This window comes from Phoca vitulina, unplaced genomic scaffold (genome assembly GCF_004348235.1).
Source record: "Phoca vitulina isolate PV1807 unplaced genomic scaffold, GSC_HSeal_1.0 scaffold9, whole genome shotgun sequence".
NCBI classification, from domain to species: Eukaryota; Metazoa; Chordata; class Mammalia; order Carnivora; family Phocidae; genus Phoca; species Phoca vitulina.
This window is the reverse complement of record NW_022589712.1, coordinates 35897390-36009815: the sequence shown is the minus strand read 5'-3', so window position 1 is coordinate 36009815 and position 112426 is coordinate 35897390. Positions and strand designations below refer to the sequence as shown.

At 37.0% G+C, this 112426-nt stretch overlaps 2 protein-coding genes and 2 pseudogenes across 10 annotated transcripts; 2 read left to right on the top strand and 2 right to left on the bottom strand.

Moving 5' to 3' along the window:
- Window positions 1-21583: 21583 nt before the first annotated feature.
- RNF146 (ring finger protein 146) lies at window positions 21584-41545 on the top strand. Of its 5 annotated transcripts, XM_032407918.1 has the most exons (4): window positions 22756-23922; window positions 26773-26800; window positions 31005-31112; window positions 38822-41544. In XM_032407918.1, coding segments are annotated over exons 3-4 (1083 nt in total). In that variant the 5' UTR covers window positions 22756-23922; window positions 26773-26800; window positions 31005-31110; the 3' UTR covers window positions 39903-41544. The 5 variants fall into 5 exon arrangements, with proteins under 5 accessions (XP_032263807.1, XP_032263806.1, XP_032263809.1 ...); XM_032407916.1 differs by lacking the exons at window positions 22756-23922; window positions 26773-26800 and adding an exon at window positions 21584-21683 and having other exon boundaries at window positions 31010-31112; XM_032407915.1 differs by lacking the exons at window positions 22756-23922; window positions 26773-26800 and adding an exon at window positions 21584-21683.
- A 131-nt stretch (window positions 41546-41676) lies between these two features.
- ECHDC1 (ethylmalonyl-CoA decarboxylase 1) lies at window positions 41677-97344 on the bottom strand. 4 transcript variants are annotated; one of them, XM_032407911.1, is made up of 7 exons: window positions 96898-97234; window positions 96178-96442; window positions 84632-84853; window positions 80611-80753; window positions 74570-74622; window positions 72983-73063; window positions 41677-42568 (listed from the first exon to the last, which is right to left on the bottom strand). In XM_032407911.1, the coding sequence occupies exons 2-7, from the start codon at window positions 96191-96193 to the stop codon at window positions 42160-42162; spliced, it is 924 nt and encodes a 307-aa protein (XP_032263802.1). In that variant the 5' UTR covers window positions 96194-96442; window positions 96898-97234; the 3' UTR covers window positions 41677-42159. The 4 variants fall into 4 exon arrangements, with proteins under 4 accessions (XP_032263802.1, XP_032263801.1, XP_032263805.1 ...); XM_032407910.1 differs by having other exon boundaries at window positions 96933-97234; XM_032407914.1 differs by lacking the exons at window positions 96178-96442; window positions 96898-97234 and adding an exon at window positions 97270-97344.
- LOC116634512 lies at window positions 83114-83643 on the bottom strand (annotated as a pseudogene). Its single transcript, XR_004299985.1, has one exon. The product of XR_004299985.1 is annotated as a 40S ribosomal protein S19-like (transcript).
- LOC116634513 lies at window positions 91789-92291 on the top strand (annotated as a pseudogene).
- Window positions 97345-112426: the final 15082 nt, after the last annotated feature.

Below are 112426 nucleotides of genomic sequence, written 5' to 3'. Positions count from 1 at the left end.
TCAAGGAATTTGACAATTTCCTCCCTCCTCTTGACCTGGAAACTCTCTCAAAGCACTGTAGTAAGGATATCTTAGTACTCACCTCATTTGTTTCCCATCTGTCAGAAATCACTCTCCTTGTAACTGTATGTGCAGTGTTTTGAAATTATTGTTTCGTATTACTTATACACTTCCTTATATGTAGGTAAACTCCATCCCTGTTTCTTCACCATGGCCAGAAGTGAAAGTCCTCCACCGTTCTTTTGATTAGCCTTTGCATGGTATTTATTTTTCCATGCATGGTCTATCTTTTGCCATGCTTTTACTTTTAACTTATTTGCTCTTTTCTTTTCTTTTCTTTTTTTAAGATTTTATTTATTTATTTGAGAGAGAGATGGAGAGAGCATAAGCAGGTGGAGAGGCAGAAGGAGGAGAAGCAGAGTCCCCGCTGAGCTGGGAGCTGGATGTGGGGGTTCGATTCTAGGACCTGGAGATCATGACCTGAGCTGAAGGCAGACGCTTAACCATCTGAGCCACCCAGGCGCCCCCTATCTGCTCTTTTTTATTTAAATTCCATGTCTTGTAGACAGCATATAGTTGGGTCTTTCTTTTAAAAAACAATCCAGTCTATCTCTGCATTTTAACTGGTGTATTAGGCCATTCACATTAAATACAATTATTGATACTAATGGATTTAAATCTATTACCTTGCTATTTGTTTTCTTAGTTTCCCATCTGCAGTTTGATCCGTTTTTCCTGCCTTGTTTTGGATTGTGTATTATTTTTTATTCTATTTTATTCCTACTACTAACTTATTACCTCCTCCTTTTTATTTAATTGTTTAGTGATGACTTTAGGCTTTACAATATACATCAACATTATAGTCCACCTTCAGATAACTTTTTTTTAACTCGTGTATACGAACCATAAAATTGTCTACTTCCATTTCCCCCTTACCCTTTGTGCTATTTTGTCATACATTTTATTCTATGAATGCTTTAAACTGCTTAGCACATTGTTACTATTTTTGCTTTAAACAGTCATTACATATTAAGAAGATTAAGAAATGAGTTAAGAATAAAATATTCATCTTCGATTTATTTATTATTTCAGGTGCTTTTCATCCTTTAACTTAAATCCAAATTGAATTCTGATATTATTTTCCATCTGCCCAAAGAGTTTTGTTTTGTTTTGTTTAACATTTCTTGTGGTACATATCTGGTGGCATGAATTCTTTCAACTTTTATTAGTCTGAAATAAAGTTTTATTTTGCTTTTGTTTTTTTTTTAAGATTTTTATTTATTTATTTTGGGGGGCACAATTGGTGGGGGAGGGGCAGAGGAAGAGGGGAAGCAGACTCCATGCTGAGCAGGGAGCTCGATGTGAGCCTCCATCCCAGGACCCCAAGGTCATGACCTGAACTGAAGGCAGACACATAACCAACTGAGCCACTCAGGTGCCTCTATTTTGCTTTTGAATTTTAAACATATTTTCACTAGCGAAAGAATTCTAGTTTGACCATGTTGTCTTTTAGTGCTTTGAAGATGGTACTCCCTCCACTGTTTTCTGGCTTCCATTGTTTCTGCTGTTATTCTTAGATATGTTCCATTGTAATGTGACTTCTTCTCTGGCTGCTGTTAGATTTTCTCGTTTTTTCTGATTTTCTATAATTTGATTATGATGTGATTTGACATAGTTTTCTGAGTAATTTTTATAGATCAGTGGGTTTATAGTTTTCATCAAATTTGGAAAATGTTTACCCATTATGTCTTCAAATGTTTTTCTGACACCCTCACCCACCCCATCCCTTTCCTCTGGGATTTCAATTACACATATATTAGAATGCTAGATATTGTCCTACTGGACATTGATTCTTTGTTTTTTCAATCTATTTTTCCCCCTGTACTTCATTATGGATAGTTTCTATTGCCATGTCTTCAAGTTCACTGATCTTTTCTTCTAGTGTATCTAGACTGTTCTTAATTCCACACAGTGCACTATTCTTTTCTGATATTGTATTTTTCCTCTCTAGAAGTTCCATGTCAGCCATTTTTATAGCTTCTATTTAAAAGAAGATTCTCTCCTCATCATTTCATGTTTTGCTCTACCTTCTTGAACATGTAGGTCATATTTATAGGAGATATTTATATGTCATTGCTAACTTCAACATCTCTGTTATTTCTGGATCAATTTCTATTGATTGATTTTTCTAATAGCTATGGGTCACAGTTTTTTACTCATTTGCAGAAAACTTTTAATTCTGATTTTGATTGTGGATTTTATAGTATCAGTTGCTCTATTTTGTTATATGCCTTTAGACTGTGTTAAGTTTTGTTCTGGCATGTTGTAACATGTAACCTATAGGTAAGTTACACCACAGGAGAGTTACTTATAATCAGTTAGATCATTCTGAGGTTTTTTTTTTAACTTTCTTATAGTGTGGCTGTAGTGTAAAAACTAAAATTTCAAATACTGCCTCGTTGCCTTTGAGCCTCATAGGTCCCCACAGGCCTAGCTATGTGTTCCCCTGCTCTCATCAGATATACACTTTACCCATTGGGAAAGGCTGTCCATCTGGCTAGTTCCCCTATCAGCTGGACCAGCTGCACTGTACTTGGTCCTTGAATTAACATGTCTCGTCTCATTGCCAGGCCATAAAATTATTCAAACAAGCCAATCACAACATCCCATAAGAACCGCGGGACACCTCTTATAACTACAAAGCCTGCCTCCCATAGCCGCATTGGGGTTATTTGCTCCCAAGGGTAACCCCATGTAGCCCTGCATAGAATTTGGTGTCCACTCTTAAGCTGTGAGTATATGTGGCCCATAAACTGCTGCCAGTCTCTTCTGTCCATTGTCAGGTGCCGTGTGTCTGACTGACAATCTTATACTATTCACCCCTCCTTCACCAACAGGGTGAATAGGAGCTCATCAGAACAGTGTCCAGAGCAGCCCTCAGTCTAGGGCTAATGTAGTCCCATGAAGGTAATACTCTTTTGAGAATTCTATCAGATGAGCTTTTTATTATGTGATCTTCACACATTTTCAGGTAGGAGCATGAACCATTCCCAAACCTGCGTGATTTCTAGGAATTATTCTTCTACTCCTTCACGGTGGTGCTTTATGTGATCCTCAGGTAGTTTTCAAAACCTTTTACTTATTATATGTAGATAACTTTTCAGCTAAAGACACATGAGATCCCTCTAAAAATCTCAGGAACTTTTTCTGTGCAGTTGTTTCCTCTCCAGTGATCTCACCAGCAAATTTTAGCCAACTCAGCCTCCCTAATCTTTGATTTTTTTACTCTCCAACTTAGCAACTCTTGGGTCCTGTTTAGGTTCCTATAACTTGACTGCAGCATGAAAACTCTCTCTAAGCTACTAGTAAATCATAGGGCTCATACTATTTACTTCTCTTCTCCCAGGGGTCACAATTCTGTGCTGTTTGCTATCCAGTATCCGAAAACTTTCATTTCTTATGTGTCTCTTTTTAAAGTTGTTTAAGGCAATGGATGTGAGTAAAATCTGACCTCTATTAGTTCATCTTGACCAGAAGAGAAAGTTCTCATCTAAAATTTTAAAGTGTATTTTTTAACAAATAATGATGTGCTCAAAAATGGAAAAAATATTTATTTTTCAAATAGAAGTAGAAACTAATTTCCCCTTTAAAAATTCTGAGAATTTATAGATGTGTGAAGGACTTTGTTTTTAAAGACTTACTTTGAAACCCTGGAAACTGTTGATTTTCACCAAGATGTATGTTATTCTCTGGAAAGTTTCCTAATTTTTTTCAATTCTATCTCTCAGGTCTCTTGCCATCATATATCTTTAGATTAAAATAAACTCCTATCTGATCTTTCTGGCTCCACTCTCGACCCCATGTCAGATCTCTTGCCCATCAGTGCAGAATAGATTGTTCTTTACAGCTATCTTCACCATAATATTATCCTGCTCAAAATTGAAAGATATATTTTTAATGCTTACATAATTAAATCAAAACTTTCAAAATTTAGATTACTTTAAAAACTGAACCACAAAACAAATGTTATTTATTAATAGAATTATACTCCGCCTAAATTTAAAAAGCCCTAACTTATTTCCACTAACAATGTGAGTCACAGACTCAATGGTATTAAACTGGGATATGTTTAGCTTCCTGTTTTTTGTTTTTAAGTTTATTTGTTAGTATTTGAATGCTACTTGAGGGATAATTCTCTTCATTTTTTTGATCTAACATGTATTGAATGTTCACTATTTTCCAAGTGCTATATTACATATATAGATACATAGATGATAGATATTATAGGGTTATATATAATATCATAGTTATGCACTTTACATATAATAATCATATAATGATATAATATTTAATTTTAATACAATCTTATAAAGTAAACTCCACACCCATTTTCATTTTACCATTGAGGAAATATTCAATTAGAGAGATAAACAGTGATTGTATCACAGATAAGAGATGTATATACGATCTTTCTGTTTCCAGAACTGATCATCTTAACCATTATATATAAATGGGCAACATAGAATATAAATGTTGCAATTATTTATTTGCTCATGGAATCCTGAAGTAACAAATTATAATTCAAGCAAAATATTACAGGAAATGAGTGATATATAGTAATAAAGTATAAAAGCCACAGTGATTATTTAACAGTCATGTAACTTTAGGGGCACCTGGGTGGCTCAGTCAGTTAAGTGTCTGCCTTCACCTCAGGTCATGATCTTGGGCTCCTGGGATTGAACCCCATGTGGGGCTCCCTGCCTCCCTCAGCAGGGAGCCTGCTTCTCCTTCTCCTTCTGCCACTTCCCCTGCTTGTGCTCTCTCTCTGTGTCAAATAAATAAATAAAATCTTTTTAAAAAAATTCATATAACTTTATATACCATTGCATCTCTTATATATCACACCACTTTTTAACCAATTTATTTAACTACCATTTGAATAAATACCGTTTGAATAAATACCATTAAGAATATAGCACAAAATATTTGAAGAAAAAATTTTCAGAAGCACAAAAGGAGTAAATAAATGTACCATGTCATTCTCAGTTCATTATGGTCAATTAGAAGAAAAACTGTAAATAGAGTATTATAACCAAATATTCTCATTAATAAGATTTATATAATAATTACATGTTGACTAAATTCTACAACAGTTACATGGTCTTTTCAAGCACACTTTTATATAGGAAAATTTTTTGAGTGCCTAATTTTGCACAAGTAAAACCTCAGTAAATTTTTTAAAAGATACAGAAGAAAAAAATAACAATGTTACAAATTAAACTAAGAAAATTATATTTAAGACACATACCTCTCCTAAAAAAAATTCTTCACAGAGAAATCAAGTCTTAAGCACTTTTATAAAATTAAGTACAAAATAATGACAAGAAAATGAGGAGTGAATCCAAGAGATTAGAACAAAAAATAAGAAAGATGTAGAAGAAAAGAATCAATAAAGCTAGAAGTTGGAATTTTCATCTCAGTAAAAAGAAATTACTGTTAGAAGGGAAAAGTAGAAGAGCATGAACAAATAGCAAGCTGAGATGGCTTCCCTCTGACCATAATGAAAATTCTGGATGAAATATTTTCTAAATGGTGTAATGCAACTCCTAGCTTGAAAGAAAAACAAGAGGAGCCATAAACATAGAAATAAAGCAATTAATAGAGAGGGAAGGTGAAGCTGATGTCCCGGCCTATAGAGTATTCAGTCAGATATATATATGCAGGTGCTCGGGCTCTAAGGCAAGCCGGAAGATTGAAGTGTGACAAAGTATTTACATAATGGAAAATTTTAACACACTTCTCTCAGAAACTGGTAGTTAAGCCATAGTGACTGATAGTTAATATTAAAAAAAAATTTTTTTTAAAGATATGAACAACAAAATTAATAATTTAGAGAACAATTAGGGAATGCACATTCTTTTCAAGCTCAAATGAGATATTTTCAAAGGCTGATCAGGTTCTGGACCACAAAGTATTCTCAGTAAATGCAAATCAATTAACATATACCACTTTCCATAACTACTCTGCTACCAGAATGAAATCAGAAACCAATAATTTACAGCCTAAAAAAGTAAATAAATCAAAGTTATTGTAACAAATATCTGGTAAGTCACAAGTCAAATAAGAAACACAATAGACAGTGCTTATTATTTTTTTTTAATTTTATTTCGTTATGTTATGTTAATCACCATACATTACATCATTAGTTTCTGATGTAGTGTTCCATGATTCATTGTTTGCGTATAACACCCAGTGCTTCATTCAATACGTGCCCTCTTTAATACCCATCACCAGGCTAACCCATCCCCCCACCCCCTCCCCTCTAGAACCTTCAGTTTGTTTCTCAGAGTCCATAGTCTCTCATGGTTCGTCTCCCCCTCCAATTTACCCCCCTTCATTTTTCCCTTCCTACTATCTTCTTATTTTTTTTTAACATCTAATGTATTATTTGTTTCAGAGGTACAGGTCTGTGATTCAACAGTCTGACACAATTCACAGCACTCACCATAGCACATACCCTCCCCAATGTCTATCACCCAGCCACTCCACCCCTCCCACCCCCCACCACTCCAGCAACCCTCAGTTTGTTTTCTGATATTAAGAATTCCTCATATCAGTGAGATCATATGACACATGTCTTTCTCTGATTGACTGATTTCGTTTAGCATAATACCCTCTAATTCCATCCACATCGTTGCAAATGGCAAGATTTCATTTATTTGATGGCTGCATAATATTCCTGTGTGTGTGTGTGTGTGTGTGTGTGTGTGTGTACCACATCTTCTTTATCCATTCATCTGTTGATGGACATCTTGGCTCTTTCCATAGTTTGGCTATTGTGGACATTGCTGCTATAAACATTGGGGTGCACATACACCTTCAGATCACTACATTTGTATCTTTGGGGTAAATACCCAGTAGTACAATTGCTGGGTCGTACGGTAGCTCTATTTTCAACTTTTTGAGGAACCTCCATACTGTTTTCCAGAGTTTATTAAACATTAAGTTGCGAATTATAACTAAAGCCCAATATAGTAAAGCTGTGCAATGTATAGTCTTAAAATGCATTTATTACAAAACAAGAAAAACTAAGAATTAATGAGCTATTCAACCAAGAACTTAGAAAAATAAGAACAGGAAGCCACCTGGGTGGCTCAGTGGGTTAAGAATCTGCCTTCAGCTCAGGTCATGATCTCAGGGCCCTGCGGTGGGTTGGCGTTGGGTTCCCTGCTCAGCAGGGAGTCTGCTTCTCCTTCTACCCCTCCCTGCTGCTGGTAAATCAAAAAGACCATTTTGAAAAATATGTAACAAGACAGATGGGAGAGACAGGAAGATAGAGAAAGAGGCAGAGGAGGATGTGGAGAGAAAGAGTGTTGTGTTAAATCAGCTCTCTCTGGTGTGGGGGTATGCCTCAATTTGTGAGATTTCTGACTTCCATAGTGTAAATATTGCCACTATTGCTGATTTTAATATACCAACATGATGTCACCGTACGCAGATTGGGAAGAGATGCACAGATTTGGCTCTGGGCAGCCAGTCTAAGCCAGCTCTAGCACACCACTGGAGAGAAGTCACAAACAAATAATATCAGGACTGAAAAAGAGTACATAATGCAGTAAAAATTTAAAACATTGTAAGAGAATATCTTGAATAATTCTGTGAACATAAGGGAAAACTTGGGAAAAGCAGATAATTTCTTAGAGAACTATACCTTACTAAATAGACCCAAAAGCGAGCTATACTAGAACTAGTCTTCATACTTATTAAATTAGAATTTCTGGGTGTGAGGTCACGAACTCTGTATGGTGATGCACGCTGCAGTTTAAGAATGATTGCTTCAAGGAAAAGATCAATCTAAAGTCACACAAACTATTTTAGAGGCTAGAAAAAGAAGAAATTCCCCTATGAGGCTGATAAAGCCTTTCATCCAGAATCAGACATAAAGGGGTGCTTGGGTGGCTCAGTCGGTTAAGTGTCTGCCTTCGGCTCAGGTCATGATCCCAGGGTCCTGGGATTGAGTCCCGCATCGGGCTCCCTGCTCAGCGGGAAGCCTGCTTCTTCCTCTCCCTCTGCCTCTTCCCTCTGCTCATTCTCTCTCTCTCTCTCTCTCTCTCTCTCTCTCTCTCTCTCGCAAAAATAAATAAATAAATAATTTTTAAAAAAGAACCAGACATAAATACTATAAGAAAAATTATAGGCTGATATCACATGGGATATAAACCTTCTAGCTAAAGTGTTAACTAACAATGGAATCCACCAATGCTTGTGTGTGTTTCTCTCTGTTGGCGTGGGCCATGACTAAGTTGGGAATATCCCAGGAACCAAAAGATGTTTTTATATCTGGAAATCAGTTACTATATTTGTCACAATAATAAATTAAAGGGGAAAAGCCATATGATGATCTCTATACGTAGAGAAAATATTTTTGGTAAATGTAAATATCCACTCATGATAATATTTTATTATTATTAACTCTTAGCCAACTAGAAATAGAAACCTTTTAACCTGATCAAAACTATCTTTAAAACCTTTAAAAACATAATATTTTGATAAGATTATAGATATATTCCTTTTAAATTAGGAACAAGACAGATACCTGCTATTACCACCCCTATTCAGCATTGTATTGGGGGGGGGTCCCATTCTGTACAGGAAAAAATAAAAGAAATAAAAGGATATCAACCAGAAAGACAGAAATTTCATTCTTTCTCAGTGATATTATTGTGAATACAAAAATTCAAGACACTTTGTAGACAAATTAATAAAGTTCAAGAAGATTATTCAATATGAGATCACTGTACAAACATCAACAGGACTCCTGCAATAACATTACATCTCATTCACAATAACTTTAAAATTTTTAAGTCACTTAGGAATAAATCTAACAAAATAAGCAAAATATACAACCTTAATTATTTAGTGATCTAAACACTAAATAGATGGAGAGTTTAGAGTGTTTGTGAAAAGGATGACTCAATATTTTAAAGATGTTATTTCTTCCCAAATTAGGGTTGCCAGATTTAGCAAACACAAAATAGAGAATACTCAGTTAAACTTCAATTTCAAATAAATAATGAATAACTCTTTTATATAACTATCTCCCAAATATTGTATGGGACATACTTACATTAAAAAATTATTGCATGGATACATCTATCTATCTATCATCTATCTATCTAGATATATACACACATAGATATAGGTATTTATTTATTTATATTTATATAATTTGTTATTTATCTGAACTTCAAATTTAACTGGGCATCTTGTATTTTACTGGGCTATACTAAATTAATCTAGTGACCCAGTATTATCCAATATAATCCCAACAGGATTTTTCATGGAATTTAGAAATAATCCTAAAATTCATATAGAAGAGTAAAGCATGTAATACATAAATATGAAAATGGCTTTTCCAAGAATAGTGGGTAGTATAAAGAAAATCTACACTACTCCTGGGTCTCTCCTTTACTCTCACATGACTACGACATTAACAACTCTCTAACACCAGCTATGGGGGGGGGGCACACCAAGGAATTCTGTGACAGCAGCTGGATGACCTACAATTTAACTTAATTCTGACACTATCTCCTTGGAGAAAGCCTCAGATCCCTCAGGTTAGGGCTGTCTCACAAGAGGGCCCCCCAGCCTCAGCTGTCAATAGCAAGCCCAGGTTGTTGCCTGTACTTCTGGCCAATCAGCTATGACTTAGAGGTTCCCATTTGTTAGAAGGTGGAAGAGAGACAGTAAAGTATCACCCACACTGAAAAGGCACTTTGAGACCAGAAATGAAGCTGGCCACTCCATACAGTTTACACAGAGTTTTATTCAGGAGAACTTACTGACAGGGAGCATTGGGCAGAGAATGATGCATGGCAGCTGCATAGTTACTCCTTGCAAAACCCAGACCTTAGTCCACAGATTTTATAGAGTGGGGGAATATGCAGAAGGGCATTGTGGTGAGATCAAAGGGTCCGCACGCACCTCAGAGGGTTGCAGGCACCTAACTGACAGCTACTCTTCAGTTACATCTTGCGCACCACCTGTGCGTCAGGAAGGGGAAAGACTATGTTATCTCTAACAGATTCACGGGAGGCCAAAACAACGCTCCCCCCATCCTGGCCTTGGTGGGCATTTCTAAGGTATGTATATTAATCTCCCAGGGGCCTGGAATGTGTAGCCCCAAGAGACATCATGGAGCAAACATGAACAAAATGGAGGGCCAAAGACGGAGTCAGTATTGTCAGCACTCCTATACCATTACACCCTCCTCAGGTTCAATTAATTTGCTAGGGCAGCTCACAAAACTCGGGAAAAGAGTTTACTTTCTGTTTACCAGTTTATTATAAAAGGATATGATAAAGAATGCAAATGAGCTTCCAGATGGAAGAGATGCATAGGGAAAGTTATGTGGGAGGGGGCACAGAGATTCCATGCCCTCTCCAGGAACACAACTTTCCTGACACTTCCACTTCTTCAACGGCCTGGAAGCTCCCTCTACCTGATACTTTTGGGATTCTTATGAAGGCTTCAGCATGTAGGCATGATCATAATTTACTCAATTCCAGCCCCCTCACCCCTTCCTGAAGGATAGGGGATGGGGCTGAAAGTTCCAAGCTTCTAATCATGTCTTGGTCTTTCTGGTGACCAGTCCCCATCCCAAAGCCCATGGAGAGTCATCTCATTAGAATAAAAGACACCGCTATCACCCAGGAAATTCCAAGGGATTTAGGAACTCTGTGTCAGAAACGGGGGTTAAACATCAAATATCAGAACAAAAGATGTTCCTAGTGTTCTTGTCACCTAGGAAATTATAAGGATTTTAGGAGCTTTGTACAGGAACCAGGGCCAGAGACCTATATATATATATTTTTCTATTAATTCATGGGTAGGTTTTTGCCTTAGACCTGGATGATTAAAGAGACATTTTTAAGAAGTCTAATACAAAGCAAAGGAATGTCTTCCTCAAAGATAAATTCAATCTTTTTACTCCAGACTCAGAAACCTCAGCCCTGATTACACCTGCATTGGCCTATTCACTGCTGCCAGGTGGCAACAAGAGGGGGAAGGAGCACCTCCACATCACAGTCATTGCTTTCATCTGTTTTCTTCTCTTCCCACCAGAGACTCAAAGAGTGTGTTTGATTTGTGGCAATAAAAAGCAAAAATGAAAGTATTAGAATTTGAAAATGAATCATGACAGTCATTTGACCTCAATAACCATATTCCAGGCATGATCTGATCTTAGCCCCATCCTCCCCATCCTGCGAATAGATCCAGCATCTAGGAGAAAAGTAGACCAGATGGGAGGATGGTGTCAGTAAAATCAATTTGGAATTCTCCTCATAGATAGATGTAACCGAGTAACAGGAAATTTGGAGAAAAGTCATTCTTATATAAAAATGCAATCATGAGTAGAACTTTTATCAGTTGGGATTCTTTAAGCACAAGAAACAAAAATCATCTCATCTTAACAAGCACAGAGGAATATGTTGGAGGATTGAAGAATATGGGACATCTTTACACAATCTCAGAGTCATTCTTGGAAAAGTAAGGAGCCAAAGGTATCCATGGGGAAAATGGAAAGGAACAGGCAGTCACAGCCCAATGGGATTGATCAGCTCCAACTGCTTTTTCCACCTTTCTCCACATTCCATGTGAGCTTTAAATTCCAAGGAGAGGAAAGCATCTGATTGGTATAGCTTGGGTCACATGTCCATCCCTTGGCCAAGGGAAATGGGGACATCTTGATTGATAGTTCCTTGTTGTATCCAATAGCGAAGAAGTAGTTTTCCCAACGATAGTTCAGGGCACCATTTCAAAAGAAGAGGAAATGGATTTTTGGCAGCCATAAACAACAGATGTCCACTGCATGACCAAATAACACAGGTTTTGGGAAATGTACCAGTGTAAAATATTGACATTGTGATTATCAATTGCACCTTGATGCAAGACTGTGATTTATATACATATAGAAAGATTTTCTCAAGATTAATCATTCTAGGAAGTGGTTAATACTAGAGTAGAAAATGAGTAGGGCTGGAGGCATTCTGCTCTCATCTGGATGTTATTCTAGAACTACTCCTGCTTGCAGCGGCTGCTGGGCAGCTCAGCTGTGTGAGGTGCAACAGCGACAAGGAAGAAAGATAAGCTACTTTCTCAAGCTTCCATCTCCGTGATGGTAGTTGAGAATCCTCCCAGGTCAAGGAAGGTACCTCTTGGGTGAGTGGCAGATAACTGGTGCATGGCAAAAACAAAACAAAACCAAAAATGCCCTCCCCATAACAAAACAAAACACTCCAGTTATTTGGACTGCATGAGAGTTTTCTTTGCCTACGGTTAGGATGGGGTTTCCCCAGTGGGGATCAGTAGAAGGTCTGTGGCCAGCAGAGAAACACTGGAGAGAATCGGCAGCAGCCTCATAACACAGAAGCAAGATGAGCATGCCAGAGAGAAAGACTCCGCTTACTGCAGAGCAAGCACGTATACCTGCACATCTAGGAAAATCCATGTGACCGTTCTCCCATAACAAGGGAACGTATAAAAAGACAAAGAAGAAAACAGAAACACAGGTACATATATAATATATAAATGTGTACACATATGTATATGTGTATATATAATAAACATAATGTATATTTCACTTAGGAAATAATTGCTACTAATATTCCCAACAGTTTTTCATTCCCCATTTAATTTAAGGTCTTTTTGTTGTACAGAAGCTTGCCATTTTGAGGGCATCAAATATTGTTTTTTTTCTTTGTAATTTCTTCTATTTCTTTCATGCTTGGAAAGTACTCTCCTGCAAAAGACAATATTATGTCCATAATTCACTATAAAGGTGTTGGCATGCACAGTGTGCTATCAGGTAGGTGCTACTTGGCTTAGGCTACACATTATGTGCAGTCATTTGCTGTAATCAGGATTTCCCATCTAAAGGGTGATTAGCTAGCTTTCAGTCAGAAAGGCCACACTCCAAAGACTACATATAAGTGCTTCAGCTAGTTTCTCTCTGATCACCACCAGATATTTTGCTAATGAATATAGTAATGGTAGAAAAGGGTTTCTGTTGGTGAGATGGATTCTTATTGATGGAATTAATGACATCAGATAAAAATTTCAGAGACACTTTCTGTTCTTGTTTGAGCAGTATACAAAAATCGAGGGAATCCTATATCCTGTTTGCTCAGGGCTGGCACCAAGACTTGATCCTTAATGAGGTGTTTTGCCTACTACTACTAATTTGATAAATGGTTGCATGTGTGGAAGAATTTGGTCTGAGAATTACTTTCTTTATAACGTGAAAGAGGTTGTGGGGAAGTAGTTAATTCTCAACCACCTCTAACCCTTGGAGACTACTATTAATTAACAAAAATAACTGAAGAGCTGTACAAAATCAAATTGGCTTAGGCCAATTCATAAGAACCAGTTCAATACCCACCTGTGTTTTCTTCTAATTTATTTCATGATTTTATCTTTTAAATCTAACTCTTGGTCCATCTGGAGTTTTTAATTTCAAATGCCTACAGGAGTGGAGCCATTCATATAAATGCATGAGACAAGCTGACATTGAACAGGAGGTAGGAAGAACTGTGCCAATTTGCAGAACCCAGGGGGCCACCACTCCTCTGTTCATGCCAATTCTGGCCATCTGGGGATGACAGTCCAGTATTGCTATATTTTCTGATTTACTTTTTCTTCACAGTTTTTCTTAAACATTTATATTTTGTTGAAAATTTTTCTGATTTTTAGGATACCATGCAACAAACAGTTTATATTTGTGGCCCAGTTATGGTACAACGGTGACCAGTTTATAATATTTGCTTTATCATGTAAGAGGTGAATGTAATATATTTTTTCCCTCCAAGTAGGCAATTTTCCCCAAAACTATTGAAAACATAGCCTTTCTTTTTAAATTCATATTCTTCCTTTACCAAACACTGTATACTTGTATACTAGCAGCTGTTATTTCCCCTATGTTTGGGTAAATTTGAGAATAACTTGTCCATCTCCAACAACATTCAGATTTTGACTTGGAATTTTAATTGCAAATTAAGTCCTTATTGCTTCAAATAATTTTTAAAACAAATTTTAAAACAACATTAATATTTAATACAATAAATATTTTAATATTTTAATAAAAATATTTAATTTTTTTGTATTTGTTTTGCTTCTAAATATTTGACTTAAGTTTTTTCTAGTTCTAAGAATTTCAAAATTTATTCTTTTAGGTGTTCTAAATATATAATTGAATAATTGGTCATCACTTTCTGGGCTAGCAAACATTTTATGTAACATGGAGAGTTTTTATTTGTTGAAAGCTTGCGAGGGCTCAACAGTAAAACTGTCATGCCTTGGAACTATTTATTTTTTAAGATTTTATTTATTTTTTTGAGAGAGGGAGAGAGCATGGAGGGGGGTAAGGGCAGAGGGAGAGAGAGAAGCAGACTCCCCAGTGAGCAGGGAGACCAACTCGGGGCTCAATCCCAGGACCCTGGGATCATGACCTGAACTGAAGGCAGATGCTAAACCACTGAGCCACCCAGACATCCCTGAAAGTGTTTTTTTAAGTAATTCCATAATTGTTGGATATATGTCTTATGATGCTAGTCATTTTTATTTTCCTAAAACATTTTTTATTCACTTATCAGAAGTTTTCAATGGAGCTATTTTTGCTCTTTTAGTAATTCACTTTTGATTTTTATTCAGATAACTCATAATACTAAGTTTTCTGTAGAGAATAAATAACATTTATTGATACCAACTATGTGCCTCTGTTCTATGAGCTTTGGGCAGTAAAGACATTCAAGGCCCCTCTTTTCAAGCAACTTACATTCTCAGAAGCAAAGACAGATAATAAACCATGAAATAATTCTTTACAATATCAAGTAATGAAAAATGCTCTGGTGAGATTAAGAGTGTGATATGAGGGGCGCCCGGGTGGCTCAGTCAGTTAAGTGGCCACTCTTGGTTTCGGCTCAGGTCAGGATCTCAGCATCATGAGATCGAGCCCCGTCTTGGGCTCTGTGCTCCATGCACGGGGAGTAGGCTTGGGGTTCTCTCTCTCCTTCTACTTCTGCCTCTTCCTACACACACTCTCTCTCTCTCCCTCTCTCTCAAATAAATAAATAAATAAATCTTTTCTTTTCTTTTTTCTTTTTAAAGATTTTATTTATTTGACACAGAGAGGGAGAGAGCCAGAGAGCACAAGGTGGGGCAGGGGGAATGGCGGAGAAGGAGAAACAGGCTCCCCGTTGAGCTGGGAGCCCAACGGGGGGCTGGATCCCAGGACCCTGATCATGACCTGAGCTGAAGGCAGACACTTAACCAACTGAGTCACCCAGGCGCCCCTAAATAATTTTTTTTTTTTTAAAGTATGATGTGATAGGAAGTGACAGGCTGAGGGATGTGGAGGAATTACGGGTAGTCAGAAAACAAAAACAAAAACAAAAACAAAAATAAACCACCTCTCTGAGGAGTTGATATTTAAGCTGAGACATCATTGACAAGAAGGAACCACCACAGATCCAGAGAGATTTATCTTAGTCCACTGGGGCTACTATAACAAAATACCACAGACTAGTAGCTTATTAACAACAGAAATTTAATACTCACAGTTCTGAGGGCTCTAAAGTGAAATGAGGGTGCCAGCATGGTTGGGTGAGCTCTCTTCGAAGTTGCAGACCTTTCCTTGCATCCTCACAAGCAGAAGGGCTGGGGAGTTCTGCGGGGCATCTTTTACCAGAGCACTAATCCCATTAAGGAGGGCTTTACCCTCATGACTCCATCTTCTCCCAAAGTCCCCATCTACTAATACCTTCACCTTTGGGAATTTAGGATTTCAACTTAAATCTTGCAGGGACACAAACATTCAGACCATAACAGGATTCCACGTAGAAGGCACAGTTAGTCCAAAGTGTACGAAAAATTTCTCTGTGTACAAAGAAGGTTAATATGTTCCAGGTTACTCATGTGACTTGGAATTTTCAAATTTATTAGTATAGTGTTATTTAGTAATGCTATCTTCCTCCATATCTATGGCTGTTTTTCTTTCTCATTCTTAATAATATGTATTCGCAGTTTATATCTTTTTACTTTTATTTTTAAATCAAACAAAACTTTTGGATTATCAACTCTACTTTGATTTTTATATTTAGGATTTTATTCCTCTGTTCTTGTGTCTTTTTAAAAAAATTCTTGTTTTTAATCTTTATTTTTAGTAATAGAAAATTGTAAGACTATGAAATTTTTTCTGGTAAGTTTTGCCCATGTTCAAAAAAATGCTGACACATTGTGTTCTTGTTTTTCTTATTTTAAGATTGTCTCAAATTATATTGATTTTATTGCTGGCCCAAGATTTAGAGACTTTAAACTTTGAAATGATAGGCAATTTTTCCCCATTTAAGTTTTATTAATATCCAGTTTAACTACATTGTTATCAGAAAATATGACCTGAGAAGTTTATTGAAATATTCTTTGTAGTCTAAGTACATGAGTTTCTTTTCTTCCTTTTTGTTTCATAATTATTACACAGGTATTGAATATAAGGTATATTCTTCTCTTGTGGATATAAAGTTTATTGTATATCTATTGATCAACCTTAAAATATCATGCAATTTCTCCTTGTCATTATCTTTTCAAAAAAGCTATGTACTCTATCAAAAGTTGAAAGTTGTGGGGCGCCTGGGTGGCTCAGTCGTTAAGCGTCTGCCTTCGGCTCAGGTCATGATCCCAGGGTCCTGGGATCGAGCCCCACATCGGGCTCCCTGCTCAGCGGAGAGCCTGCTTCTCCCTCTCCCACTCCCCCTGCTTGTGTTCCCTCTCTCTCTGTGTCTCTGTCAAAAAAATAAATAAAATTTTAAAAAAAAAAAAAAAAGGTGAGTTTTTATTTGGTGTTTAAAAAAAAATGGGTTTTTTTTTTTTTTTTTTCAGTTTGCCTATTTCTAATGGCTTAGTAGGAATGAGAGAGCGTGGGAGCCAGAGATACAAGTTTGTAGCTAGAGTATGGGACTCTTTATTGCCAGGTCTAGGAACTGTATCATGTATCAGGATGTTTCTTGTTGCAAATACTACCCAAAAAGTGAACTCAAGCTGACTAAAACAATATAGGGGCTATATGAGCTTACATAATTGAGAATTTCAGAGAAAAGGCAGTCCTGAAGTGTGCTTCCATAAGGCTTCTGGCATTCTCTCAGTCCGGTTGTTCTGTCCCTGTCAGTTTCATCTTCAGGCTGGTTTTCCTCATGGTAACAATACGAAGGAGGCAGCCCAAGGTGTAACCTCTGCACTTGATGCCATCCAGAGGAGGAAGAGGGTCTGCATCCCATAGCTCTCTGCAAAAGTCCCAGAATTTCAGGATAGCACTGTCTTGGGTCAAATGCCCACATCTTATAGTCATTAGCCTGGGTTGGTATATACTCACTGACTTAGTCCAGTTTCATGCTCCATTTATTAGAATGGTGTAGTGTTTCTCAGCATCTCGTGGACCCCTTATGGAAGGTCCATAGGACGAGGAAGAACAAAAGGGGAAACTCAATACTAGTTATAGTAGCAGCAAATACCTTCTCTGTTGATGCCTAGTCTCACACTGGCACTTCTCTATTCTGCTTGGTATCTAAGGGAGCTGGAGAGTCATTTTCCAGAACCCGCTGACTGTTGGTTTCCTGTGTAGTTCTACCAGTGGAAAACACTCATATGCAAATAGGAGGTGGAAGGGGGAAGTTGATTCTTTTCTTGGTCCTGGCTCTGGTAGTGGCAGGGGTAAGTAAATCCTAATTGCCATAAGTTCCTGGATCCCTGCAGCCTCCGTGAGCTTATGAGCTCCTGGCTTACTATTGCAGCCATGCAACCAGCAGCTTAAGGGACACATGAGTGGTCCTGAGAACACCAGAAAGCCCTCTGCTCCTTTGACTTCAGGAGAGCTTAGTGACTTTCTAGTTACTGATTTCACGGAATCCTCATCTTCCTTCCTTGGCTCCTCCATTTTTTCAAAACTTGCAACCAATTCACTGCATTAAGTTCCCTCTGTTTGAAATATCTAAGGTGGTTTCTATGTTCCAAATAGGACCCTGACTGATACACTGCTATGCAAAGTATTTCAAGTTTTTAGGTTATAATTTTATTAAGCTAATAACTGATATGCATATAATTCCATAAATAAACAAAAGCCCAAATACACATGATTATAAGTCCATTTAACATTGATTCCCTAAACCCTAGCCATTTTGAGGAAAATGTGATATTGCAAAACATATTTGCTGCCTGTATGAATGTAAACTACTTCCTTTTATGTAATACAGTGCAAGTTTCAGTTTTATTAAAATAATAATCAAGCTTTAAAACAACAAATGATTCTGTCAAAAAATAAAACAGAGCACTTATCTTTCAATACCATACTCAATGAGTGGTCATGTCATCCAACAAAACAAGCAGGGATTTGGGAGATAATAGCTAATATTGTCAATATAAGACATCTAAAAATCAATACATACATCATGTGTTCATACAACAGTTAGGAAAGGCATGCTTGACTTCACAGTCAAACTGTAAAATTTTGACCCAGTGACTGTTTTGTGTTGCATTATTTCCCAGGAATACAATTGTCAGAATTTGGTTGTTACTTCTGGGGCTGCAGTAGGAACATTGAGAACTAGTCAAAGAGAGAGCACTGATTATCACATTAGGTAAAGGAAAAACACAAGTAAAACTGTCTACTATACTATTACTTACAAGGGAATTCTACTGGGAAAGTATATTTTATTTGATTACTATAAGTAAAATGACATCAAATGGTAGGACAGAGACCAAGCTATGTATTAGCTCTTGGAACAAAATTTTCAATTGAGATGGAAAAGTTTGCATTTCAAAACTTCCCCTTGGCTTTATTTGTATTCATCTGCTAGCTATAATGACAGGTGCATTTCTGAATCTGGTTTCTCCTGTTTCCAGACATATGAGAAAGTTGTGTCCACACAATTGATAACACTTATCAGATGATTGCGGGCATGCAGGAAGAAACCTAGCTTAGAGTGGGTACATGAAATTGGCTGAGGCCAGTGTTCTCAAACTTTTTGGTCTTAGGATCCCTTTATACTCTTGAAAATTATAGAAGACTCAAAATTAACTGCTGTTTATATGTGTTCATCAGAAAGTAAAACTGAGAACTATTTAAAATATTTATTCATTTAAAAATAACCCCAGGGGCGCCTGGGTAGCTCAGTTGTTAAGCGTCTGCCTTTGGCTCAGGTCATGATCCCAGGGTCCTGGGATGGAGCCCCGCATCGGGCTCCCTGCTCAGTGGGAAGCCTGCTTCTCCCTCTCCCACTCCCCCTGCTTGTGTTCCCTCTCTCGCTGTGTCTCTGTCAAATAAATAAAATCTTAAAAAAAATAAAAATAAAAATAACCCCATTGGGGTGCCTGGGTGGCTCAGTCGATTAAGCATCCGACTCTTGATTTCAGCTCAGGGCATGCTCTTAGGGTCCTGAGACTGAGCCCTGAATTGGGCTCTGCACTCAGCGGAGAGTCTGCTTCTCTCCCTCACCCTCCACCCCTCCCCCACTCATGCTCCCTCTCTCTAAAATAAGAAAAAAAAAAAAAACTAAAAAAAATAATAACTCCATTAAGTGTAAACACAGTACCTGTTTAAAGACTTTTGTTTTTACTTTGTTTTAGGAGGCCATGAGAGACTCTGAACAGAGAGAGGAGTGGTATGATCTGACTTTCTTTTAGTAAGTTTACTTTGTCCTCTGTGTTGAGAATAGACTCAAAGGAAAGCAAGAACAGAAGCAAGAAAACCAGTCCCTGGGGTACTGCAATAATCCAAACAAGAGATGATGTAGGTTGTAGTAGAAGTGGTAAGTAGCCATTTTCTGACTGTGTTTTGAAGGAAAAATCAACAGATTATTTGCAAAGTGGATAAGGGACATAAGAGAAAGAGGAATTAAAGATGGATTTGGATATGGAAAGATGGAGCTTTTCATTGATATAAGATTATAGGTGTGGCTGAGAGACAATTTGAAGCCTGAAAGGGCATTGTAGTGAGATTCTTGTTAATTCTTTTCTTGTGTGTAGATGGATAGAGTATCAATCATATTTATTTGCAGAAACTGTTCTAAATATACACATAGAGCAATGGAAGACTCGTGAATAACTTTTTCTAAATTAAAAGTATTTATGGATCAATAAACATGCTTGTGTTCTGACCCCATTCTATCTTGAACAACAAAGTCTTTAAGTGAGTCATTTAACCTTGTTATATCTATTTCTTACTTAATAAAATAAGCATTGAATTAGGTGAACTCTTACAGTCCCTGCCTAGATTCAAATCCCAGCTGTGTCTGTTTTTGTAAAATGGGAATAACAATAGTACCTACCTCATAGTTTATTGTGAGCTAATATGTGTAAAGCACTTAGAATGATGGCATTCACAGTTAATATTAATATTATATCTTAAAGCTGGAATCTTCAAGTATATATCAAATTTTTAGTATTATTTGTTCATGGGGTGTGTAGGATAGAGGGGTAAGACTGGATGGCTAAGGAGAACATAAAGACAGGATTAAGCTTAAAGCTGGAGAACATACTCTTCAACAGTATTACACTTAGAGAAGTTGTAAAAAAATCTTGTTTTGCTTACATTAAGCATCATTGAGCTAGATGGCACTCTTCAAGAACTAGTTATATATTGATATATATGAATAAGAACCTTGAAATATATTGATTTCAGAAGAATAAAAGAAAATGTAAACATGTCTATATGGACACTAAAAATTTCCAGCCTTAAGTAAACAGCTTATGACATCTCAAAATGCAACAGTACTGAAAGTAAGATACTGCCATGGAATGTTGGAATATATACTCTTTTAAAGACAAAACGCATGCTATTCCACCTTCCTCACTTTACTATAAATTGAGAAAATATAGTCAGTTCCAAGAAAGACAATGTATATGCTAAAATGTAATGGAGGATACTGCCAAGGTTTTGGCGTTTAAACCACACGAATGCAACAAGATAAGCCATTCCTTTAGTTTTAGATTCTTCTGCTGATTAATCTCTTCTTCCAGCTTCCTATGCTCTAGTCTAAGAAAAATGGGTCCAAAAGGAAATTAAGATCTATTTTTTTCCGATTAAATTGCTCAACCCTTCAGACGGTGAATAAACTAGATAGAACTCTCAAAGGACCCCCTTGTTGTGGTTGTTAAGAGAACAAGCAGTACTCTGCCAAGGACTCTGTACCCCAAAATCCAGCTAGGCGCCCAAAGGCTTCTTTTGAGTCTCGAAGCGGGGCTTCTGAGCAGCACCACCTGCTGGTTCTACACGCGTCTTACTTCCTTTGCCCCAAATCTCTCTCTAGTGGACCTGCACTCTTTCAATCTTCGGCACCTAATTACAAGTAAAGCATAATACAAAGCAGTTAGAACGATCCAAGGAGAAACTGCAGGTTTCCAAAGGCAGGAAAAAGTAGGTACCCAACTGCTCGCTTCAGGATTGGGTCGCGAGGAAACACAGCGCGGAGGGGCTGGCGCGAGCGCCCCAGTACAAGGCCCTACTTCCGCCCCGCGCGGCCCCGCCCCCCCCGCGACGCGACGGGCGGTCATGTGACCGCCGCGCGCGTTCCCGGCCGCTGCGGGCTCCCAGGCCGAAGAGGAAAGGCTGCGAGACGGCCGCGGCTGTGGCTAGAGAGGTGGGAGTCGGGGTGAGGTTCTCGCGGGGAAGGGTCAGAGTCAGCCACTGCGACATCCTAACCCAGGGAAAGGCGTGATGGCTCGCGGTGTCACCTCCAGCCACGACGCGCTTCGGGTGGGCCCTGCGCTCCGGGCCTGAGAGGGGCGGCGGCGGGGTCAGGGGCCGGTACGTAGGTGGACGCCCTTGGGCTGGCGCGGCCGCGGCTCTCTGCGCCCAGGCGGGATAGGGCAGTTCAGCCCTTCCCTCCGCCCCCACCTTGGCTGTTGTCGCGGGCAAGAAGACTGTGATGGGCGCTGCGTTGTCCGCGGCCGCCGCAGCCCCTGACCTGGGCGACGGCCCGGAGCTGGTCACGGTCGGGGTGCGAGAGGCGGAGCAGCGGCCATTACTGCGCAGCCTCTTCCGCCGGGGTCCTCGTCTCTGCCTTTGGTGGCAACCAGGTCCCTCTCCTCTCCCCTTGGCGGTGGTGTCAGGCCTCTACTCGGGGAACTTCCGGCCTCAAGATTTAGGGGCGGCTATGGTTTGAAGGGTATCCTGCTCCCTGTCTTCCCGTGTGGAGGCCTCTGCCCGGGCCTTGGGTCAGATCGCAGCCAGGGCGTACAGTCCCTTCATTTTGTCTTTTTCCGGGAGTGTCTTTGGCTGCTGCCTTCTCTTCCCTCTCCCTCCTCCTCTGCTCAGTGTCTGGGTCTTGCCTAATAGGAAGAGCAGTCCCTCCACCTTGCCCTGGTTAAGCCCAGCGCTGCGTATTCTCGTTGTTTTGATGATTAGTAAATCATCGGAACAATAAAGAGATCTCTTGATACCCGTTGAGCCAAAAAAAAAAAAAAAAAAAAAAAAACCCCACCTGAGTGCTTAAAAAGGGGGGAGGTGCTTTGTTTGTTGTGGTGGGTCCGTGGCGCCCCCCCCCCCCCCCCCCCCCCCCCCCCCCCCCCCCGCGCACCAATCCCATCTAAAAGAGTACGTACGGGTCTTCCATTGTTGTCGCTGTTTTATTTTCTGTAGGAGTCTAGAGAAGGCTGCAAAATTGTTTTGAGTTTACACACACATTTTGACAACTAGAGCCTTCTCTTGTTAACCATTTCGTATATGTTTTTATTTTTCTTCCCTAAGTGCCAGTTTAGTGACACTTTTCAAAGTTTCGAAAGTACTTACATTTTGTTTAAGTAATATTTTTAGTAATATTTTTGTAATATTGAAACAGTGTGGAATTGAGGGAAGAAGAACGCCAAGAAATGACAAATAGCGTTGTCTTTATAGTTTGACATTTCAGGTCCTTGGGCGCACTCCCTCCCTTCCAGTGTGTGTACTTTTAAATAGGATGTGAAAGTATAACATTGGCATTGAAAGCAGTGTATAATTACAGAAATTGGAGGACTTAAGACTTTTTGTCTTTTTAACAAATGAATCTATGTTTAGACTCTTAAAAAGACGTGGAATATAGGACACATGAAGAAAATGACCCACAGAAATAACAGGATTTATGATGTTGACTCTGCTGTTTTCATGACCAGCAAATACTGTTTGTCTTGAGTGTCTGAGTGCTCTAAAAACACATGAAAATAGGTCAAGTAAATCTCTTTTAAAGAGAAAACCAGAAAAGTGAAAGCTACACTAGAAATAGATTTTTGGATGTGTTTGTTTTAGCCTTGTGTATCTTAAATTGGAATATTTTGTTAAGCCCACTCTTTGATTTAGAATTTATGTTTTAAATGGGCCAATGTAAGTTCTGGGCAAAATAAAAATAATGGTAAATATTTGAAGGTTTTTGTTACTTACTGGTTGTTAAAAACTTGGTCATCAGGGAAACTATTTTTCCAAATAGCTAGTCATCAGACAGGAGGTCGAAAAAGGAAATGGCTTTTTTCTTTTAGGAGACACGTGTCAACTGGTAAAGTATTTTGTTACAGTTTCCACCAATTTGAACTGTTAGAAGAATAGGACAGATTTTTTTTTTTAAAGGATCCAGAAATGATTTTTTGACTTAGTATAGAAGAAAAAGTATTCAGTCTTTTCTTTTCACAGTATTAGTCTGCTTAGAGAATATTATTTTATGTATTAGCCATTTACTAGCATGAAATGCCTGACACAGTCAGCTGGTATTTCAGTGTTTTTTTTTTTTTTTTTCCAGTGTCAGTAACAGGGTGCTGACCATTTATTCCATTCCCGTACCTGGTTCTTGATTGTGCCTAAGGAACATGAATTTGTGAAACAACAGGTTGGATTAGGAATAATCTTTGTGGGTATGGAAACCATTTTATTAACATTCTTCTCCAGCCACCTGTGCCTATTTATGGAATATTTAGTGTTTATGGCTTATTAACTTTTGGATTAATTAAATAAAACCTGTTGTTAAATTCCTGTTAAAGTATTTAGAATTACAGAAATATTGAATAGGGTGAAGTAACACGGGAGTTATGACTTGACCAGGGTCACACATACTAGTAACAGAGCCTTTCTCATTTACAAAATGGCTGCAGGCTCTGAAACTTCTGTTTGATAAGATTAAAAGTATTTGTTCACGTTCACATTTCATGTTTTGTTTAAAATAAAATGCAAAGGCCACAGTTGGTGGGGGGATGTAAAGGTTTAATGCCTGAATATGAAGATTGTGAAGGTCATAGATTGCCATACAGTTTTTTTAAGGTTTTTTAAGGTTTAAGGGAAGTACTAAACAATAAGGGAAGTAATTCTTTAAGATAGTATAGTGTTGGGGCTCCTGGGCAGCTCAGTTGGTTAAGTGTCCGACATCTGATCTCAACTCAGGTCTTGATATTAGGGTCCTGAGTTCAAGCTCCATTTTGGGCTCCATGCTGGGCGTGGAACCTACTTAAAAAAATAAAAAGTAAAATAAAATAGTGTAGTGTCAAGTATTGGCCCCCATTTAGTTGAAATGAGGTTTGACTGAAGACTTTTGTTTCCCAGTATGACCTGTGCTTTCTGTAAGCTTGAGTTTTAGCAGGGGATGAGAGGGAAAGCTAAAAATGGAAACATTAGGGCATTTAGTTACCTCTCTCAATTTGAGACTCTTTCTCAAGAAATATTAAGATGTATCTGCTAAATTACACCCTGTCTCTGTATTCTTTCACTGGTCTTTGCTTTTTTTTTTTTTTTTTGAGTTTGTATACCACAAGTTGGAAAGTTTGAAGTATTTTTCTTTTCTGTCAGTGCTAGCTTTTATATAGAGCATTTCCTGTTTTGTGTATTTTGAATTAAAAAAAAGTAACTATTAAACAGCTGTCATGACATAATTGGAAAAATATAGGAAGTCTTCAAATCTTTATAATTTGAAATTTTAACTGTTATATACTTATCTTTTTCTGTGATTAGTTCTTTTAAAAAGATAATCATTTATTTGAATCTATTATGTGGAAAAAAATGATGGTTTTTTGACTTTGTGACTGACTTGAAAAGTGGAATTGTAATTAAGTCTAGGTCTTTTCAGAGAAGATAACAGCATATGCAAATAATAGAAGTGTGAATTTGTTGAGTGGTCACAAATTATAAATAGTACGGTATTACTTCATTTTCAGTTATACTTATTTACTAATTGGTTGAGTGGGTAAATGACTTAAATTCACTGACAATCTCTAAACTCTTTTATATATTTTGAAATTTAGTCTGTCACCTTTTTCCCCCAGAATTGTTAAGAGGCAGAAATATGTAATGTAGTTTCAAATCTTTTCTCTTTTTATGTTACCTTCCTAATAGTTCTTTTCTGTATAAATTTTCACCTAAAGAAAGAACCTTAACCCATTCACTAATTGGTATTTGCGTATCAAAATACTGTGGTAAATTTTAGTTTGGTATATAATTTATAAATCATTGAAGTGAGAATTACGCATGTTTGAATTATTTATGGTTTGTCAAATTAATTCTGGCTTATAGTTAGAAATTTTGTCTTACATCTTTGGATGAAAGTAAAAGCCTCCCTTTCCCCTCATTTAAAAAAAAAATCTTTGGTTTCAAATGTAGAAATTTTCTGAGGACTACTACATATGACCATTTTGAATATTACATGCTATTCCCTGTGTTGTGCCCACTTGGCTTTATAATTGTCAGAGGTTATAGTGGATGGATCAGTTTGGCAGAATTGGTATCACTGAAACCAGTCAATTTTGATTACAACACAACATGCAGTTTTCTTTTTAATCTGTGCCAGCACAGGTGTGGATAAAGTAACATGAAGTTCATTTTCTTTATTCAACAATTCTGGTAGTAAATTGCCAGTTTTGTATTTTTAAAAATTGTTAATATGCAAGACGTTCTAAACCAGCATTGTCCAGTATGGTAGCCACTAGCCATGTAGAGCTGTTGAGCACGTGATATGTGGCTAGTCTCTACTGAGTTGTGCTATATGTGTAAAATACACACCAAATTTCAAAGACTATACACACACACGAGAATATAAAATATCACATTAATAATTTCTTTATATTAAATACATTTGGAAATGGTACTGTTTTAAATATTTGGGGTTAAATAAAATATTTAAATTAGTTTTACCTGTTTCCTTTTATTCTTAATGTGGCTAATAGAAAATTTGAAATTATAAATGTGGCTTGCATCATATTTCTGTTTGATGATGCTATTCTAGACCTTTTCTCTGAGATGCAGTACGCTGAAGAAAAGATTTTTTTTAAAGAAACACTTGGGTTTGAATCCCATCTCCCAATATTGATAGCTTTGTGATTTGGGATTAAATCCTTTGGGTTTGGGTTTCCTCATTTATAAAATGGGTGTAGTCATATCTCACAGGGTTGTTTGAGGTTATCAGGAGCTTCATGAACTTTTTGGTATGCATACGAACCACCTGGAGATCTGATTCTGTCGGTGGAATGGGGCTCCAGATTTTTCATTTGTAAGGGACTCCCAGGTAAATGCTGATTTAGTTGGTTGGGGACACAGTTTGCATAGCTAGGATCTAGAATACTACATAGATTTTAGTTTATTTTCCTCCCCCCAACCATAATTATCCATTTAGAGTCCACTTTGAAAATTAACCATGGTATATAGGAATTGGAAAAGTCACTGTAGCTTGCAAGATTTACTAAAACTGGTTTTATTCTTGTTTTTTTATCTGCATTCTGGAGAATTCATTGCCAGTGAACAAAACCTTAGGTAAATGATGAGCTTGTCAAAAGATATAAAGATGGCTTGAATCTTATATTTGTAAATGTATTAACTTCCCTCTGTTATATTTTAAGCTCTTTAAAGAAATTATTAGAACTTGGATATCTTTATATCTTTCATGGCTGGGTGCCTTGTTCACAGAACTCAAATGTGTTATGTGAATGAGTTTATTTCAGTATTTTTCTCAACAGTTACTTTAGGAAGTTTTTCCTTCATCCAAGAAATAACACTTCAAGTCAGCAAAAACTGGCAGTTTACTAGCCACTTAGAGATAAAAGACAGTCTGTATCTTCAGGAGGTTGATGGTTTAATAGAACAGTCAAAAGCAAATAAATAATTTCAGTGTATGGGATAACTTAAGTAATAGAAGAATGTACAATATATAGTGGAGGGAACAATTTTTGGGAAGTAGAGAAAGTAGTAGTATGGTAGCATTCATAAGCTGTAAAAGAGATGGATTATACCAGGAGGAGGAAGTACAGAACTATAAAGAGAGGTTTAGAGAAGTATGAATAATTTGGTATAACTAGATCATGAATCTGTGAGAGTGGTGGTAGGAGGTAAGTAAGACTAGAGAGAGATTTAGGTTTCAGGTCATTAAAGCCTTTGAATGCTGTCCTTAGGAGCTTTGCCTTTATTGTATGGGCTAGAGAACCAGTATGGGGCTTTGCATATGGGAGGCCCATTTTGCCTTTTTAGTGTATCACTCAGAGGCTTAGTGAATAAATTTGAGGGGTATTACTGAAGCAGGATACACTGGACAGTAGTTCAGGTGAGAGGTGATGTATGTCTAAACTAGGACACTAGCAATGGCAGGAGAGTAGAGGATAGATTCCAAAGGTGTTAGGGATAAAAGTTGACAGAATTTGGTTGGAGAGGAGATGAGAAAAAGGATTTTGTTTTTTTCCATCTGCATTCCTTGATTAAAGCATGGAAGCTGAGATGTCACTTGTAAGATTCATGCAGACATGGGGGTTTGTGGAGAATGTGTAGATGAGAGACAGATGTGAAAGCCAGGTCTTCTGTTAAGAAAGAAGTTAAAATGGTTGGGCTCCAGATTGGGCAGGAAAAGAAATGAGACTGGGAACTGACTAAAGAAAAGGAGGCTGTCAAGAAACCAGAGATCCTTGTGAAATTAAAGAGTAGATGTGGGAATGAGTAAATTAGCTGGAAGGACCAGAGCTTGTAATCTAAGAGTGAGATTAAGATTTTAGAGAGGCAGCACTCTAGGTGGCTTCTAGTTCCAAATGTATACATCGTATTTTGTTGCTGGATGGACAGGGAGGTGAAAGTTCACTGAATTTAGGATTTTAGGAATTGAAAACGTAGTACAGTTTTTCTCAAATTGGATTCGACGGATTACCTGCATCGCTTTCACTTAAGGTGAGATTCCTGGGCTTACACGCCATCCACGTCTACTGGCCTAGAATCTCCAGGGTTAGGGCCTGAGAAAGTATATCTCTAATAAGCAGCCTCAGTGGGGCAAGTTTTAAGAACCTCAGAGTTAGGAGTTGGGATGGGTCATATTTAAATTGGCTCATAGTGATGTGTCAGGAGTTAGGATGGAGAGGATGATGAACAGTGAAAATTAAGTCACTGCCTTAAAGGTTAATCTAGAAGAGATGTAGGGGATTATATAGTCAGTGATGAGCCTCCAAAGAAAGTCTTCCCTCTTGCTGTTACTGTGAGGCTTACGATCTCTTTAGTCATCATGTTTGCTGGATTCTGAGTTCTGCACTGACTGGGCATCCTGAAGTGGCAGGAGAGGATACTGAAAGAGAAGAAAGGATTAATGGCTGAAGTGATGTTTTGGTTGGTGCTTCTGGGTTCCCTGAATAAGAGGCATCTTGAGAGAAGTTTGGCTTAATGATTGTAAACTTGGATATACATAAAAATAGCAGGAGGTTCTAGTTAATGTGATGGCCTCGTCTTTGCGCACACTACTTCCTTGTAGAAAGGCAGTGGCTATGGAATACATTGCATATGGGCTAATTTGTCCATATAGATGTATTAACTTTAAAAACATTTTTCACTTTAAAAACATTTTTATTGTGGTAAAATATAAATAACATAAAATTCACCATTTTAACCATTTTAAATGTACAAGTCAGTGTCATTAATTACATTTACAATGTCGTGCAACCATCACCACTATTTATTTCCACAACTTCATCATTTTAAACAGAAATTCTGTATCCTTTAAGCAATAACTCTGTTTGCTCCTCTCCTTAGCCCCTGGTAACTTATCTACTTCTGTCTCTGAATATGCCTATTTCCAATATTTCATTTAAGTGGAATCACAAAATTTTCCTTTTGTGTCTGGCTTATCTCACTTAGCGTAACACTTTCAAGGCTCATCCATGTTATAGTATGTATCAGAATTTCCTTTCTTTCTATGGCTGTATAATATCCCATTGTATTTGTATACCACATTTTGTTTATCCATTCTTCTGATGGGCGCTTGGATTGTGTCTGCCTTTTGACTTTTGTGAATAATTCTGCAAAGAACATTGGTGTACAAGTATCTGTTTCCGTCCCTGTTTTAATTCTTTTGGGTATATACCTGGGAGTGGAATTGATGGATTATATGGTAATTCTGTTTCATTTTTTTGAGGAACCACCAAACTTCACAGTGGCTGGACTATCTTTCATTCCCGTCGACAGTGTACAAGGGTTCCAGTTTTTCCACATTCTCGCCAATGCTTATTATTTTCCTTTTTTTTTTTTTAAATTATAGCATCCTAATAAATGTGAAGCAGCAATTCTTGTGGTTTTGATTTACATTTCCCTGATAACTAATAATGTTGAGCATCTTTTCATGTGTTTAATGTCAATTTCTACATCTTCGAAGAAGTACCTACTCAAGTCTTTTGTCCATTCAAAAAAAATTTTTTGTCCTTTTGTTGTTGTAGGCATTCTTTTATGTATTGTGGATATTAAACCCTTATCTGTATATGATTTATAAAGATTCTCTCCCATTTTGACGTTTAACTTGCTTGACAATGTCCTTTGATGCCCGGAAGTTTTAATTTTGATGAAGTCCACAATTTGTTTTTTCTTTTGGTGTCATTCATATCTAGGAATCCATTGCCAAACCCAACATCATAGAGATAAACCCCTCTGTTTTCTTCTAAGGGTTGTATGGTTTTACCTCTTTTTAGGTTTGTTGGTCTGTCTTGAGTTAGTTTTTGTATATGGTGTGAAGTAGGGATCCAACTTCATTCTTTTGCATGTGGCAGTTCACTTGTCCTAGCATTTGTTGAAGAGACTATACTTTCTCCCATTGAATGGACTTGGCACCCCTTTTTAAAAATCAGTTGGCTCTACAAGTAAGGGTGTATTTCTGGACTGTCTCTTCTTTTGGTGTATTTGTCTATTCTTGTACCAATACCACACTGACTTGATTACTGTAGCTTTGTAGTAAATTTTGAGTAAATTTTGAAATCGCGATGTGTGAGTTCTTCAACTTTGTTCTTTTTCAAGATTGTTTTGGATTATTTTAGGCCCTTCACAGTTTCATACGAATTTGAGGATTGGCTTTTCCATTTCTGCAAAAAAGGCTGTTGGAATTTGCGTAAGGATTATGTTGAATCTATAGATCAGTTTGTTTAGTATTGTCATCTTCAGTCTTCCAATCCATGAACAGTTGTCTTTCCATTTAATTAGCTCTCCTTTAATTTCTTTCTGCAGTGTTTTATAGTTTTCAGTGTACAGGTCTTTCCCCTCCTTGGTTAAGTTGATTCCTAGGCATTTTATTCTTTTAGATGCTATTATAAATGAAATTTTTGAGAAAATGCTTTCTTGATTGCCTTTTTGGATTGTTGACTGTTAGATGTAGAAACACAGCTGACTTGTACATTGAGCTTGTAACCTGCAACTTTGCTGAATTTATTACCCCTAGTAGTTTTCTTGGGGATTCTTGGGATTTTCTATATAGAAAATAGAGATAGTTTTACTTCTTCCTTACCTTTTTGTATGACTTTCATATCTTTTTCTAGTCTAATTGCTCTAGCTAGCACTTCCAGTACTGTGTTGAATAGCAGTGGTGAAAGCAGGTATCCTTGTCTTGAAATTTTGTCATTTCTAAGCTAAAATTTGCCACTGAATTTTGTCAAAGGGTCATACATAATTGACTGATTTTATTGATCTTAATTAGTCTGTATAGAAGTTGATGAAATAACTTCTTTTGCAGCACAGAATGAACCAGCAGTGGAAGACAAAATACCACACACTGTTTGACTGCCGGTGAAGATGAGCTTTTGTTTTTGTGCCAGACAACTGTGGGATTTGTAATAGAAATGTAAGTATGGCATCATGGTTTGTCCCAAAGATGCAGTAAATTAAATGAACTGATAAAATGCAGTAAGCCAAGTTATATGTTTTATTTAGATCTAATTATACAAAATGAGCGTTTTGTATTGTTTTAGATGTTTTATTGAGTTAGTAATTTTATTCACGTTAAATTACTGTTAACGTAGATATCCAGAAATCTTACCAGGAAAAATTTCTATAAAAGTCAATGAAACTGAAGACAAAAGAATTTTCTCGTAGGGTAAAAAACTGGAAAGATTTTTAGATCTCCTAGGTTCTACTTTCTCTTTACATAGTAACTTACTTAAAAACCAAACTAGGCAGACAATATCACCTTTTATAACTAAGAGGGACTTAATGGGACTTAAAAACACTTATTATTAAAAGCTTGTTTCACTAAATTAAAGTGTTTTTTAAATTAATTGATTTTTTAAAATAAAGATCTATCTAGAGAGTGTGCAGGGGAGGGAAGGGCAGAGAAAGAGGGAGAGAGAGAGTCCTAAGCAGACTCTGCGCTGAGTTCAGAGCCTGACGTGGGGCTTGATCTCACGGCCTGAGCTGAAACCAAGAGTCAGACACTTAACCAGCTGCACCACCCAGGCACCCCTAGATTAATTGATTTTTAAAAAATTGAGTATATTGCATTTTAATTAATACTGAATTCACTCTAGCCCCCAGTTTTACCAGTTGTGTTTTCCTATCATTTAGTTTTTGTGAAATATGCTTTAAAATACTACATTACCATGATTGTGCCCATTTTGAACGTCATTCTATTCTTGATAGATATTTTTACATGATGAACACCGTATTCTTCCAAGTTAATATGAACATTATCCAACCTGTAGATACTATTTCACATGTTCTCTCAGTTTGACATGTAACTATTGCTATCTTCTTTTCAATATGATGCTTTAATTATATACTAGAAGTATGGCAATGTCATTCTTAGTGTTGAGAATTTGATAAAAGTAAAATGAAACCTATATGTATTTTTCTTTAAAATTGGGGCAAATATATCTTTTATTTAATCTTGTTCATATGTTATCTGCCGTTATATGTATAAAGTCTCTCTCTCTATATATATATAGACTTTTAAAAACCATATTTAAAAAACCGTGTGTGTATATATATATATATATATATACACACACACATACATATATATATATATGTAGGTTAAATATTATAGGTGCTGGCCGTCAAGGGACTAGACTATGGTCTAGGAAGTGAAACATAATTAATTATTAATTAAACAGTGGAAGAAATGCCATATTGAGGTAACAGTAAGATGCTTTTGGAACTGAGAGGATTTAGTCCATCTGAAGGTTCATAGTGAGAAGAACTTTTAGCTTGATCTTAAAGAATAAATAGAATTTTACCAAGCTGAGAAAATTAGGAAGTATTTTTTAAGCCAAGGTAATGAGGGAGGGGCACAGTTGCCTAAATATCAGGGCATCTTAGGGGAGTCAGGGAGCAGTCCCATGTAGCAAAGTGGGGTAGGGAGAAAGAGACTTCAGAGTTGGTAAAGGGAGTGAATATTTAGTACCTGCTGTATTGCTAGGTACTTACTGGGTATTTTATTTGGATTATTGAAATTAATCACTGTGAAAAATGGTAGTTAGCTCATTTACTGGTGAAGAAACAGAATTAGAGAGATGAAGTCATTTGCCCGAGGTCAGTGTTTCCCAAATTTCTCTGAGAATAATCCCGTGGGGCACTTGTTAAAAACACAGATTTTTTAGACTGTAATGCAGATACGTGCAAATTTCCAGGGTAGAGCACATCAGCTGATTCTTACTTTTGGAGAAATCTGGGAAATGCTCTTCTAGGTCAGTGTAGTGAGAATAAATGATGGAGCCAGGATTTTAGCTAAGTCTGTTTTACTCTAAAGGCTATGTCAATGTACTTGGAAGCCAGTGCTTAGGAATTTGGATTAGATAATGTAGGCAGTAGAAAACCATTGAAGCTTGGAGAGAAGACTAATTAGACACGAACTGAGAAAAAGGGATGAGGAGGAGAAAGGACTGAAGTCAGGGAGGCCACTTAGGAGGTTAGTACAAGAGTGTGTCCAAGAAGCCAGAATTGGGATCACAGGCTTTGGGAATGAAGGGGACACATTCTAAAGAAGTTTCTGTCCGGAAAAGAGAAATGGCCAAGGAATAAGGGAGTATTGAGGATGGCTCTAAGTTTTATGCAAGTTCGAAAAAAAAGGAAAGAGGAATGAAGGTTTAGGAGCAGATAATTTTGGTTTTAGTCCTGTTTGATTTCGGGTTCTTGGAGAATATTGAGGTTAATTCTTTGAATACATATTGGAAACACAGTTGGCATGGTTCTGGATATTAGATTTTGGGAGTCACAGTGGTATATTTATTAATCTGAAATACTCAGTAAATTGTCTAGACATAGAATGTACTGTGAAAATAGGGCCACACACAGGGCCTTTGTGAAGAATACTGGTACTTAAGGGCAAATAGAGAAAAGAGAAAACCATATAATAGAAAGGAGAATTGCGAGAGAGTACCATCATGGAAATGCATAGTATAAAGTTTTAGAAAAAGAGTTGGTGGTCATATCATTCAGTGCAATAGGATCAAATATATTGAGACTGAAAGAGATCATTAGACTAAGCATGGTAGTTGATTTTGTAATTTAAGGATAGAGAATATTAACCAAAATCTTGAGGGAATTGGGATGGTACTAACACCAGAAATTGAGGGGTTAGCTTTTCAAAACAACTAGCAGTATCCCATCCTGAGCCAAGAGGAATGATGATAAGGTAGAGTGAAGATAAAGATAAATTTCAGGGATTCACTCTTACCTAATTTTTTAATGATAAAGGAGTCCAGGATATCTCTAAACTAAGAAGTTGGAGAAGTTGTGTAATAGTCTTTGGGGGAATAGGGAAAGAAAGTTGTCTTGACTGAGTAAAAAGTTACTGATAGGAGGCTTGATAGTCTCTGGGAAATCAAAATAGCTGATTATGTGTGGTGCTCACAACTTTTGCACCATACATTTCACTATAAAAGTGGAAATTTTCATGAGTTTAATAGTTAACTTTTGTTAAGTCCTCTCCTTGCTTGACTCTTCTTTTTTTCAAATGTCTTCCTTGTAGCTTTTTTGGTGGTGGTGTCTCTTTATTCCCCATCTCTCTCTGACCACTTCTTAACATCTTTTGTAAGCTGTTTTGCCTCATTAGTAAATATTGAAATAATCCAAGGTTCTGTGTTTGGGCCTTTTGTCTGCTCTCTCTACAGGTTTAATTTGGGCATTCATTCATTTTCATGTCTTTTAAGAACCACATACAGGTGATTCATCAGACTTTTTTCAGCTTAGATTTTACTTTTCCCCAAGTACTGATGAGCATTAGCCCTTCTCCATTTTTGTCTTCATGAATAGTATCAAAATGGATGGATGGCTTTCTTATTTTCTTCTTCTTAATGGGAGCTTTAAATAAATATGGAGATACAAAAGATTTTCAAGAATTTCATTGACAGCTAATTTCTTTAACCTAAATGGAAAGGGATGTAAGAATATACATATTACTTGTTCTCCCATTCTGTAGCTAATTTAGTTCTTTTTGTTCCCAAAAGTTAAAGTTATACTGAGGTTTAAATGTAGAAATAGGGGGCGCCTAGGTGGCTCAGTCGTTAAGCGTCTGCCTTCGGCTCAGGTCATGATCCCAGAGTCCTGGGATTGAGCCCCGCATCGGACTCCCTGCTCAGTGGGAAGCCTGCTTCTCCCTCTCCCACTCCTCCTGCTTGTGTTCCCTCTCTCGCTGTGTCTCTGTCAAATAAATAAAATCTTTTTAAAAAATAAATAGATAAATAAAAATAAAAATAAATGTAGCAATAGAACCTGATGAATTAAAAGAGGCTTTCATATACAGGTTTATGCTTTCATTTAATTTATTCACTTTACAATAATTTTTATTCGAACGTGAATTATCCCCATTTTACTGATGAGAAAGCTGAAGACCCAGAAGCACTGTGTGTGTGATTTTTTAAAAACCTCTTATAGGTATACTACGAGCTGCTTATATTTGGCAGAATTGAAATATACATAGACTGTTACCACAGTGTAAAGTTACCTGGAGCAGACAAAAGTATTCTGAATCTTTTGCCAAATGTAAATTGAAATACGTGGTATTCTGTCTCTCGTCACTTTGGGAAGTACTAAGATTTTGTATTTAAGAAATACATATGAGTTGTGGGGAGCCTAACAAAATGTATTGTGCATGGCCAGTTCTTTTTAGGGGAAATAGGTGGACAGCATTGATTAACCAGTTGAGAAGCAAGCACTTTCACTTATAACTTAGATTGTTAAGTTACAAGATCTTTGAAGGCAAGGGTTTATGTCAAAATACTTTGAGGCTCCTCTAAGTGCCTGACACATGAAGAGTTCATATCTGGTAGAACGTAGCATAGGCTGGGAGAAAGTTGTACTTTACTAGTCTGTGTGACTTAGAGTTCTGGTAAAGGAATTGATTGGAAATGGAATTAAAGGTTGAAAAAGAGTTTGGAAATCAAGCACTGCATAGTAATCAGTTCTTTCCACTGAGACTGTGCCACTTCCTTTTCTAGGTAAGTACAATCTTTTCCAAAACTTGCTATCATTTTGAACCTTGTCTATTGAGGAACCAGGGACACAGAAAAAAGCAGTAAGAGAATGGATTGTTGGACTGGAGGTGCTGTGATGAAAACCTAAGAGGACTGTTTTTCAAGTTTTGATGAGCATAATAAACATTTTTTACTGACTACACCTTTTGTAACCACTGTACCCATTTTTGAATGCTTGATCTTAGAAAATGGCAGAAATCCTTATGGTGATTAAATTCTAAATATTCCTTGTTTAAAACAGCAGAATCAACTGGTACAGAGAGATTGTCATTCATTTTAAGCAGCAGTTAATTAATGGTTGCCAGTCTCTGTGAGACCTTTACCTCTATTTACATATCACTGGTGCACTTCCTCTATCATTTTCTGCCCTTTTAAAATATCTGTGGTTTCCTGGTACTATGGGATAAAATCAAATCAGATGCTTCTTTAGCAGGCACAAAAAGACTTCAATGATTTGGCTTCTGATTACCTTTATACCTTCATCTCTTGCTGTTCCATTGCTTATTTGACTCAAGGCCATGCATATGGCTCTGACCTCAATCTCTTCCACTCCCCAGCCACCTCTGCACCCCATACTTTTAGCCTAGGTCCATCTTCTCACCTCTCTCTATTACTTTTAATAAGTATCCTAACACATTACTATAGGAATTAGGCCATATTGTGATTATCTGTTTTGCTTGCATGTATGTTTCCTTATTTAACAAAGTAGGTGTGTATCTTTAGATCCATCAATACTCAGTATTGTATATGGATATGGTACTTTTTAAATAAATGTTCATCTGACTCAATAAGGCAGAAATGAACAAATTTATGTGAGTGTTTAAGCCCGATACCATCCAGTTGGACAAATTTTGTCCATTTCTTTCCCTTTCTTCTTCTGCTTTAGGGCAGCCTCAATATTCATGTCATTTCTCCCTTGTTTTTTTTTTAAAGATTTTTATTTATTTGCGAGAGAGAGAATGAGAGACAGAGAGCACGAGAGGGAGGAGGGTCAGAGGGAGAAGCAGACTCCCCACTGAGCAGGGAGCCCGATGTGGGACTCGATCCCGGGACTCCAGGATCATGACCTGAGCCGAAGGCAGTCGCTCAACCGACTGAGCCACCTAGGCGCCCTCTCCCTTGTTTTTACCTGATTGTAACATTTGTGGAGCTTTAGTGATTACAAAGTGTTTTCATTTGGTATTTTTGTTTTGTTTTGTTTTTTGTGTATTTTGGCTATTCTCACCTAAGTTTTATAAACTCTGATTTATAGGTAAGGAAATTTAGAGACTATGGATTTAACTGGGTGCAGAAGAGTAAGGGAGAGGGAGACTCAGGTTTTTAGGTTTCTTACCTAGCAGTGGTTTCCTTGTATAATAGCTGCCTTATTTCACGTTATCCTTTCTCCCTTGGCCATCTGCAATTTATCATTATAGTCTTCAGTGTGCTGCTTCAGGGCTGATCTTTAAGTGCACTGACAGAATTTTTATACATTCCCAAGGTATGTGTAGGTAAATTCTTTAAAAAAAAGTTTGTCAACCAGATGGTTAATGTTATTTAAAGTAAAATAAAGGGACGCCTGGGTGGCTCAGTCGGTTAAGCGTCTGCCTTCAGCTCAGGTGGGATTGAGCCCCGCATCGGGCTCCTGCTCAGTGAGGAGCCTGCTTCTCCGTCTGCCTGCCGCTCCCCTTGCTTATGCGTGCTCTCTCCCCCTTTATTTATTAATAAATAAAATCTTTTAAAAAAATAAAGTAAAATAAAACTCAAAACATCTATTTTTTTGATGATATTATATTCTTCATTGAAAAACATACTCATTTTCTTAGCTAAATATTTGACTGTTCTCTATCTGCCAGGTCTTGTATGAGAGTACGGAGATGAGCCAAAGTGATCTGTTTCTTGCCTTTACAAAGCCCACCTGTTTATGGGGAAGACTGACATTAACAAAATAAACACACACATAAATGTAACAGTGCAATTCTGATAAGTGCTAGGAATGAGAAGTACATGGTAGTAAGAAATTAAAAAAAAAAAAATAGGGTGATTTGACCTAGTCATGGAGACTTTCTCAAGAGGGATATAAGATGGGTAGTAATTTGTCCATGGGGGATGTGGAAGGCAGGAAGTGAAGAAATGTTCATACAGAGAAAACCTATTGAAGGGAGTGGCCAGTGTAGTTGGAAGCCTGATCAAGGGAAAGGGAAGTCTTGGGGCGCCTGGGTGGCTCAGTTGGTTAAGCGGCTGCCTTCGGCTCAGGTCATGACCCAGGGTCCTGGGATGGAGCCCCGCATCGGGCTCCCTGCTCGGCGGGAAGCCTGCTTGTCCCTCTCCCACTCCCCCTGCTTGTGTTCCTCTCTCGCTGTGTCTCTCTCTGTCAAATAAATAAATAAAATCTTTAAAAAAAAAAAAAAAAGGAAAGGGAAGTCTGATAGAGATGAGGCTGGTGTGGGAGGTGGGAGGCAGGACCATTGCAGGGCTTACAGATCCTAGTCTTTATCCTAAAATCAACTTTTGAAGCAAGAGGTAAGGCTAGACCAATTAAGAGGCATATTAAGTAATTCAATAAACAGCATTTACTTGGTGGCTAGGGAAGGGTAGAAATGTAGGTGGATTCAGGAGATACTTAGGATAAAATTGGTAAGACCTGCTGCTGATGTTTTGGATACAAGGAGTAGGAGAAGGGCTATTTCAGTGATGGATTTCTGGCTTGAAAAAGCAGATGGATAATGGTGTCACTGGGGGTGGGTAGCTTTTAGGGAGTAAAGAAGAAACATTATGACTTAAGTTTTTTTTTTTTGCCCTCAAGACATCCAGGAAGAAATCTAAAATAGACCATTAGAAATCTAGATCTAGGGCTTACTACCATGTACTTCTCATTCCTAGCACTTATCAGAATTGCACAGTTACATTTATGTGTGTGTTTATTTTGTTAATGTCGATCTTCCCCATAAGCAGGTGGGCTTTCATTTTTGCTTTCACATAGTCCACTGTGTAGCACACATATATAATAGGTGCTTAATAATAATCTGAGTTGTTGAATTAAGATATTGGAAGAATTGAAATACAGTTTTAATATTATATGTATTTTCTCTTATTTTCTTAGGATGGCTGGCTGTGGTGAAATTGATCATTCAATAAACATGCTTCCTACGAACAGGAAAGCGAATGAGTCCTGTGCGAATACTGCACCTTCTCTAACTGTCCCTGAATGTGCCATTTGTCTGCAAACATGTGTTCACCCAGTCAGTCTGCCTTGTAAGCATGTTTTCTGCTATCTGTGTGTAAAGGGAGCTTCATGGCTTGGAAAGCGATGTGCCCTCTGTCGACAAGAAATTCCTGAAGATTTCCTTGACAAGCCAACCTTATTGTCACCAGAAGAACTCAAGGCTGCGAGTAGAGGAAATGGTGAATATGCATGGTATTATGAAGGAAGAAATGGGTGGTGGCAGTACGATGAGCGCACTAGTAGAGAGCTGGAAGATGCTTTTTCCAAAGGTAAAAAGAGCACTGAAATGTTAATTGCCGGGTTTCTGTATGTTGCTGATCTTGAAAATATGGTTCAGTACAGGAGAAATGAACATGGACGTCGCAGGAAGATTAAGCGGGATATAGTAGATATACCAAAGAAGGGAGTAGCTGGACTTAGGCTGGACTGTGATGCTAATACTGTAAACCTCGCGCGAGAGAGCTCTGCTGACGGAGCAGACAGTGTCTCCGCACAGAGTGGAGCTTCTTCCGTTCAGCCTCTAGTGTCTTCCGTAAGGCCCCTGACATCAGTAGATGGTCAGTTAACAAGCCCTGCGACACCATCCCCTGATGCAAGCACTTCTCTGGAAGACTCTTTTGCTCATTTGCAACTCAGTGGAGACAGCATCGCTGAAAGGAGTCATAGGGGGGAAGGAGAAGAAGATCATGAGTCGCCATCTTCAGGCAGGCTACCGGCACCAGACGCGTCCATTGAAGAAACCGAATCAGACGCCAGTAGTGATGGTGAGGATGTATCTGCGCTTGTTGCACAACACTCCTTGTCCCAACAGAGACTTTTGGTTCCTAACGCAAACCAGACAGTATCTGATCTATCAGATCGATCAGGAACTGATCGATCAGTAGCAGGGGGTGGAACAGTGGATGCTGGTGTCAGATCTAGAAGGCCTGATGGACAGTGCACAGTAACTGAAGTTTAAATAAAAAAGTCTTCAGCTCCATGCTCAAAGTTAAAATGGTTATCTGTAAATTTCTGCCCACATAACATTATACTCATCCCTGGTAGTGCATTTTTGGGAGTTGGGGTGGGAAAAGGGTATGGGGAAGACAGACCTGTAAATTAAAATGTCTAACATGTCTCTGTTGAGGAATTTATTTAATATAAGGAACTTGGCGTTAATAGTTGAGAGCTGTTCAGTAATAACCCCGTTTTCTTGATGTCTGTTTATTTTACAGTTTTTTTAAATTTCTTCAGTTCTTTTGGCCAGCGTGTGTGTATTACCTGTACATTAACAGTCCTCATCTGACTCTTGCATTGTGTCTTATTTTTCTGCATGGATTGACGTAAAACCATTACTAAAATTTGGCACCTATGAGATGTCTTGTATCGGTATGAACAGGAAGCTTAATGTGAGAACAGATGTGAATCTGGGATTTTAAAATAGATGAATAACAACTATTAAATAGTAAAGTTACTGAAATGGAGATGTGAAGAAAACAGCTAATAACTCAACGTTTCAGAATCTTGTCTGTAACATACTTCATTGTGTTTCCCATAGGCTTTGCTGTCTAGTCCTTGTAGTTTGAGGTTTCTCTTGATCTGCATTTTTCTTTTTGATTACAGAATTTATAATTTAATAAATACTAGAGTTTATCAAAAATAATTTGTCTGTTGTTTGAGTCTGGAAAGAGGATGGAAACATTTTGACATTTGTGGCCAAAGGTCAATAAACAGGTAGCGGTTTGAATTGGTTGTATTCAGCTTAGTCACCTGCTCAGGAAAGTTTGATTTTTTTCAGAGACTATTTAAACAGAATCTACAAGCAATTGCATGGAATAAGTATGTATGGAAATAAACCTAAAGCTCGTGAGACTTAAATTTCTTACATAACTAATAGTAGAGACCATATATGTATTTAGATGTTCATTGCCAGTCTTCATTAGTGGTCTGATACTAATGAATTAAATGGGTAGGCTTATTTTAAACAGCATTAGTAGACACAAATTTACTTTACACAAAATGTAGAATCTGTGACAAAATAGGAAGTCTTGGGTTAACCTGGTAATCCAGAATTTGGATCTGAAAAATGGTAATGTGAGTTTGTCTTAATATATTTTAATTCAAAGCATACGCAAGTTATTTTTAGTATGTTTTTCAAATGTGACTTGAATGTTACCATAGCAAATAAAAACTGTCACTACTTTGAAATTATCTTTTATCTCTTGTTGTGATAGGTTAGAATTGGGAGTTAATTCTTTGACTTATATGTTTTTTAAAGCCTGTATTATAGAGATGATCATGAAAGTTTGAGTTGTGCATTTGTATTGTCTACTTTTAAAATATAGCTAGTTACGGAAAAGAAAGGTTAGCTACTTTAACATATGCAAATGTTACAGGATGCTTCATGAGTCCCTCTGACATCTTAGGAAGTTTTGATGTAAAGTTAAATTTTATTACTATGTAAACAGTAGTAAAGTAGTACTTACTACTAGTTTGGAAATCCCAGGGCACACACATAATGGCCAATTTTGTAGAGTCAGTAGACTTTCCACATGATGGCTATTGTTTAGTAGAGAGTAAAGAAAACTATTAAAATATCAAATAAGACCAAATTTGTAGGAAGGTAAGGTGGGAAGCATTTTTATTCAAAAGAACCATAAAAAAATAAAGGAATAAAAGAAGAGCCATTCACCAATTCTTTTTTAAAGATTTTTTATTTTTCATTTATTTTTAAGTAATCTCTACATCCAGTGTGAGGCTTGAACTCACAACCCCAAGATCAAGAGTCACATGCTCCATACCAACTGACCCAGCCAGGCGCCCCCTCCCCAAATCTACCCCCCAGCTGCTTAGAGCAGAAGAAAATGATTGATCATACCTTTTCTTATCTTGTCCGTGACCCCTCTCCATTTTTGTTCTTTAGTGCAAGTTTCATTAAGTTATTTTTGTAAATTATTTCCAGGTAAGACAACAACCCAGGAATAGGTTTTGTGGAAAGGTTTTTCCTTTTAAAAATTGGGGTTGGTTATAGGGTAAGAATTACTGTGGGGATTGATAACTTTTAAGCCAAAAGTGTTGCATATTTTAGCTAAATGTTTCAGATTACTTGATAATATGAGTTCAGCTATTCAAAAAACAATTAAAAACAAATACTAGTGTAGCCTTCAAAGTAATTCTGGCATTTAACTTTTATAAAGGTTAATCATTGGAGTTTTACACATTGTATTTTTTTAAAACTATTTATTAAATTTTCCTTTCCTAGCAATAGCCTCTTTATTTGCAGGTCCACCCCAAACTGTTCCTACAAGATCTTTTTCAGTCTGTAATGCTTCCTCTAAACAAAGCTCTTTGCCTGAAGAAACAGATCTTTTCAAAGCTCTAATTACTTCCGGTGGCCCTCTGATAAACTGCTTTAGCCACTCTTGTGCCTCTCCCAGACATGCAGTTTCATCTGAAGACTGCAAGACCTCTTCAACCATTCCTATGTTTAAAGCTTTTTTTGAATCCAGTTTGAGGGCCCCACTTAACACTTTGAGAGCCTGCCTACTGCCAATGATGTCAACTAGTCGGGTAGTACCGCCCCAGCTTGGTATTATACCCATCTCTTTGTGGACAAATCTGATCTCACTGTCGGCAGTCATTAATCTGCAAAAGAGAAAAGAAAAAACTTCATCTTAACTAAGTATATGTGCTTTAGTCATAAAGTACTACTCATTATCTAATCTGAAATCTCCATAGATCTTTATAGGTAGATTTGTTACATTAAAACCTGAAAGTTCAAAGAATCTGGCTAAGTATACAATTCAGTTTACTACACAGTCCTTAATATTTGCCTTTGAAAACAATATCAGCATTTTTATTGTGCTTGTTTATCCTTTGCTTTGGCAAATAATTTAGTTTTTATTTTATGTTTATTTCTAGAAGCCCAAATTATCTTTCTAAAGTGAGTAGTGGCCTAATTAGAAAATCTGGATTGAGTGAAAATATGGGAGTAGGAAATGTTAGGGTCATACTGTAGAGAAAAAAAAAAAACGCATAGTAAAGTTAAAGTCAATAGTTGTCAGGAAAAAATTGGTTCGTAACCCAGCATCTATACAGTCTTCAAGCAAATACTTACTAAGCTCTACCTATGCCAGGTTGTCTAGGTGTGGGACTACAGGAATGACCAAAATAAAACCCTGAGCTCAGTTGACATTCCTGATAGGAGAAAAAGACACTGAACAATATAGGACCAGTGGTGATAAGTGCTATAGAAAAAATGGGGGGGTGCCTGGGTGGCTCAGTCGTTAAGCGTCTGCCTTCGGCTCAGGTCATAATCCCAGGGTCCTGGGATCGAGCCCCGCATCGGGCTCCCTGCTCAGCGGGAAGCCTGCTTCTCCCTCTCCCACTCCCCCTGCTTGTGTTCCCTCTCTCGCTGTCTCTGTCAAATAAATAAAATCTTTAAAAAAAAAGAAAAAAAGAAAATGGGGCATGGGACTAGAGAATGAGGAGATGTGTGTTGGGGGTATTAACTAATGTTAACTAGTCCTCAGAACAAGCATATGAGGAGGTATAGTAATTCGCCATTTTACAGAGGGAAACTGAAGCCACAGAGACTAAATAAATCGCTCACTCAAGGCCATGCCACTATGGCAGAGCCAGAACTTAAACCCAGGAAGGTTAGCTTATTATGCGTGCTCCCCTCACAGTACACCTAACAGCGAGACTAGGACGGAAACTGGGATGCCATTAAGAAAGCGGACAGTGGCATGGGTTGGACTAACAATAATGATTGCCTATAGCAGGGATGCATTTTTCCAAAGCAAGGTTTTTATGAGTAGGGTGATTAAGAAGCAAAGTGGAACAAGAAAGGGGAGTGTTAACATAAATCAGTGGACATAGTAAAAGGCTTCATATTTGCCAGTTAAATATCCATTACACCATTAACAGAATGCACAAAGCTATCCTGTGTAGGAAATACTGCCTATGAATTTTATTTTGACTGCATGAGCTTTCACTGTTAAAACCTCTAATTTGGAACAAAGGTCATGTCTGAATTTTAATTTTTTTAAGAAAAAATGTAGCTGTCAAACTACTCACTGTGCAAAAGAAGGCCTTATGTTAGTTCTGCTTTCCAAAGTGTAAATGCTCAGCTGCAGGTGTTTTGGTTCTATTAGCACCAAGAACAACAGACTCTTAGTCTTTGACTCTTTAATCAGGAAAAATATTCCAGTAAATTCTCACAAAAGCCTATTTATTAACCCACTGGGAAAGAGAACTTTCTCTTCACAGCTGTGAACTCCTACAAGGGAAAATCTGCCTCAATTATGAACAATTGCTTTTAGAGGCAAATAGCCATGAAAATAGTAGTTTTCAATAAATTTAAGCGGGAAGGAAGAAAGAACAAATCTCCTAAGAATCGAATCTAGCCCAAAATTGTGAGAGGAGTACTGCCTTGTTATAATAAACAGAAAACAATGTCAAAAATTAAAGTGGAATAGAAATTACAGAAATGTCCAATAGTCTTGGAGATAGGAATACCGTTAATACTGAAAACAATTCTATAAAACTTTTCACAGCATAAATTGAGTGTGTCACAGTTCTAAATTATACCCTAGAATCGACAGCTGATGTTGGCTCAGAGCTATGCCTACAATACAGAAAAGGATATGTCAGAAATACATTCACTTAGAATCTGCTGAACATTTAAAAGCTGGTTAAAGCCCAAGATGTGGGGACAGTGTAGATGAGCTTATGACAACAAAAGTTATTATCTATGTAAGCACACTGATATTTGGAATTCTCTGCTTCTAGAGAAGAATATTTCTATACCATGTATTTTTTTTCCTCTGCCATATTTTACAAGGTCAAGTATGCTTTTTGGAATCATCTTTTACAACTCTAACATATCTTGAGGAAATCTTTGTAAAAACTACCTGTTGTGATCAAACTCTGACATCCATTTTTTACATATCATCCCTAAGGTGTGTTTATGTACTGATACACGTTTAATATACATTAGCAAATACTACCGAAAAATTTATTAATGACAAAAGAACACAAGGTAGTTTACTCTAACAATGAGAGAAATATGGAACATTCAGATGGTAACCTTTCACAAAACTCTATTAATCTAAAAATTAAAATTTAAATATAAAATTTTAAATGTTGATAACCATAATCTACAAAGAAAATGTCCAACATCCAAAAATAGAAACAGCTTCCTGATAGACCTTCCAGGATTACACACTAATTACTTCTAGAATTTAGATGCAGGTGTACCACCTGTAATGTAATTTATTGCAAGTGGTTATACAGAAAACTGGAAGACCTAAATCTTAAAATTCTGAAGATTTAACAGCAAACTCAATTTATAAAATATTAAACTTCCCTTATTTTGACAAGTAAAAGAATTACAAGTATCTTCTCCTTATCAGTATAATTATTATTGGCAATGTTTGAAATCTGTGACACCTTGGTAGACAGGGGATGAGGAAATTAATCAAGTATCGATACACTCCTCATTACTGTGTGGATGCAACAGTAAACTACCCGTAGTAAGAAAAAGTATCACCTTCGACAGGTGTTGCAAAGTCAGTGATGATACCTCAAAGGACTGTTCGGTGTGCTAGTACTTTCTAATAAGTTAGCTATAAGTTGCAGGTCTTTGAACAAATGTATTCAAGAAAAACTTTTTAAAGATTTTAAATGTTAGAGCATGCTCATGCAAGCGGGGGGAGGGGCAAAGGCAGAGGGAGAGAGAGAGAGAGAGAATCTCAAGCGGACTCCCTGATGAGCGTGGAGCCTGAGGCCGGACTTGATCTTACAACCTGGGGATCATGACCTGAGCCGAAACCAAGAGTCGGACTCTCAACCGACTGAGCCACTGAGGTGCCCCCAAGAAAAACAATTTTAAAACAATTATCATGTTTTGCTTAAAAAGTAAATATTTTAGTAAAAGTTAGAAAAGGTTTTTTGGGGTGGCTCAGTCGTTAGGCGTCTGCGTTCGGCTCGGGTCATGAGCCCCGCATCGGGCTCCCTGCTCGGCGGGAAGCCTGCTTCTCCCTCTCCCACTCCCCCTGCTTGTGTTCCCTCTCTCGCTGTGTCTCTCTCTGTCAAACAAATAAAATCTTAAAAAAAAAAAGTTTTTAAAATTTTTTATTTTTAAGTAAAAGTACTTTTAGTGAACTTGGTTAATAAAGAATTGAGAAACCAATAATTATGTTGGGAGACATACTATAAATAAGACAGACTTGAACCGGACTGCCTGGCTCTGCCGCTGGGCTGGCTGCGCACCACATCCAGGAAAATACAGCAAAGAAAAAGACACACGGTATAAAGGGGATGAGGAAGATTAAACTACTTAACATCCCTGGGCTTCAGTATGCTTGTTTATAAAATAGATGTAATAGACTGATGCCACAGAATTATGAATATTAAATGAGTTAAAATATGAAAGGTGCTTAGAATATATTTGCCACAATTTGTTTAAGTAGAAGGAATCTTAGAGGGTTGCATCTGTGTATGTTTAAGAAAAAAAAGTCTGTGATATCTGCCTCAGCCACATCCACAGTAGAGCACAGTATTATACTTTTATTTGGAATATAAAAGTTGTATACATTTTGTAGCCTCACAGTGCCTAACACCCATTAAACTATGTATACTAGCTTGTATGAAGTTGGTTGCATTGATAGGTGGGTCACTACAAGTAACAGTGGTGTTTCTGCTAGGAAAGTAGTATAAAGTTATTTCCTGGACTGGGGCATGTGAGTGGCTCAGTCGTTGGGCGTCTGCCTAAAAAGTTGTTTCCTGGACTAAAATGACTTGATCCTTAAAGTACTGAAAGTAAAAGAACTATACTTACACTGGGAGCCCAATAAATGATGGTATACTATCCTTCCTCAATATCTGTTAACAGAGACTACAGAATATATACAATTCTTATTTACAGGTAAAGGTAGAAATAATACCGTGTTCTATAGATAAGGCTGAAACAAAAGATCCCAAGTTGATTTAATAAAAAAAAAAAAACAGACATATATCTAAGATTAACTTAAGGAATATTATGTAATATAAGTACAAGCATAAATATTTTTAAATTTTAAAGAAAGCATTCATGTTATGTTACAAATTAAGTAATACACTGTCATAAACCTAAAGTTTGGAATCGATTTAAATAAATTTTAGTCTACGGCCAGAAACTGCTAGTCCTTTTACAGTACATGTTAAGAGCCAAAGATGACAAAACAAATTGTGGTGACATGAGGAAATATGTTATATAAAAAGTATATAATTAGCAAGAGCACCTCTGATCACAAACAATGCTTTTAAATCATGCTCGAACATTAGCACTGACTTGTTTGCACATGTACTTTCCTGGCACCTTCTCCCTGCTTTCTACGTGACATCGCACCCCACGACAAATTATGAAAAAGAGAAGGCAAGAACCGACAGATTCTCTCCATAATCTCCCCATAATCTACTCTGAGAGTAGATTTCCTACTCTTAAGTGATTGGCCTCATGAGGCTCCATTTATTCTATACAGAGACTGCCTGAGTAAGGAAGTAGATGGTTGAATGAGTGAACTTTTGTATTTGTGTATGGAAGGGGGTGATGGTAGAATGAGGGAAGAGCAGATGGGAAAATGTTTTGGGATACCAACTCTGATTTTAATATTCAGTTAGTAAGCCTGCTCAGAGGTGAATTTTTTTGATATTAGAGGATCTAAAGTAAGAATTTCCACATAATATGGTGGTAACTGCAAAACAAGCCAACATAGGCAATGTGATTGCTTTCCTGAGGTGGACATCTCATATTCAGAGAACAGGCACTACCATATCAGAAATGAAATTTGCTTTTTAATTACTCTGAGATCTGGGATATGTGTGTGTGTGTGTGTGTGTGTCTGTGTCTATGTGTGCGCACACACAAGCATGCACATTTGTCTGTGCAAGTGTATGTTTTATATATAGATATTCTGCATTTTATTTATAAATAAAGTTCATATTTTAAGAAAAGGGCTACCTACAGTAGCTCCCTTGGGATAAGCATGCTTACAGCTCCCTTTCTTTGCAATATACCTTGGACTAATGGGTAGCAGCTGGAAACGCTAATACCTGGGGCTCAAGGTTATTATTCAGATTCATGAAAACAGTGTTAAAGAATGGAAACAAATTAGACAGGCAGACTCTAAATTGCATAGTTGAGAATTTTATTTCATACGGCTGATGGGAGGAATAAAAATGTGTTTTTCATCCTGTGTATAAAGAGCTAAATCCTTGATCTTCCAAAGAAAAACAGGAAAAGAAAATGCAAACAATTCACACACACACACCCCAATGAACATGAAAATTTATACGTTACCAAAAACCTTAAAAATGCAAATTAAAATTTAATTTTTGGTTATCAAAATTAGAAAAGCGGCTTTAAAAGATTATACTCATTAAAAGACAGGATGCTATCAAATAGATACCCATCTACTGCTGGTATTAATATAAAGTGGCAGAATCTTTCCTGAAGGATAACTTGGCATTATGTATGAAAAACTTTGAACATTTTCATATCCTTTGATTAAGTACTTGAACTACTTACAAGATTTATTCTAAAGAAATAATCAGAAATGTAGTAAAGTCTTATATAAGGTAGTTATCCACAGCATTAATCATAATACAGAAAAACTGGAAACAACCAAAGGAGGATACTTTAGTACATCCATACTGATGGAATATTTTATGCTTATTAAATTCATGTTTTCAAGTATATTTAAATATACTGCAAAACTGCTTTCCTTTCTGGGATCTCCAGAGATCAATCCACTTCCAAACTTTTTCAGATTGTTGGCAGAATTAAGTTCCATGCGATTTTACAACTGAGGTCCCTGTTTCTGTGCTGGCTTTCAACTGGGGGGTTGTCATCTTCTAAAGGCCACCTGCATTCCTTAGTTTGAGGTCCCTTTCTCCATCCCGGAAGCCTCACGCCTCTAATCTCTCTCACTTCCCATTCTGCCTCATGTCTTTATTTCTTAAAGGCTCATGTGATTAGATTGGGTCCACCCAGATAATCCAGGATGATCTCCCCGTTTTCAACTTCAGAACCTTAATTACACTGGCAAGATCCCTTTTGCCAAAAGTTAATACAGTTGACCCTTGAACAACATGGGCGTTAGGGGCACTGACCCCATGCATAGGGGGTTCCCCCCAACATAGCTGATTAACACATATTTTGTATATGTATTATATACTATATTTTTACAAGAAAGTAAGCTAGAGACAAGAAAATATTTAGAAAACCGTAAGGAAGAGTAAATACATTTACAGTACTGTAAAAAGTCCGGGGATAAGTAGACCCATGTAGTATAAACCTGTGCTGTTCCAGGGTCAACTTATAACAAGTTCTGAGGAAGAACAGAATGTGAGCAGACATCTTTGGGGGGCCATTGTTCTGTCTACCAGATCACCTAAAAGCATAATGGAAGTACCTAGGCTTGATTTTCCTTTCATTCCACGGTGCTGTCAATTTTCCTGCACTACAGCAGCTAGCTCCCACTACCACCATCACCCCCCTTTCACCTTTCACCTTCTAGATAACTCCTGGCTAACTATTCAAGGATTCTTTTTGTTCTATTGTTTTAGTTGTTAGTAAGTAAAGACTTCATGGGGAAAACAATCTCCATTAGGAAGAAAAAATGAGTATTTGCTGGAACTATAGCATTATTACTCTTAGGTAAATGTTAAAAGCACTCTTAACACCTGTTGAGGAATCCAGATTTCGTTAAGTGTAGACCCTAGACCTGCATAGTTCCAGAACCCCAAACAAGACAGAATATAAAGGCATGATTGGTCCCTTGCTGTGCTGTTACTTTTAAGAATAACACGGGTATAGAAATCTAATTAAGGCCTGACTGAATGTGAAAAAAGGTATGTATCATAGTTGGTGGAATTAATGTATTCTGCTAAGAACTTTCCTAATTACAAAATATTTCAAATACCCAGAAAATAACATACTCACATACCCACTACCCAGATTTTACAAATGTTAATATTTTGCCACATTTATTTCTGAACTCTATTCTCATTCCTTTTCCTTCTCTTCCTGACTTCTTTCTCTCTCCAGTGGCAGCTAATATCCTGAAGTTAGTGAGAATCATTTCCATGCATGATTTAACTTTTAATAAATATTCTATAATCAAATAGTAAACTTCTGCATGAAGTAATAATATTTCAGTTTTATGTCCAGTATCACAAAAGACAGTGTACCCTGACTGCCAACACTGGTCTTAAATTGTTCCATATTTGGCAGGTAAATTTCTATATTGAAAATGAATTCATCAGACTATCATAGTATGATGACATGAACCATTAAGATAATTCAATTAACCCTGTCTACTCTGATTTATCACTTCCACTGTTGAAGGACCTTTAGGGTTATTTCCTGGTTTTGGCTATTATGAATGGTGCCACTATGAACATTCTAGGACCTGTTTGTAGATGAACATCTGTATGCATTTCTATTGGATTTATACTATATTAGGGTTTTTTTTAATTAATTAAATTCAATTTAGTTAACATATAATGTGTTATTAGTTTCAGGAGTAGAATTTAGTGATTCATCTGTTGCATATAATACCCAGTGTGCATTACATCAAGTGCTCTCCTTAATGCCCATCACCCAATTACCCCAAATTACCCCATCCGCATACACCCCTCCCCTTTAGCAACCCTCAGTTTTTTTCCTAGAGCTAAGAGTCTCTTATAATTTGCCTCCCTCTTTGTTTTTATCTTATTTTATTTTTCCTTCCCTTCCTCTATGTTCATCTGTTTTGTTTCTTAAGTTCCACATATGAGTAAAATCATATGGTATTTGTCTTTCTTGGACTGACTTATTTCGCTTAGCATAATATCCTCTAGTTCCATCCACATCATTGCAAATGGCAAGATTTCATTCTTTTTGATGGTTCGGTAATATTCCATTATATATATCATATATATATGATATATATATATATATATGTATATACATACACACACATATACATACCACCTCCCACATCTTCTTTATCCATTCATCTGTCGATGGACATCCAGGCTCTTTCCATATTTTGGCTATTGTGGACATTACTCCTCTAAACACTGGGGTGTATCTGCCCCTTCAAATCACTTTGTATATCCCTTGGAGAAATACCAAGTAATACAATTGCTGGGTCGCAGGGTAGTTCTACTTTTAACATTTTGAGGAACCTCCATAATGTTTTCTAGAGTGGCTGCACAGCTTGCATTCCCACCAGCAGTGCAAGAGAAGGTTTCCCTTTCTCTGCAACCTCACTAACACCTGTTGTTTCCTGACTTGTTAATTTTAGCCATTATGACTGGTGTGAGGTGGTATCTCATTGTGGTTTTGATTTGTATTTCCCTGATGCCAAGTGATGTGGAGCATTTTTTCATATGTCTGTTGGCCATTTGGATGTCTTCTTTGCAGAAATGTCTGTTCATGTCTTCTGCCCATTTCTTGACTGGATTTTTTGTTTTTTGGGTGTGGGGTTTGATAAGTTCTTTATAGATCTTGGATACTAGCCCTTTAACTAATGTGTCATTTGTGAATATCTTCTCCCATTCCTTATAGTTTTATTGTTTCCTTTGCTGTGCAAAAGCTTTTTACCTAGATGAAGTCCCAATAGTTCATTTTTGCTTTTGTTTCCCTTGCCTTTGGAGACGTGTCTAGCAAGAAGTTGCTGCAGCTGAGGTCAAAGAGGTTGCTGTCTGTGTTCTCAAGGATTTTGATGGATTCCTGTCTCACATTTAGGTCTTTCATCCATTTTGAATTTATTTTTGTGTATGGTCTAAGAAAGTGGTCCAGTTTCATTCTTCTGCATGTGGCTGTCCAATTTTCCCAATACCATTTGTTGAAGAGACTGTTCTTTTCCCATTGGATATCCTTTCCTGCTTTGTCGAAGATTAGTTAACCATAGAGCTGAGGGTCCATTTCTGGGTTCTCTATTCTGTTCCATTGATCTATGTGTCTGTTTTTGTGCCAGTACCATACTGTCTTGATGAATACAGTCTGAAGTCCAGAACTGTGATGCCTCCTGCTTTCTATTATAGTTTTTTGTAGGTTACAAGGTCCAACAAAAGACTCACTAGTTTAAAATCAAGATTTCAGTAGGGCTGCATTCCTTTCTGGAGGCTCCAGGGGAGTCCATTTCCCTACCTTTTCCAGTTTCTAAAGCCTGACCACAATTCTTGGCCCATGGCCACACTCCTCCATCTTCAAAGCCTGCACTGATGGGTTACATTCTTCTCATACTCATCAATTCTGATCTTGCTTCTATCACTAACCCTCCTTTTCTGACTCTGAACTTTTCAGTGTCCCTTTATAGCATTTTAGGACCCTTGTGCTTACACTGGGTCTACCCACCAGGATAATCCCCCTGTTCTAAAGTCAGCTGAGTAGCAACCTTACATCCATATGCAACCTAATTCCCCCTTGCCATATAACGTAACATGTTCACAGGTTCTAGGGCTTGGAAGGCCATTTTCTGTCAACCACAGACACATAGGAATAGAATTACTGTGTCTTAGGGTATGTGACATTCTACGTTAGTAGATACTGGGCATTTTCCACTGTACCAACTTACACGCCCATTAGTACTTTCTGAAAGCTGCAGTTGCTTCACACCCTTGCTAAAACTTGATATATTCTATCTTTTTCATCTTAGCTTTTCTTGTGGGAGTGTAATAAAAAGGTGTGATTTTAATTCCCATTTCCTTAATGGCTAATGAAATTCAGTGCTTTTTAACTTTTTTTTTTTTTTTTGGCCATTCAGATATCCTCTGAAAAGTTAGAGTTTTCTGCCCCTTTATTTTAACTGGGTTGTCTGTCTTATTGCTTTGAAGGAGTTCTTTATATATTCTAACTATGTCTTTCGTCAGATATAAATATTGAGATAATCTTCTCTCCCTCTGCAAGTTGAATTTTCATTCTTTTAGTTATGTTTTTGATAGAAGTTATTAATGTTAATATAGTCTAATTTATCAATCTTTTTCTTTATGGTTAGTGATTATTGTGTCCTGTTTTAGAAATCTTTGACTATTTTAAGACCACAAAGATATTCTCCTGTTTTCTTTCAGACAGCTTCACTGTTTTACCTTTCACTTTTATATCTGCAATTCATCTTGAATGGATTTTACACATTTACATACACTTACTAAAGAGCCCATTCTTTCCTAATGCACTAACAGTGTCACATTTGTCTTAGATTAAATAACCATATATTTTGGATCTGTTTCTGAACTCTACTGGTCAGTTTTTCTACCCTTGTATGTATAAAAAGCATCTGTTTAAATTAGTTTTATAACAGGTTTGCTATCTGGTAGTATAAGCCTTCTAACATTGTTCTTTGTGACTTCCTTAGTTCTTGGTACTCTGCATTTCCATATGAATTTTGAGACTGTTCACTCACACACACACACACACACACACACACACACACACACCAACTTGCTGTGATTTTCATTGGCACTACCTTGACTCTGGATTATTCTGGGGGAGAGGTCAATCTTTACAATAATTGAGTCTTTTATTCCATGGACATGGTATATTTCTATTTCACCATTTATTTAGGCATTCTTTAATTTCTCTCAGTATTGTTTTCCAGCTTTCAATGTAAAATTCTGACATACCTTTTGATTTGTTCCTAGGTGTTAGGTTTTTTTTTTTCCTAATGCTGCTCTGAATGGTATTGTTTTTTAAATTTTGTTATTTATTTGTTTGCTGCTGGCATATAGAAATGCTATTGACTTTTATTAACCTCGCAGCCAGCAAACTTACAAAATTCACTTATTAATTCTAAAAGATTAGCTATGTATATTCTTTTGGATCACAATGATGTCATATGTGAATAATAAGATTTCTTATAATCCAATCCTTGTAACTTCTTTAATCTTGCCTTACTGAACTGTCTAGGATATCTAGTATAATTATGACCAGAAGTGGTGATAGTACTCTCCTTGTTCCTGATGTCAGAGGGAAAGCTTTCACTATTTTTATCATTATGAGATGTTTGCTGTAGGATTTTTGTAAATGTTCTTTATTAGACTAAGAAAGTTCCTTCCTAGTGTCTTAAGAGTTTCTATCATGAATGGATGTTGAATTTTGTCAAACGCTTTTTCTGCATCTATCAGCTTGTAATGATCTGTCTCCCTTTTTTGTTAATATGGTATATTACACTAATTGGTTTGCTAATGTTAAACCAACCTTGAATTTCTGGAGTAAGCCCCTCGTAAGTCATGACATCTTATCATTAAATTAAATTTGTTAATATTTTGTTAAGGATTTTTACATTTATGTTTATGGGATTGGTCTATAATTTGCTTTCTTAAAATGTCATTTCTAGATTTTGGAATAAACATTAAAGGAGCTGGGAAGTATAACTTCCTTTTCTATTCAATAAATGTGTATGTAAGATTGATGTTATTTCTTTCTTAAATGCTTGGAAAACTTCACTGATAAATCTGCTAAGTTTTAAAAACTAAAATTTCAAGGGTTGGTCTAGAAGATTGCTGCCAATTGATTCCTAATCTTTACACACATCCTCTCCCAAATTACAAAATTAACAAGGGGTGAAAGAAAGCCACACCAACAGGATTACTCAGAGACAGAGAATACTGCATCCTTGAAATTATCTTTAAGTACAGAAATAAACACCAAATTAAAAAATGATTTCCTGCTGCTATTGCAAGCCAATGGGCACAAAGTGATAACGAGGAGGTTTAACACATCCATGTAAAACTGGATAGGGAATGGAAGACTTTGAGGAAGTACAGTTAAAATCCAGGTAAAACAGGACAGGGAAATGGAAGACTTTGAAGAAGTACAGTTAAAATCCATGTGAAACAGGACAGGGAAAGGGAAGACTTTGAGGAGGTACAGTTAAAATCACCCCCAGAATGAGAAAATCTAACACTAACTATGTTCTAAAAAATTGAGTACAATTTGGGGATTTGGTAGTCCACAGCATGGGCTATAGAAAAGGAGCTTGAAAATGAATAAGGCTAAAATTGATAGTTTGAATAAGCACAGCTTCTGAAAAAAGACCCAGATAAGTAGAGAAGGGGTGATTCCCTCTGAGAAATAAAAGAAAAAATTAGAGGGGAAGAATAAGGATTCTGTAGAAACAAAAGAGATACAAGCCATGCTAGCTCCTCTCCCATTTCCTAATGCATCCATTCAAAAACTAAACTGTGAGAAGTTGACACTCTCAAATTAGGAATTCTAGCCACAAAATACTCAGAAATAGAAAATATCAAGCTAATTCTATAAAAAGCTACTGTAAGAATAAAGCAGAATATGTAAATTCAAACATTTCTGCTGATGAAAAGCACCTCCCTCCCCATGTAAAACCATGAAATAGAAGAAAAACTGGTAATGACCACTCCAAAATGCATTCAATATCTTCAAATAGCATAATTTATATGAAAAAGAAAAATACTGAATCAGAAATTTAAATGCTTTTTTTTTGAGACAGCACGCTGGTGTGAGATGGTGGGGGGGCACAGGGGGAAGGAATCTTAAGTAGGCCCCATGCCCAGCACAGAGCCCCATGCGGGGCTCAATCTCACAACCCTGAGATCATGACCTGAGCGGAAATCAAAAGTCGGACACTTAAACGACTGAGCCACCCAGGCGCCCCTTGAATCAGAAATTTAAAGATCAGGAGTAGAAATCATCCCCCCCACACACCAAAAAAAAAAAAAACCACAGGGGCTGGGAGATAAAGTGAATGAGAGTTGACTGAACTCAAGAAAGAAATAGAAGAAAAAGACGAGAATAGGTTTAAATAAAAATTAAATATAGGGCACTGAAGAAAAGTAGGAAAACAACTGAGAGAATGAGAATTGGTTAAAAAAAAAGAAAAAGGAGTTAGAGAAATAAGCAAATAAGTAATATATGAATAACTGGAACTGAAACAACAAATATTGAGAGTTCATTGGGTACCCGGGAAAAGTGACTTTAAAGAATCAACTCTGAGACATATCCTAGTAAAATACTAGACTTTACAGATAGAGAAAACTCAGGGCCTCCAAGCAAAAAACAAAAACAATAAAGAACTTATAAGGGCAAAATAATTATAATGCCAGTGGACTTATCAAAAGCAAAAAGGTACCAGACCCAGATGGTTTCACAGGGTTTACCAAGTCTTTACACATGTAGTTCTGATGTCATATAGATTGTTTCTGAGATAGAAAATGAAGGAAACACCCCAATTTTTTTAGTGAAGTATAACAATGATACCTAAATCTGCTATATATAACACAAAAAATAAAATTAGACCAATTTATTTATGTATACTGTAGTGGACAGTCTTCAAGATGACCCCTAGTGATCATTGCCCCCTGGTGTTTACATCCTTGTACATGTGATCTTTTCCCCTTGAGTATGGACTGGACCTAGTAACTCTCATCTAATAAACAATACAGCAAAAGAAATGGGATGTCCCTTCCAAGATTAGGTTCTAAGATTGTGGGTTTCTATGTCAATTCTCTTTCTCTCAGAACCTTCAATTTGGGGGAAGCAAGCTTCCAGGTTATAAATAGCCCTGTGGCAAGCCCAGACAAGCCCAAGAAACTGATATTCCCAGCAAATAGTCAGTGAGGGCCTGAGGCATGCCAACAGCCACTGAGTGAGCTTTGAATCAATCTTCCCTCAGTTGAGTCCCGGCTGACATCTTGATTATAGCCTCATGAGAGACCCTGAGCCAGAGGCACCCAGCCAAGTCATATATAGATTCCTGACCCCTAGAAATAATAAATGTTTATGTTTTAAGCTCTAAGTTTTGAGGTGGTTTATTACTCAGCAATAGATAACTAATACAAATATCAAAGTAAAAACCCTAAATATTATCAAACAGATTTCAACACCATATTAAGGAAATCATACACCCTGAGTAAAAGGGGTTTATACTTTAATTAATGTTAGAAATCAATTATTATAATTAATCATATTAATAGGTCTAAGAAGAACAACCATTTATCTTCATAAATGGTGAAAAGTCCTTAAATGAAATTCAATACCTCAAAACTCTTGAAAAAATAGGAACGGAAGGATAATTCTTCAGCATGAATCTATATACAAATATAAACCTCAATCCTAAAGCTAGCCTCTTACTTAAAGGGAAACACTAGGGGCGCCTGAGTAGCTCAGACAGTTAAGCATCTGACTCTTGATTCCAGCTCAGGTCATGATCTCAGGGTCAGGAGATCAAGCCCCCTGTCAGGCTCCGCACTCAGAGGGGAGTCTGCTTGAGACTGTCTCTCTCCTTTTCCCTCTGCCCCATGCCCCCCTCCCATTCGCACACTCTCTTTCTGTAAAATAAATAAATCTTTAAAAAAAAAAAAGGTTGCAACATGTGTACTTCACATAAGAAAAGAGACTTTGCAGATGTAATTAAGATTACATACATTAATTTAGGGAGGTTATATGAGTGAGCCCAATTTAACCACATGAGCTCTTAAAAGCTGAGAACTTTCTCTAGCTGGAGTTACAGAGATGCAGCAGAAAGGTAAATGAGAAAAACTCAACCCACCATTGCTGTAGGGGGCCACACGGAAAACATGACAAGGAATGCAGATATTCTCTAGAAGCAAAGACTGGTTCCCAGCTGATAGTCAGCAAGGAAAGCAGGGACCTCAGTCCTACAAGTGCATATAACTGAAATCTGCCAGTTGTAATCAGGATGAGCCTGGAAGTGGTTTCTCCCGGAGTCTCCAGAGCCCAGTCCAGCCAACATACTGATTTTGGCCTTTTGTGACCAGGTTTAGAGAAACCAGTGAGCCCAGCCAGACTTCAGACCTATACATTTGTGAGATAAACTGATACTGTTTTAAGCTACTAAATTTGTGGCAATTTGTTATGGCTGCAATAGAAAACTAATACTCAAATAAGTGTTTTCTTAATTTATATTTCATTCTAAATATTTTAATTAGTCAAGATAGATTAAAATTAGAAGCAAATTATTTTATCACAGTTCTAGCTTTTTATTTCCTCACATCAATTTTATCACTACAAGGGAAACATAACATTTGAATGACTAGATTCTGAGCACTGAGGAATGCCAATTTTGAATTCATAAGTTAGTGTTTTGCTTTTAAAAATGTTTTTAAAATGTCATTTTCTCTAAGAATGTTTTATATGAAAATTATGACTCCACTGAATGCAATTTAATATAAGGGTCTATATATGCCAAGTAGACCTGAGTGTTTCTGAACTATTCTGAAATATTAATTCATTATGTGTATGATCAACTGGTGCTTACAGGGTTTGGGGACAGCTAGAATGCTGCATGAGCTCATTTTTTGGAATATTCGTATTCAGCGTATCTCTCATCTTCTGAAATATTTCCCATGGGTAACGGAAGAGCAGCAGGAAGGAAAATCCTAGTTGAGTGAATTCCAGGCAATTCTCCAAGGTAAGAAAGTTAAACAGGCTAAAAAAGGGCCAACATACATCCCGAAGGAAGAAACTTGTCTTTTTAGTGGAATGCGATAAAAGCTTTTGGTGTTCTTTTGGAACAAGTGGATTAAAAAAAAAAAAAAGAATAATAATTAAAGCAATTTGTCATAGAAGATAACCAACAATGTACTGATAAAGTTGGGGGAAAGATCAGCTAGAGTAACTTGTATTGACTTATCACTTCCTTGTAACTGTGCCTAGCGAGGTAGTTCAGTATGCAGTCCTCTCTATCAGCCTCTAAGTTCTAAGAACTTTTGTTTTTGATATGTAGGTTAAAAAGGGCTTAACAGCTGAAAACAGTGCTTTTCAAACTTCTATTGGGAAGGATCAGTTTCTACCATTTGTTTTTCAACTTGTTGACTGTGAATCAATACTTTTGTAAAATACAGTAAAACTATATTACTGGAAAAATGAAACAAAATCCCAATACATACAACTTTCTTGAATGGCAATGTCTAGTACATATGGGTGCTAAACATATGCTTAATGAGTAACTCAACTGAATGTAATTTAATATGAGGGCCTATATATACCAAGTAGCTGATCCACAAAAGAACATGTCTTCATTGGCAAGGTGAATGTATCTGGTATATTACTGGATCTATCTGATGAGAGCAAGCACCGTCAGACATCTCATAACCAATAAAGTACATATTTTATGAGACCCTAAGATACATGACACTCCCTTCACTTAGAGAACAACACAGCCAGCAAGGCAAGTTAGCAGTACTAAAAGACTAAGTAGTCTCTGATTATTTTTCCTGTGATTTTGCCTTTTGTCCTAAATCCTAACTACCCAAACACAGATCAGGAATGACTATGAAGAATAATGCAAAAGTTTAATAAATGCTTACAGATGAACACCAGGCTCTACGTTAAAGATATCCAGAGGATATCTATAAAGTTCAATTTGTACTTACTTTTATGTAGAGGATTTTTAAGTGTAATAAGGCACATTCACATATAGCTTAGAGTATTCTTTAAATATATATTTATATATGTAATATATTAAAAAGTATATATTTAAATTACATATAAATACCTGTATTTCAGGATAAAGTGAGAAAAGTATTTAATCCTTTCACACAGAGAACATTTTAAATTTAGTCTCACGTAGTCCATAAAGCCAATGACCACTTCCTCTTCACAGAATCAAATGTAGTATCCCAATGCAATCTGCACTGAGGACAGCAGAGGGCACTGTCATATGAAATGACCATTTTTCGCTGTGTACAAGGTTCTTCCCCACTTAAGAAGTACTAGTTTTCAAAGAGGCTAGGATCTTTATAAATTGTCTCATACACCAAAACTATTTCAATATATATATTTATGTGAATACAAAGATATATTTCAATTGATAAATTGGAACCTGAGTCATAAATTATAAAAAAGAAGAAAAATAATTTAATACTTTGCATGAATAAACTTAGTGAATCTTTCCTCATACTATTTCTATTACTATATGATGCCATTTATATAGAGTTCAAAAAGAGGAAAAATAGAACATATCAGTTATAGGATAATTTCCTTTCTTAGGAAATTAGGAAATAAGAAAAGAAGTACTTTCATAAGGAAAAAAATTAATTCTCATAAAATTTAGGGTAATAGTTTCCCTTAGATGGAAATAAGGGGGTTGTGACTTAGAAGGGGCTTATAGGAGACTTCAGGGTGCTGACAATGTTCCCATTCTTGACCTATATCATGGCAACATAGGTTCCCATTTTGTAATAAGTCATTAAACTCAACATTTCTGTTTTATACATACAAACCCAAAATAGTTTAAGGCCTTACCAAAATTACCTCAGTAGTTAGAAGAAATATACAAAAAAGATAATGATAAAAGAAATAGTATACATGTAGAAATACCTACTTTGAAAACAGGGGTTCTAAACCAAGGGTCCATGGATGAGATTTCATGCAAAGTTTCCTAAGATAGGGTTCTTAGCTTTCATTACATTCTCAAAAAACTAGAAGAACAATGTGCAATGTGAAAATATCATCTGGATATTAATATAGGTCCAGCTATCTTACTAGTAATTAAGTAAGTTCCGAATGACACAGAATAATGCATATTTAATATAGAAGAGTTTCTGGTTAAGGAAATCATTATCTTCATTCATGAAGTTAAAAATTCAGATGTGCTTAAATGCATAACAATTTGTGAAGTTATAATATGTGGAAGCAAAATGTATGACAATGATAGCATGAGGACAGGAGAAGGAAATAGGAGTATACTGTAGTGTTCTTGTATTTTATGTAAAGTAGCATAATATTATTTGAAAGTGGGCTGTGATAAGTTTAAAATGCATCATATTAACTCTAAAACAACCAGTAAAAAAAAAAAAATCTATATATGTCTGCATATGTGTTTATGTATGCTTATAAATGAGAAAATATTTTTCAGTATTTTAGAAATACGTATTTTTCTATATATGCTAGACACTACAATTCCAGAAATTTGTTATGTCTTGGTTTTCTGTTTCATTTTTCTAGGAATATATTTTTACTTTATATATATATGTTTATACACACACATACGTATTTATATATAGGCATATCTCATTTTATTGTGCTTTGCTTTATTGCACTTTGCAGATATTGTGATCTTTACAAATTGAAGCTTTATAGCAAACCTGCCATCCAGCAAGCCTATCAGCTCTGTTTTTCCAACAGCTCTGCTGACTTCATCTCTCCGTGTTGCATTTTGGTAATTCTTGCAATATTTCAAACTTTTTCATCATTATTATATTTGTTATGGTAATCTGTGATCAGTGCTTTGTGATGTTACTATTGTAACTGTTTTGAGGTGTCATGAACCATGCCCATGTAAGACCACAAACTTAACTGATAAACGTTGTGTGATCTGACTGATCCACACACTGGCCATCCTCCATCTCTCTCCCTCTCCTTGGGCCTCCTTATTCTCTGAGAGACAAACTGAAATTAGGCTAATTAATAATCCTGCAATGGTCACTAAGTGTTCAAGTAAAAGGAAGAGTTTCATGTCTCTCACTTTAAATGGTTAAGCTTAGCAAGAAAGGCATGTCAAAAGCTGAGGTAAGATGAAGGCTAGGCTTCTTATACCAGTTAGAAAGCAAAACAGCCTTATTGTTGATATAAAGTTTTAGTGGTCAGGACAGAGATCAAGCCAACACAACATTCTCTTAAACCAAAGCCTAATCCAGAGCAAAGGCCTAACTTTCTTCAATTCTAGGGATGGCTGAGAGAGGGGAGGAAATTGCAGAGGAAAAAAGTCTAAAGCTAGCAGCGATTGGTTCATGAGATTTAAGGAAAGAAATTTATAGCAAAAAAGTGCAAGGTGAAGCATCAAGCACGGACGTAGAAGCTACAGCAAGTTAGAATATCTAGCTAAGATAATTAATGAAGGTGGCTACACTAAACAGATTTTCAGTATAGATGAAATCGGCTTCTACTGGAAGATGCCATGTAGGACTTTCATAGCTAGAGAGCTTCAAAGCTTCAAAGGACAGGCTGACTCACTCATCAGGGGCTAATGCAGCTGGACTCTAAGTTGAAGCCAATGTTCATTTACCATTTCAAAAATCTTAGAGCCCTTAAGAATTATGCTAAATCTACTAAATGTGCTCTGCCTGTACTCTATAAATGGAGCAACAAAACCTTACTGATGGCACATCTGTTTACGAGACAGTTTAATGAATATTTTAAACCCACTGTTGAAACCTATTACTCAGGAAAGAAGATTCCTCTCAAAATATTACTGCTCATTGGTAAATGCAGCTGGTCACCCGAGAGCTCTGACAGAGACGTATGGGATTAATGTTGTTTTCATACCTACTAACACAATATCCATCTGCAGTCTATGGATCAAGGTATCATTTTGACTTTCAAGTCTTATTATTTAAGAAATACATAAGTCTAGAGCTGCCATAAATAATGATTCCTCTAATAGGTCATAACAAAGTAAATTGAAAACCTGGAAAGCATTCACCACTCTAATACCATAAAGAACATTCATGATTCATGGGAAGAGGTCAAAATGTCAACATTAACAGGGGTTTGGAAGAAGCTGATTTCAACCCTCATGGATGACTTTGGAGAGGTTCAAGACTCCAGTGGAGAAAGTAACTGCAAATGTGGTGGGATTAGCAAGAGAACTAGAATTAGAAGTGGAGCCTAAAGATGTGACTGAATTGCTGCAATCTCACGATCAAACCTGAACACATGAGGAGTTGCTTCTTACGGATGAGCAAAGAAAACGGTTTCTGAGGGGCACCTGGGTGGCTCAGTCGATTAAGCATCTGCCTTTGGCTCAGGTCATGATCTCAGGGTCCTGGGATCGAGCCCCGCGTCAGGCTTCCTGCTCAGAGGGGAGTCAGTCTGCTTCTCCCTCTGCCTCTCCCCTTCAGCCTGTGCTCTTTCTCTCGCTCAAATAAATAAATAAATAAAATCTTAAAAAAAGAAAGAAAAGAAAATGGTTTCTGAGATGGAATCTACTCCTGGTGAAGAGGCTGTAGAGATAGTTGAAATGACAACAAAGGATTTAGAGTACCACACAAACTTAGTTGATTAAGCAGCGGCAGGGTTGGAGAGGACGGACTCCAATTTTGAAAGAAGTTCTAGTGTAGGTAATATCCTCTATCAAACAGCCTTGCATGCTAAAGAGAAATCATTCGTGAAAAGAAGAGTCAGGTGATGCGGCAAACTTGATTGGAGTCTTATTTTAAGAAACTGCCACGGCCACCCCAACTTGTAGCAACCACCACTCCAATCATCAAGCAGCCGTTGAGACAAAACCTCCACCAGCAAAAGATGATGATTCACTGAAAGTTCAGGTGTCGGTTAGCATTTTTTAGCAATACAGTATTTTTAAATTAAGGTATGTACATGTTTAAGTCATAATGCTATTGCACACTTAATGGACTATAAAATAATGTAAACATAATTTTTATATGCCCCGGGAAACCAAAAAATTCATTTGGCTCACTTTATTGTGCTCTTCGATTTATTGTGATGGTCTGGAACCAAACACACAGTATCTGTGAGGTATGCCTGTATGTTAAAAGCAGGAAAAGGTAAATCTGTTGGTGTATAGAATAAATTTCATTTTCGAGGAAAGCCTGGAAAAAGACAGGTTGTCCTGGAAGCAGCTGCAGTGGTCCGTGTGTGAAGCTATGTGTGCCCAAATAGCTTTATAGTCATCTCAGACATCTTAAGAATAAAATGTCACAAAATGACATGCGCCTAACATCTAAAATGTGGAATTTCAAGAAACTATAAAGAGCTCTTATCTTCTTTTTGCTCTCAAAGGTCCCCTATTCAGATCATCATAGTTATGAAAACAGGCTTTTTATGCTAACAAAGAAATATGCAACTTTGAGGAAGGCCTTTTTGAATAATTAGGGTTCCTTTTGATGATTAAGTTAATGCAGTCAATAAATCTCTCTCCTTTCCTCTATTCTCTCCCTCTTTCTTTCTAACACTAATTCTAATATACAAACATATCTAACCCTTCACTGACAGTTCCTGATCAGCAGTATGGACTCTGGAATCAACATCCGGGGGCTCTGGGTAAACTATGGGGGTACAGAAGAGTTGATGAGAGGAGACTCAAATTCAACTGATGTCACATACCATGTTTGGTTTGCATTTCGTACTTTAGGACACAGTAGTTTTGCTTCTGTTTCTCCAGCAACAATTTTTTTTTACCCAAATAGACTGGCATTGAGTAATTAAAAATAAAATTGAGAGAACAGAAGCAGGCTGCCAGATGCCAGACGCTGGGACCAGTCATGGGTTCCTCAGACACCATCATCTCATCACTTCCTTCTCTGCAGTGGAGGAGGACATTTCCTCACTTCCTGTTTCAAAGGCTACTGTACCCTTGGCTTCCATGCAGATGCCCATGTCACTTCCTAGCTCTTTAACACTGGCATTATGTAGAATTCGTCGTATACCCGGCAATCTAAAAGTAAACGAGTAACGTTTATGATGGCTAAATGTATCATTCACACCACTTTGAAGAAAAAACCCTAACCATAAGGTTTCATTTAGAGTCGACAAACACAGTGAGGAAACCATATTACAATCCTATAGGAGTGAGAGAGAATTTGATAAAGGGGACCTTTGAAATTGGTAAATTAAGAAATGCATAAGCATTGCTTTTTTTCCCCTTAATTTAAAATATATTTGAAATAAATAATTCCAAGTACACTTAACAGTAGTCAAATATCTCATAATAAATGTCAAGAGCTTGCCGAAAACCTCTCTCCTTTACCAGTCCCATATTCAGCCTGAATTACTGCTATAGTGTCCTTTGGGACTATGGTAAGTGCAACAAAACTGATCTGGATATTGACTACTGAGTCATATGCATGTGATTTTTCTATAATTTGTGGGAAAAATGATTTTTTTCAAGGAGTAAAATGATTATTTGAGCTACTGAATACACTCCCAGAATTATTATGGCTAGGATTTAGGATGTCCATTTTACAGGCAAACATTTTCAGGGGAATAGACCAGATCCATATGAAGTAGGTTGATAAATGCAGTTGGCCTTTTGGGTTTAATTTCTTCCTTGGCTTTTGCAATTTAATGTACTTTTAAATTCATACAAAAACCCAGTTTTCACTTTAATGAAACAGTCTTATGTTGGTAGAAGTTATCTATATCCCTTAAATATGAAGATTAGTTATCATGGCATTTTGCTTTGACTAGGCAGCAGATGACTCTATTCAGAAGCAGGTATCAAAAAAGAACATTTCTAAGGCTTTAAGCCTGTCTTGTGCCTTCTCTTTTCTTCTAGGAAAGCCCACTGATTTGTACTTTTACACTCAATGTATTTTGATAACCTATTAAATGAATCTTGGTTTCTTGACTGGTCAGAAAACATTAAGCTCATGAAGGCTTGATGCTTGATGAAATTAAAGTACAAAAAGGAAGACCAGATTATTTTCTTTTGTGTTGTATTTTAATTAAATCACATTTAAAATTGTTGCACCACACATCAAACTTTGAAAATGTGTAACTAACATTTTATCCTGTAGTTCTAGTAATTCAAATTTCTTTATAGCTCAAGGGAACAATCTTGACAAAGAAAATTAAAATTTCAGTAGAAATTATTGACTAATATCATATCTCCAAAGATAAAATAATATCCTTCTACATATATTGAGGAAGAAATATATATTAAAAACATGAGACAGATGCTTATTTATATCTTTGGCTATTACCATAAAAGTTACAAAATACATATTGAATAATAAGCTTTTCTGAAAGAAAGGAATGTAAAAGGATGACTTTAGAATACTTTTAGTCATTAAATATAACCTTAAAAAGAAAAAGAAAAGCATAAACAAAACAAAACAAACCTCAACTAAGATCCCTGAGTACTCAGATAGCTAAAGCAGTATCAGAGATATAGGTCTGAGGGCAAATTTGAGGTACAGCCTTTGACTACCTTTTAAAAAGCTTTCCTATGTGCTAAAGCAATAGTTTTGAGTGGCTAGAGATATATTAATTCCATCTTAGCTGCAAAAGCATTTTATATTTATTTGTTTTGATTACAAAATTGTTGCATATCATCTTGGCCCTGGCTCTCTGACACAATGCCCTTTTTTTTAATGTACTGGGTGAGTTTTAATAATCTGTTTAGTTCTCACTTTCACACAGATACCAGAAGAAAAACATTTAAATGATTTTCCAATTTTACCTTCAATTTTATAACACATATAGTTATAAGTACAATATATTGCACCATCTAAATTAAGATATATTTTTTCAAGCATCAAATTCTAATAATCAATAATCAGCCCTTCTTCCTTATTCCTTAAATACCTCAAGAATACATTAACATATATATGTGCATATAGTTATATATTATCAGTATTTATACATATAAGTACATGTATATATAAATGTATACCTGCATATGCATATAAAGACTGTTGAAATGACAATAAGGATTTAAAATACTATATAAACTTAGTTGATAAAGCAGTAGCCGAGTTTGAGAGGACTGACTCCAATTTTGAAAAAAGTTCTGTGGGTAAAATGCTATCAAACTACAGATGTAGTGAGAAGAAGAGCCATATGCACCCCAATGTTCATAGCAGCAATGTCCACAATAGCCAAACTGTGGAAGGAGCCGAGATGCCCTTTCAACAGATGAATGGATAAAGAAGATGTGGTCCATATATACAATGGAATATTACTCAGCCAGAAAGGATGAATACCCACCATTTGCATCGACATGGATGGAACTGGAGGTGATTATGCCGAGTGAAATAAGTAAAGCAGAGAAAGACAATTATCATATGGTTTCACTCATGTGGAACATAAGGAACAGCACAGAAGACCATAGGGGAAGGGAGGGAAAACTGAAGAGGGGGAAGTCAGAGAGGAAGACAAATCATGAGAGACTATGGACTCCGGGAAACAAATTAAGGGTCTAAGTGGAGCGGGGGGATGAGGTAGCCCGGTGATGGGCATTAAGGAGGGCACGTGTTGTGATGAGCACTGGGTGTTATACACAACTAATGAATCATTAAACACTACATCAAAAACTAATGATGTACTACTATATGGTGGCTAACTGAACATAATAAATAAATAAATAAATAAATAAATAAATAAATAAATAAAATGGCACCATTTCCTCAAAAAAAAAAAAAAATGCTATCAAACAGCATCACATACTACAGAGAAATTGTTCATGAAAGAAAAAAATCCATCAATGAAGTAAGCTTCATTGGTGGCCACAGCCACCCCAACCTTCGGCCAATCACCACCCTATTCATTCATCCACTATCAACACTGAGGCAAAACTCTCCACCAGTAAAAAGATTACAACTCACTTAAAGCTCAGATGATGGTTAGCATTTTTTAGCAATGAAGTATTTTTTAATTAAGTATTTTTTAATTAAGCATTATGTTTTTTTCAAACATAATGCTACTGCACACAGTAGACTACAAAATAATGTAAACATAACTTTTACATGTACTAGGAAACCAAAAATTCATTTGACTAGCTTTACTGCAATATTTGTCTTGCTGTGATAGCTGGAACCAAACCTGCAGTATCTCTGAGGTATACCTCTATACAGTAATATATATAATAAATATATAAAAATATATGTTAATATGCATAGAAAATTTACACTACTATTAAAACATTTGTTTATATATAGTATAAAGGTATTACTAGAAAAATATATATTTTATATATAACACAAAGAGGTATAGTCAATATTAGAGGTAAAATGGGATCATAAAAAATAATCTAGAATGAGGGAGGAAGAGAAAGTAAGAAAGAATAAACAACAGATGGGACAAATAGAAAACAGAGACCAAGATGATAGATTTAAACCCTATTATATCAATAATGATGAATATAAATGGTGTGAACACTCCAATTAAAAGGCAGAGATTGTGAGACTTGATTAAAAAAGCACACCCAAATATATATTGTCTACTAACTAGCATTACATTTAAAAAATACAGCATAGGTTAAAATGAAAGGACAGAGAAAGATATACCACAGAAATATTAATCATAAGAAAGCTGGATGACTATATAAACAAAAGAAATTCCTGATTAGATCCTGGACTAGAAAAAAAGACATTAGTATAACAACTGAAAAAATCTGAATGAGGTCTTTAGATTAGTTAAAAGTTTTGTAACAATATTAATTTCTTGATTTGATAACTGTACTGTGGTTATGTATGATATTAACATTTGGGGAAACTGAGTGAAAGGTATATAGGAATTATCTGTGTAAAAGTTTTCCATAACTCCGTAATTAATACAAATGGAGAAACTAAAAATGCTTTTTAAAAAAATCTCTGCTCGGGGTGCCTGCGTGGCTCAGTCGTTAAGCGTCTGCCTTCAGTTCAGGTCATGGTCCCAGGGTCCTGGGATCAAGCCCCGCATCAGGCTCCCTGCTCAGCAGGAAGCCTACTTCTCCCTCTCCCACTTCCCCTGCTTGTGTTCCCTCTCTCACTGTGTCTCTCTCCGTCAAATAAATAAATAAAATCTTAAAAAAAATAAGAAATAAAAAGTCTCTGCTCTTCAGGGGCGTCTGGGTGGCTCAATGGTTAAGCATCTGCCTTCGGCTCAGGTCATGATCCCAGGGTCCTGGGATCGAGCCCCACATGCCCCACACTGGGCTCCTGGCTCAGCAGGGAGCCTGCTTCTCCCTCTCCCTCTACCTCTCCCCCTGCTCATGCTCTCTCTCTCTATCTCTGTGTCTCAAATGAATAAATAAAATCTTTAAAAAAAAAAAATCTCTGCTCTTCAAAAGACACAAAATAAAAAGGCTGAGAGAACATTCACAATACTTATATTTACAAAAAAAATGCTATATAATTGACTTATGTAAAAGGACTTTTATCCATAATATATAATAATATATAATATGCATAGAAAGGCATACTACTAAGCAACAAAATGAACAAACCACTGATATATGGAATAACACATATGAATCTTGAAAACAAACTGTAGTATATCCACGCAATAAAAAAACTCAACATTAAAAAGGAATGACGTAGTGATACATGGTACATCATTGATGAATCTCAAAATAATTACACTGAATGAAAGAAGCCAGGCACACACACACAAATATATACTGAATGAATCTATTTATATAAAATGCTAAAAATAAACCAAAAAAACAAATCTAACTTAGAGTGAAAAAGTGACTGGTGTTTGCCTTGGACTAAGGTGGGAATTGATTGGGCAACAGTACATGCAAACATGTGGAGCTGATAAAAGTGTTCTATATCTTGATTGTGGAAGTGGTTACACGGTGTAGAATGCAAATTATACTACAATAAAAGTGATTTAAGACTTGTTAAAATGAAGGCTAGAAGAGAGAAGCCTTTGATTAAATAATACACACCTTTAAGCATTCTTAATTATAGGTTTCTCTTTTTCTTTTTGATGGATATCTTTTATAACACCATGACTATTTTCATAGCATTTTAGTACAGTGGGTAGATTACAAGATTTAGCTTATATACTTTGATAATCTGAACTTTGAAAAACATGAAAGTTTGTGATTCAAAGAAACATAGCTGAAAGAGAATGAAAAAGCTGAATTAATTATCAAATATTTCTCCTCTAGTCTACTGCCCTACATGCCAGAGAGGAATGGCTTTCTCTTTAGTGTCTGAAAAGGAGAGTCAAAATTTTAAACACTGAAAGTCTCCTCTTAGTGTATGCTCCAACATTCTCCTTCCAGGATCAAGTGTATAATGAATAGGAAAAAAGGAGTGAGGCCAGGATTAGCCTTAAGGTTGAAAATCATCCCCAGTGAAAGGAGAATTAATAAGTTTAAAACTATGCCAGGTCGCCTGGGTGGCTCAGTTGGTTAAACATCTAACTCTTGATTTAGCTCAGGTCATGATCTCAGAGTCCTGAGATTGAGTCCCAAGTCAGGCTCCGCCCTGGCGTGGAGCCTGCTTGAGATTCTCTCTCTCCCTCTCCATCTGCCCCTCCCCCCTACTTGTGTGCTCTCTCTCTCTCTAAAAAATAAAAATAAATTTAAAACTCTGCCAAAATATTACCATACTAGCATTTCTGTAAAAGTATAAGAGCAGTAAGGTAATCTTAAGACTCTAATCAGTATCATGTGTACATCAATGTGTACCTTGGTTAAGTGTTATGCTAAGCATCTACATGTTCATTGAATCACTTAAATCTATAAACATCCAGCAGAGATTATTTATATTTTATAAAGAAATTGAGACTTAGATAAAATAGTTATTAAAAGTCAAATACAGCTGACCCTTGAACGGTGTCAGGTTTAGGGGCACTTACCACCCCCCATGCAGTCAAAAATCTGTGTAGAACTTTTGACTGTCCCAAAACGTAACTACTAATGGCCTACTGTCGATTGAAAGCCTTATTGATAACAGTCAATTAACACATATTTTGTATGTTATATGTATTATGTACTGTATTCTTACAATAAAGTAAGCCAGAGGGAAAAGAAATGTTATTAAGAAAACCATAAGGAAGAGGGGCGCCTGGGTGGCTCAGTCGATTAAGCATCAGACTCTTGATTTTGGCTCAGGTCATGATCTCTAGGGTCCTAGGATCCTAGGATCGAGCACTGCTTCATGCTCTGCACTTAGTGCATAGTCTGCTTGGGATTCTCTTTCTCCCTCTCCCTCTGCCCCTACCCCTGCTCGTGCTCTCTCTCTAAAATGAATAAATAAAATCTTAAAAAAAAAAAAAAAAACCATAAGGAAGAGAAAATACATTTACAATACTGTTCTGTATTTATAGAGAAAAACCCATGTATAAGTGGACCAGCACAGTCAAACTCAGGTTATTTGATGATCAACTGTAGATAAAAGTGGCAAATTGGGATTGAATCTAAGTGTATCTAACTCCAGTCTTTGGGCTTTTTACTGTTCTGCCATTTTATCTCCAATTATGCTAAGTATACCACCTTCCGTATTATAAAGAGGCTCAAGTGTGTAAGTCTGTACAGATCAAAGAACACTATACTGGTTCTCCTTATATCTGAGCTAGGAAGTCTTAGGAATGGTAACTAAGAATGTAGTTTCAAGCACATGTAAAGCATTATATTCTACAAAATATCATTCCTATAAAGTACAGCTATCCAATATTAAAAAGAATTCTGGAGACTGAGGGCTATAGGTCCCAAATAATTTTCTCTAATTTTATTCCCTAACCAGCCCAAAAGCTCCACAGAGTTAACACCAATCACAGTAAAGATAAGAAATGGACCTCAGAGAACCTACTTTTACTGGTAAGAGGACAATTATAGCAGTGCCTCTTTCTCCACTCTCTCTCTCTCTTTTTTTTCTTTAGTTTTTTATTTTTCTCTGTATAATTCTTTTGAATATTAAAGTTTCATATATTTACTTGACTTCCTTCTCCAGGAATTTTGCTAACATGGATTTAATTTGTTCAAAATCATTTTACTTTGTTAACTTTTTGAAATGCATAGTAATAAAGTAATGGTAGAGTTATTATACTAGATTGATTAAAATTTATCTACTTTAATAACTGACAAGAAGAAATCTCAGAGACATAGAGAAAATCCTGAAAGCAGCTCGGAACAAGAGGTCTGTAACCTACAAGGGTAGAAACATTAGATTAGCAGCAGACCTATCCACGGAGACCTGGCAGGCCAGAAAGGACTGGCATGATATATAATTCAGGATGCTAAACAAGAAAAATATGCAGCCAAGAATACTTTATCCAGCTAGGATGTAATTCAAAATAGGAGATAAAAAGCTTCCAGGACAAACAGAAACTAAAAGAATTTGTGATCACCAAACCAGAAATATTGAAATGGATCCTCTAAGCAAAGAGAGAGCCTAAAAGTAACATAGACCAGAAAGGAACACAGACAATATACAGTAACAGTCACCTTACAGGCAATACAATGGCACTCAATTCATATCTTTCAATAGTTACCCTGAATGTAAATGGGCTAAATGCCCCAATCAAAAGACACAGGGTATTAGACAGAATAAAAAAGCAAGACCCATCAATATGCTGTCTGCAAGAGACTCATTTTAGACCCAAAGACACCTCCATATTTAAAGTGAGGGGATGGAAAACCATTTATCATGCTAATGGACATCAAAAGAAAGCTGGGGTGGCAATCCTTATATCAGATAAATTAGATTTTAAACCAAGGACTGGAAGAGATGAGGAAGGACACTATCATAATTAAAGGGTCTATTTAACAAGAAGATCTAACAATTGTAAATATTTATGCCCCTAACATGGGGCAGCCAATTATATAAGCCAATTAATAAAAAAATCAAAGAAACACATCGATAATACAATAATAGTAGGGGACTTTACCAACCCCCTCACTGCAATGGACAGATCATCTAAGCAGAATATCAATAAGGAAATATGGGCTTTAAATGACACACTGGACCAGATGGACTTCACAGATATATTCAGAATATTCCATCCTAAAGCAACAGAATACACATTCTTCTCGAGTGCACATGCAACATTCTCCAGAATAGATCACATCCTGGGTTACAAATCAGGTCTCAACTGGTACCAAAAGATTGGGATCATTCCCTGCGTATTTTTGGACCACAATGCTTTGAAACTGGAACTCAATGGCTTTTATGATATTAAGGTATGTTCCCTCAAACCCTACACTGTGAAGAGTTTTAATCAAAATAAAACAGGATCATAGGGGAAGGGAGGGAAAAATAAAACAAGACAAATCAGAGAGGGAGACAAACCATAAGAGACTCTTAATCTCAGGAAACAAACTGAGGGTTGCTGGTGGGGGAGGTTTGGGGATGGGGTAACTGGGTGATGGACACTGGGGAGGGTATGTGTTGTAATGAGCACTGGATATTATATAAAACTGATGAATCACAGGCCTGTACCCCTCAAACAAATAATACATTATTTGTTAATTAATTGAATTTAAATTAAAAAAGTAAAACAACTGACAAGAAGAAAATATTCACTAATTGATCATTTGTTTAAGAATACAAATAACATTTATATTCGAGCAAAAAATAAGTTTGAGCATATTGATTATATTTATGGAGGGAGTAAAGCAATTTTTATCTTACCTGAAATCACACGCTGTAGTAAATTCTGCTCCTCCACCCAATGCCCGACCTTGAATCAGCGCAACACTTATTAAAGGGAGTCTGTTTATTGAAGGAAAAAAGGAAAATATGGATGTTAATATTTTTCATTTCAATATTAATTTACAAATATTACTTTAAAAAAAACTTGAGACAGAGCAGAAACAAAATTATTGAACTATGTTCATAATAACAAACATACCTCAAAGGATCGTGGAACCCTGACCGTGTGTATCATGAGGAATAAAACAGTGTAATTCTTGGGCACCTGGGTGGCTCAGTTGGTTAAGCGACTGCCTTCGGCTCAGGTCATGATCCTGGAGTCCCTGGATCGAGTCCCGCATCGGGCTCCCTGCTCGGCAGGGAGTCTGCTTCTCCCTCTGACCCTCCCCCCTCTCATGTGCTTGCTCTCTCTCATTCTCTCTCTCTCAAATAAATAAATAAAAAATCTTTAAAAAAAAAAAAAACAGTGTAATTCTTAAGATATAGTAACTCATACTAAATGCTGTGTAAGTTTATCAAACAACCTCCCTGAAATCATCTATTTTTAAACTTATATATGAATAATATACATAAAATATATAAAGTATATATTATAAATATTAGCTGATAAAAATACCTTATGTATATTTTTATATATTACTAACTGTATTTTTTAACTATATATTGTAACTTTCTTCTAAATAAATGAATGTTTTTTATATAATATACAGCTCCTACAACTCCTCAGCCACTGGCAATCAAGAATAATTAAATGTGATCTTATTTTACTCCATTTTTATTGATGTCACGTTAGGTGGCAAAACTAAGGCTATCTCCAAAGGAAGACTGAGCTCCAAAACTGTGTTATTATAAAGATTCCTATCAAAAGTCTTATTGCCTATTGAAATGATTGATAAAGTAACACTATATAAAGGAATGGGTCTGTGGTAAAAATAAATCTCTTCACCTTTCCTGACTGCAAAGACCCACTTTGAAAGAAGTATGTAAGTATCACAAGGTAAATACATATGCTTTGAAAGTATGGAATATTTTGTAGGTTGTAATCAAATGCAAAGCTGCACGCCTAAAGTAATGGAAAAATGTATTAACACCTTCTGCTTCCAAATAAAAAGGATTAAAAAAACTTTTAAGATTTATCTAAGAAAAAGTCAAGTAAATAGGGAAAGGAAGGTGAAGAGGAACTAAAACAATGAAAAAAAGCATTTTAGAATAATGTTTTGATTCCATTATTCTTTCTAGGCTCTTACATATGAAGAGCACCAAAATTAGAGTGATGTCCAACTAGTAAGTATGCTAAATAATATGAATCCTTAGTTTTTATAATTTTATAAGCTCTTTAGGAAAAATGCCATGTCTTAAAATTTTTTTTATCTTTCTCTTAAATACCTATGCGTACTTCACTAACGTTTAATTAAATGACTGTCTTTGATAGCACAAATAAATAGGTTATCATTAAAATAAATATAATTCGAAAATCAGGAATTTTTTAACTGGTGCAAAACAGAACAATGAAGAGCTCTTTTTGGTTTTTTTAGATTTCATATTTTAAAATGAAAGATACATTACCTCATAAATCTTGTTAAGGTGTTTTGCATGAACATACATAAGGCCATTCCATCCTTTAAAGAAGAATAAGCATAAACACAAAGGTATAATGTGAATGTATTATGTAAGAAATTTTTCAATTTTTTTCAGGATTTAGAAAGTAATGAAGCCAAAAATATACCCAACTTTTTTTTTTAAATGAGGTTTTCACTTAAAACTCTTTGATGCTGTCAGAAATGCAAATGATGCAGTATTAAATTTTGTTGACCATATAGGGCTCCTTGAGCTCAGATCTACATGAGGGATTAGCAAAGCCTTAGGCATGAGAGTCAGATCACATATCCCAGAAGAGTGTGAAGTTCTACTCAGGGTAATCTGGGAGAAAGAGACATAAGATGTACCCACCTATTATCTCAAATTCTGATCCCCTAAGAATATAAACATATAAAAACAAATTTCTTAAAAGTACAGTTGACCCTTGAACAACACAGGTTTGGATGGTATGGATCCACTTACATGTGGATTTTTTATAGTACAGGACTGTGAATGTGTAAATGTGTATTCTCTTCCTTATGATTTTCTTGACATTTTTTTTTCTGTAGCTTACTTTATTCTAAGAATACAGTATATAATACATATAACATACAAAATATGTGTTAATCAACTGTTTATGTTATCAGTTAGGCTTCTACTCAGTGGTAAACTATTAGAAGTTAAGTTATTGGGGAGTCAAAAGTTATATGCAGATTTTCAACTGCACAGGGGTCAGGGCTCTAACCCCTGCATTGTCCTGTAGTTAACCTAACTGTACTCTAAACTACACTAAACTGCCTAGTAGTCTAAACTGCCACCTAACTGTAGTCTAAACTCACTGCTTCTTTTTTAACTCACATACTTCCTTCAACCTAGTGTAATCTAGTCTTCAGCCTTCTCTCAAAAGACTCCCCTCAAAGGTTTCTAATAATCTTCTATTTGTTAAATGACTTTTCCTTATCCTTATCTTCCTGTCTCTATAACATAGGTATCTTGCTTTGACCAGTTTCTGTATTTTAAAAGCCTCTAATAGTTTCTACCAATACTTTCCACTCTTGATTCCCTTCCTATTTCTTTGATATTTCCCTTCCAGTTTTCTTCTTTGTCTCTCCTTATTCAGCTAAATAAGTAATTTAATACCTGTAAATGCATGTATTCCCCAAAAATCCAACCCATGATTCTCTTTCTCTTCTTTATCTACAATTTCTTCCTTGGAAATCTCATCCACCCCCATTGCTTCAACTCTTGTTCTCATGTAGACTCCCAAAACCTCCCAGAAATTTGACATTCTGCCAAGACTTCAAATTCAGCATGGCAAAACCAACTGGGAGTGGGAAGAGCTGAGTTTGGGTCCTAGTGCTACTGCTTAATAATAACATGAACTGGAGCAAGTCTTAACTGAGTTTCCTCATCTGAAAGGAAGGAATGATGAATAAAAAAAAAAAATACTTGTTCTATTTGACTTAAAAGATGGTTGGAAAGATGAAAATGTACCTAGATACTCTGTAAAAGATCACATAAATGTGAGTTCTGAGTTAATTAAAAAAAAAAAGGTCTTCTGGTCATTAAGGCTCAGAATTTTGGCATTTTCTTTGATTCTTCCATTTCACAGTTCACCCACAATTAGTTACCAAGTATGTCCTTTGAAATATTTCCAGTATAAATCCCTTCTTTTTCTATTTGCACTGCTGCTACACTGGCTCAGACTTATGTTACTCATACTTAGATCATGACAACAGCCTTGTTTCCTAACTAGGAATGCATTTCCTAACTATATTGCATCAAAGTACATTATATTATACAAAGTATTTTAAGAAATGCTTGAATAAACTGAGATGAGTGCCAAATAAGAAGCAATTCATTTCAATTGGGTCAGGGTAGTTGGGAAAGCTTTACAGAGAAAGGAAGATGGCATTTGCTAGGCCTACACAATAAGCCTTTTGAGGTTGACAAAATGCCTTCTTTATCCTCAGAAGCTAATACAATGTTTTGCATATAATATTTGCTTTTGAAGTTAACTGAATCAGATGAATTTTAGATGGAAAACTGTGTTATTCTAGAAAACAAATGCAGTCAATGAAAGGTAAAAACCAACATAAATTAAATATAAATTTCCTAACTGAAAGCCTTTATCAAAAGGTCATTCTATATTATAAATTGATAAGAAAATTAACACAAGCACAAAGAGCTAGAAGGTTTAAAACTAGACTGATTTACATTCCATTAAAATCTATGCAATAGGGGTGCCTGGGTGGCTCAGTCAGTTGAGCAGCCAACTCGTGATTTGGCTCAGGTCATGATTTCCTGGGTCTTGAGATGAAGTCCTGCATCAGGCTCTGTGCTAAGCAGGGAATCTGCTTAAGATTCTCTCTCCTCTCCCTCTACCCCTCCCCCTGCTCATGCTCGCTCTAAAATAAATAAATAAAATCTTAAAAAAAAAATCTGTGCAATGAAGCCTGTTAAATTATCTCAATAAATTAATCTTAATAGGCCTATTTTCTATTATGCTAGACTTAGAGTACTTAAAATTCTGGCAGAACCATCTAGAATTGATAGAAATGAAAGTGAAGCAGGTATTAGACTGTATACTGTTATAATTCTCATTCAAAAGATAAGTCATATTAAAAATGTTTAAAAGCAGTATAGAACAATGGTTAACAACACAGACGCTAGAGCTAAAACGTCTAGGTTGAATCTAGGCTCTACTACTTACCAGCTAGTCTGGCTTTGGGCATGATACCTAACCTCTGTGCTTCAGTCTCCTCACCTATAATAACAGTACCTATCTCATTAGGGTAGTTAGTAATGATTAAATAAATCTGACATGTAAAGAACTTAGTGCCTGATATATAGTAATAGAATAAGAAATGTTATCTAGCATTGCTATTATTAATATCAGTAATAGCATTGGCCATTGGATAATGAATAAGCTTTGGCTTTAAATGTATCATAAAGTAAAGATTACACTGTACTAGCCAACAAGACCTAGGGAGAAAAAAGATTAGATCTGTCCCCCAAAGCCATTGGGCCAAAAATGGTTAAATGCTCAAGCCCTTTCCCGGGCTGTAAGAAGAAAATAAGTCAATGAGAGATAAAATCCAGCTTGTGATAGAATAAGTTGAAAAAAAAGGAACCAATGAAAAGCTATACCTGCTCTGATGAATGAAGCCTAGAAGCTGGAAAGTAACAAAAAAAAAGGTTTTAAGAGCTGCTGCAGACAGTGATATTTTCATCCAGCTAAATGATACCCTGAGGCCCAAACCTACTCCTTCAGTTCTTACTTGTGTAACAAAGATGAGAAGCACAATGCTCAGCCAAAGTGCCAAAAGGAACTATTAAGGTCTTATTTACTCTGAGCCACATTTATCCTGAGTGGAAAAGTGCTCAGCCTATAAAAGTATCTTATCCTAGAACCATAAATGAGACTTTCTCTTTTTTTCTCTAAGTGCTTGTTGTATGGATTCATTAATTTCTTCAAAATACAGGGAGGGTTTAGAGAAAATTAGAATAATTTGTCTATAAATTAATGAGGCTAAAACTGAACAACAGCAAAAGCAAAAATTTAGCAAAAGCAAAGAAGACAGATGAGCACTCTGAGGTCACTGTAGAAATTTAAGCAACAGTGAAAAATAAGGATGATGGATTGGCAGAAAAGTAACTGAAAGGTCAGGGAACAAAGGAAAATACTACCTTTAAGCTAGAGTAAGAGTATAAAGGTTTCTAAAATGCCAGACTTTTCCTTGAGGAATTATACCCATTCACTGCAGAATAAGTAGGTTTGTTTTCCCATATCTTGAAGATTATAATTGGATTTGATGATTTCTGCCTTCTGAAAAAAGACTTCTGATAGTCTACAGAACATCTGTGGCATCAAATCCAACTCTTACAATTGGGTTAATACATTAGATTTTTTTCTTATTTTATTCTTTTCTCTGCCCCATAACCTTTCAGGGCTAATGTGTGTGTTATGCTAATCCATCTCCCTGCCTCAACTTTTTTCAACCAAGGATTAACTGCCTAAAAGGGACATGAGGGTTTTACTGGATTAGTCTACTTCTACTTATATTAGGTAATTTTCACTAATAAAATAGTTTTTAAACTTTGAAAAAATACACTGGCAAAAACATCAACATAATTATCTTTTCTCTTTAAAAAAAAAAAGCCATTTAATAATCACTTTCAAGTATCTTATTATAATTAAAAGGGACTATAATCCAATTACTAAAATCATCATCTATTCTAGTTATCTCATCATCCTCAGAAAAGCAAATTCACCAGATAAGCAAATGCTAGTGATACATCTGCAACAACAAAGAGTAAGTATATTAGATAAAGAAAAGCTTCACTTAGAGAAAGGCTGTTCATAACTGAATGTTAAGAGTCTCAGAGTATCTCAGCTGTGAGGGGCAGATGCATTTATACATGCAGCTGCAACTCATACAGATGTGTGAAGCTCAAAAGTCCTGAGGCCATTTTAAATCTCAGTTTTACACATATTCATAGTTCTTTCTCAGGCATATAGAAATCAGCATGATTCTAATTTTCGCTTTTACACGTATACAAAATAAAAAATCCTGGCCATATGATCTAAAGAGACAGGAACAACCTTTTAACTAGAAGAAAGCAAAATAACCTTTCACTTTTTTAGGGATGTTTTCCTACCCGACTTATATCAGACCCAAAATAATCTATTATCTCATTCTATCTATCCAGTGTCTTTTATGAGCAAAGTAAGGTGCCTAGAAATTCAATCATTTCAGAGATGAAAAATTATAATCAAATAACTTGCAAGTCATATAGTTAATCATGAGATGACTTTGGAAAAATCCATATAGTCAAATCTCCAGCTTAGTGCTCTAATCATTTGAACACAGAGCAAATTTAAGTCTAGTGGTGCTACAAATTATGGATCATTTCATGGATAATAGTGTTTATTAATACTTAGATCTTTGAAATAAAAATAATAGCTACCTTTTTCAGACACTATCCTAGTATGCATTTTATATACATTATCTTCAATCCTCACAATAGCTATGTGAAATACAGAATTCTCATTTCTAGATTAGGAAAATAAGATTAGAAAGATTAAGTGATCTGCTCAATCACTTACCCAGAAGGTATTGAAACCAGCATTCAAATCCAAATCTTTCAAAATTACCAAAAGAGAGCTCTTTCCTCACAATTTTATGCAAATACAGATCACATACTACATAGAACAGTATGACTTATGGAATATCATTTAAATGTTATTACCTACATACAGCCTACACCTATAATTAAATGGCTATGAATACTTATATTTTTTTTCCTTTTCCTTCCTTTTTTTTGGCCTAGGGAATATGGGTGGAAGTTCCTAGGTTCCTTGGAGGATAATGGAAGACGACTAATAACGGAAAATGATTAGGATTCCTTTTCTATCAGGGTAATTCAGAAGCAAATGTTTTAATTGTTACCATCTGTTGAAGCTTACTATGTGCCAAAGCTTTGCTGGGTACTTTATATATGTACCTCATATAAAATTCCTCATCATGAGATACTAAGGGTCTTCCACTTAAAAGAATTCAAACTCTTGGGGGCGCCTGGGTGGCTCAGTTGTTAAGCGTCTGCCTTCGGCTCAGGTCATGATCTCAGGGTCCTGGGATTGAGCCCCACATCGGGCTCCCTGCTCCGCGGGAAGCCCACTTTTCCTTCTCCCACTCCCCCTGCTTGTGTTCCCTCTCTCGCTGTGTCTCTCTCTGTCAAATAAATAAATAAAATCTTTAAAAAAAAAAAAAAAGAATTCAAACTCTTGCTAGTTTTAATGGGCTTTAGTGATTGCTAATCTTCTGGTCCTTCCTTCCTCCCCTCCCCTTGCCCCACTATTTCACACTATTTGCAAACCCATCTTTAAGAAGAAAGCCAAAACCTCTGATCCTTGGAAAGCTCTTAAAGAGTAGCTGTCATAATAACCATATGTAAAATATAAATATCTCAGCCACAGATCTCTGATAAACATGTGGAATCTAGTGCATAATTCATATAATACTTGCCTCTGGAGTCCCCAGTGATTTCACAGCATTCAGATCGGATCCTGAGGAGAAAGTATTTTTTGCCCCACGGACAATGAGACCCTTCCCCTCTGTCCAATTTTCCAATTCAATCACTTTTTCCAGAAGTTGTAGCATCATAACACCTGCCAAAGAGATGAGGGGAAATCAAAGCACATAAGATACTAGAAAAAGAGAAATAATTTAGAAACTATCAGGAGCCAAATAGGACTCTTAGATCCTACATTTTACAAATATTACCTGAATGTTTATTAAATGTCTATTATGTTGGTACCATGGGGTATAAATAAAAGAGGTATACTTGTAGTCCCCGCTTTAGAAGTTTACAATATGTTAGTAATCTCTCTCTCTTTCTCACTGTCTTAATTAAGAAATCATACAAATACATGGCTAAGTAGAAAATGAGAATATATCATACATGTCCTAGGAATTAGAAAATTGGAATGAATAAGGGGTATAGTGGTAAGAAAAAATTATTTCTTAGGGTAAAAGTCAAATATAGACCTGACTTCACAGTAGTACACATTGTCTTAGTCAACAAGCTCAACAAGGATTATAAAATCAACACACTCATAACAAGAGTTATGCCTGTATTCCTAACTCAAATATAGTACTGCCCCATGAGACTGAGATCTTAACAATCTATTGGGTATATGGTACACAAAACAAAGGTAAGATTCCTACTTCACTCACATGAGAACTATTATAATAGGATGTTCGTTCAGGAAAGGGATAGTACATATCATCTTGTTCCACAGTTGACAAACTATGCTCTAACCCAAGGCATACTATGAAAGTACTTCATAGGCTGCTAATAAGATACTTACCAACTATCAATTCTATGATTTATAGATTAAATTTTTACCTTAGTATCATTCCAAAATTCTATTAGAGCTTCTTTATAACGGACAAATTTAAAATGGAAACAGCAGAGACTATAATCTTATCAGTGGTGATCTTCCAAGTTCATAAAGTTCATAATGCTATCAATGATTAAGTTTACTCTTTCCTCTGCTTAAGAAAATGCTTTAGAAGCCAATATAAAGATCATGACAGAGGATTAAAACCGGCAAAGAATCTGTACCACAAGGTTCCAAAACTTACTATATAAGCCCCATTAAACTATGTACACTACTTTGGAATATAAACCCCATGATGTCAAGAACTATTATTCTTCTTGCCATTTTCTGAAGTAACCAATAATGAAGTGGTTCCACAATAAATGTTAGTGTTACTGATTCATAAGTAACTAATGCAGCTATCCTTTCTAATTGCTAATTATGACCTAATTAAAATAGTAGCCCTACCCAAGGATGTCCTAGGTGTTTTAGAAATATAGTTCTTGCTCTCCAAAGATTTATACAGTCTAGTAGCTTTTTACAAAAAACAAACAAACAAAAACATTCATTTAGGCTAAGAATAAATCTGTATAAGTAAATATGGACCTTCAGTCATCCCTAATATTTAAGCTTCTAAAAAAGTAATGCTGGTTTTGAGTATGAGACATCTATACCAGTAGTTAATCTTGAACTCATCTTTTTGACTTTGTAAACTAAGTGTAAGAGTTGGAAGGAACCTTAAAGGAGTAACTGGTTGGGTAATTTTCAAACCAGGGCCTTGGGGTTGTCTGGCGTGTGGGGCTCACTCATCTTCTCCCAGACTAACTCAATCAAACACCATTACCCAAATCAAAGCATCTCTGCTCATATTTGTTTTAAATATTAGCCATGAAATTAATATTTGTTTCCATTTGAATAATAATCTTTACTAATGTAAATTATTTATAGCTATTCAGTAATAAATTAAAACTATTAATCTAGTCTAATTTTTGAGAGCAGTATTACTTTTCTAATTTTACTTACCCTAGGCTAATATTAAAATTGGCTTTTATTTTCTGAACCAATTGAAGGTATGGAGCTTTTGAACACTTGAAATGTGGCTAGTCCAAACTAAGATGTGCAGTTAAGTGTAAAATACCAGATTTCAAAGATTTCGTATGAAAAAAAGGAAAATACCTTATAAATAATTTTTCATATGAGTCAATGTTGAAATATTTTTTAATATACTGGGTTAAATAAAGTATATTAAAATTAATTTCAACTGCTCCCTTTTACTTTTTTTTATTTTACTTTTAAAAATATGGTTACTAGAAAATTTTAATTTACATATGTGGGTCACATTTGTGTTTGCATTATACTGCTATTGGGTAACACTAATGGAGAGAGAGAGACATCTCTGAATTATGCTGAGAGGAAAGAAAAGTTATCTTGTGTTTTAACGACCCACCACTGATAATTTACAAAGTTTAAGTCTATTGAATTTTGTCTATGGGTATGAAAATTTACTGAGACATTTTTGAGCCCAGTATTTCAAATATTACAAAATATAATTTACCCCCCATGAAGTACATAACTGACAAACAGAAATTGTCAGAGTCATCCTGACTGGGTAGTCAGCAAGGTTACTCCTTAGCTCTTGCATAATATTTTTTTTTTTTTTTTTTTTTTTTACGAACGAGGCAATTTATTGACCCAGCATTTGTTCTAATGCTTCTTGTTGGCAGCTGCCACCTGTCCAGCGATTCTGTCCAGATCTCTCTGTCCCTGAGGTGTCAGTTTGCGGCCCCCATCTTGGTCCTTTTCCACCATTTTCAGCCCCTCTAGGGCTTGGAGGACCCTGCGGGCCACGCTCTTGGAGCCTCTACTGAAGTGGCTGGGCATGACCCCGTTTCTCTGACGTCCCCCGTAGATCTTGGTCATGGAGCCGACCCCAGCGCCGCCCCGGAGGTACAGGTGCCGTGCTGTGGAAGCAGCTCGTGTGTAGAACCAGTTCTCATCGTAGGGAGCAAGCTCTTTATGCTTGGCCAGCTTGACAGTGTCCACCCATTCAGGGACTTTCAGCTTCCCAGACTTTTTGAGGAAGGCTGCCAGAGCTCTGACGAGCTGCCAGAGCTCTGACGAACTCCTGCTGGTTCACGTCTTTTACAGTAACTCCAGGCATCGTGCGGCCTCCGCGCTGCCAGCCAGGGGAAAGGGCAGCTCTTGCATAATATTATCAACTACCCATGAGGTACATCACTGACAAACAGAAATTGCCAAAATCACCCTGAAATATGCAGGAGTGCTAGACAGTCAGCAGTGTTACTCATTAGCTCTTCCATAACATCATAGTAGCGTAATTCAAATCTGAACTTTGGCACAAAATTATAAAGTACCACATGTCCTGGACTTTTGGGTTCCTTAAATATGAAATTTATACATGCCCAAGAATGCTACCTAGCAAATAGAAGGTATTTACCAGTATCTAAGTGTCAGGAAAGAGGCAACACATAGGCAAGCACAGTGTTTTCACCAATTATTGGAATTACATGGTTAAAATGAGTCTTATTTCAAGTCACAGAAAAAAAAAATTTAACTAAGTAATTTCTTTTTTCATTTATAGGTTTTTCTCTTTAGTTTTTAAAAATCTTTGAAAGCTCCTTCCCCTTGTCTCCCAGTGACATTAGCTAAACTTAAACAAATGAAGTCATTAAACAGTAAATGTCAATGGAAAAAATAAGGTTAATTTGAAAGTTTCCTTTCTATCAACATCCATATTTATGGATTTTAAAAAAAAATCAAGGAGCGCCTGGGTGGCTCAGTTGGTTAAGCAACTGCCTTCGGCTCAGGTCATGATCCCAGGGTCCCGGGATCGAGCCCCGCATCGGGCTCCCTGCTCAGCGGGAAGCCTGCTTCTCCCTCTCCCACTCCCCCTGCTTGTGTTCCCTCTCTCGCTGTCTCTCTCTCTCTGTCAATTAAATAAATAAAATCTTAAAAAAATAAAAAGATTAAAGTACAATTAGTAAAAAATGTTCCTGGTTCAAGTGATGGTTTTGGGTATTCTGTGTGAGTATGTGTGTTCTAAGAGTACCACAACTTTCAAGAATTCTGTCACCAGAGATAAAAATCATGTGATAGCAGCTTAGATTTAGTGTCATTCTTTAGCAAAAGAAAGATCTCTATACCTGAGAAGGCATTCATTTTACTTGGATTGTTCAGAGTAAGAATGGCAATGCCACTGTCTTCCTTCTGAAGGTCAATGGATCCACCAGGAAACTGCTGAAGTTTTTTTTTTACTTCTTCCTCATGGAAGCCATGAGATGTATTATAAAGTGACGCTCCTGTTTGATGTAGTAATTTTGTCCTTACAGACAAAGATGATGTCGTCAAAAGATTTTTTGCCATTTCTGGAAAACAGAGAGAAATATGCAGTAGTCCAGATGAACACTTTTCTAATATTATACGTTTATAGACTTTTCTGTTTAATTGGGACTACCTCCCCACTTCTAAAAGCACTCTGAGGAGACGGTAGGTATGGAAATCCTTCCCTTTTCCCTCCTTCTCAAACCAAATAATTCACAAAGTATACCATTTCAGTATATCACTGAGAGATGATGATGTAGTTACAGTGCATTTACTGGGATCCAATACATGGGAAAGGTTTAGAAAAATGTTGCTGTTCTGTATTTAGCACCATCTCCTGCCTCCTGGCAAGTCTTTCTCATGATAGTAGCTCTTCTTCCTCCAACTCTTTAACTGTTGCAAAATCTAAGAATAAATTCAGTCCAATGTCCCCTTGGAAACCATCTCTATGCAGGAATGCTACAGGAGGAATCCTACTCTCTAACAGAAATTTCATTCTCAGCATTATTCTTACCTTATGCAATGCTCTGATAGGAAACCCTGAGGAATATGAGGAAAGAAGCAGGAATGTGTGCATGGTTTCTTGTGTTCCCCAGGATTTTGTCACCTCTTCTCACTTTATATATACATCCTGGATAATCTCATCTCTGCCCATAAGGGTTTTTGCCCTCTGTAAGCATTTTTGTTGACATAAAACGTACATTCAAAACAGTATACAAATCATAAGTTATAGCTCAATGAATTTCACAAGGTAAATACACTCAAGTCAGTAACACCCAGATCAAGAAACAGAACGTGAAAACAAAACAAAAAAACCATGAAGCTCAAAGGTCTGTTGTGTCCTCTCTCAGTCACAAGTCCAAATAAGGATAATAACTACTCTGACTTCTAATATCCTAGATCAGTTTGTTTTTGAATTTTATACAAATTGAATAGTATATATTCTTCTGTGCCTGATTTCAACTGTTTGTGACATCCATTATGGTTATTATGTATAATTACAGTCTAAATAGTCTATTCCTCCCATTGTTGTATTTTATATGAATACGCCAAATTTATTGTAATAGATAGATATATTTGTGTTGGCTAGATCTAAGAATGGAATTATTTGGTTGGGCTGCAGCTGACATACTGATTGTTAAACATTGAAGAATTTTGCAAGTTGGTTTTTCAAACCATTGGTGGCTTGAAATTAAGCATGGTGGGAGTATCAGCAAACTCTACATATCAATATTCACCTGTCTCTCTCTCCCCCACACCCTCCTTTCCTGTCTCCCTCTCTCTCTCTCTCTCTCTCTCACACACACACACACACACACACACACCACAGCCGGATTCCCATTACTGCATCTGTTCATTTGTTCAACTTGGAAAGATACCAAAGAGTTTTCCAAAATGGCTGTACCAATATAAACTGGTATTTCCACAGCCAGTGAATGTTCTAGTTGTTTCACAATTTTGCCATCACCTGCTAACATCTTTTTCTACTTTCTTTTCATTTTAGGCAATCTAAAGAGTGGTATGTCATTGTGGTTCCACTTTGCATTTCTATGACCTCTAATGAAGTCAAGCTCCATTTTCATATGCTTATTGGTTATTTGCATATATTTTCTAAAGTGCCTGTTAAAGCTTTTTGCCCATTTTTTCTGTTATTTGCCTTTTTATGATTGATTTGTTGGAGTTCTTTTGTTTGCCTGTAGCTTTTATTAAAACCCATAAAACAACAAATCCCACATTTCCATCTCCAACAGAAACCTTATACCTGTGTACTCCTAACTCAAACAGAAATCTAATTCCTTATTCCTTACCTGTAGATAGACCACAGGCTTCTCAAAATCATTGCCTAAACCTGAAGTCATACTTCTCCTAAAACCTGTCGCTCCTTCTTTATTCCTTCCCTTAACTATCTATGATATCATCAACCCTGTAGGCCACAGAAAACCAAATCCCCTTCCCCTCTTTCATCTCTCATATGCAACCTACCTGTAAAATGTCTTGCTTCTTTCTTATCTTTCCCATCCTTATTCTTTCTACTACCAACCATAGTTCAAACCTCATTACATAACATACATGTCACCAATTAGTTTCACACTACTCCTTAAAATCGGAGCTATCTCTGTAATCCAATCAAGTTATTCCAAATGTAAGTTTTTTTTCAGTAGCTTTCTACTAACAAAAGGATCAAGGCCAAAGCTCACTTTGATTGGGCCCTTATTGATATCTTGGGTCTCTCATAACATCTCTACACACAGTCTATATGGACACCAAACAACGAGAATTCCACAAATTTACCTTGCTATTTTATATTATTACATCCCCATATAATGTCTTTCCTTCCTCACTGACCTGGTAAGTACCTAATCATCTTTAAAATCTAAATTCCTAAATTTCCTCCTATAAGTGATTTCCTAAGCAAATTATTCCTTTTATTTATCCCATCGCAATATATTATATGATTACATTTTAACACATTTTACACATCATTTTTATTGTATTTTTCATTTGTCTTTCTCACCAGACAGGAAGCTTCCTGAGAACAGTTCTCTGAGGTACTTACGCTCTGTCACTACGGCCTAGTATAGTGCTCAACACAAACAAGGTACTTAGATGCTTAATGAAGAAAATAAATCATCAGGTTGCCAAATGGAATGCCATCTCTAATATGTGAGTTATAAAATGGTACCAGAAGCAGATGGAGAACAGGTCATCTAAAAAAGATTACAATATGATCTCCCTTCCACTTTAAATTGTTTCACCTTCAAAAGGACATTTTTGTTAAAGTGTCTCAACAGAGTACTTGTAACTGTGTAAGTATCTAAAAATATTACACATTGGAATGCAATCTCCTAAACAGATATACTTTAAGAACTTGGGAACAGTATTTCAAAATTTCTTCATTAAGGTGATTTTGAATACAATATGGAGGAGACCAAGATGTTCCTTAAATCTTATCTAAAAAAACTAAATAAAATGTAATTCATATTAGATACAGTATGACCTAATGCACTGTGATACATGGTAGAGGGTTTAACAAAAAAGAATGGTAGTGAGTGAGGTGCTTGCTGTCTTTGAAAACAATATCCAAGAATAAGACCTTAATGCTATTTTCCCAAGCAAAAAGGGGCCCTAACTTGCTATCATAAGTGCTGTGGCTTTCAACTGCCATAACTGTATTCTTACTATCAAACTCCTTACGGTCTTAACAGTTAACCCTCTTTCTTTCCTACTGGAAGGGCACTAACTATTATATATCAAGGCCAACAAACTGCTTAGTTTATCAGAAAACAGTCTCTTGTATTTTAATACTCATGGATGGAGAGGCAATTTTTTTTTTTAATTTAATTCTGAAGTGTTCCAAGATTATTTTTAAAAAAATAGAAAAAATAATATAACAAATACCCATTCCTCATTTTTAGTAAATGTTAACATTTTTCTCATATTTCCTTCAGCTCATTCTTTTTTTTTATTTTTTAAAGATTTTATTCATTTATTTATTTGAAAGACAGAGAGAGCCTGAGTGGTGGGGGAGGGGCAAAAGGAGAGGGAGAGAGAGACTCTCAAGCAGACTCTGTGCTGAGCATGAAGCCCAACGCAGGGCTCGATCCCAAGAGCCTAAGATCATGACTTGATCTGAAATCAAGAGTCAGACGCTTAATCGACTGAGCCACCCAGACACCCCCAGCTCACTTTTTATTTTCCAACATTCACAAAAGTAGAGAGAATAGTATAGAGAATTTTCATCTGAGAGCTTGAAAATTATCAACATTTTTGAAAACTTGTTTCATCTAATCACCATCTCACAACACATACAACCCACTTCTGCTTCCCCTGAGTATTTTAAAGAAAATTTACAGGAAAGCTCTCAAGTGTCTGAACACAAAAGCTGAGATCTTGGACCACTGGCAATCTAAGTAAGAAGCCCTCTGACGCACTCCCTAAAAGACATTAAGAACACCTTAACTATAACAAGTTCTTTGAACCCAGAAGTTACTTAACCTAGAGGTGGAGCTTGGCACTCTGGAACTTAGTAAAATTTGTTCTTAGAATCTCTCATCAATATTCAACTTGGACATTCATCCGTCCATGTAACAGCTTTCAGAATTATTTCTAACAACTACTGGGGTTATTCCTAACAGGGTTAAGATTTCAAGGATTCTATCCAGAAGTAAATTCTTTTAGGTTCTTATCAATTCATTCCTAAAACTTATGGGAAAAGAGGACCAGGGAAAGAGGCTCTACTTATTGTAGTTTAGGCTACAGATCTAGGCATTGTCTCCCCATTCTGGAATAAAAATGACTAGAAATCAAAAAGAAAATATGCAGGATAAGTAGAAAGGATGCAAAGTGCTCACATGCATGGAAGTAAGCAGACCAGTGTTTATTTAGAACAGAACATGTCCGGGGCGCCTGTGTGGCTCAGTCAGTTAAGCTTCAGACTCTTGGTTTCGGCTCAGGTCATGATCTCATGATCTCATGATCTCATGGACTGTGGGACTGAGTCCCAGGTTGGGAGCAAGGAGTCTGCTTGAAAGATTCTATCCCTCTGCCCCTCCCCCCACTCCCTCGCTCATTCTCTTTCTTTCTCCTCCTCTCTCTCAAAAAAACCCAGACACATCCATGCTCCTTTCTTCCCCCTCCAAAATGTCACTATTTGCCTGTGGCTATAGTTATTGATATTAATCTGTAAGTAAAGGTAATAAGGGGCACCTGGGTAGCTCAGTCGTTAAGCATCTGCCTTTGGCTCAGGTCATGATCCCAGGGTCCTGGGATAGAGCCCCGCATCGGGTTCCCTGCTGGGTGGAAGCCTGCTTCTCCCTCTCCCACTCCCCCTGCTTGTGTTCCCTCTCTCATTGTGTCTCTCTCTGTCAAATAAATAAATAAAATCTTAAAAACAAAAAAGTAATAAAAGCACAAGGGACCCACTTATGGACTCTGAGTAATATGCATAGTATACTCATGGGTCAAGGTGATAAACAGACCTAATAAGCAACCAAGCAAAGTAGTCAAATGTTACCAGTTGCAAAATAAAATATCTAAGTACTTAAAATCACCTTTAATATCTTTACCTTGCCCATTTTATACTCCTTTTCCAAAACTCATGTAATATGCTTACCTGTATACCATTCTCCCATCCCACTGCCAGTCCTATCAGATTAGGAAATGATATAATTAAGATGATAGATTCTATGGTATTAACTGGTTTTAAGGTATCTAAAGCCTCTTGAAGATCTTGAAAGCTAGAAGGAATGCTTATCAAACATAATTCTGTAACATTACAGGACATTTTCAGTTAACTCAAGAGACACTGCAAGATTTTTAAAATAAATTTCAAAATGAACAAAAGAATCCAATTATAACACAGAAATGTATAATGACACACAATAAATGCAGAAGAAATTTATATTATAGATGTTCCCACTCCCTGTATTAGTGCAATAAAAGGTACTTTATTGGTACTACATAAAATTATTGGGCAGAGAGGAAAATTACAGGATACTGTAAAACTGAAGAAAATGAGGCAATCTCTAAATGTTGACAATTATTACCACATGCTATTGGTATTGCTGTAAACAATGATTCATTTGAAATAAATAATTTTCCTGCAAATATTACTGCATGTTATTCCCCATATCTACCTTATTTCTTTCCCTTGTATACCCCCAGTTCTCAAAACTTAAGCCCGATTCAAAGGCATAGTTCCCTGCTTTGCTGAAGGAGAGTAAAAGTTCTGTCTATGGAAAGAAAGTGCCTCTATAATTATGGTCATTAGTTATCTAGCATCACTAGAAAATGAACTATTCTGGTCAAATAAACTAATAACCCTTTAACTGAAAGCAAAACTGTTCTGGACAAGGACAAATCCTTTCGTTGAAAGCATTCTTGATCTCAAGTACATAGAACTATAATGTTAAATATTTCAATTAATTTCAAGATATTTCAATTTATTTTTAGGTATTTCACATTCCTAATCATATATCTCAAATGTACACCCATAGAAGTACAAATCTATGTACCTATTTTCAAAAAGATTGAAAAAATTTAAAATAAGGTGGCTTCTCATGATGAGCATGAAATTGAAGGGGAAATAAAGTAAAAAAGGTAGAAAATTTAGGTATATGGGAAGTGGGAGTGGGGACAAAAACTTAAAAAATAAAATGTTATTACTAAGTATGAAGTGGTTATGAAAAAACACAAGGATTTTGGAGCTTTCCTAGATTATCACCCATATGTAAATATCAAGTTGCCTCAAGATCTCTTGAGCTGGCAAAAGAAGCCTACACTAAAAATCTCAGGAGTTATTGAGAATGACAAGCAATGGGGCTTGAAACAAATTTAACAAAACCAATATCTTCACAACAAGATGTATTTATGTTCATAAGCTTCAGCTATGTGAATAACTTTCTCATCCCCAACTGATGAGGGATAGAAGCAGAAAAATGTTCATCTTTAGCCCAGAAAGTTGACCTATAGCCTTCATAGTTGTGACAAGGATCAAATCTGCACTGGTTGCTACATTCTTACAGGGTCTCAGGACTGCCTGTATCTCTCACTGATAGTTAATACTGAACTGAATGACAAACACCAGAGAAATCTTGCAACAGTAGTTTCATGACTACCAGTGGAAATTCGAAGAAAACATTTATGATCTAATATGCCCACTCCGCATGTCTCCTCCCTCTTGAGCACTAAGCATATAACCACCAACTTCATACAGCAAAAGTGTAGCTCTTTCTGCCCAAGGGTCCTGAGACTGTGCTAGTTAAATAAACTAAGTTGCACCATACAAGGCTCAAGAATTCTTTCTTGACCATTATGCTCCACCACCATGCAAATCAACCACTGTTCTTTTTCACTCCCCTTTCACCACCCCTAGACCCAAGTTCAGGAGTCAAAGTCCATGGGAAAAATACCGAAATATACCAAAATGTACCATTCAAAATGAGTTGTGATGGGAACAGCCATCTTCCAGTAATTCGCCAAAATGATCAACACAAAGGGAAAAAGGAAAGACACCCACTGTTATGTTCTCTAGCCTTTTAGAAAACATGGAGTTCTTCCTTTGGCCACATACATGCAAATCTATAAGAAAGGTGACATTGTAAACATCAAGGGGATGGGAACTGTTCAAAAAGGAAAGCCCCCACAGATGTTACCATGGCAAAACTGGAAGAGTTGACAGTATTACCCAGAATGCTGTTGGCATTGCTGTAAACAAATAAGGGCAAGATTCTTGCCAAGAGAATTCATGTATTGAGCATATTAAGCATTCGAAGAGCCAAAATAGCTTCTTGAAGCGTGTGAAGGAAAATGATCAGAAAAAGAAGGAAGCCAAAGAGAAAGGTATTTGGGTTCAATTGAAGCATCAGTCTGCTCCACCCAGAAAAGCACATTTTGTAAGAACGAATGGACAGGAACCTGAGCTGTTGGAACCTATTCCCTATGAATTCATGGCATGATAAGTGTAAAAAAATTCTAAGCAGAAACACAACAAAAATCAGGCAATATTCCAGGTCTCCTGGAGAGTAACCAAAAGAAAACATAAACTCAGGTTTGCTTTTCTTTGTAGTGCCTTGTGGCCAAAATACTGGCAGAGGGAGCCGCCCTTAAAATACTCTCATATATTTTCAGAGTATCATTTCTCCAAAAGATTATGTTACTGCTCACTTATTAGCATAAAAATTGTATAGATCCACTCCCCTCCATGAAACAAATCTAGGAAAAAAAAAAATAAGGTCCACATTTCCTTTTTACAATTAAAGGTTACCTTTTGTCAAATTTTAAAACAAAAGAAATGCTCTCAAAGTTCTCACTCTCTTTTTCTCCAAATAAATACATATTTATTTTTAAATAAATTATCAATTTATAAAAACCTTTAAAACTTTAGACATTATTTCATGTAACTCCATAGCTAGAACCATGAGCCTTCTGAACGGACAAGAACATTTTTGTACATAGGCTATCTGATTAAATCAAAATATTTATGAGATGGTTATAATTATACACTATTGTTCATATGCTACTTCCATAAAGTATAATAATACTTTTTTATTTCCTGATTTGAAATTCAGGTTGTATTACAGTTGGCCAGAATGAAAATAAATGAAGATATTAAAAATGAAGAAAGCTATTGCCTGAGTCACCTAACACATACTAAAAAAGTTAGGTTTCAGAATGTGGGTGTGTTTTTTCTTAACCTAGGTAAGGGATACACAGGTATTTTCTGTTGTTGTTCTTTAAATTCTTCTTATGCATTTTTCACTATATGTATGTATGGTACATTTCTCAATGAACTTTTTTTTTAAACTGAAGGATATAGTTCCAAACTTTGGGGGCTGTCTCTGCCTTTACCAGTAATCTCTCTCAATCTTCCAAATGGCCAATTTCAAAACTAGTTTCTTAAATACTCTATTTCTTTACATAGAAGATATTAAATAAAAAACACACAGCCGTAAAGTGTGGCCACATAGTCTGGCAGGTCTGACAACTGTTAAAGAGTCCTTATTAAAGGTAGTGATATTTCTTAAAAATCAATGTACAACCAGAAACTAGATAATAGAGAATTAGACATGAAGCTCCTGCCTCCAGTATATTAAAAAATTCTTAAGGGCAGGACTGCATCTTATTCACAGCCTTTAGCACACAGTTTCACACTTAATATTTGTGGAACTAAATGACCCCTAATGTGGTTATTACTGTGTAGGGACTACAGTACCTACCCATCATTTTCTAAACTAAATGTAAGATCTCTATTTGCAAAATAGGAAAAATTATTTCACTGTTGGGTTTCAATGAAATGCAAGTCCAGGATATGTGGCTACAAATGTGCAAGGGTATGATTTTCTTTTCATGTTTACAAAATGGGTTTGCATACAACACAATCTCTACTGTTTCATTAATAAAAATATTAATACTTTTTAAGAAATGAAGTAATAAATAATAAGACATCACTCTACCTATCTATAATATGTGTAGTTGGCAATACATATTTTACAAGGATCTGCTTAGTAATATTCTTTGTTCTTTAATATAAGATTTCTCTCACAAGAGGAACCTTAGGTCAGGTCTAGCCTGTTATATTCTCTAATTTTCTCTGGATGAGAGGCAATTTACCCAGTGGTAGATACCGAGGTTAATACCTAGTAACTGTTAGTGGCAAACTTAAAGAGGAAACCTGAGATTTGACCTACTTTGCCTCACCTTCTCTTCTTCATCTTCCAAAGGAGGATACTGGTTTTGAGCCAAAAACAAGTAATTCAGTGTGTAGCTTTGTGTACTAGGCCACAAAGTGAAACTATCTGCCCTGGAACTGCTGCTATTTTGGATTTTCTTAGTTTTGTTCTCCCTTCTTTCTGTCTGTGTGTCTGTCTCTCTAAGAGGCTTATGTGGTAAAAGCAACCTGGGGCTGCCTTTATCCCGTCCCATTTGAAGAAGATCAAATAGCAGGGCTCAGGGTTCCTTAGGCCTGCTTCTAGTCTAGCGAAAATGCGCTCTCAAGATCACTTATCAGGTCAGTTCACAAAACTGAAAGGTGTATATACAGCCAGAGCCAAAGGCAATACATCCAAGCTTTTGCCTGGATATTCTCTATGCATGTTGTGCCCCTGGAGATGTCAGATACAGAATAGAAACTCAGTGGAAAATTCAACTGAGGTCCTGATCTTTTCCATATTTACCATGACTTCAACATTAAAAAAAAGTGCCAAAAAAAACTTGGTAAGGACTTTGATGGCTATTTTCAAAAATTAAATTTGCCTGTTTTCCACAATATTCTATTTAAGGAAAAGAAAAAGCTAAGCTAGAAAATAAGGAATAAGGCTTTCAAAATCATTAGCATTTTTAATCATTATTATTTCAATCATTATTATATCTTCTCTCTTGTAAGGAGACTATTCCGTCCTCATATATTACCTCTCCAATATCCAACAACACAAGGGCAATTAGTATAGATGCCATCAGATCTATTATCTGCATATCTTTAAATCATTACAAAATGAAATATACATATAACTAATATTTTTGCCTCGTTAGACATCTTTGATATGCTTATTTTTTTAAGTAAATCTTATAACAAATACTTCACGTATCCTTATATTAATTCCATTTTTTCTCTCCTTTCCCATTCCTATCCCCCTTCCACTACTAACTCTCCCTTCTTTTCTCTCCTCTCTTCATGTTCCCTTGTCTGTGCCGCAGAAGAGTACCACAGAAACTCGAGGGCACTGCTTAAGCCTCCTAGGTTTGCTGACCTCAAGTTTAGAAATCCAATTCTAGAAATTTGGTAATCACCTATTATGTATACTTTCATCCCAATTCTAAATTCAAAGACCAAATTAGACAAGAGTTCAGTGCTAAGGAGATGACAAAGTTATTAGCCACTAATAAACTACTATAGTATCTGAAAGTACATGTGAACAAACGGGGCTGAGATTCAGGTTCTATGCAAGCATGAGGTTAAACAATCAGCATTTTGGATTGTTCCAGAATGACAAGGCAATGAAAAAGTTCTGAGGAATTTACAATTTTATAAACTTCCTTCAGGACAAAACATATGTTTAAAATTTGTCATGCAGGATGCTTTGCTGTCCTGCCACACTCACATCAGCTGAGTGAGCTCTTTGCCAAGCCACTGGAAAAGGGAAAGAGAAGAGAGCCCTACGGACATCTGAGATCACATGTGTTACTCTCTCCCATTTTTGTTAAAATTCTGCAAAGGTTTTCAAACAGTTCCCCTCCTTGCACAGGTAATAAGCTAGCTTTTCTTTTAAAAGCCATACATAACCCGTATGCCAGAATTACTAAATCCAGAAAATTAACACAGATGCATACTTAATAAGAAAACAATTAGCCTGAGGCAGGTGGAAAACAACAAAAAAGTCAGAAATATTCTAGACTGTCACTACATCACTTGTTTTTCAAGTTTTGATTTCGTTTTAGCTTGTCATTATGTAACCTACCTTTCAAGCTTCATTTACATGCCACCATACACACCCCTCTTCCTCATATAGCCAAAATGAACTTTTTAGTTTCTCAAATCCTTCAGGTTTTGGTCTTCATTCAACACTTCTACATATGTGATCCCTCACCTATTACACTTATCTCTTCCTCAGAGTAACTCCACATCATCTCCGTTAATACCTTAGACTGCATAAAATACTCTGTCCGCTTGCACAGTATTTTTATTAAGCCTCATGTAATAATTTTTTTAACAGAAGATCCCCACTGCATTTTGGAAAGTAAGAAAGTTTTTACAATGCCTAGAAGACTGCCCGACAAATAATATAAATCAATAATAATCTGGCTACAAGTATTAAGACTCTGTCCACAAACCAACTCTCCACCTACCCTATTCCTTACTCCTATTACTCACCCAGTTTCAACTCCATAGCTCTCTGCAAGCTGGTTTCTCTTCCCGGAATGGAACCGACTATTATCTACTTCTCTTTCAGGTCAGGCAATAAGATGTCAGGAAAAGATCAATTGACTTATTACTCCTCCCACTCCCAGGAGATTTCATAATTACGTCTTTCGCTGTTGTTTCCTCCAATAGAGTGCCAGGTCTTCACAGAAGGGATCTTCTGTTCTACTTGCCAACGTCCAGTTTATCTCTATACCTACAGCACCTAGAGCAACAGCTGATAAACAGGAGGTTCTCAAAAGTGGGGAAAGGAAAGGAGGGGGGAATGGGGTCGATATAGATTGTTTTCCTCAAGGAACTTATCAGCCCTTTCAACAAGTAATTTAAGTAATCTGTGGTTTTAAACCCGTATATTTGTGACGTGTGTGTGTGTGTGTGTGTGTGTGGCATTAAGAGGATTATCGAGGCTCAAAAGAATTTCAGGAAGTAAAGAACCCATACCAAAAATGATTTGGACATTTTGTTGTTGTTGAAAAGTCGACTGCACGAAACAAATAGTGTAAGTTTTAATTAAGCGAAGTAATAGTGAGAAGGACAAATTCAGAAGTCCTAGGAAACCCCACCTACCCAGCACAGGGCCTGGAAAGTATTTAGAATTTAAATTAGTGCGTTGAAGTCATGCCTCCCTATTCTAAAAACATAGTAATCCTGGCGGTTCGCCACATTCCTTACAAAAGTTTTACTCTTTTCCCGCCGCCTTCATTCACCTCGCAAAGGCCGCCCGCGGCGTTCGGCACTGCTTCGCGGCGCTCGGCACTGCGTCCGCACACCCAGCAGAGGGCAGTGGGCCTCCGCGATGGCCTCACACGGAACGCGCCGCTGAGCCCGGGCGGGTCTCCGCTTGGAATTCGTGTGGAGAAGCGCTAAAGTCTATTACACAGCGACAAGCTAGAGTCCTCGCTCATATGACACTAAAATTACAGTCCCTACGGCCACTCAGTCCCGCAGACCTCAAGCCGGGCAGCATCCCCTTCCGCTCCCCCCCAGACCTTCTTCCGCTTTCCGCTCCCTTCTTCCGCTCCCCCTGGGCTCTCTTCCTCTTACCTGGGGCCTCCCTTTCGTTCCGCCCGTGCGTTCCCCCGTCTCGGGTCCTCGTCCCTTTTCCCGGCCTCTTTACGTCGCCCGCATCTCCTCTTCTCCCGGCGCCCTTTTCCGTTCTCCAGCGGGCACGCCTGATTCCGGAAATCCTGCCCCGTCGCCAAGCGCCCCGATTCTCCCGCGCTGTGGCGGGCCTGTGCGGGCCTGCCCTTGGGTCGTGAGCGAACCCGGGATGAATGGACCTGCTTCGCGTTAAGGGCGTTAAGGACTGGCTGGTCCAGCGAAGCTTATAGACTCCATTTATTTTTCAGGCTCCCTCTGTACGTGGGAAGAGTGGAGGGAGAAGAAAGCCAGGTTAGGGAATTTTGAAAGAGAAGGGGAGAAGAAGGTACCAAAAGCTGTTACTTCTTCAACATCTTTTCTGCGTTATTGAACGGGGAAAGTATTTGTCTTTTTTTTTTTTTTTTTCCTAACGAGTACTCAACATATGCCCTGCGTGTGATACGATTTTTATAAAGCTTAGCAGGCTTAGAATTCTGTGCCAATAGCTATCCTATGGAGCCAACAGGACTCTCTTCGGAAGACAGCTGGAAAGGAATGCCATTTTCCACTAGGATTGGGATCGCTTTGTCAAAAAGGAGGAACAGAAGGTAGATCTTAGTAAATAAGGGAATAGTCTGGTGGGAGGAACAGAAAGTGCCAAGAAAGGGAGATGATAAGCAAGTTTTAGGCTATGGAGATGTGGATAGTAGGGAAGAATTGGGAACCAAGTTTGGACCGATGAGAAGAAGTCCAAATATTGAAAGTATTTAATTCCAATTTAATATGAAATGAGCAGCCATTACACTGTTGAGCAGGAAATTCACTTGATTAAATGATGATTTGGGAGAATTAGTTTGTAGAGTGGGGGTAACTAGATGTATTGTTTATGCCATAAATTTGTACGTGGTTATATGGTACTGCACAAGTTCTGTGTATTGGTGTATGGGACTGTGGCTTTCCAAGGTTGGCAGCTGTGGCTAAGAGGTTTGGCCTTTAACATTTTTGTGTAGATTCCCTGATGGTATGTATCTTTTTTTTTCCCCATCCCCCCACCCCCCTCCCCTCTAGAACCCTCAGTTTGTTTCTCAGAGTCCATAGTCTCATGATTTTCTTAAGTTCAAACAAAGTGTGTGTTTACGGATGATACTATCTCATGCCTTATCTTTCTGCCAAGCAGAAAGTTACTTAGTTACTTGCTAGTTCTCAGAATTTACCAACAAGTTGAGGAGATACAATGTTTTGTTTTTTTTTAAAGATTTTTATTTATTTTTTGACAGAGAGAGACACAGCGAGAGAGGGAACACAAGCTGGGGGAGTGGGAGAGGGAGAGGGAGAGGGAGAAGCAGGCTTCCCGCGGAGCAGGGAGTCCGATGCGGGGCTCGATCCCAGGACCCTGGGATCATGACCTGAGCCGAAGGCAGACGCTTAACGACTGAGCCACCCAGGCGCCCCGGAGATACAATGTTTTAAAAGTTTTTAGAATACACACGCTATCAAAAGAGGTCCAAAGCACCTTAGGGATTTGGAGGAGGGAAAAGAGGTTGGCCACTAGTGAAAACTCAAGGAAGGTGGCCCCAAAAGAGGGCATTTATGCATTTTCAGTACTATGACTAATATGCTAACAGATAAAACAGCATTTCTTTTTTATAATTGTGCTTAAGTAGTGCCTTTTTACCCATAGCTATGCGAGTGTAATAGGAGAGAATGGGAATTTGCAATGAGGTGTCTGGTGTCAGGTAGTGTAACGAAACCAACATGAGTTCTCTCTTTGGTGAATCAGAAACTGCACAGGTTGACAAAGAAAACTTTTATTTACAGCAAATGAGATCGTGGGGAATGGCTTCCAAAACCGTGACTCCCTGAGAGCGGCTGAATGAATTCCTTTTGTTTAGGGTTAGAAGGAATATTTAGATATGGAAGCCTTGTCATCCTATGTACAGGCAGGCATACGGTCATGCATAGCCTAAGGAAACATGCCTATGTATACATTATGTGTTATGCAGAGGAGGCTGAGGCTCCTCCTTGGGTGGAGATTTTAGTATTATAATGAGGTAAAGATCATTGTAGGTCATTCTAGAGGCCACTCCATGGTCCATCTGTGTAGGCACAAGTCAGATTTAGCTTAGATGGTCTGGGGGGTCTGGGCAAGTGGGATGGCAGGAGGTCTTGTCTGGGCAGTCCCCATCCCCTGGGGAGTAGTGTTGGGTTTCCTTTGCCTGAGTCAAAAATAAAGCTGGAAAGAAGAGCTTAGGGGAAAATATAAGACAAAAGTAAGTATGAGCAAGTGGGCAGTAAAGGCCAGGTTTTGGGGCCAAGCCCATATATTGGAACCTATTTTGAGGTTAAACTACAAAAAAAGAAGTTAAAGTTTAGTGAGTACAAGCAGGTGGGAGCTGGGAGGGCTGAGACCAAAATATCTGGTACTTGCTTCCCATATCCTGTAGAAAGAGGGAAAGTTTTTCTATTTCAAGACCTAGTCTTTCTCATTTCTTTTCTAGTAGCATTCTGATTACTCATCTGTATGTATAGCATTTCAGTGCACTTGCACATACAACCTAGTGTCAAAATACCTTTTACTATAATAATGGTTGTGCCAAACCACAAACTAAAAGGTAGTGCACTGTAATATTAGCAGGTCGTACCTAGTTATTTTTTAACTGCTGGCTCAATAAACAAATATTGGATGACAATTTCTTTAAACATTTGCTTTTTCATAAAATACATATCCAGGTATTCTCCGCCTCCTTCACTTGACTGTTAAACTGCTTTCTTCCTTTTACTCCATATCATGTTATAGTGAAAACTTTTCAATACAGATATCACCCACTATCTAAAAGTTACCATTAGGGGCACCTGGGTGGCTCAGTCGTTAAGCATCTGCCTTCAGCTCAGGTCATGATCCGAGGGTCCTGGGATCGAGCCCCGCATTGGGCTCCCTTCTCTGCGGGAAGCCTGCTTCTCCCTCTCCCACTCCCCCTGCTTGTGTTCCCTCTCTCACTGTGTCTCTGTCAAATAAATAAATAAAATCTTTAAAAAAAATAATAAAAGTTACCATTAAACCTTTCATAAGCCAAAATGGCATAAAGCAAAGAAGAAATTACTATTAATTTATGGGAAATTTTTTGAGCAACCCCAGACCCAAAAAGTAACCTCTCTTGGGCTTTTTTGATACCTAGAATACATCTTATTAACAGATGCACAAAATAAATTAAGATAAAGCACATGATGAGGGATAGGAGCAGAAAAATGTTCACCTTTAGCCCAGAAGGTTGACCTATAGTCTGCATAGTTCTCATAAGGATCAAATACTTACTGGTTGCTACATTCTTAAAAGGCCTCATGACTACCTGAACATCTCACTGATAGTTTGTTCATAGCGATTTTCATCCAAGGAATGCCTCTGGTCCCTTTGACACTAGAAACCTCTGACATACCCTGCGTGGGATGCCACCTGGGAATTGGGGGTGGGGGATTTTCTTGGTAAAGCACCTTCCTCTCTCAGTCCCCAAGGATTCTCTCTTGGGATGCCTTTTAACCTGCTGGAAACAATTCAGATTGCTAGATTTAAGGAAAAATAAGACTCATCTTCTATAGCACTGTATGACCTCAATACTCCTTAGGAGACAAGGAACAATGGCCCATTAAGCTTCAGTATGATCTATCAGTTAGATTTCTTCTACAGGAAACAGGGCAAATGGACTGAGGTACTCTGTATGCAGGCATTCATGACCCTAAATCAGGATCCCGACCTATGGGCCTCTTGCCGAATGTGTTTGGCCACTACCAAGCTACTAAACCCCCTTCTAACATTGGATGATGATTATCTAAATAGGCCTCCTCCTCCTCCTAATAGACCCAGGTTGCCAAAGGAATCACAGGCCATCCCTAATGAAGGGGATGCTGACTTTCTCACTGTTCCTTCTCCTAATAGACCCAGGTAACTCTTGTTGTATGTGGGGGCCTCTCCCTCATTCTTTTCCCAGGTTAATGGCTATGATAATTGGAGTCAGTTGTCTGTGGTTAGGCTACCTCAGGACAGGGACCTTAAGGAATATTCCCAAGCAGCTGTTGAAACTCCTTTGGTTTCAGGGAAGTTCCCTGTCTCTTCTGGTCTGACATGGAATGCCTATTTTCACCTTTTGTTGGTGGGGAAAAAAACAAACTTATCTGTTCATCTGTCTGAGCTGATAAGCTTTAGGATGATGAGTCCTCTTTATCCGCCCTGTGGCCTTTCATCCACTTGCAGCCTTGCTGGCCACACCTCACCTCTTCTGCCTCGGGTTCCTCCTCCTGTTTCTGCACCACCATGGGTATGGCCCGTATAACGGCTCCTAGACCATCCTCAGTGCCTCCAGCACCATCAGCTCCTACTCTTCCTACCCTCACTATCAACGAGTGAGAAGCACCCCTCCTTAGACTTAAACTGACCACTTCAGATTTCCCCATCAATGCCCCAGGTAAAAATTGACAGTGGGGAATAAATTAATTGAATTTTGGCAGATACAGGTGCAACATATTCTATATTAAAACTAATTTGAGTTTGGGCGCCTGGGTGGCTCAGTTGGTTAAAGCGACTGCCTTCGGCTCGGGTCATGATCCTGGAGTCCCGGGATCGAGTCCCGCATCAGGCTCCCTGCTCAGCGGGGGGTCTGCTTCTCCCTCTGACCCTCCTCCCTCTCATGCTCTCTGTCTCTCATTCTCTCTCTTGCAAATAAATAAAATCTTTAAAAAAAAAAAAAAAAAACTAATTTGAGTTTGTTGGTTTCATTAAGATAGACATATCTTTGGAGTTGTCAACATTAAGTATAAAACTTTCATCAAGGTTTACTAAAGGTCAAATAGGCTTGTGCTATCTCTTGCAATTTGTCAACAAAATATGACGTAAAATGGTGGTTAATTTTGTCTGTCTCAAAGTTTTCATGGGTAATTGTTAAAATAGCTTTCAAAATCTTCAGTGGCCTGAAACTTGGCAGTTTTACTTGGATGATGGATTGGATTGAACTCACTGGCTGTCTCACTCTTCCAAATGAGATAAGATACTGAAACACTGATTATTGAACATAAGGTTTATCTGTTTTTGGCTTCTTATTGAAGAGAAACTGAGGCTACTTGGGTCTGTTGGTAAACATGCTTTATGCTTTATTAAAAGATTATACTATGGAAAAACATGTTTCTGGAAATTATTAAATGTATTTATAAATTTGCCAATCTAAAGAATTCTGGCGTTATTTTCAGTTCACAATTGGTTACTATTTAATTTTCACTGGAGACTAAGGATTCTAAGAGTTAAAATTCTGGTAAATGTAATTAAGACTGATGGAAATAAGGAAAGCACTCTGTATGTAGGACAGTAGGAGATACATAAGAAAGATATAAGAAATTACAATATATTTTGTTGAAGGAAAAAAAGTAATTTTGTCCTAGAATGAGACTGGTTGTTTGGAAAGAAAGGGCTTAGGACAAAATCTGAATGCAAAAGAAAGTTGTAGCAAGTTTGTGAAGGAAAGCTTTAGAAAAGAATTTTATGTATGGTCAGGACTAAGGTTGAAATGAATGGATTTTAAAAGTACACTGGTATAAGATTGAGATTCTGCTTTTCTCTCTCTGTTAAAAAGACAAAAGTTTTTCTTGGATTATTGGTCTGCTCTTCATAAGAAAACGTAAACAAAGTTTGGGGTTCTTTTTTTTTTTCTCTTTTCTTTCTGCCCAGAAAACCAAAGCTTCTGTATTTTGTTTTTATCAGGTCTTTGATTACTTAAGAAAGTTAAAACTTCTCAATGTTAAAGGAGCTAAGTTTTACTAACAACTATATAACTTCCTGTAGAATTCCTTATTGCCATCTTGGTTAAATACTAATATTAAATTTATAATGATCTGTAATTCTATTTAGGCATGTGCTTTAAAACTTTCTGACGTTTTTAACGAATTTCCTGAGATTTAAATGGCAAATGAAGTCTTTGTGACTAATTAGGCTTGTTTATTTGGTATGTAAAGTTACTTGGAAAGCACTGTCAAACCAGTGATGATATCCCTTGGGTTATATTGTATGGGTAAATGCTATAACTATTCAAGAAAATATATGAAATTTTTGAAGTTTTAATATGTCCTAATATAAGGTCATCACTTAATATTCTGATTATTGAAGTGTTATGTATCATAGAAATAACTGGATTTCCTTGTCAGCTACATTATAATGAACTCTCATATCAGATCTTTAACCATGTCCACTTCCAAGGTTTTTTGTCATTTATACTTATTGTTCTGATGCTCTTACGAAATGAATTTTGTCTTCAAGGAGATTCATGCAAAGGACTTTTTATTGACAAATACAGGTATTTGATATCTTTAAGCTCATAAAACTGAACTGGATAAAAATTTCCAGAACTAATGGGAAAGCTGCAGTTAAGCTGAACAAAAATTAATAACATGGGACTAAATGAATTGAGAAAGATGATTATAGTTTTTATGACTCTTGTTTGAAACATTGCTCGTTCTCTAATGTATGTTCTTTCAGATTAAGGAAGTTTTCTCTTAAGATATCTGTGACTTATGCAAATATGATAAAATATTCCTTTGCAAACAAATCGAAACATCTAACCTTTCTCCCTACCTGAACCCTCCAGAATTCAGAAACTCTCAGTAGGTTTCCGTGGCAATTATAATTATTTGCGTAATTTTGATGAGAACCTATTCTCCTTGTAACAGGACACCATTTGGAAACATTGGTTATATTACTTTGACTGGAATGTCATATTTGAGAGGGACATGCATAGACTCAGATATGACCAGACAGCTTTAAGGAATTAGGATTGACTTTATGGAGCCAATAGAGCCCCCTTGGAAATGTTAGCCTGATACCTTGCTTACAGAGTTCCCAGCAGCCTTACCAGGTGAGTAAAGAATGTCACTTCCTGGCAAGTGCAGGAACCTCAGGATATTTGGGGGACCTGGAAAAGAGCAATACACCCAAATCTACTGGTATTGCCAACAAGTCTAACGACAAGTATTTGGCTTGGCTCTGGCCTTGAGAGGCTATTGAAAGTTCAGTCAATACAAATTTCCAGCAAAGCAGATTTTAAAGGATCTATATGATCAACCACTATTCTTGCTGACCTTATGTAAATAATTAGGCCAAGTTTGTTAAAACTGGACTTGTTTTACAGACAAATTAGTCTTGATTTGGCTATCTTTGGAAATAAAGGTAAATTTAGAAAGAAAAATTATTTTTCAATAATGTATTCTTATGAATGTTAGATTCTAGTTTTGATTAATTGTCATAAATGTTTGCCTAAGCTAGACAACTTGAGGTAAACTTCAGAGAGATTGCCATAATAACTCATATATAGACAATCTTCCTGCTTGTTACTCTGTGGAGATAATAAAAGGAACCCCATGGACATGATTATTTAAACAGCTGGACAGGGGCTCCTGGGTGGCTCAGTCGGTTAAGCGTCTGCCTTCCGCTCAGGTCATGATCCCAGGGTCCTGGGATCGAGCCCCGCATCGGGCTCTCTGCTCCGTGGGAAACCTGCTTCTCCCTCTCCCACTCCCCCTGCTTGTGGTCCCTATCCCTCTGTGTCTCTCTCTGTCAAATAAATAAATAAAATCTTTAAAAAAAAAGTTTTAAACAGCTGGACAATGAGATGGACTCCCCAACAATTGTGTAACTCAGCTGTCACCTTGATCAATTCTATGTGGCTGGAATAAAAAGTTGCTCCTTAAAATCCAGAACATACCCCACTCCGTGGGGTTAACTATGGACTTACGGAAATAATAGTTGGCCCCACCCTCCTTATAATTGGATTGGATAATACACTTGGGGATGCCCTTTTCTCCTGGGACAAATCATCTCCCACTTGCCTGTGATTCCTTGTAATTAAGATATTAAGATTAGACATCACACAAAGAAGGCTTCTTAATGGTTTTATCCCTTAGCCATATTTGTCCTGGGAGTCACTGTCTATCGATGTAAAATTACAAGTAGAGGCTTTAGCCAAGCATACAGTGGCCACCTTTAACCAAACCCAAAATGAAGTCACCCACAAATTCGAAAAGTGGCCCTCTAAAACCTAATGACCCTTGATATCCTAACTGCAAGTCAAAGAAAAAGTTATTATGCTAATATTGAGACTATGTTGTGTATATATCCCAGATGACTGCTAATGTATCCAAAGTTTTAGCACACATGCACACCACATCTAAATGGTAACTTTTTACAGCAGAAATGTAATGTTTTATTTAGTGTTACAACTTTGGTCTTTCTGATTCATACAGAAGAAACTCAACCAAGAAGAAATTCTTCTTCAGTTTTAACCATAATTTTAAGATTTGCCTACCGGGATGATAACTTTTTAAATTTTATAGTAAGCTCCCATTCAATAGAATTAGACTGTCACCTGAGAAATTTAGTTGAGAGTTGACTACTCACTCAATGAACATTCTGTTTGCATAAAGCATTTGCTCCAGTATGGAAACAGTAGGGTCAATATTTTATCTATAAAGACATGTTGGGAATCAATCTTTAAATTTTAAACTGTAGCTGTCAACAAGTTAATTATTTCAGAATTACCTGTTGAGCAATCAACTACTAAAGCAAAGCCTTATTTCAATATGATTTTAGGGTCTTTCAGGTCCTAAGAGGCCCTGTCCTGGGCACTGAGAATTCAATGGTGGACAAAGATATGATTGCAGTTGTCTAGGAGGAGGGCATGACAAACTGAAGCAAATAGTCAAAATATGATTACTGTGGAGAAAGAAGAAATAGAGAGGGATTTTTTCCCCGTACATTTTAGTTTATTTTAATTGTCAGTAAATAGATGAACATGAAGGTTAGGATGACAAAACAAATAATTTTCCTTTCAATATCTACCTGAATTCCCAATGAATAAACTACACACAAAGTTTTACTTAATGATTTATAAACATAAGAAAAGTAACTGTTTACTGAGCACCTACTATATACCAAAGTGACATACATGAACTCTAATTGGTGACAGGACCAAAGTGGGCAATTGCTGTTTTTCATACAAACTTGAGTTTCAGCCTTCACTCCCCCACCCCCAATCACCTTGCCACCTCGGAGTCTCCACTGTATGGAAATCATCTCAGCACATCTCAAGGGAGGTGTCACTGATTTCATTTTATAGATGAGGAAACTGAGATTAGGTGGTTAAATAAATTGCCAAAGGCCTCACAGCTTCTAAATGCAAAAGTTATAACTTGAACCCAAATCCTGTGGGTTATCTTCTTTACAGTGCTTCAATAATTACGTTTCTCTTTTGTATCTATACTGAATACTGAGCTATATTTAAAAAAAAAAAAACAAACTTCCTCCATTTGGTTTCTTATACCATTTTTAGAGCTTCTTCTACCTCATTTTTTTTTCTTTACTCAGATTTATGTCTGAGTGAAAAAGAAGAAAGGGTATTTTAAGACAGCCAGCAAACATTTCTGACTGCGTGGCTACACAGTCAGGCTGATGTAGAGGTGAGGAGTGAGAGAGCAGAGTGTTCAAAACTGATATTCCCAGTGTTAGGTTCAGTATTCTTAATTCCTGTTTTATATTCCCCGTGCAGGTCCCGGGCCAGTTGGTCCTCAAATTCCTTTCTTCGTCTGGCTCTGTTTTGCAGACGAATGAACTCCACTGCCAGTTGGTGCATTGCCAGCGTGGGACAGCAGAGAGAAACTGCAGTCTGAGAGGAAGTGGCTAGACGTGCTCTGCTCCATCTCCCTGATGGCGGCGCCTTGACTGGCAGCAGTTGTGTTTCTTAATGGCACTCCAGCTCCGGAAGGGTGACCTGGCCCCTGTGCTCTGACAGTGCTGCCTCTACCTTTTGTCCCTTCAGGCTGAGATGGGGGAACTAGTGGTTGGCCATTGTTGCTAGCCTCCGGATGGCCTGGCTGTCCTGTTGGGCTTCTTAGTTTTTCATCTCCTGTGTAACCATTCCCCCGCAATAAAGTCCTGCTGTTTTAAAAATTCAGGTGGTTTTTCATATGCTATCATTTTTATGTGGAACATTAAAAAAAAACAAATGAATAAACAAAGAAAAAGCAGAAACAGACTCATAAATACAGAGAACCAGCTCATGGTGGGCAAAGGGGAAGGGGGGGATGGGCAAAACAGGTGAAGGGGAGTGGGAGATATAGGCTTCCAGTTATGGAATGAGTAAGGCAAGGGGCTAAATGCACAGCATAGTCCATGGTACTATAATATAGTCCATGGTATTATAATAGTATTGTATGGTAACTGACGGTAGCTACTACACTTGGGGTGAGCGTAGCATAACAGAGTTGTTGAATCACTATGCTGTACACCCGAAACTGATGAAACATTGTGTGTCAACTCTATTTCAATTTTAAAAAATAAATAAATAATTCAGGTAGTTTTTGTTTTCCTGATTGGATCTTGACATTTACCCAAAACACTTTATACTTCATTATAAAGATCTGTGCACTTGTGATTATATATTTAATAAATACACATTTAATAAATATACTTCATGCACTTGTGAGTGTATATTTAATAAATGTCTCCTTAGCCAAACTCTGTGTTTCATGAGGGCAGAGACCATGCCTGTCTCCTTCACCCCTGTATTACAGTAATTGCCAGGTGAGAGGTATTTAATACTTATTTGTGGGATGAATGAATGGATGAATAAGATGAGTCATAAAGTTTTTCTTTCCTCAAAGCACCTGTCACCTCCTCACTTCTTATTCTTGCCCTGAAATAACAAGGTAAAATAACAACAAAACAAACTAGTTCTTCTGTACTTACTGACACATCCTCATGTCATTCAGGAAAAGTCAACTCACCCACAAAAATCAAGTAACATCTGCCCAAATGATTAAAATAAAAGTGGAACACTTTTAAGTACCAAAGAACAAGAGAAAAACTTTGTGAAACCAACTTGAGAAGCCGATAGTGGGAAGTTAAACCTGATGTGGCTTTATAGAACCAGAGAAAACCAAGTGAGCACTAAACCAGCTTTAACTGGAAACTTGTTCTTTTCTGTCATCTTTTTCTGCCAAATGGTTTGAATTTGAGTGAATCATAGCAATGACTCAAATGTTTTGGAAGGCATTACTATTTATCAAAGTCAGTAGGAGAGAAGGGAGAATTTATTTTGAGATTTCAGAAATCTTAAAAGATGTATTAATTTGTAAGAGTGCAAAGTCATGTGTGCACTCTCTAGAAGTCACAATTTGGACAGCTCCTGTAGATTTTTCAGATCTGTTTTCATGGAAGCAGAGCCAGCTGTGTATCTTCCTGACTTTTATGGACTACCTTCTAGCCTTCTTTCTTTTCCTTCTTTATGAGGACAGCAAGAGGGCCACATGGCAGGGGTGGGGAGGGGGAAGGAGGGAGTTATGAGTTCAGTCTTTTGCTTGCCATGGTTTTGAGAAAATAACTCAATTCCTGCAAAAAGAAAGTGGAAGAAAGTGAATCAATACTTGAAGGAGGCCAAAATCATTTAGCCAGCACCAAAAAACAATGAGCTGAAAATGATCTCTTTGTGTAACGAAATTGCCCAATATTAAATATTTTTCTGGAATCCAAATTCTCTTATGTAACGTGTCTTAAATGCTACTCTGGAGTGTTCTTATGATCAGCTTAAGGGACAGAGGACTTCCAGCTCTTTTAATTTAAATACAAAATTAAAATAGGTGCACTACATATAGCCCAGAGAATAGCATACCTACAGCATGGCATATACAAACAGCCTTGGTATATAGCCACAGTGGATCCATTTAAAACAGGAGGCATGAGGCAATGGAAGAATGGCAAAAAAAATATTTAATATTTTGTTGTTTAAGTTCCATTTTTAAAGAATTTCCACTACATTTTATCATAAAATTCAAAGAGACAAACATGAACAGGTTTAAAGAAAGTTTCAGTCATATAATAATTGCTGGCTCTGCTTTAACTTCCAAAGTAATCAAACAACTTTTGAATATCTAGAGCATAGTAGGCAATGGCAATTCAACTTTTTTGGCTGGTATATATATACCACACATAGAAGGGGTTTAAAAAATAAGTATCTTTCAGATTAAGACATGGTAAATATGTTACAGGAAAAATTCTCACCAGTGAGTTCATTAAGCTACATGACAGCAACAATCGAAGATGTTGGCATCTTTGTGATCCCTTTTATCTTAAAGATTTCCCACAGAGTGGTTGTAAGGATTAGGTGGAATAAGGTATGTAAAAATTGCCTTGTGAACCAGAAGTGTCTTCCCAGGTATTATAAAAGATTAACTTGGGCCCTGAGCTGTGAGTGGGGAGCAGGCCACACATTGTTCTCCAGAAAGGGGACCTCTTGAACTCTAGGAGTTGGAATCATTTCAACTATTTAATCTCTGTGTTTCTTAACCCATCTGATTGCATCACGTATCTCAGTCACGTGGCTCTGGAGAGGGAAGAGGGAATTTGTGCAACATGTATGGGTGAGAGGTAGCAGCAGAGCAGTGGAAAAGAGGGGGGAGAACCAAGATTTCATTTTTAAATGATGGCTTATATTTATCCCCTGACCCACTAAGCAGCAGGATGTTCCCTCATCTGCGGTTGTGCAGTATTTTGTCCATCCCTCTCCTCAAGGGTGTGTGATATCCTTTTTTTTTAAAAAAAGATTTTATTTTTAAGTAATCTCTCCACCCAGCATGGGGCTCAAATTCACCACCCTGAGATCAAAAGTCACCTGCTCTACCGACTGATCCAGCCAGGTACCCCAAGGTCATGTATTATCCTGATGGCTATTTCTCCCAACAGAACTGGGCATCTTGAGGACCGAATAAATATTTGTCACATGAATAAAAAAGCTGTTTCAAAATTCCCTAGTTTCCAGACTAACCAACTTTGAGGCCCACAGTCAAAATGAAGAGCATTTAGTAATTTCACAAACTCTTGATTACACATTTTGTTTTCTTCTAAAAAGTCACTATGCTAGATACAGGCAAAAACATGATTTACTTGTACAGTCCTTAGCCTTGAGGAACTACAAATGTAGTAAAGGAATTAGATTTATAATTACAAATTATCCCAAGGTAGGAAATCATAGAACACTTAAAATTGGGGTATCCTGTGAGTCTGAGTCTTAAAGGGAAGTAGTATATTACTAGGCTAAAGAGTGGAGAAAAAGGCATTTCAGATAAGGAAGGGGACATGCAAAGACATGGAAGGATCCAGTAGTATGGTTCATGCAGAGAATTGGAAATGAAGCTCTACAGCTGAAGTTGGGAAAATTTCAGGACCCCTCAATGCCTACTGAGCTGCCTGCATGTCTCTATCATTCTTGACTGCAGTTGTTGAGGATTTTAGAGGGTGGTAGATTGGATTACTGACCTTCTTTATTTCTCCCTGTACCCACCTCTTTGCTATTTGCTTAAAAAACTTATTCAAGGGCGCCTGGGTGGCTCAGACGGTTAAGCGTCTGCCTTCGGCTCAGGTCATGATCCCAGGGTCCTGGGATCGAGTCCCGCATCGGGCTCCCTGCTCCTTGGGAGCCTGCTTCTCCCTCTGCCTCTCTCTCTCTGTCTCTCATGAATAAATAAAGAAAAAATCTTTAAAAAAAAAAAAAAAAGAAAAGAAAAAAGAAAAAAAAAACTTATTCAAAAGCAATGCCTTTCCCAGCTCCTTTACCTTGGCCAATGTAGTAAGAGTAGATGTAAACCAGGCAGGAGCTTGAAATGCCCTTGAGAAGGAGGGGTTTGCCTTTTTGAATTTTTGCTCTTCTATTCTACTATGGTGAGAGCTTCCTGTGTGTAGCTGCTGCCTCTTTTGCCTGGACTTCAAAATGAACACACAGCAGAGCCACGCCATCTGACCAAGGATCCAGGAGTGCGATAAGTACTGATTGCTGTATGCCACTGAGATCTTGTGGTTCTTCTTATGCAGTATTGTTGCAGTAGTGAGCTGACCCCGAGCATGTAACACCTCTTTTTGCAGCCTAATTTCAGAATCAATTGAGAGAGAAGGAGGGCAGGAGAGAAAGTGGGCGAGAGACAGGGAGTGAGAGAGGGAAGGGGGTAGGGAAAGAGCAAAGGGGGCAGACAGAGAGCAAATATCTCCTTTATTATGAAAATCCTACCTTGGAGGATGAGGCTTAGGGGTATTTGAACACTGGCTTCCTGATACAGACCCTAGAATCACACGGTTCTCCTGATCCAGCTACAGCACATTTTGCACACAGAGGCTGAGCCTTTTTCTTGAAACTCTGCCAGGCCAAGAAAAGCAGAATGGCTGTATTTGGCAGACAGATCCCAAAGGCAGAAGGATGGGAAGGGTGAAATATCCATATCCAGAGCCCACTCTCAGGTTTACCCATAAGATCATTTATATCTATAAAAGTGCCTAGTTAATGCCACTTCTCAGGGTTATATGAGAGTTAAATTAAAAAAAAAATAAAGCTCAATAAAGTGCCTGATTTAGACTGCTCAACAAACTTACTTGCTCACATTCTTGCTCTCTTGCCTTTTTTTGTCTTTGTTTATCTATTTTTTTCCTCTTCCTTTTGATTTTCTTCCTGTCCCTCCATCTTTCCAATTCAACTCTAAATTAATGATACTGTATACTGTGTTGTATTTTACCAACTACATGTTCCTTAATTTACAAACTTCATGTATAAAAAAAACATATATTTCCTTCTATAAACATAGATCAAACTAAATTAAATTCCTTTCAAAAATTGGTTTGGATATTCAATTGATCTTTATGGGGTCATTTCGTCTTAACTATAAAAACTTCCATCTCCTCAGTATGTTACTGTCAAATTTCTTACAGGTTTTCTATTTTTCACTTGTGGTTAGGTTTTATAAAGAACACACTTATACTAATTTAATATGTGCCTGAGTTTATCATGCTTTCAATTTCAAATCTTTTCAGATTACGTACTGGAGCAATATGGAGGTCACTAAACAACCCTGTTGTGTCTCCATTTTCAATGTTCATCATTTTTTTTTTTTTTTTGGTGGAATTTAAACATTGATGTTGAGGAACTTACACCAAAGAAAAATGAAAAAGCTCAGCATTGGACCTAGGTGATGTAGTTAGTGGCAGGCAGACAGGCAGGCAGGAGGGGAGGAAAGGAAAGGAAAGGAAAGGAAAGGAAAGGAAAGGAAAGGAAAG

What these genes read in the sequence shown, in the direction of transcription:
- ECHDC1 (XM_032407911.1), bottom strand. An exon ending in TAAAATGAATGCCTTCTCAG is followed by an intron (nt 80,754 to 84,631) that starts GTATAGAGATCT and finishes TCTCTTTGGCAG; the next exon opens with GTGTTATGATGCTACAACTT. An exon ending in ACCTTAACAAGATTTATGAG is followed by an intron (nt 73,064 to 74,569) that starts GTAATGTATCTT and finishes TTCAATAAACAG; the next exon opens with ACTCCCTTTAATAAGTGTTG.